The 144179-nt window shown below is 42.1% G+C and overlaps 8 protein-coding genes and 12 non-coding genes across 21 annotated transcripts; 4 read left to right on the top strand and 16 right to left on the bottom strand.

The window, feature by feature from the left end:
• Positions 1–35584: 35584 nt before the first annotated feature.
• LOC120055766 (B-cell lymphoma 6 protein-like) lies at positions 35585–42398 on the top strand. The gene is made up of 8 exons (XM_039003716.1): positions 35585–35639; positions 38439–38610; positions 38734–38955; positions 39134–40125; positions 40237–40395; positions 40605–40735; positions 40978–41115; positions 41391–42398. Exons 2-8 carry the CDS (start codon positions 38450–38452, stop codon positions 41532–41534), a joined length of 1947 nt encoding a protein of 648 aa, XP_038859644.1. The 5' UTR covers positions 35585–35639; positions 38439–38449; the 3' UTR covers positions 41535–42398.
• Positions 42399–46525: 4127 nt separating this feature from the next.
• On the bottom strand, positions 46526–52016 carry LOC120055765 (UMP-CMP kinase). 2 transcript variants are annotated; one of them, XM_039003714.1, is made up of 6 exons: positions 51765–52016; positions 49689–49835; positions 49164–49316; positions 48883–48959; positions 48186–48282; positions 46526–47936 (listed from the first exon to the last, which is right to left on the bottom strand). In XM_039003714.1, exons 1-6 carry the CDS (start codon positions 51906–51908, stop codon positions 47895–47897), a joined length of 660 nt encoding a protein of 219 aa, XP_038859642.1. In that variant the 5' UTR covers positions 51909–52016; the 3' UTR covers positions 46526–47894. The 2 variants fall into 2 exon arrangements, with proteins under 2 accessions (XP_038859642.1, XP_038859643.1); XM_039003715.1 differs by lacking the exon at positions 46526–47936 and having other exon boundaries at positions 48274–48383.
• Positions 52017–53234: 1218 nt separating this feature from the next.
• fam78ba (family with sequence similarity 78 member Ba) lies at positions 53235–54935 on the top strand. The gene is made up of 3 exons (XM_039003350.1): positions 53235–53497; positions 53880–54159; positions 54693–54935. Exons 1-3 carry the CDS (start codon positions 53235–53237, stop codon positions 54933–54935), a joined length of 786 nt encoding a protein of 261 aa, XP_038859278.1.
• A 3034-nt stretch (positions 54936–57969) lies between these two features.
• LOC120055486 (UDP-N-acetylglucosamine transporter-like) lies at positions 57970–80436 on the bottom strand. The gene is made up of 8 exons (XM_039003349.1): positions 80120–80436; positions 66736–67012; positions 66388–66542; positions 66117–66239; positions 65643–65817; positions 62845–62963; positions 58914–59047; positions 57970–58610 (listed from the first exon to the last, which is right to left on the bottom strand). Exons 2-8 carry the CDS (start codon positions 66944–66946, stop codon positions 58517–58519), a joined length of 1011 nt encoding a protein of 336 aa, XP_038859277.1. The 5' UTR covers positions 66947–67012; positions 80120–80436; the 3' UTR covers positions 57970–58516.
• Positions 80437–89331: 8895 nt separating this feature from the next.
• On the bottom strand, positions 89332–89413 carry trnas-cga. Its single transcript has one exon. It is a non-coding gene; the product is annotated as a tRNA-Ser (tRNA).
• Positions 89414–90548: 1135 nt separating this feature from the next.
• Positions 90549–90630, bottom strand: trnas-uga. Its single transcript has one exon. It is a non-coding gene; the product is annotated as a tRNA-Ser (tRNA).
• A 213-nt stretch (positions 90631–90843) lies between these two features.
• trnas-cga lies at positions 90844–90925 on the bottom strand. Its single transcript has one exon. It is a non-coding gene; the product is annotated as a tRNA-Ser (tRNA).
• Positions 90926–92059: 1134 nt separating this feature from the next.
• Positions 92060–92141, bottom strand: trnas-uga. Its single transcript has one exon. It is a non-coding gene; the product is annotated as a tRNA-Ser (tRNA).
• Positions 92142–92354: 213 nt separating this feature from the next.
• On the bottom strand, positions 92355–92436 carry trnas-cga. Its single transcript has one exon. It is a non-coding gene; the product is annotated as a tRNA-Ser (tRNA).
• A 1134-nt stretch (positions 92437–93570) lies between these two features.
• On the bottom strand, positions 93571–93652 carry trnas-uga. The gene has a single exon. It is a non-coding gene; the product is annotated as a tRNA-Ser (tRNA).
• A 213-nt stretch (positions 93653–93865) lies between these two features.
• trnas-cga lies at positions 93866–93952 on the bottom strand. The gene has a single exon. It is a non-coding gene; the product is annotated as a tRNA-Ser (tRNA).
• A 90-nt stretch (positions 93953–94042) lies between these two features.
• Positions 94043–94124, bottom strand: trnas-cga. The gene has a single exon. It is a non-coding gene; the product is annotated as a tRNA-Ser (tRNA).
• A 1134-nt stretch (positions 94125–95258) lies between these two features.
• Positions 95259–95340, bottom strand: trnas-uga. Its single transcript has one exon. It is a non-coding gene; the product is annotated as a tRNA-Ser (tRNA).
• A 213-nt stretch (positions 95341–95553) lies between these two features.
• Positions 95554–95635, bottom strand: trnas-cga. The gene has a single exon. It is a non-coding gene; the product is annotated as a tRNA-Ser (tRNA).
• A 1134-nt stretch (positions 95636–96769) lies between these two features.
• trnas-uga lies at positions 96770–96851 on the bottom strand. Its single transcript has one exon. It is a non-coding gene; the product is annotated as a tRNA-Ser (tRNA).
• Positions 96852–97064: 213 nt separating this feature from the next.
• On the bottom strand, positions 97065–97146 carry trnas-cga. The gene has a single exon. It is a non-coding gene; the product is annotated as a tRNA-Ser (tRNA).
• A 4534-nt stretch (positions 97147–101680) lies between these two features.
• Positions 101681–103700, top strand: imp3 (IMP U3 small nucleolar ribonucleoprotein 3). The gene is made up of 7 exons (XM_039003713.1): positions 101681–101932; positions 102300–102407; positions 102546–102620; positions 102744–102823; positions 102992–103043; positions 103138–103210; positions 103388–103700. Exons 1-7 carry the CDS (start codon positions 101796–101798, stop codon positions 103412–103414), a joined length of 552 nt encoding a protein of 183 aa, XP_038859641.1. The 5' UTR covers positions 101681–101795; the 3' UTR covers positions 103415–103700.
• Positions 103323–108303, bottom strand: LOC120055763 (vesicle-trafficking protein SEC22b-B-like). Its single transcript, XM_039003712.1, has 5 exons — positions 107828–108303; positions 107508–107617; positions 106811–106971; positions 106420–106566; positions 103323–104480 (listed from the first exon to the last, which is right to left on the bottom strand). The coding sequence occupies exons 1-5, from the start codon at positions 107900–107902 to the stop codon at positions 104326–104328; spliced, it is 648 nt and encodes a 215-aa protein (XP_038859640.1). The 5' UTR covers positions 107903–108303; the 3' UTR covers positions 103323–104325.
• A 3006-nt stretch (positions 108304–111309) lies between these two features.
• On the top strand, positions 111310–114664 carry LOC120055692 (uncharacterized protein C1orf21 homolog). The gene is made up of 5 exons (XM_039003585.1): positions 111310–111400; positions 113902–113984; positions 114137–114207; positions 114351–114411; positions 114626–114664. The coding sequence occupies exons 1-5, from the start codon at positions 111310–111312 to the stop codon at positions 114662–114664; spliced, it is 345 nt and encodes a 114-aa protein (XP_038859513.1).
• A 19696-nt stretch (positions 114665–134360) lies between these two features.
• LOC120055762 (Krueppel-like factor 9) lies at positions 134361–139997 on the bottom strand. The gene is made up of 2 exons (XM_039003710.1): positions 139234–139997; positions 134361–137652 (listed from the first exon to the last, which is right to left on the bottom strand). Exons 1-2 carry the CDS (start codon positions 139721–139723, stop codon positions 137399–137401), a joined length of 744 nt encoding a protein of 247 aa, XP_038859638.1. The 5' UTR covers positions 139724–139997; the 3' UTR covers positions 134361–137398.
• Positions 139998–144179: the final 4182 nt, after the last annotated feature.

Below are 144179 nucleotides of genomic sequence, written 5' to 3'. Positions count from 1 at the left end.
CTGTACATTTTCCAACTGGAAGGGGGACATTTTTGTTACGTAACCGCGTCAGATATGATCAATAATTGGACTTTGAAAAACCAGCTGTAAGATAAATAAGTTTATGTTTTCATCTGTATATGTAAAAAATATACTTATAGTAGTGTAATAATGGAGCAACAACAGTACGTGAAGTCCTGACCTAGTTGACTCTTGGAGGCTTCATAAAAATGTATCCTTTCACCTCTATATCCTCTCTCGCTCTCATTGCAATACTGTGGGGATGTATTGCAATATGAGAGTGCATACACGTGCGCGTACACAGACAGACACGAGCACACACAGCCCTTTCCAGTTTATCCCCTCACTTTGATTGTACTCATGTTTGGCTGGCTAGCGGCCAAGCGAAGCAGTCCTGAGCAGAGGAGATGTTATGGCTCTGAGCCTCCTCTACGGTAGGCCTGGAAGGAATGTTCCCAGCTCTGGGAATCCACCCAGATCTCCTGTAAGATCCTCCTGACTGTGGCCTGTATGTGAACCGTGGAACCCGGACATGGGCCATCTATACACATAGACCAACTGTGGGGTAGACCCTGTCAATGAACAGCAACACTGGGGTTGTGGAAAACTAACACACATATAGCTGTGGTGCTTGAATGATCTGTTGCGTTACGAAACCAATAACTGACCTACTGATTTTTGCTGCTCTCATTACGTCTAGGGGTCTTAGGACTAGCTACATGGTATGTAATCGGATTTGACGTGTGCATTAAAAGAGGGAAGTAAAGCATTGAATGTATGTAGGCTACCCAGGACACAGCCATCTTACCTTAGTTCCAGGGCCAGCTCCTTCTTGATCTCTTGGTCGGCCAGTCCGAGCAGATTATTATTTGTTCGGATGGTGACGAAGCATAAATACCCTGTATGTACAAAAAGGACAAAATACCAAAGGCATGCCCAAACTAAAGACTCCAAACCAAACGAAAGGCCTAATGGCTAGGGTTGTGGCGGTCATGATATTTTGTCAGCCGGTCACTGTCATGCGAATAACTTCTCAGTCTCATGATAATTGAGCGTTAATTAACATAAACACATTTAGCATCTGCGGGCCTCCACGCATAGCCTACAAGCCACTAATGTGGACCTTTGGAACATTTGAAAAAGTCTAATAAACCCATTTAATATAGCCTACACATTACAATAAATCTATTATTTATTTTAGGCAGGTCTAAAGAAACATGATGATATGAAGAAAACACCTATTTCAGAAGAACAGAATAATATATTCTGAGCTGTCCTTATGTTAGGCCCTGATCTGGCTATTCTATATAGCTGTGGGCTACACTTTTTCATTTAGCAGTCAAGATTTGCTTATATTTCCCGTGGCATTATTTTATAGTAAGAAGAATACAATTGAACCAAATAAAATAGAAAGGATGTCATGTCTTCTCCTGCTCCCCCGCTCCGGCGCTCGACGTCACTGTTTTCCTAACCACCGGTCCTAGCAACCCATCATGACGCACACCAGGCAACCCTCATTACGCACACCTGGACTTCATCACTACCCTGATTACTTCCCCTTTATCTAGCACTCCCTAGCGTCACTCCTCAGGCAGTATTGGTTTAGTTTTCATGTCCAGATGCTATGATTGTTTTGCACGTGCCATGTTTGTTATTATTAAAAGCACCTGACTCCATGTATCTATGTTACGAAGGATATGGTGTTGGAAAATGCTGTATGTGTATTTTTTAAATCATTTTTTGCCTTCTTGCCATTAAATAAAGTTAATGAGGGCCTTGAAGCTTATGCAGCCTGAATGGAGAATGAGGGATACAAATGTATTGCCGGCTGCATTCAATGCATTTGGACAGTAAGATGACGCCACTCAATATCACCATCCGCCGGCCTTTGGGTTAGTTCCAGGGGTCCTATGCCTATAGGCTACGCTTAGTTAATTGGCCACTTTAGTTGAGATACAAACCTTATGAAACGTATAGGCCTATAGGCTAGGCTACATGATGCAAGTGACTATGACTTGAAAAAGAAGCAAAAAAAATGCATATGCTGTTTCTTGCCTTAGACTGCACACGCTGGGCATCAAGTGATAATATTCTCACCCATCAGACTATTCTCAATGTAATCTTGTCTTTACATATATTACATGTGTAAAATTAGTTTTGATTTAGAATGGACCATTATCATGAACATGCCGGAACCGGTTCAGGGAAGAAAATGACATGTCATCCGTGTGCACTTGAATTGCGAATGGAGGGTGCTTTTCTGTCAAGGGAATTTAATAATTCCTCTATGTACTCATTAATTAAAATCAATCTGTCTATTTATAAGAATTTGTAAGATACTTATTAACATAAAATAGACAGGATACAGTCTTATTAAAATTAGATAATAGTATTTATTCTCGGAGCACACTCCCATTCAACCATAAACAACAGTTTTTATACAAGATATGACGTCATTGGTTTACAGAATAAATCTCCTCCTCTTGACCAATATAAAACAGGTTCAAAAGTTCATTCCAACTCCCCAGCGCACACACATGACACACCATTGGTTTATTCTCCTGAAAGCTCACTATAATTTATTACCACTTTAGCAGACAACTCAAGATAATGGAAGACCTAAAAAGTTACTCACTGCCTTATCTAAACATCTCAGGGCTAAGTTATAACCCACAGCACAAATCTCTTTCACTAGGCGTGCAGAGTTCAATTAGTTATAGTTTTATCTAAATCTAGAAATTGTTTTAGTTATTATTCACAAAATTCCTAACATTTTCCCACGGTCAATTTTCATGCCAGCCAGAGAAATAAATATAGTAGGCCTAGCCTATAGAAAGCTGATGGGATCCTCCTCTTTTTAATAGAGGCCATCAAAAGTCTGTTTTCTGACGCAATTGCATAGCCTATAGAAATGTTGCGCAACATGGGCTTATAGGAACACTTATTTCATTCCATGCATCAACCAGCTATGAGGAGCTGACTCTCCCTGTGATCCTATTACGCTGAAACTCTGAGTGCCAGGGCTCTCATGAAGTGTTTGATGTGATTTTAGACCGCATTTGCATTGACGTCAGAGTGATTAGAGGGACAATAGAGCCCTGAGTACCAGGCCATTAGCGACTGGCCGTTAGCAAGTTGGGTAGCCTACTAACGACCATCAGCGGCATCAGAGCTCAGTTTTGGAGAAGCCTAGTTACCGGTGACTCAACGGTCACATGGAGTTTGACTGTGGTCATGACTGCCGGTGTGGCGGTAATACGCTCACTGTAACAGCCCTACTCATGGCGGCCAAAGAAAACCAGCAGCCTCACAGCTTTCGCAACTGGGACACTGACTGACAATCCCCTTAACTGGCAGCACCTGTGTGCCAATAAAGGCTTGGCTCATCACCAATACCCGGTTGCTGCTGCCACCTGGGGATGGAGTGTGGAAGTGTATCATGGTAGCGTGTCTATGTCCTAACACTAACCCCCCCTCCCCCTCCCCTTATCATAATAGTTGCACTTATATTCTTTTGTAATTGTACTTTTTTTATGACAGGACAGTCAGAAAAGGGGGATAGACAATGAAAGGAGTCACAGGTGGTAAGGGCACAGACAGTTGCCGACGCTCAAAGCCCTATTGCCAGGGGCCATTGGTGGTCTGGGGTCGAGAGAGTTACCATTTGACCAGACTCCGGTACTATAGTGTTTTTAAAGGTTAACATTCATTCTCTTGTACTTTTTTTCAGTGTTACCAAATACCACTTAAAATATAGTGAAACGGGGTTCAATGTGGAATGTGTAAAGGTATCATCTTCCTACATGCCTTTGGGCCATGTCTGTCAAATTTCCTAGACAGAAAATTTACTATATCCATACTGCAAACAGGGACATCCCTCACTTCAATGCGTGGCATTCTATACGCTACAAAGCAAAATGACATTACTGTAATGTGCTTATGTCACTCTCTGTAATAGGTTCAAACTGACCAGACAAGGGTAGTAGTGAAAACCTGTCACCTACAGCTTTCAAATACAAGCCCCAGGAGGGAGCCACTTGTGTGATGTGGTAGGGACCCAAACAAGCCTGCTGACTTGTCTTCTCTTCTCTCCCCTTCCAGCCCGCTCCTAGACTGCGGGGGTTGGGTTACCATTGAGCTATTTTGGCAGCATGTGTCTTGTGAAACCAGAGATGGCCTGGAATTTGATCCTTTGACCGTTGAGACGTGTGAAAGGCACCCCCACGTCAACGTTTACCTACCTCTCACCTTTTCTTTCTACTCCACCGCCGCCCCATTGAACGTTCAAACCATTCACTTTGAAAGGTTTGATTCATATTAACAATAGTTTCCAAAAGTCGAGCCAACATAGTGTAGTTTAAAACCCTTTCATGCAGGGCCAATGTTGTTAGCCATATTTGCGCATGCAACAGTAGCGCCAACTTGCGCTTTGTGAAACGGGATGCAACTGTAGTGTTTACATAAACTATGACACTCATTGGAACAGCTATCTATTTCAAAAACCTTGGACGGGGCACATTTTCACACAGGTTTGTTGAAAACATAAGAATCCCTCTGCTGTTGCTACTTGCAGTCTACAATCTAAAGCCTAGCTAAATTGGCGGCCACGACCACCAAATAGCTAAAATAGTTTTTCAGAACCCTACCGACTGCCATTAGGTTAAAAACAGCTCCAAAGGCATTAGTTGACTGACCTTCTGCTGTGGGGGGATCTGAGTGATAGTTTACCAACACAGAAATCACCCTTATAGACTGAGACTGGCTGGGCCTGTGTGGCTTAGAAGCACATGTAAAGGGTTATGGAAGTTACGTAAGAGACAGTTCAATAAACAGCAAGCTACTGTGAGTCAGTGGGAAAGTTCATAATGAAAAGGAGAGAGATTGTGAACATTCATGCTCGGGTACAGTGCAGTCCTTTGTGAGCCATGCTGTGGCTAATGGCTTACTTCTCATGTTAGCAACCAGTTCTTCCATCATCGCAACTGGTGAAGAAATGTTTGTTTTAGTGGAACGAGAATCGGACATAACAGAAAGTGCTCTTCATTGTAATCAGAAGGTTAATATTTATACTATGCATGCCAGTCTCTCTTAGCTAAGAATTGAGGAAAGACTGACTGCGTCACTTCTTCTTTTTTATAAGAAACAATGTTGGAAATTCCACATTTTTTGCATAGTCAACTTACTCACAGCACACTCACCCCACCAAACATGCCACCAGGGGTCTTTTCACAGACCCCAGGTCCAGAACAAATTCAAGGAAACATAAAGTATTATACAGAGACATGAGTGCATGGAACTCCCTTCCATCTTATATAGCGCAAGTGAACAGAGAACCTGGTTTCAAAAAACAAATAAAGCAACACCTCAAGGCACATCGCCTCTCCCCCATGCGACCTACTTGTTGTGTGTAACTGATAGACGCACACACACATGTCAGTACACACACAGAACCAGTAGGTCACATGTCAGTACACACACAGAACCAGTAGGTCACATGTCAGTACACACACAGAACCAGTAGGTCACATGTCAGTACACACACAGAACCAGTAGGTCACATGTCAGTACACACACAAAACCAGTAGGTCACATGTCAGTACACACACAAAACCAGTAGGTCACATGTCAGTACACACACAGAACCAGTAGGTCACATGTCAGTACACACACAGAACCAGTAGGTCACATGTCAGTACACACACAAAACCAGTAGGTCACATGTCAGTACACACACAGAACCAGTAGGTCACATGTCAGTACACACACAAAACCAGTAGGTCACATGTCAGTACACACACAAAACCAGTAGGTCACATGGGGGAGAGGCGATGTGCCATGAGGTGTTGCTTTATTTGTTTTTTGAAACCAGGTTCTCTGTTCACTTGCGCTATATAAGATGGAAGGGAGTTCCATGCACTCATGGCTCTGTATAATACCGTATGTTTCCTTGAATTTGTTCTGGACACACACTACATGTTAATGTTTTAAAATGTATGTCAAGTATTTGTCAGACCACAGTAAGACTAGCTGTTGCCATTGGCGTATGCTAATGGAGATCGTAATAAAAATCCAAAACAAGAGATCACCAGATGACGACCTGAGATCAACCTAATTGCACAGCAACTTTTCTCTTGACATCAAGCTAGAAAATAATCCTTTAGTTTAAACTGGTTCATCATTATCATTAGTCAATCTGTGTACTGAAACCCCAATTGTTTGCTAAATTAAGCTCTTCTAAGCCTGATTACAAGCCACTGTGCCTTACAGCTTGTAATTTATCCCCTTAGCTTGTTGGTTTGCTCATTCAACAACACTGCCTCGGCAATGCTGTTTGTCCCTAATTCATTCACTCGCTCTCCAACTCACAGAACATTAGATTTGGATCATTCAGTGACTAAATCCACCCATCATTGTCATACATTGAGTCAACTGTTGAATTATGCCTTCGTGCGGAATACAGTTCTCCTATACATTGCTTGATTAGATGAATTAGGTCAAAATGCATGACGATTTACGTAAATTTGCCATAACGACTTTAGGAACACAGTGCTCTAAAGCGAGTGATTACATAAACTGCTCACTAACGAGGAAGAACTAATTTAAAATGCATGAAAGACCACAGATATTAGACGGTCACATTTTGATCAGTTCAAACCACTTACAGTGATTCAATCTTCTGCACTTCCCAAAGTTAAACTCAATATGGGCCATGTTGTCATATGATTTTTCCGAAAGGATATCTCAATTTTGCTTAACTCACATCACACTGTAACAATCAAAGAACCAAACGAGTGTCCTACCCTAGGGACAGGCATGATGAAGGGTCATGGCAGTTGTCTGTTGTCCTTTTTCCAGCTCAGCCTCTCTAGAACATAAGAAAAAGCCAATCCAAACAAAGCAACATAAATCCCCAGTGGAGAGACATCCAATGGGCAAATAGAGACATAGGGAGGCGGGGTAATCTTTCAAGGTGACAGTAATAGCTGGCTAATCCCGTCAGGACAATCAGTTGTTCAGTTTATAGAAAGTTGTGAAATGACAGCCTGAGTGATGTAACAAAAAAAAGTTGGATTGTCACATACAGTACATCGGATAGGCACAGTGAAATGTGTGGTTTTACTGAGTCAGTCATTGTAGTACGGCGCCCCTGGAGAAAATTAGGCTTACATACCTTGCTCAAGGGAACATCGGCAGATGTTTCAGCTTGTCGGCTCAGGTATTCGAAACAGCGACCTTTCGTTTACTGGCCCAACACGCTAACCGCTAGGCTACCTGCCGCCTGTTTTCAACAGTTGTTATATTTACGTCATAACCAAACTATATATTTATTTCTGAGAGGTAAATTAACCCTAAAGCTGGAATCCCTGGTTGCTACATCCATTTTTGGACTTGTAAATTAATGATATACACGACCGGTCAAAAGTTTTAGAACACCTACTCATTCAAGTGTTTTCTCTTTATTTTTTTACTATTTTCTACATTGTAGAATAATAGTGAAGACATCAAAACTATGAAAAAACACATATGGATTCATGTAGTAACTAAAAAAGTGTTAAACAAATCAAAATACATGATATATTTGAGATTCTTCAAATAGCCACCCTTTGCCTTGATGACAGCTTTGCACACTCCCAAACCATCTCAATTTGGTTGAGGGCGGGGGATTGTGGAGGCCAGGTCATCTGATGTACCACTCCATCACTCTCCTTCTTGGTAAAATAGCCCTTACACAGTCTAGAGGTGTGTTGGGTCATTGTCCTGTTGAAAAGCAAATGATAGTCCCACTAAGCCCAAACCATATGGGATGGCCTATCGCTGCATAATGCTGTGGTAGCCATGCTGGTTAAATGTGCCTTGAATTCTAAATAAATCACAGACAGTGCCACCAGCAAAGCAGCCCCACACCATCACACCTCCTCCTCCATGCTTTACGGTGGGAAGTACACATGTGGAGATCATCCGTTCACCCACACCGCGTCTCACAAAGACACGGCGGTTGGAGCCATAAATCTCCAATTTGGACTCATCAGACCAAAGGACAGATTTCACCAGTCTAATGTCCATTACTCATGTTTCTTGGCTCAAGCAAATCTCTTCTTCTTATTGGTGTCCTTTAGTAGTGGTTTCTTTGCAGCAATTCGACCACGAAGGCCTGATTCACGCAGTCTCCTCTGAACAGTTGATGTTGAGATGTGTCTGTTACTTGAACTCTGTGAAGCATTTATTTGGGCTGCAATTTCTGAGGCTTGTAACTCTAAGGAACTTATCCTCTGCAGCAGAGGTAACTCTTAGTTTTCCTTTCCTGTGGCGGTCCTCATGAGAGCCAGTTTCATCATAGCGCTTGATGGTTTTTGCGACTGCACTTGAAGAAGCTTTCAAAATTCTTGAAATTTTCCGGATTGACTGACCTTCATGTCTTAAAGTAATGATGAACTGTCATTTCTCTTTGCTTATTTGAGCTGTTCTTGCCATAATATGGACTTGGTCTTTTACCAAATAGGGCTATCTTCTGTATACCCCCCTACCTTGTCACAACACAACTGATTGGCTCAAATGCATTAAGAAGGAAAGACATTCCACAAATTAACTTTTAACAAGGCACACCTGTTAATTGAAATGCATTCCAGGTGACTACCTCATGAAGCTGGTTGAGAGAATGCCAAGAGCGTGCAAAGCTGTCATCAAGGCAAAGGGTGGTTATTTGAAGAATCTCAAATGTAAAATATATTTTGATTTGTTTAACACTTATTTGTTTTCTACATGATTCCATGTGTTATTTCATAGTTTTGATGTCTTCACTATTATTCTACAATGTAGAAAATTATAAAAATAAAGAAAAACCCTTGAATTAGTAGGTGTGTCCAAACTTTTGACCGATTCTTGAAGAATGTAACTTATAAATGCCTTGTGAGCTTATTTCAACTGTCATACCCCAACAGAACCCAAAATACAAGCTAGTTTTACTCCAATGTTTGTAAAGAAACACTGTACAGTCTCAACATGATTAACTATAATGTTGATATCATGGATGGACAATCCTTGCATCCATAGCTATGAATTTGAGTGGTTACATTTCTCCAGGCCCATCCCTCAGCATTCACCAAAACACAGGCGGGGTGTAGCTGTGTTATTGTTTCAATTAAGGATTCTAGCTTTAATTGAGGGTCTAATCTGCAGGAGCCCTCAAAAACAAAGCGGCTTTGTCAAAATAAGTTCCTGTTTTCCCTTGTGAAAACATGATATTCAACAATAAATCTGATTCGTTCAAGACACTCAAAAGTCTGAGGTTTAACAACAGCCATATTCTTCTAACATACTTTAACACAACTGTAGCTACACCCATCTGTTTAGCCTCTCCAGTCATTCTCTCCATGCTTGTGGAATGACCACTATGTACGGTATTCCGACTGCCAAAGCCCTGACCTGCTTACAGTATGTGAGTAGTAGAGTGAACTACATTCTTAGACGTTTAGTAGCCTGGTACTTCATCGATTGAAACTTTTTGCTCTCATAGAAAAGAGAATCGCAGTAATCTTACTAAAATCTGAAATCTGAAATTGTTTAATGTCAATTTGGCACAGTGAAGTGTAATGCATTATAATCGTAGGACACAGCATACCCTTCGGTTATACGATAAGAACCAAACAACGCTCTTTTTGTGGATACCGGGCGTACCCTAAAGATTCCAATAGTGTTGGAAGTGAGTGAATGTGATATACGGAAAATCCAAAGACAAGTTTATCTGTAATACTTGGTGTATTAACATTGAATTATATAACAATTCATTGATTTATTGTGACATCCTGACCACTTCAATATGTGCATTCAAGTCCAACTTACACATCCTCTATCGGCACATTTTGTGACAACTGTAAAACAGCAGTTGGCAGTAGCCGTTGTTATGCCGTTGGTATTACAATGGCCTTAAGGCGTGGTTAAGGGGCTTAGGTGTGGGGGATCAAAATGCAGTCTGGTGAATGGCTGACGCTCTGGGTCGGGGACATGGGACAGCACTGTCATGTGGCATGAACATGTGTGTCCTTGTGAAAAAATCACTCTTATGAAAACACAACGTGTTATTCGTCTGAGCTACTCGTCTGAGCTCTGCATTCCTCCCCCAGTCCACGTCTACATTCTACATCAGGGATTGGCAACTGGTGGCCCGCGGACCCTCTTTTGTAGGCCCGAGCATCAATAAATAAATACATTTGGAACTCAGTCTGGGTCTCAATTTACTGTTGAGAGTTGCAATAGTAGAATACACCAGGTGCAACTTGAAATTTGGTTGTGCATCAGCAGTTTTTCCTCTAATGTCAGTCACTGACAGTGACTCAATTAGCCATGTCAGCAAAAAATTGATTGGTAAATTAGTCTAGCCAGCCATCTAAACTTGTAGTAATCATGGTCGAAATACCGACCGGAGGGCCCCATTGATTTTGTTAGTCACTCTCACTGAGATATCATATTAAAAACAACCCAAAAAAATCTCCACCCTATGGCAAAATGTGTTAACAGACTAATTTGGATAGAATTGCAGGCAAATAGTGGTAAAACTACTAATTCTTCACTCCGCCCGATGGGAAAATGAGTAGAATTGTGTGAAATATATTATAAAATTGCCAAATCTTCTCTCTGCCCAATGGCAAAATGTGTAGAATTGCAGGAAATGAACAACAACAAAAAAGAAGGAAAAAAAAGATCTCCACTGTCAAGAGTTCACTTTGGGTCTCCAAAATGCTAGGGCTGGTTCTGACTGCATATGTGGGTATGGATGAGGGTACGCAGCCCCTCATGATGAGTGCAGATGTTTTGTGGCTCCCACCCCCATTAAAGTTGCCCATCCCTGGTCTACATCTATGTAGGCTAGCATGTACCCTGGCTGGCTATATTACTTTCGCATTGCAAAGCCAGTTCATCTTGAAACATGTGGAGCATGGATACCGTATTTCACTGGCTCACTGAAATGGGATCACTTATCAGTCAGGCCCTTTCATAGGTCAATGGCCAGTCTAATGCTGAGATCACAGGTGGCTTTGCACTTAGCCTATCTAGTTCATGGGTCATGTGACAGATACATGTATACACTTCCTGGTGAAATCCGGACTTGGCTTCCCTGCTAGCACTTCTGATCTCATCCCACCAAGCAGCTTAGTGGTGTTGCTTGAGGACAGACTTCATTCACAGTAACCTTATCATCAAATTACATCTGGAAAATATTCACACTGTACAAAATGAATGAGTGGACAATGGCAGCGCTTTAAAGGGCAACTTAATGCAAGAATCAACTTCTCTGGTTCAAAACGGTCTGTGTGTCACGGTTGACTAGGAGTGGAAGGTAGGAATCAGGCGCAGAGAGCAAAGGTTCAAGGAAGAGAAATAATTAAAATCTGCCACAAAAATGGTCCTACCCAAACACAGGGCGGAAAACACTGACCAACCCAAAACACAGGGTAACACGGTCCGGAGCACAACAACACCTCCAACACAAAACGTGAACACAAAACAATCTCGCACAAACAAGAGCGGGCTTCACAAACTTAAATAGGCGAGTAAATCAAGAAAACACAAATAGGAACAGGTGCAACTAATAAGACAAAACTAACAGAAAAGGAAAAAGGATTGGTGGCGGCTAGTAGGCCGGTGACGACGACCGCCGAGCACCGCCCGAACAGGCAGGGGAGCCAACTTCGGCGGGAGTCGTGACAGTGTGGGATCAATATTAGTCCGAAATATTTATTCCAGTGCCAAAATTGACAAAGTGTAAGGAGGATAATTTGTCATTAAGTCATTATATTCCAAAATTGAGTTTTGGCAGATTTGGGTAACTGAGTTTGTCACGGTTTACAAGGGGTTTTGGGTTTTGAGCATGCCCACTTGGGATGGTAACGTCTAGGGAGAATCATCAGAGAAACAGCAGTGCTGATTGTGTTCTATCCAATGCTACGGCAGCCAACCATTTCATGCAGATGAATTACCTGACGCATGAAAAAAGTCACGACTGGGCTGATGCAAACAACATGACATTTTATAAATCCTGACAGACAGTTTGTTTGTTCGACGTGGTGGGTTATTTTTGTGTTTGTGAAATTAATTATGTGAGAAATGCCGGTGGAAACGCCTTTATGGTTTAATAAACCATACAGTTTATTTGGCTACAGATGAAATAACTTATGATGAACTTCACAGGCCGGTGAAAGTGCACGGTGACATGATGATACTGTAGATGCTTGGCTGCCATTTGACAAATAAAAATATTCTCACTCTTATCCATAATAACCTCATGTAGACTAGCCTACCCGCACTGTATCTGCGAGCTGTTGGCAAGAGCACACGTGTGTCACGACTTCCGCCGAAGTCGGTCCCACTCCTTGTTCGGGCGGCGTTCGGCGGTCGACGTCACCGGTCTTCTAGCCATCGCCGATCCACCTTTCATTTTCCATTTGTTTTGTCTTGTTTTCCCACACACCTGGTCATCATTCCCTCATTACATGTCGTGTATTTAACCCTCTGTTCCCCCCATGTCTCTGTGTGTATTTGTTTATTGTTGAGGTTGGCACGCTTCCGGCTGGTTTGCGCCGGGTTTATTTTATTACCCGTGCTTTGTGGCAGCCTGTACTTTGTACTTGTGTTTTTGTACTTTGTGCTGCTCACTGGTTCGTTGGGCATTTGTTTTGTGACGCAGTTGCGTTCTCTGCAAATGATTGCCTTAGTAAAATGCTTTGTCCACTCATCTCTGCTCTCCTGCGCCTGACTTCAATGCACCAGCTACACTCACCTCTTGACAGAATTACACACCCCACAAGATGGAGTCAGCAGGAGCAGGTGCCCCTGGTATAGGGGTCGAGGAGTCAATTCGGTGGAAATATGCCACTGGTGGGGGGGAAACGTGAATATTTTCTTTATGCTGATTTTGGAATATTCGCATGAAAATCTTAGCGTCAATTGGATTGATACCTAGCTAGTTAGAAAGTCCTGTCCACATTATGCAGTGCCACGGACTTGTTTACGTAACACATAGCCAATGTTATGTTGAAAGAACACTTGGCCCCTAAACCCTTTATGGAGTGGCCACTTGTTGATGTGTTTGATAGGGATCACTCCAGTCTGCCCAGTGCTTGACTTGGACTGAAATGTGTGGAAGCCCGGTAGCCTACTCATTTTGGGTGTCGGTACTGTTTACATTTAGGTGCAAGAACTCCATAATACCGATTAGCTAATATTCTATAAGAGGAGCAGGAAGTCGAGCAGTAGAAATTGAGGTGTCGTATTCAGTTCTATGACTTCCTGCCCAAGTCAAGCACTGAGTCCTCCACCGTTTTGGGCAAAATGAGAATCAACTGAGACACTTACTTGAATCCCAACTCGTACCCAGATCCCCTCAGTTGAAACTTGTGCCACCTCAGTTTTAGTTTAATGTCCTTTTATAAAATTAGCAAAAAAGATTAAATGATTGAGTGACAGGTTGGCACAAAATCTGTTTCTCCACTGCTCTGTGTCAGCACAATGGACATAGCACACAGTGGTGTGTGTAGGGGGCCTATGGAATGCCTCTGGGGCGCAGGGTTTCCGTTAGCCGGTCATTTCTGTCTTTTGGCAGATAAAATAAATGAAAAGCCCGATAAATAAAATTGTAGCAGGCCACATTGTCCAGGACGTCCCTGCTGCTGAGGAAAGAGAAAGTGGAAGAGGAACCTTGGCCTAGGCTACTGTTGATTGTGACGATGGATGCCTTTTTCATTCAAGTAAAACAAAAGTTAGAGTATGCCTATAGTGAAAAGCCTACAAGGTAGGGCCCTAGACTGGGATCATTTAGTCAAATTTTGCGACCCTTTGACACCTGGCTGTGGGAGTAAAACAAATATTGGTTGCATCGGTGCATGCTGCGCATCCGTTCACCTCACTAAAATGTTCTATTTTTTTAGGAGGCTGAAACCATGATTTGGTCAAACAGTAAAGAACACTATCATTATGATTTCTGTTATGAAAGTGTTTGCCAGCCTGCCCCTGTACCTGTTTCGCTTGGGCCTGCTGCTGTGTTTAGCAAGCCACTCTGCTTTCCCAGGGCAAAGAAATGCTCCGGGAGAAAAGTGTTCTGATTGTATAACATTTTAAAATCCAATTGCTGGGAATTCTGTTGTCGCAGATGGAGAGAGGATGTTCTCAGCTTTCTGTAGGTATACTTTTTATACCTACAGAAAGATATTTGATATGGATTTGAGATATGGAGCGTGTAAAAAGCGCATTGGCCATTGCGAGTGCATAGGCCTCATTGGATGGTAGGCTACAGTACAACTGCAATGTTTTTTTGGACATTAAATGGCCAAAGCTTTGATACGGTAGACCATTCCATTCTTGTGGGACGGCTAAGGAGTATTGGTGTCTCTGAGGGGTCTTTGGCCTGGTTTGCTAACTACCTCTTTCAAAGAGTGCAGTGTATAAAGTCAGAACATCTGCTGTCTCAGCCACTGCCTGTCACCAAGGGAGCACCCCAAGGCTCAATCCTCGGCCCCACGCTCTTCTCAATTTACTTCAACAACATAGCTTAGGCAGTAGGAAGTAGAGGTTGACCGATTATGATTTTTCAATGCCGATACCGATACCAATTATTGGAGGACCAAAAAAAGCCGATACCGATTAATCAGACTATTTTTATATATATATTTGTAATAATGACAATTACAACAATACTGAATGAACACTTTTATTTTAACTTAATATAATACATCAATAAAATCAATTTAGTCTCAAATAAATAATGAAACATGTTCAATTTGGTTTCAATAATACAAAAACAAAGTGTTGGAGAAGAAAGTAAATGTGCAATATTTGCCATGTAAAAAAGCTAACGTTTAAGTTCCTTGCTCAGAACATGAGAACATATGAAAGCTGGTGGTTCCTTTTAACATGAGTCTTCAATATTCCCAGTTAAGAAGTTTTAGGTTGTAGTTATTATAGGAATATTTCTCTCTATACCATTTGTATTTCATATACATTTGACTATTGGATGTTCTTATAGGCACTATAGTATTGCCAGCCTAATCTCGGGAGTTGATAGGCTTGAAGTCATAAACAGCGCAATGCTTGAAGCACAGTGAAGAGCTGCTGGCAAACGCAGTAAAGTGCTGTTTGAAGGAATGCTTACGAGCCTGCTGCTGCCTATCACCGCTCAGTCAGACTGCTCTATAAAATCATAGACTTAATTATAATATAATAACACACAGAAATACGAGCCTTAGGTCATTAATATGGTCAAATCCGGAAACTATCATTTCGAAAACAAAACGTTTATTCTTTCAGTTAAATATGTGACCGTTCCGTATTTTATCTAACGGGTGGCATCCCTAAGTCTAAATATTGCTGTTACATTGCACAACCTTAAATGTTATGTCATAATTACGTACAATTCTGGCAAATTAATTACGGTCTTTGTTAGGAAGAAATGGTCTTCACACAGTTCACAACTAGCCAGGCAGCCCAAACTGCTGCATATACCCTGACTCTGCTTGCACAGAACGCAAGAGAAGTGACACAATTTCCCTAGTTAAAGAAATTCATGTTAGCAGGCAATATTAACTAAATATGCAGGTTTAAAAATATATACTTGTGTATTGATTTTAAGAAAGGCATTGATGTTTATGGTTAGGTACACATTGGTGCAACGACAGTTCTTTTTTCGCGAATGCGCTTGTTAAATCACCCGTTTGGCGAAGTAGGCTGTGATTCAATGATAAATTAACAGGCACCGCATCGATTATATGCAACGCAGGACAAGCTAGATAAACAAGTAATATCATCAACCATGTGTAGTTAACTAGTGATTATGTTAAGATTGATTGTTTTTTCTAAGATAAGTTTAATGCTAGCTTGCAACTTACCTTGGCTCCTTGCTGCACTTGCATAACAGGTAGTCAGCCTGCCACGCAGTCTCCTCGTGGAGTGCAATGTAATCGGCCATAATCAGTGTCCAAAAATGTAGATTACCGATTGTTATGAAAACTTGAAATCGACCCTAATTAATCGGCTATTCCGATTAATCGGTCGACCTCTAGTAGGAAGCTCTCTCATCCATTTATATGCAGATGATAGTCTTATACTCAGCTGGCCCCTCCCCGGATTTTGTGTTAAACGCTCTACAACAAAGCTTTCCTAGTGTCCAACAAGCTTTCTCTGCCCTTAACCTTGTTCTGAACACCTCCAAAACAAAGGTCATGTGGTTCGGTAAAAATACTGCCCCTCTCCCCACCGGTGTGTATACTCCCTCCGTGGGTTTAGAGCTTGAGGTAGTCACCTCATACAAATACTTGGGAGTATGGCTAGACAGTACACTGTCCTTCTCTCAGGACATATCCAAGCTGCAGGCTAAGGTTACATCTAGACTTGGTTTCCTCTATCGTAATCGCTCCTCTTTCACGCCAGCTGCCAAACTAACCCTGATTCAGATGACCATCCTACCATGCTAGATTACGGAGACATAATTTATAGATCGGCAGGTAAGAGTGCTCTTAAGCGGCTAGATGTGCTTTAATATTCGGCCATAAGATTTGCCACCAATGCTCCTTATATGACACATCACTGCACTCTATACTCCTCTGTAACCTGGTCATCTCTGTATACCTGACACAAGACCCACTGGTTGATGCTTATTTACAAAACCCTCTTAGGCCTCACTCCCCCCTATCTGAGATACCTACTGCAGCCCTCATCCTCCACATACAACATATGGTGGACCATCAACCATGTATTAAAACCAACAGTCAATTAAATGTTTCCTACGGTATTAAGTAATTTCATGCTGTAGTTTAGACTTCATGCTTTAAAGGGGAACTGAATGCAAGAAACAACATGTCTGGTTCAAAACGGCCTATGTGGCATCGATATTAGTCAAAAACATTTATTCCAGTGCCAAAATTGACTAAGAAGTGTAAGTAGGACATTTTTTGTCATATAGTCAGTATATTCCAAAACAGAGCTTTGTGAGATTTGTGAACTAAGTTCGTCACGATTTACATGGGGTTGGGTTTTTGATTTCAATCATTCCCACGAACATGGTATTGCATGGAGAAACAGCCATGCTGATTGCGCTCTATAATTAGAACCTAGAACCTACCAAGTGCTTTATGATATACAACAAGTAGGCAAAAGGTAATTTTCTTAAAAAGTGAGGAAATAAGTTTTATTAAGGTCTCTAAACGCATGAATAAAGTTAAACAAGTTACAAACCAGATGGTTACAGTCAGATCACAAATGTACATACAAAATCAAACCAAATCACAAAGTTCAGGGTCTCTAAAGCATTACGGTTGATTGTGATATAGGCTAAGCACAATTTACAATCAAATATGCGAGTAACAACCTTTAGTAAATGAGGCCCTGATCATCCTGAATCTGTATTTTGCCCCACAAATAACCCCTTGTTTCCCCCATTCATCATAACACAAATAACCCCTTGTTTCCCCCATTCATCATAAAGCTACCTCTGTTGTCTGATTTCACCCCCAGCTAAATCAGTTGGTCCTTGGTTTACAAGCATACGTCTACCATGTGACAGCTGTTGAACAGAGCATGCTGGAGTCATGGACGGAATACATGGCCTTGTGCCGTTTATCGAGCTCTGTGAGCAAGTATCAGTTTACATAAACAAACCAAGTTTGAGCAAACAAATACAGGTTAGTGTTCATGTCAACATAGGTTTCCATCCGAGAGTCTTTCCTCAGGAACCTGAGACAATTCAGTGTGAAAGCTTGTGTGAATCAATTTGTTTGGATAAGGAGGCCTGGTAGTTTCACAATATTACATATTTTGTCAATTGTTCTCACTGATATGTTTCTTCAAAGATTAAAAAGTTGGAAGTCTAGGAACTTATCAATATGCCCATTGCACAATTTGAACCCCCTTCATGTGGCCTATAATCTCCTGACAAAGTTATCAAATAAATTACTGTAACATACAGCTCATCATGTACACTATGTTTCCAGGTTGATAAAGGTATATCATTCTGACATGATGGGCTTAAGATGAAATCCAAACACTTTGGGAAACATATAGAAATATTGGTTATTATCATTACTCAAGTGGAATTAGGTGTGTTTGATCCCTCTTGAAACCAGCCAATGCTAATTAACCCTGAAACATGTTGTGGCTTAACAACCTGGCCTCAGAGCCATACGGAGCATACTTTACGTATTTCTGTGCAAAGCTGCCATCAATGCAAAGGGTGGCTACTTTGAAGAATCTAAAATATATTTTGTTATGTTTAACACTTTTTTGGTTACTACATGATTCCACATGTGTCATTTCATAGTTTTGATGTCTTCACTATTATTCTACAATGTAGAAAATAGTAAAAAGAAAAGAAACCCTTCAATGAATAGGTGTCCAAACTTTTGACTGGTACTGTATATTATACTAAATGGATTGTCACAGATTTATGTACAGAAAAATACAAATTGCCCTGAGACCACGGTGGGGTAAAGGTGATGGACAATTTGAACAAGAACACTATATTTCCCTTGTCATCTTGTCAATCAGTAGAATCACCATCTTCTCAAAGTGAGCCAAACAAGCAAACAGAGGTTAGCAATTAAAGTAGAAGAGAATTGAGACAGAAACAAACACGGGCCTGTGAGAGTTTAAAGAACAACTGAACTCATTGATTCCCCATGTGTTTTTCTGTTGCTCATAAAGAAAAACGAGATTTCAGTCTTGGGGGTGTGGTTCGATGTGGGTATGTTATCATACCCTGGCAGATACTGTTGTTGGTTGCTCTTGAGACATCGTAGCAACAACATAGCCACTAGCCTACCACGTCCTCAAAATAGTCAGAATGAATCTAAAATAAATAAAAAAATCTGTAATTCTTTTGGATGTTTTTGCCGAGGATGTTTTAGTCGTGCAATTTTACATCTAGCTAAGGTGTTTGATGCACTATTTCTCAAATGTGCTTGAAAACTGGTAGTGCATTGCAGACTATTGAGCAAGCTTTGAAACTATCCCAAATAACACACAAGCTACTCGCTGTTTATCAGTGCCCAAAATCCAACACACTATCACAGCTTATTGTAAAATAGACACAAAATACTTATTCAAAATTCTTGACAGGCACATGAAAAAGTCTACATTTCCGTGTTTATTACACAATTTTCTTCATAACTCATTTTGGGTGTATAACACTATTTCTATTTCTTCATAAAGCATTTGTGTACATTACACAAATTCAAATTTGTTGTGGCTAAGCTAGGAGGCTAATGTTAGCTAGGCTAGGGGTTAGAGTTTAAGGTTGGGTTAACATTAGCTAGCATGTTAGCTAACCCTAACTCTAACCTTAACCCTTATAGACTTAGCTGGTGTCATTACGTTGCCCTGTTGGTGAGGTTTATGACCCCCATAAATACCTTTCCCCCTTTTCTCTCTCTTTTGTTTTTGTGGCATCACGCAATAGAAAGAATTACTATGTCTATCATCTTATAAAGTTATTCACAGTGCTTTATTAAAAAGTGTAATAGACTACTGAGATGGTATTGAAGTTTTCATCATCTTGTGATGTTGCGATATAAATATTTTAATGTGCAACCAAATTCAGTGATTGTCATGCATATTGGGTAGACAATTATCCCATTGTTGTTATATTTTACTGTTAAAATAGGCACCAGAATTTCAGATTTTTTGGGGGTTCAATAGATATAGATTTGCCTGCATCTTTATGTGCTCTAATATCATAGGCACATTTATTTGGGGCTAATTTACCACCTGAGTAAGTGGAAACTCAGAACACATTAGCTAGATCACAAACTCCTAAGAAAATACCCAGTCATAGTAGCGATCTATAAATCAAACAGTACATTTTTGTATTTAACCTTTATTTAGCTAAAAAACAAATTATTATTTACAATGACAAACTACCAAGATGCAAAAGGCCTCCTGCGGGGACAGGGACTGGGATAAAAAATAAAAAAAAGTAGGACAAAAAACACATCACGGCGAGACACCACAACACTACATAAAGAGAGACTTAAGACAACACAGAATGGTAGCAACACAACAACACGGTAGCAACACAAAATGGCAACAGCACAAAGATTGCGCACAGACAACAGCACAGCATAAAGACGGATGTTTCAGTTAGCTCCAGTTTGTAATGTATGTGGCCATTGGGGTGTTGTGTTGCTGCGGTTGTTTTACGTTGGCGTAGGCGTTCATTCTACAATGACATTATTGGTCATATCAAATATGGACAATTTCAAATACCGTTCAAATGATTTATGAAACTCCATTTTAATCTGTAATCAGCAGTTGAAACGACAACAAAGCGCACTCCCCGCCCCTTAAAGTAGTCAAAAGTGTTGTATTTGGTTCCATATTCCTAGCATGACTACATCAAGCTTGTGACTCTACAAACTTGTTGGATGCATGTGCAGTTTGCTTTGGTTGTGTTTCAAATTATTTTGGGCCCGATAAAAAGTATTCGTAAATAATGTATTGTGTCATTTTGGAGTCACCTTTATTGTTTGTAAGAATAGAATATGTTTCTGAACACTTCAATATTAATGTGAATGCTACCATGATTATGGATCATCCTGAATGAATTGTGAATAATGAGTGAGAAAGTTAGAGACAATCATGGTAGCATCCACATTAATGTAGACATTTTTAGAAACATATTATATTCTTATTTACAGTAAAAGTGACTCAAATGACACAATACATTATTTACCATTCATTTATATTGGGCATAAAATAATCTAAAACATAACCAAAACAAACTGCAAATGCATTCAACAACCTTGATGTAGTCATTGGGTGCTAGGAATATGGGACCAAATACAAAAATGTTGACTACTTTAATACATAAGTAAATTTGTTTAAATACTTTTAGTTCTATAAAATGAGGGGACTATGTACAAGAAGTGCTGTAATTTCTAAATGGTTCATCTGATATTTTCAAACTTTATTTAACTAGGCAAGTCAATTAAGAACAAATTCTTATTTTCAATAATAGCCTAGTGGGTTCACTGCCTTGTTCAGGGGAAGAACAACAGATTTTTACCTTTTCAGCTCAGGGATTCGATCTTGCAAGCTTCCGGTTACTAGTCCAACGCTCTAACCACTAGGCTACCTGCTGCCCTGGTGGTGGGCTGGTTTTTACATACTGTGTATTTATTTATTGTGAACACATTTCTGTTTTGTTGGTGGAATTCTTGGGATTTTTTTTAAATACGCAAACGCTGCTAAGTTCTAAACAGCAAACCAATCAAAACTTGTGTACTATCCGGGTACTATCCCTGTCCGATCACGTTCTCTGTACCTAAGGTACTAAACACAGCTGGTGACAGCTCGAAAGATATCACCTTTTAGTGAAGACTGTATTGCAAGGTATGTTATGTGTATGATATACTGTGTTGGCTAATATGCATATGCAGCTGTAACTGTACAAGCTGTAGCATACAAGACACACATCTTTCTATCTGTGTAACCTATATTTAACTAGGCAAGTCAGTTAAGAACAAAATCTTATTTACAATGACGGCCTACCCCGGCCAAACCCGGACGACGTTGGGCCAATTGTGCGCCGCCCTATGGGACTCCCAATCACGGCCGGATGTGATGCAGCTTGGATTTGAACCAGGGACAGCAGTGACGCAGGCTCCTGAGTGGCGCAGCGGTCTATCTACATGCTTTCATTTGGTTTTTATGCAAAGTACTGTATATGATCAAATGTTAATTTAAGCCTGCAGCTAGTTATTTGAAATTAGACATATAGTCAGCGAAAACATGATACAAAAATGTAATTCACTGACAAAAAGATAGCTAATGAAACACTAGCCTCCTGAGCTGGCAAATTGGCATTTACAGTAGCTGGCTAGGCTATTCAAACTGTAACATTGGCTTGCTTTCAATAAATTGGTTTAATGGTTAACGGATTTACTTCTTCATACGATCAAGACAATTTGTATTGCATGCTGCATATTTCAAGTGCACTCAAACAGATATTTATCTTATTTTCGTTTTTGGGAGCTAGATACAGTGCCTTCTGAAAATATTCATACTTCCTGTATACAACCCATTCCATATTTTGTTGTGTTACATCCTGAATTCAAAATGTATTAAATATTATTTTTTTTCACCCATCTGGACACAATACAATAATTACAAAGTGAAAATATATTTTCAGACATTTTAGCAAATTTATTGAGAATTAAATACAGAAATATTTAATTTACATAAGTATTCACAGTCAATAATTTGTAGAAGCACTTTTGGCCGCATTCGCATTCGATATGCTGATAAAATTTAGGGAGCATTGTTTTCAGATTAGCCTTGTTAAAATCCGCAGCTACAATAAATGCAGCCTCAGGATATGTGGTTTCCAGTTTACATAGAGTTCAATTAAGTTCTTTCAGGGCCGTCGAGGTGTCTGCTTGGGGGGGATATACACGACTGTGATTATAATCGAAGAGAATTCTCTTGGTAGATAATGAGGTCGGCATTTGATTGTAAGGAATTCTAGGTCAGGTGAACAAAAGGACTTGAGTCCCTGTATGTTGTTATAATCACACCACGACTCATTAATCATAAGGCATACACCCCCGTCCTTCTTCTTACCAGAGAGATGTTTGTTTCTGTCGGCGTGATGCGTGAAGAAACCAGGTGGCTGTACCGACTCTGATAACGTATCCCGAGTGAGCCATGTTTCCGTGAAACAGAGAATGTTACAATTACTGATGTCTCTCTGGAACGCAACCCTTACTCGGATTTCGTCTACCTTGTTATCAAGAGACTGGACATTGGCGAGTAGTATACTCGGAGCCTGTCCAGAAGACCACTCCGTCTGCCCCTACTGCGGCGCCGTTGTTTTGGGTCGCCTGCTGGGATCCGATCCATTGTCCTAGGTGGTGGACCAAACAGAGGATCCGCTTTAGGAAAGTCGTATTCCTGGTCATAATGTTGGTAAGTTGACGTTGCTCTTATATCCAATAGTTCCTCCCGGCTGTATGTAATAACACTTAAGATTTCAGGAGGCTGAAGAAATTTGGCTTGTCACCAAAAACACTCACAAACTTTTACAGATGCACAATCGAGAGCATCCTGTCGGGCTGTATCACCGCCTGGTACAGAAACTGCTCCGCCCACAACCGCAAGGCACTCCAGAGGGTAGTGAAGTCTGCACAACGCATCACCGGGGGCAAACTACCTGCCCTCGAGGACACCTACACCACCCGATGTCACAGGAAGGCCAAAAAGATCATCAAAGACAACAACCACCCGAGCCACTGCCTGTTCACCCATTATCATCCAGAAGGCGAGGTCAGTACAGGTGCATCAAAGCTGGGACCGATAGAGTGAAAAACAGCTTCTATCTCAAGGCCATCAGACTGTTAAACAGCCACCACTAACATTTAGTGGCTGCTGCCAACATACTGACTCAAATCTCTAGCCACTTTAATAATAAAAAATTGGATGTAATAAATGTATCACTAGTCACTTTAAACATTGCCACTTTATATAATGTTTACATACCCTACATTACTCATCTCATATGTATATACGGTACTCTATACCATCTACTGCATATTGCCTATGCCGTTCAGCCATCGCTCATCCATATATTTATATGTATGTTCTTATTCATTCCTTTACACTTGTGTGTAGGTCCATGTGTGTCCATGTGCATTGATAAGACAGCATTAACGATAAGTAATAAAATAAAGACGCCACTTCAACAAGCCTATTTCACGCCATAGCCTGCTAAATCTGCAAGATAACTTTTCTTTAATTTTGACTTCGACACAAATGAAAATGTGGCACTGAATCGCACATGGACTGATGTTTCAGCATTGTCTCAATGAAGAGTTCGACATTCGACTTTCCACGTGTGACATGCACGTGCATTTACAAGCCTGCTAGAGTTAGCGGCAGGCGGAAGAGCAATATCCACCTCCGTAGTACGGATGAAGCCTGAGCTGGAACAAGAAGCTAACTAAAGCTGGATAGCTTTAGAAAACCCTGAGTAGATCTCGCTTCAATCGTAGTATTTTTCCAGGGTTTTTCCAAGGTGTTTTGCAAACATGACCTTTGACCCCTGTCAGGTAACTATGCACCTGGGCAGTAGCGGTGCGTGGGTAAAATAACTGGGGAAGCCAAGCCAACCTATGTGTTGTGATAATTGAGTTGTTTGCTCTATAACCTGTTAGTTCATATGCCTTGCCACTGTGATATATAGACCTAAGGCCAGTAAAAATCTGCCACTGAACAAGGCAGTTAACCCACTGTTCGTAACTGACTTGCCTAGTCAAATAAAGGTAAAATAAATAAAGGCCAAGACAATAGGAATACACAGTGGCAGAATAAAGTCAACCACCTTTGTTTAATCACAAAACCGGAGAGTAACCTCTATCTGGTGAAGTTCACAAAGCATATTGCATGTAACAAACAGTTACATGACTTATAGCATGGTCAAGCAAGTTAACGTTTTCAACATTTTTGTACTACTTAACAACTATTGATTTAGAACCACAGGGAGTCACCGCAAGTAGTAAAGAAAACAGGAGCTGCCTCCAATATTCCAGCAGCATTTCAACATCATCAAATCACCTATGCTTAGTCTAATATAGTGACAACTAAAAGATACCAGTTTTAGGCCACCTGCTTAAAATGCTTGCTCGCTAGCCTAACTTCCTTTCATGGGCAACAATGAGCCAGCTAGTTAACATTAGCCCACTACATCTAGCTACATATTGAACTTCCATCCTCTCAAGCCAGGGGCACAATGTAGGAATTTATGGTTGGATCAGAATCGCCGTTATAATAGCCAGTACAGAGAATTAAGTAAATCCACAAGTCCAAATCCCTATCACCATCCATGACTAATTTAGAAAAGCTAGCGAGCAACCGGAGGAGAACGACAAGGACACACAAGGCAACAATTCAAGTTTTTTTCTGTCAATGACGTTTTGTTTTTGATGTGATTGGAACTGGCTTCCCTTGACACTTTTTTGGGTGCGCCAGGACCATTCACAGTTGAGCTCGCTCAGTTTAGCTCAATGCTGATTGTCTATTATTTTATATATTTTTTTTTATCAAGGGAGGCCAAATGCTTGCTGGCTCCCTTTGCATTCAATGCTACGGGCAGCAACAATGTCATACTCTTTTTGACCAGACACACCAGATAGATGGGCTACACATGCAGAGACAGAGGGGTGCTTTTTCGCCCGATCGGAAGCTTTCTCCAGTGATATACATTTAGCCTCTTGCGGATTGAAAGAAAATTATGAAACACAGAGACAAAAATAAAAAAGATATAAAAAAATTTGGGGGGTGGGTGGGGGCAGGTTTGTACATTTTGGGGGTAATCCTGGCTTCTCTTGGCATCCATGAATACACGCCACGCCACTGCACCGTGGTCAGGTTTGTGAGATGGGGGCGTGTAGATACTTACTGAGGTCATGACGGTTCAAGGGTGGAGCAGGGAAGCTCTCTCACAGAGCTCAAACTGGTTTCAAACAAATATATTTTCAGACCAACTTAACAGACTATAGGTCTTGACATATCAATCTGGTAGATAAACCACTCTCTTATCATGTAACTAGTAGCTTTCTGTTACTGGTTTAAACGTTGTATTACTGCTGTTCCTAATCTAGAATATCCTGAGGCGATAGTGTGTTTGCCTCCCTCAACAATGTATTATCTTATAACTCAAAACAGAGATGGGCCTATGGAATTTTGTGGTGAAATATATACGTTCTTCGTTAATATTACATAACTGCCTTGTGCTTGAGGCAATCTGAACCTTTGACCTTAGTGTTTAAACATTTTTCTTGATGTCACAACCAAATTAGAAAGACTTTGTCTTGTCTAAACTACACAAACTCTGTGACCATAAAATAGCATTAAGAACACAATGTACAGTTGAAGTCGGAAGTTTACATACACCTTAGCCAAATACATTTAAACTCTGTTTTTCACAATTCCTGACATTTAATCCTAGTATAAATTCCCTGTCTTAGGTCAGTTAGGATCACCACTTTATTTTAAGAATGTGAAATGTCAGAATAATAGTAGAGAGAATGATTTAATTTCAGTTTTTATTTCTTTCATCACATTCCCAGTGGGTCAGAAGTTTACATACACTCAATTAGTATTTGGTAGCATTCCCTTTAAATTGTTTAACTTGGGTCAAATGTTTCGGGTAGCCTTCCACAAGCATCCCACAATAAGTTGGGTGAATTTAGGCCCATTCCTCCTGACAGAGCTGGTGTAACTGAGTCAGGTTTGTATGCCTCCTTGCTCGCACATGCTTTTTCAGTTCTGCCCACATATTTTCTATAGGATTGAGGTCAGGGCTTTGTGATGGCCACTCCAATACCTTGACCTTGTTGTCCTGAAGCCATTTTGCCACAACTTTGGAAGTATGCTTGAGGTCATTGTCCATTTGGAAGACCCATTTGCGACCAAGCTTTAACTTCCTGACTGATGTCTTGAGATGTTGCTTCAATATATCCACATAATTTTCCTGTCTCATGATGCCATCTATTTTGTGAAGTGCACCAGTCCCTCCTGCAGCAAAGCACACCCACAATAATGATGCTGCCACCCCCGTGCTTCACGGTTGGGATGGTGTTCTTTGGCTTGCAAGCCTCCCCCTTTTTCCTCCAAACATAACGATGGTCATTATGGCCAAACAGTTCTATTTTTGTTTCATCAGACCAGAGGACATTTCTCCAAACAGTATGATCTTTGTCCCCATGTGCAGTTGCAAACCGTAGTCTGGCTTTTATATGGCGGTTTTGGTGCAGTGGCTTCTTCCTTGCTGAGTGGCCTTTCAGGTTATGTCGATATAGGACTCATTTTACTGTGGATATAGATACTTTTGTAACTGTTTCCTCCAGCATCTTCACAAGGTCCTTTGCTGTTGTTCTGGGATTGATTTTCACTTTTCACACCATCGTACGTTCAACTACGTTCAACTCTAGGAGACAGTGGTGGGTTTATATTACCTTAGAAATTAAATTAAAGTATAGTGGCTGAAGGTCTACTTAGGTAGAGTGACAAATGGGATGAGTGGAGGCCAATCACCCCATCCCAATCCCCCGGCTCAAGCCCCTCTCCATTCTCACCATGTCACAAAAACATTTCACAAAAATGACATTGTAGTATAATTAAGTAATTCCTTTTCTCTCTCCCAAACCAAATCCATCCTTCTCCACCACCCCTTCCCAGTTCTCCCCCATCCTCTGCGTTCCCTTCCATACCCACAGCACTGCTGGGAATCGTAGTTGAGACTTGATTGTTTTTTCCTCCAGTAACTGTCTAATCGGAATGAATTGTTTACATTTTTTCCTCAGTTTAGCAGACAGATCCTAGATGAATCAAATTGACTGGTCGTGGATTTTAATCTCCTTTCCTTCCTGTGCCTTCAGAATATTGACTTTGGTCTGATAGTTCCACATCTTAAAGATTACCATGCAAGGGTATTTAGCTTTCTTCTGTTTCACACTGATCTGATGGCATCGCTCCAGGTCCTTCGGTGATACATCCATGCCAAGCTCCTCCGATAGCAGCTTGATCACGTAACTGGAAAGGTCTCCTTTTGCCTCATCTTCCGGTAGGTAGAATATTCTCATATTGTTTTGTCTCATTCTGTTTTCTTGCTGGTTCAATTCATCATCTAAAGTTTGCATTTTGTTGACCTCTTCGTCCACATGCCGGCCCTGTATATGCATATCTGACATGATAGACTCTACTTTCCTTTCGAGCAAATCAAAATGTTTAAATTCGAACAGTTTTTTTGGGGGGGGTGAACATTGAGAGCATTTTAGCTATGTTTTCCTGAATATCATTTAGCTGTTCGTTGCTTTCATTTGCATCTCCAAGTAGTTTTTTTGTCTTTTTCCTCTAAGGGAAGCCATGGTTTGTTGGGTTCGAGGCGCATCGTCGCTTTTCCCACAGATTGGTTCACTCTTGAATTGAATGTTAATTTCTCTACCATAAGCTGCCTCCAACGTCGTTATAGAGAATTTGGCAGTACATCCAACCGGCCTCTCAACCACAGACCATGTGTATGGCGTCATGTGGGTGAGCGGTTTTCTGATGTGAACAGAGTGCCGCATGGTAGCGGTGGGATTATGGTATGGGCAGGCATAAACTATGGACAAGTACCACCCATATTCTGAAATTCCATTTATGTCCCAGTCAATTCAGAAAGTAAACAAAGGAGCAATTCCTACTTTTCTGGTATTGAAAATAATTGAATTAGAATTGGAATATTTGTGTACTTCCTGAATCCAGTTTATTGTTGTATATTTACTAAAAAAATATAGTTCAGCTGTAAAAATATATATATTTTTACCATTTTGTGCCGTAAGAGCATCTAAAGTATCCTATAAGTTTAAATGCAATTGCAAGGGAGGCATGCCAAGTTCATTTGCCGGATGGGCCAAAAAGTACCCAAGTGCTTTGCGTTACAGCCTTAATTCTAAAATGGATTAAATCGTTTTTTTCCCTCATCAATCTACACACACTACCCCATAATGACAAAGCGAAAACAGGTTTTTAGACATATTTGCACATGTATTCCAAATTAAAAACTGAAATACCTGTAATGTATTCCGCCCTTTGCTATGAGCTCAGGTGCATCCTGTTTCCATTGATCATCCTTGAGATGTTTCTACAACTTAATTGGAGTCCACCGGTGGAAAATGTACTTGATTGGACATGATTTGTTAGAGGCACACACCTGTCTATATAAGGTCCCACATTTGACAATGCATGTCAGAGTAAAAACTAAGCCAAGAGGTCGAAGGAATTTTCCGTAGAGCTCCAAGACAGGATTGTGTCGAGGCACAGCTCTGGGGAAGGGTACCAAAATATTTCTGCAGCATTGAAAGTCTCCAAGAACACAGTGGTCTCCTCCATTCTTTAATGGAAGTAGTTTGGAACCAGAGCGTTCAGGACTTCAGACTGGGGGCGAAGGTTCACCTTCCAACAGGACAACAACCCTAAGCACACAGCCAAGACAAAGCAGGAGTGGCTTCGGGACAATGTCCTTGAGTGACCCAGCCAGAGCCTGGGCTTGAACCCGATCGACCGTCTCTGGAGAGGCAGCGACGCTCCCCATCCAACCTGACAGCGCTTGAGAGGATCTGCAGAGAAGGGGAGAAACTCCCTAAATACAGGTCTGCCAAGCTTGTAGCGCTATACCCAAGAAGACTCGAGGCTGTAATCGCTGCCAAAGGTGCTTCAACAAAGTACTGAATAAAGGGTCTGAATACTTGTCATATTTCAGTTTTTCATTTGATAAATTTGCTAAAATTTCTAAACCTGTTTTCTCTTTGCCATTATGGGGTATTGTGTGTAGATTGATGGAAAAAAACGATTTAATTAATCTTAGAATAAGGCAATAACGTAACAAAATGTGGAAAAAGTCAAGGGGTCTGAATACTTTCCCGAAAGCACTGTAGCTAAACACTAATTCAGAATTATATTACTGTACAAATTTACTGTATGACTGAAATCTACCACAAAATGAATAGCAATGGCTGATGGTGTAATTTCATGTTTTCACAAGTTGAATCACATGATATCACACGAAGTTTCACATATGACACCATGTAAAAACTTATTTTGGGCGCACACTTCTGAAGTGTGCCAAAAAAAACACATGATTTCACTTGTGAAAAACGTGGAAATGTCACGTGAAATCATGTGGTTTTTCCATAAGGGAAGACCTGACAATTGGTCTTTGCTTAAGTAAGTATTTACCACAAGCTGTGTGTGTATGGGTTTCTTCTTTCCCATGTTCAATTTACACCAAAGAGTACATTGAGTCTCGGAACGATGCTGCTAAAATGATTACACCACATGATATTTCAACTACTGAAGATAACAGCGAGTACGACAGACCTACAGATTAGGCATCACATCCTAAAATAGACCTCTTAGTTGCCATGGTCACCTAAACCTCTTTACCTTTTGTTACGTCTGTAGGCTTGAGAACAGCTGGAGATGTTACAGCTTCAAATGCTTTAATTAAGATATCGCGTTTTATTTTAGTCTAATTTCAGCTGGTGTTTGTCTGTTATTTACTAAGCAATAATGTAGTAACAATGAGTACTTGCTATTAGTTGCTTTTAAACACAGTTCACTACAGGTACGAAATGGTAAGTCATATTGTTTATTCTTTACATCATTATGTAAATAAATACTCCTTTCACATGGCTATACCATTTACTTCACCTCCTCAGTCTTGCCATAGATTAGCCTACTCAGGCATCACAATATAGATTAGAATGCAAATAAAATTGACAACCCAGAAAGTGCTTTTCTAAATGTTTCATAACTCACAGCTAGAATTGCATCGCTGCCATATGTTGCACGCAGCTTCTTGCCAAAGGCTTTGAATGGAAACATATATTAAATATGTTTTAAAGAATGCGGAAGCATGTTTGGAGTCCCGTTGGACTCTGTTTAAAAAAAAAAGATTTTACCAAAAATGAAACCTCTGCGATACTGGAGTGAGGTCAATAGATGAAACATGTTTTGATGTGCCCTTGAGCAAGGCTTTAACCCTCATTGCTCCTCTAATTTGCTCTGGATAAGAGTGTCTGCTAAATGACTAAAATGTTAGTAGCTTAACTAGACAGCATACATCTATGATAAAACACAATTGTATTGTATCTTTGTTTGGGTTGGCATGGTTATTTAAAAAAATATTTAGTACAAATATGTAAATGTTTTCCTATTGGGCTATCTGCTTATCTGAAAAGATTGATTCTAATATTTTACTTTGCAATAATTTACAATTAGCATTATTGTATTCTTGTTTCTATTCTGTCACAATGCGTAATAATGCATGTTGTCCATTTTTTTCATTACTAATAAAGTTAACACATTTCAAAATGATAACGACGTTAGATGAATGTGATCTAATAACATGAAATAGGCCACAGTTGTTGCTGTTGTCTTACATGTAAAGATTTGAAAATGTGTCCGGAGGATGTGTGGTTAGAGAGAGAACATTGCTATATGATCGTAACATTGATTAGTTATGGCCTTTTTCAAAGACAAGTCTTGCATCCTCCACTTCAACAAGGCTAACAGGATGAACACCAGAGAACAATTAGTCCGGCAGGTAGGTTAAATAATTGTTCCATTAAATAATACAAGTATCAAACTTGGTACACTAATACTAGATACTTTCTGATACTAGATACCTGCAGATAATATAGATATTAATTCTAAAAAGTACTGTTAAGACCTTAATAGGGGTCATAATGAGTTCATTTTGACCATAGTCCAGGATAAAATTTCAGCATGCTCCTAATGATTTCTAAATATTGTGTCATCTGTGGATTAGAATGATGTATAACATGTAGCAAAACAGGGCTTCATAATAAATCATGGTAGCCTTAGTATGTGTCCCACACATCCCATTAAAAAAGGTAGTTCTATTGAAATGGCTTCATGTCCATCTGCATAACAGCCTGAATATAATAGCATACTTTTAAAGTTACTGTAAGACCAAAAAACGCCATGTCAATTCTAATAAGATTTAAGGATGATTGTGCTGAATGGTCATGTTTTTTTCTCATGATGCAGCCAAAACTAAACCAGTGTGTGCCATAGGATGAACGTGCTCTGATGGAAACAATACAGGCAGGCTAGTCTGTAGCTTGTTGACATCATCTGCTCAAAGTGCATTTACTCACATCCCTCGAGAAGATCTGAATGCATATTCTGATGAAACTGAGTGAGATCAAATGTTTATGGTTGGTTGAGAAATTATAACCTTATATTATTTTTTTTTGCCGCTCCGGCACCTTTAATAAAATAGCACTACACCACTGAGTATAATAAGTTACACCTGGAATGGCACTAAAGCTAGACATCTTTGTTTAGACGTTTATTTGCTTTTTGTAAAGGCTGAAAGGACTCCTCATCAAAGCATTTCTAATGGACATAATATTTGGTTCTTATCTGCTGGACCAAATCTTATGACTTGAAACACCATGACCCTGGCCAACAATAAATGTGTGATCAAGTCAACTACTGTGTATGTAGTGATTACTAATGATTGAACCAGTGATTCTGCATCTGATAGACTGAGTATTGAGTGATATGAATGGATGCAGTTGGCCTATATTGACTAGAGCCTACAGCCATAATTGAGAGCTGTAGAACAGAACCCAATGCAATTAGCCAAGCATCAGACTGTTTTTGTTGATGTTGCCAAATGTTTTGGATCCTATCTGAAACTCTCACTCACTCACACACAATGTTACTTGATTTCAAGTATGCATCGTAGCCTACTAAACAGGGAATTCAAGAAAACCCTGTGGGAGAGTTAAGTAGGCAAAATAGGCCTACGTTGTACATCTCCTTTAAGTGTTCCTGAAACTTGAATTATCTGTGTAAGACTAAACGTGAACTTAAGAAGGATTTGTGAGCATAAGAGCTCCATTCGCAAACCTAATGAAAAACCACCTGTTGCCAGGCATTTCAAAAGCCATAATTATGAACTAAGTGCCTTACGTTATATGGTCATTGAATGGTGAAGGTGAGACATATGGGAGGAGATGGGTATAAATGACTTCTCCAAAAGAGAGATGTATTGCATAGGCTGCTTGGGCACTCTTGCCCCAGCAGGTCTCAGTGAGGAATGTTTCTTTCCTTATTTTTTTGTAGGCTATAAATAGGTTGGCTGAAAATACTCTGCTAACATTTAGGCTTTATTGTGTGTTTGCGTATAGATTTTGTATTTATTTATTTGATTTTCATGCCCCCCCCCCCACAGCTCCCTCTGCTGGGATCTTTTGATTGGGCCATTACTGACTTTGTGAATCTATAAGTATGCCCACCTGTGTGTGGCCTGTATTATTGTTGTAACATTGATTGCCATTGCGTCTTATGCACGCTGAAGAAGAGCTCATACCCCAAACGTTAGTGCAGAAATATAAATGTTAATTTAAGTTTATTCACCAGAGTGCTGTCCTATTTCAGATACTTTTGTATATATAGTGTATGTGAAAACACCTTCAAATATGTGGATTCAGCTATTTCAGCCACACCCGTTGCTGACAGGTATATAAAATTGAGCACACAGCCATGCTTTCTCCACAGACAAACATTAGCAGTAGAATGGCCTTACTGATGAGCTCAGTGACTTTCAATGTAGCACCGTCATAGCATGCTACCTTTCAAACAAGTCAATTCATACAATTTCTGCCCTGCTAGAGCTGCCCCGGTCAACTGTGTGCTGTTATTGTGAAGTAGAAACGTCTAGGAGCAACAATGGCTCAGCTGCAAAGTGGTAGACCACACAAGCTCACAGAACAGGACCGACGAGAACACTCACTACCGAGTTCCAAACTGCCTCTGGAAGCAATGTCAGCACAATAACTGTTCATTGGGAACTTCATGAAATGGGATTCCATGGCCTAGCAGCCACAATGCCAAGCATCGGCTGGAGTGGTGTGAAGCTCGCCGCCATTGGACTCATTGGAGTGATGAATGACACTTTACCATCTGGCAGTCCGACAGATGAGTCTGGGTTTGGCAGATGCCAGGAGAACGCTACCTGCCCGAATGCATATTGCCAACTGTAAAGTTTGGTGGAGGAGGAATAATTGTCTGGGGCTGTTTGTCATAGTTTGGGCTAGGCCCCTTAGTTCCAGTGAAGGGAAATCTTAATGCTACAGCATACAATGACACTCTAGACGATTCTCTGCTTCAAACTTTGCGGCAACATTTTGGGGAAGGCCCTTTCCTGTTTCAGAATGACATTTTGTGCCCCCGTGCACAAAGTGAGGTCCATACAGAAATGGTTTGTTGAGATCGGTGTGGAAGAACTTGACTGGCCTGCACAGAGCCCTGACCTCAACCCCATCGAACACCTTTGGGTTGAATTGGAACACTGACTGCGAGCCAGGCCTAATTGCCCAACATCAGTGCCCGACCTCACTAATGCTCTTGTAGCTGAATGGAAGCAAGTCCCCGCAGCAATGTTCCAACGTCTAGGGGAAAGCCTTCCCAGAAGAGTGGAGGCTGTTATAGCGGCAAAGGGGGGGACCAACTCCATATTAATGCCCAAGATTTTGGAATGAGATGTTCGACGAACAGGTGTCCACATACTTTTGGTCATGTAGTGTAAGTAGGCCTAAGGTTTTGTTTAGTCTACATTTTGCCTGGCACTTGCACTTCATAGGTTAGGCTACTTAAAGCAGCTATCAGCAGTTGAAACAATAACAAAGCGAATTCCCCACCCGTTTTCGTAACAAGCTGGGGGATGGGGCTGGAGAAATGTAACCACTCTAAAATTCATAGACAGAGCAATGTATGCAAGGACTGACCATACATTTTTTTTTACATTTACTTAGTTTACAAGCATTGGAGTGAACCATTTTGGGGTCCTGATGGGGTATGACAGTTGAACTAACCCCATTAGGCATTTATAAGTTATATTCTTCAAGAATCAATTAGTTCATATCATCAATTTCAAGTCCAAAAATGGATGTATCAACTTCAGATTGCCCCTTTAAGTTACATAGATGGAATAGCTTAAACACAGGCAAAAGTTCACACCTAATTTTGTGTCTCAAGCAGCCTACCAGTCGGGCAGTATGCTATCCTAAAGGAATGATCTCATCTTCGTGTCCCAATCTCTTTATTGACTGCGGGTGCTAGGGGATATTGTAAATGAGTCATGTAACAGTAGGTTAAATAAAATAGGGTTCAAGTGTAAATCCATTCCAACATGTTTATTACAATTTATTACAATGTAATAAATAGATAAATAATACAGAGCGGTTCCGCATGATGCCTACCCTTAGCCATATAACGTTAGCGCATAACCATTGCTGCCTTTGTAGCATTTGCGCAAAAGTTTTATTCACGCCTATGTAGGTGGAGATTTCTGTACATATTTTTGCCTATACTTACTATTAAATTACTACTAATACAGAGTCCAACCACCTTAGACTACAACGTTGGGCATTGCGGTGCTATAGGCTACTATTTCCTGAAACTAGCGTGCGTTTCCGTCAAAAACGGTTTTGTCCTCCACAATACCAAAATTATTGTAATTGCTCCTACTTCCACACAACAGTGAACGGAAAAAAGGTTACAATCCAAAGTGGATAGTTGAAACTGAAGACGTCTCCAAAAAGTAGTAGGGTTGCGCATAAAATAAAAAAAACAAAGCATCTAATCACAGGCAAACCACCTACCTATCGCCTGATTTATAGATCAAATCTCTTTACGCAAAAGCTTGCTCGTGTCCATCCTCGTGAACGAGCTCATTTTCTTCGAGGTCTATATAGAATGGTCAGGTGACCTTGTATTTGGACAGTTACACTAAAGAGGTATAATAGACCAAGAATGAAATAGTTTTCATAGTTCAAATCCATGTCTCCGTTTATTTTTGAAACTTAATCAATAGTATATCGTCTCTAATTTACGGTCTAAATAGAATATCCGAATCTATTTCGTGTAATGACGATAAAAAGACACACACAACACCATGTACCCTCCCCACTGATTTGGAAATGGTATGGCCCTCTGGTAGAATTCCGAGAATTAAACCCTTGAGTTTCTTAGAACTTGATTCTCAGAACTGGTGATGCACGAAGTTTCCAGGAAAGTTTTATAAGGTGAATTTTTTCCCCTCATTATTTTACAGTATAATGCTAGAAGTTGCTTGTAGTGGTAGACATTCGTTGTGGCTCATTGACCTCTATTGATACACTTTAAATACTTAAATTCTTTAGATTGTTTTATGTTTTCTTTAGTTTTGTGAACAGTAGGGTTTCTTAGGCTGCAGTTGCTAGACTTCTTGCTAATGTTTTTACTTGATTAATGGTCAAGTAGTCTAGTATCTTCTCTGCTCAAGCAGCATGCTTGCCAGAGATTCAGTCGGAAGTTCGTGGTTCATTCTGTCATTGGGAAACTATTATAAAAAAATGTATTGCCACATTTATGCTCACTCTTTTTATCATGTTGGTTTATCGAATATCTAGATATTATCGAGAGATAATATATTAGGCCGAATGTGCAGCTCTTTTATAGCCTATCCTACTGTACATAAAGATGCCTTTTGGGTTTATATAGCCAGAATGTTTTTGATTTTATCAAAGTTTTGTTCTGGTTAATATGATTTGATATTCTCAAAAAGTATGCATCTTTAATAGTCGTTAAATATCAGTAAGCTAAGAGCAAGAAAATTCGCGCAACAGGGCGAGCCTGTCTTGTTAGATCACTGCGTACTACATTTAAGCTTTGAGTGCTGTACTTTTCTCTCTCTGGTGGTGGTTTCACTTCGCTGGTAGATTTCCACTAATGATCTGTCGAATACTTTTTCGTGCAATGCTGCGAAAAAAACAAATAATATTTTGATGTAGGCCTACATTCTTGATTTGTTTTAATGGACCGTTATTATCAATAACTGCCTACTCGTTTTGTACTACATTTACAGTGTAGTCCTGTGCGCGTACATGCATTTGAAACTCCTAAAATCCCACAACCTATTATTCGCATTTCCGGATTCCAATTTTTCTAGTTTATTTTTCAAGTTAAAATAAATTAGGCATAACCAGTGTTAAAGGTCATATGTTAAACAAGCTGGCTTTCCACGTATAGGCCTATCGAAGAACAGGAAGCGTATTTAGAAGCAACCTAATCTGTGCGCACCCCAAAACGGAATGTACTAAATGCGAAACATGTTCCAAGCGTGAGCCGTCAGCATTTATGGGCTTGGCTAAAGGTCAAAAGCAAATAGGAAACGGGGTTTAAATGTGTCTTTTATCGAAGTGTTTATTAAGTAATGTATAGTAAAATATTTGCAGTGAAATAAAGGTCATAATTTTCTAAATGTACAAATATTTTATTTGTACGTTTATTGTAAGGGTTAATAATGTCTATGGTAGGTCTAATAGCAATATGTAATCCAATATTTGGGTACCAGCAAATGCCCTAACTTGTTTACTGTAGCCTGTATAAAGTCTACTTTTCCACAACAATAATGGCTTGTCACTATTTGTATGTCATGAACATGAGTTCAATGCCTCAGTTAGCTATAGTTGACATGGTATTTTAGATCTGTAGCCTCCCTCAGAGACGTGGTCCCATTTCCAGCAATGCTTTTTACTTTGTTGGACATTGAAATGGTGCCACCTACACCAAGTTCAATGGTAATAGGATTACAATGGTAATAGGATTATGATGCTACAGTATGTCCTCATATACACTATATATACAGAAGTATGTGGACACCCCTTCCAATTAGTGGATTCTGCTATTTCAGCCACTCCCATTGCTGACAGATGTATAAAATCGAGCACACAGCTATGCAATCTCTGTAGACAAACATTGCCAGTAGAATGGCCTTACTGAAGAGCTCAGTGACTTTCAACGTGGCACCATCCTTGGATGCCACCTTAAAAACAAGTCAGTTTGTCAAATTTCTGCCCTGCTAGAGCTGCCCTAGTCAACTGTAAGAGCTGTTATTGTGAAGTGGAAACTTCTAGGAGCAACAACGGCTCAGCCGTGAAGTCGTAGGCCACACAAGCTCACAGAAAGGGAGCGTAGCACTCGGAAGCTTCATGAAATGGGTTTCCATGGCCGAGCAGCCGCACACAAACCTAAGATCACCATGTGCAATGCCAAGTGTCAGCTGGAGTGGTGGAAACACGTTCTCGGGAGTGATGAATCACGCTTCACCATTTGGCAGTCCATCAGGCGAATCTGGATTTGGCGGATGCCAGGAGAATGCTACCAGCCCCAATGCATAGTGCCAACTGCAAAGTTTGGTGGAGGAGGAATAATGGTCTGGGGATGTTTTTCTTGGTTCGGGCTAGGCCCCTTAGTTTCAGTGAAGGGAAATATTAATGCTACAGCATACAATGACATTCTAGACGATTCTCTGCTTCCAACATTGTGGCAACAATTTGGGGAAGGCCCTTTCCTGTTTCAGAATGACAATGCCCCTGTGCACAAAACGAGGTCCATACAGAAATGGTTTGTCGAGATCAGTGTGGAAGAATTTGACTGAACTGCACAGAGCCCTGACCTCAACCCCATCAAACACCTTTGGGATGAATTGGAACACTGACTGCGAGCCAGGCCTAATCGCCCAACCTCACTAATGCTCTTGTGGCTGAATGGAAGCAAGTCCCCGCAGCAATGTTGCAACATCTAGAGGAAAGCCTTCCCAGAAGAGTGGAGGCTGTTATAGCAGCAAAGGGGGGACAAACTTCATATTAATGCCCATGATTTTGGAAAGAGATGTTCGACGAGCAGCTGTCCAAATACTTTTGGTCATGTAGCGTATAACATATGACAAATATATGACTAGAGCAGCTTTGCATACTTCATGTTTATGTTAATCAGCAACTCTCACAGTGAGCTTGGCGGATTGTCCTTTATCAATACTGTATTTTTCCATGTTTCTCCAGATTCTGACATCATGGCCTCATTGGCAGATGGCTGCATTCAATTCACCCGCCATGCTGGTGATGTTCTGCTGAACTTCAACCGACTCCGCAGTAGAAATATCCTGACAGATGTCACAATCCAGATTGACGGTCAGCGCTTCTGCGCTCACAGGGCAGTCCTCGTGGCCTGCAGGTACGTTCAAGACCAACTACGTGTTTTTAGGCCAATCGTCCTTTGTGTGCTATGCGACTGCCATTGTGAGAGAAAAAGGCACAATCTTAACATGCGATTTTACATTTTTCCCCCGTTTTACAGTGGGCTCTTTTACTCCATATTCACCGACCCCCTGAAGAGTAACCTGAGTGCCATCAGCCTGGACCCCACGGTGGACCCTGATGGTTTTGCCATCCTGCTGGACTTCATGTACACCTCCACCCTGACCCTGAAGGACAGCCTGGTTTTGGTTACCATGAACACAGCGTCATACCTCCAGATGGAACATGTGGTGGACACCTGCCGCAGATTCATCAAGTCCAGGTACAAACAACATTTACATAATTGCTCGTCCATTTAGACTTGGTTTGTAGCCTACTAGTGCCTGGTAGGTCGGGTCGGTGAATATTCCAGGCCCTATTTTTTTTAAACTTATTCACATCTGAATAGTATCTGGTTTGGAACTAAATGGGTGTTTTTCCTTCTTTCCTGGCCCTTTTAGAGAGCAGTCTGTGACTCTGCAGAGAGATGAGGTACTGACCAGCCCGATGCGTCTCTCTCAGGACCTCCCTGCTTTCAGGGCTCTGGATGGGTTGGCGACCAGCCCCAGCCACACATCCATGTCTCCCCTCAGAGACCGGAGGAGCTACTGCCCCAGTGTATTCACTGGTATCAATGCTTCGGGTAGCTCCCACCACGTCCACGGAAAACACGTCCCAATGCCCATCGGAAAGCTGCCAGACGCCCTCAATTTCAGTGACCTCCACAAAGGGGATTCCGTCTCTCAGAAACTCTTCTCTCCCACGAATCGCACAGAGGCCACCACCATCATCCACCACCCTCTTTCATCCCAGTCCTCATCCTCCTCCGTTACGATCCTCCGCCCTCTCCCCTGCTCCAGCCGCCCGCCGGGGCCCTTCATGGGGCTCCAGGGACTTAAACACAGAGGGGCCTCCCCCATGGAGGAGGACAGCATCCAGCCCCCCCAGCCAGACTCCCTCAGCCTGTCCCCAGGCTGCAGCAAAGGGGTGATCTGCAGCCCGCAGAGCCCCCTCCGCTCTGACTGCCAGCCCAACTCCCCCACCGAGTCCAGCGGCTGCAGCAGGAATGCGACCCAGGCCTCTGGCTGCTCCCAGGAGCCCAAGGCCCGCAACTGGAAGAAGTACAAGTTCATTGTGATGAACCAGACCTCCAGGGAGAAGGACGAGGCCCAGGGAGGGAGCGTTGAGGCTGGGGACTGCACCACTCCTCAGGGCTCTAACAGGACTAGTGGATCAGAGGGACCGATGAAGGAGCTGCAGGCTGCAGAGATGGTCAACGTGCACGGAGAAGAGATCCTTGTCCCACAGGCCAGCCATCACAACATTAGCCAACTGAGATGCTCCTCCTGTGGTACAGATGCCCCTCAGCACATGGTGGTGTGTCCCCGCTCCCCTGGCACCTACAGCGGGGAGGACAATGAGCTGCACTCTGAGTACTCCGACTCAAGCGGTGGTGAGTAGTGTACTTAAATTAGTGGGGACAGTGCTATAAACATTGACGCAGTACATTTACATTCATGCTGTTCCACTTTTAATTGGCTAAATCTCAATGTTTCTGTTGTAGAGAATGGTTGCAACTTCTGCAACTCAAAGTTTGCGGAAGCGGACTCCCTGAAAGGCCACATGCTCCAGGTCCATGCTGACAAGCCATACAAGTGTGACCGGTGCCAGGCTGCCTTCCGTTACAAAGGGAACCTCGCCAGCCACAAGACTGTCCACACCGGTAAGACTTCTGTTACATCTTAAAGGAGAGATTCGCCCATATTCAATGTTTTATCGTATTTGTGCATCTCTGTGCGATGTTCCAGGATTCACCTGGTCAGTCTGTCATGGAAAGAGTAGTTCCTAATGTGTTGTGTACTCAAGAGTACATACAAGGTCCTGGAATGGTATCAGTGTTTTATGTTTTTTTTTATACCTCTTGCAATCCAGGCGAGAAACCGTACCGCTGTAGCATCTGCGGTGCTCAGTTCAACCGGCCGGCCAACCTCAAGACCCACACCCGAATCCACTCAGGAGAAAAGCCATACAAGTGTGAAACGTGTGGCTCTCGCTTCATACAGGTGAGGAAGCAGCTATGAACTGTGATTCACTCATGAAGGACAGCTATGTCCAAAACATGCATTCTTTTATATTTACTTGGTTTTTCCTAGCCACCGTGCTTCTACACCTGCATTGCTTGCTGTTTGGGGTTTTAGGCTGGGTTTCTGTACAGCACTTTGAGATATCAGCTGATGTAAGAAGGGCCATATAAATAAATTTGATCTCCTACAAATCTAAAGCATCTTATGGATTTTCTTCCTAGGTCGCGCACCTCCGTGCCCACGTGCTGATACATACGGGGGAGAAGCCGTATCCCTGTGAGATCTGTGGGACACACTTCCGCCATCTTCAGACCCTCAAGAGCCACTTACGCATCCACACAGGAGAAAAGCCCTACCATGTAAACACCTTATCTTTCCGTTCACTTGACCCAGTGTGTATCGGCTAAATCGGCACTGGTCCACTTCCTCAATAATCCCTTCCTGGCTTCCTGTGACTGTCTATCAATAGCATAAGCAGAGTATCGCTATGTACAAGCCAGGGCCTCAGCTTAAATGAATATCGGCTATAGCCTCTGTCCTCTTGCTAACCCTTCATTGAATGCATGAATGAACCCATTGACAGGCAGTTTGATTGAATTAGTGACTCATTGCGTTCCATTCTTTTCTTCCTCAGTGCGAGAAATGTGACCTCCACTTTCGCCACAAGAGCCAGTTGAGGCTGCATCTCCGGCAGAAGCACGGCGCGGTCACCAACACCAAGACTCAGTACCGCCGGGCGAACACGGACATGCTCGTTGGCTTGGCCAAGGCCTGCTAAATGGACACTGGGAAGATGGAGTTTGATTGGCAGACAACCGTCTTACATTGTCATAGTAACACATCATAGCGACTTAGTATCACACTGTCAGAGATTGTTGTGTTTGTTGGCAAATGGCAGATGGCTTCCCTCCAAATGTGAACATAGAACCATATTGTATAATTCATAGCCATTTTACTTTATGTTTGTATAGAAGTCCGGGACGTACTGATGGAATGTACATTGAGAAAATTATAGGTTTGGAATATGAATTCTTATATCGGGTAATACTTTTTTCCTGAATGTTTTCAATTGAAGGACAGTGTTGTTTTAGAAGACACTCAAAACTGTTAGAGAATGAGAAACACTGTTACATGGGTACAATTATATTATAGATAAAGTATACTGGGGCATGTTCAGCTGAAGAAAAGCTAATGTATTATCCAGTTCTTTGTAGTTTCTTATATCTTGTATATTGTGAATACATATATATAATGTAATATCTATCCAGATTGCCCTCTGCTGGCAGAGTATATGTCTGTAATTACTAAGGTACAGCCGCTTTTGTCTTTCTACCTAGTGAAAGTTTGTTATTGCGTCTGTCATTTGGTCAAAATAATATATTATCCGACACGGGTACATATGCAATGTATTCAAGGTGCCTTACACTAAGTAGTTTTTTTGTCTATTCAGTTCATTACCGCAAAGTCCTACGTCAGCACTTTCTACCGTATTTGTTTTGTCTGCTTTTTGTCTCAAGCCAACAAGCTGTAAATACGCCAGCTCTCAAGCTACAAGTCCTCAGGACCGTTATCAACATTTGTCTTTGTAAACTGCAGAGCTTTATGTGAAATAGAAATAAAGGAATTTGTTATGGAAACACGAGTGCGTCTTTCGGTATCATTTGTCAATGTGACAATGCAAATAAGAACGTCTCGGAAATATCACATCCTAACATGAACTGGGATCTGGATTGATATGTAATAAACTTGATAGTATGTGTGGGGCGACGCAGACCGATGTACTACCCTGGGGGAAGGGAAACGGGTTAACCATGTATGTTAAAGAACCATATTTAATAAAGTTTTTTGTTGTTGTACTGATGTTCTACCTCTGACCTGTTTCTTCTGCCAGTATCAAATGTCTGCCAGTTTTGACTGTTATGGTTCAAGTTTGTTGCCAGACTGAGCAACGGGCACACTGATGTTTCGGTGACACTGTGTTTCTGTAGCCACTGATGTGACTTCCTACAAGCCTCTCGGTGAATAAAAGCCTTCTCATTAAATTCACCTTTTAAAATCTCTATTACAGTGTGTTTCATGAAACTAAATAATGTGCATTCACAGAGAATCAATTTTGGCAACCCAAGTTTTCATAATTGAAAAGTTATTTTGTTGCATTGGGAAAGTTTCTGAAGATTTGTATTTATTTAAATGTGGTTAGTGATTCATTTACATGTGTCACTCTAGTTTAAGGTCAACTCTGTAAGGTGAACAAAACTTATTTTTTCCCCAAAAGAAACATTGAACATCTAATAGTCAAATCAGTGTCAAATTAAGTGAGCTAGGTTCTTCTAATTTTGGCAATTGTCTGTTTTGTGGTGGAAAACTGAGTGTGCCGAGCATAACACGTCAACCCTGTTACCCATAGATAAGTAGGCTAGAAATGTTTTGTGAAGCTTGCATTCAATTGTCCATCCCTGTTGCACGTGCACAAGCTTCCGTTCCCCCTGTTACAAGGGAATTTATGGCTGATTTAAGGTGAAATCGTCAACCCTGTCACTTCAATTGTAGTTTTTCTTAATTGAACCTTTTGAGATGGGAAAGCATGTTTAATATTACGCTGTTATTAAGTGGAATTAAGTTAATGACAGAATGTCAAAATTAGACTACACAAAAGGCACTCTATTCGTGGAATGACACAGGTAGTGAAAGGAAACAGGTAGTTTGGCATTATACACTGCTCAAAAAAATAAAGGGAACACTTAAACAACACAATGTAACTCCAAGTCAATCACACTTCTGTGAAATCAAACTGTCCACTTAGGAAGCAACACTGATTGACAATACATTTCACATGCTGTTGTGCAAATGGAATAGACAAAAGGTGGAAATTATAGGCAATTAGCAAGACACCCCCAAAAAGGAGTGATTCTGCAGGTGGTGACCACAGACCACTTCTCAGTTCCTATGCTTCCTGGCTGATGTTTTGGTCACTTTTGAATGCTGGCGGTGCTCTCACTCTAGTGGTAGCATGAGACGGAGTCTACAACCCACACAAGTGGCTCAGGTAGTGCAGTTCATCCAGGATGGCACATCAATGCGAGCTGTGGCAAAAAGGTTTGCTGTGTCTGTCAGCGTAGTGTCCAGAGCATGGAGGCGCTACCAGGAGACAGGCCAGTACATCAGGAGACGTGGAGGAGGCCGTAGGAGGGCAACAACCCAGCAGCAGGACCGCTACCTCCGCCTTTGTGCAAGGAGGTGCACTGCCAGCGCCCTGCAAAATGACCTCCAGCAGGCCACAAATGTGCATGTGTCTGCTCAAACGGTCAGAAACAGACTCCATGAGGGTGGTATGAGGGCCCGACGTCCACAGGTGGGGGTTGTGCTTACAGCCCAACACCGTGCAGGACGTTTGGCATTTGCCAGAGAACACCAAGATTGGCAAATTCGCCACTGGCGCCCTGTGCTCTTCACAGATGAAAGCAGGTTCACACTGAGCACATGAGCACATGTGACAGACGTGACAGAGTCTGGAGACGCCGTGGAGAACGTTCTGCTGCCTGCAACATCCTCCAGCATGACCGGTTTGGCGATGGGTCAGTCATGGTGTGGGGTGGCATTTCTTTGTGGGGCCGCACAGCCCTCCATGTGCTCGCCAGAGGTAGCCTGACTGCCATTAGGTACCGAGATGAGATCCTCAGACCCCTTGTGAGACCATATGCTGACACATGCACATTTGTGGCCTGCTGGAGGTCATTTTGCAGGGCGCTGGCAGTGCACCTCCTTGCACAAAGGCGGAGGTAGCGGTCCTGCTGCTGGGTTGTTGCCCTCCTACGGCCTCCTCCACGTCTCCTGATGTACTGGCCTGTCTCCTGGTAGCGCCTCCATGCTCTGGACACTACGCTGACAGACACAGCAAACCTTTTTGCCACAGCTCGCATTGATGTGCCATCCTGGATGAACTGCACTACCTGAGCCACTTGTGTGGGTTGTAGACTCCGTCTCATGCTACCACTAGAGTGAGAGCACCGCCAGCATTCAAAAGTGACCAAAACATCAGCCAGGAAGCATAGGAACTGAGAAGTGGTCTGTGGTCACCACCTGCAGAATCACTCCTTTTTTGGGGGTGTCTTGCTAATTGCTTATAATTTCCACCTTTTGTCTATTCCATTTGCACAACAGCATGTGAAACTTTTTGTCAATCAGTGTTGCTTCCTAAGTGGACAGTTTGATTTCACAGAAGTGTGATTGACTTGGAGTTACATTGTGTTGTTTAAGTGTTCCCTTTATTTTTTTGAGCAGTGTAGTTCACTTATGTTTATGTAACAATATTGAATGTCCTCATTGGTCATGTACAGACAGAACACATTCTGTTTAAATATTAGGCCAGAGTTGAAAAAGCACCTGTATTATCACAAAATTATTTTTAGTTTTTTAGTGCTCTTTGAAGATAAGATGATTCAATGGACATTTTCCTTGAGCACATAACACAGAAGTGGTGGCATGCTAAAGTGTCATGGAATCACAAGATACAATTCGACGATGTGCATAATTCATTGCATAAGATGTGAATGCGGAAGTTTAAAGGGCCAATCAGCAGTTGAAACAATAACAAAGCATGCTCCCCTCAAATGTGGGATGGGGCTGAAGAAATGTAACCACTCTCAAAATCATAGACAGAGCTATGGATGCAAGTATTGACCATCCAGGGTATCAAAAAATGCTAGTTTTAACCATGTCGAGGCTCTACAGTCTTTGTTTTACATTTACTTTGTTAAAAAACATTGGAGAAAAACAAGCTTGTATTTTGGTTTCTGATAGGGTACGATAGTTAAACTAAGCTCATGAGGCATTTAGAAGTTATATTCTTCAAGAAACAATGGGTACATATCATTAAGTCAAAAAACGGATGTACTGTAGCAACTGCCGATTGCCCGTTTAAATTGAGAAATTGACATGAAAAACTCGAATAACAAATAAAGTAAAAATGGTGACGTGACATTTCTCAACAAGTGAACCACTGGTGATGTCAGTCTGCCCTCTGCTGGCTTATTGGGTTGACTGACATGGGAGTGAACCCTATCTGTACCCATCAGTATTTCCAATGTAGTTACATGGTTAGGTAGTGTTGCAGTGGAACTGTACATTGTTACATAATACTTACTATGACGGCTGTTTGTACACTTAAATTACACAATTGCATTCTCAGATTTTTTTTATAAATAAAATGTAACTATAGCTGTGGCTATAACCACTCACCCTTGAATTGAGTTATAACACACAAGGAGTTTAGCTAAAGCTTGCTAAATGGCATATATTATATTAGCACATTTGTGATCATGGTAGCTGACAGAAAGCTTGGATGAAATAAAATAAAAGTAATGTAAACAATGTTGAAGGAGTTCTGGTCTGATACGGCAAACTAGTTATACCAACAACAACCGTTAGTACAAGGCTTGTGGTAGGCACAAAATAAAGAGATTGTAAATAGTTAAAGATATCAAAATCTCAGCGAGGAACAATTATATTGAGCACTGAAGAACTAGCCAAATTAGTCTCAGGGACCCGTCAGAAAACAGTTGAGAGACACCCTTGAAACAGTGTGACCTGTCTGACTGGAACTACTGGTGAGTTTGTCAGGCTCCATAAGTATTCACCTGTCAAAGTCTAGATTCTTAGGTTGATACTCCCTTGAAATAGTGTGGCCTTCTGTGAATGCTGGAATTACCTGTTTGAGTGGGTCCATAAGTACTCACCTGGCAAAGAAAATAAAGTAGACAGACAGACATGGAGGGGGGTATATTTGGTTTGTTTGTATTTGACGGTTTCTCCCACTTTACATGGCAATATACTCTGATTCGACAAAACTGGTCCTTCATCCTTTGTCGCATAATCAAAGATTTAACAAATAACACACAACAGAAACTTAACCGTCGGGAGCTGATCTTTGTGCACTTTTGTAATGACTCATACATAACACAGGCAAGTCCTTGTTGGAGAACACGGTAAGCATTGGACTTTACATTTTCAGTCACACTACAAAGACCTGTCAGTATTTCAGCATTCGGGAGAACACCAAATACTCTTTCATGTGCAGTGACACAAACTTGCGGATAGTCCCAAGTTTAAACTTGATTTAACAAGTTTAAGTTCAAAATTGGTCCCACACCGTATGTGCAGTAACAACTATCGTTGCCATGCCAGTTTAATCCACAAATTTGCAATACTGCAATCACGGCTACTGTGTCTCGATTCCCTGTGGTCCTATGGGACCGCTATTCATATTTCTTCCAACATGAGACCGGTGCTTTATATATTTTATTAGTACACAGGGGAAGTCTTAAGACCATGTTCATCTCTGAGTACAACCAAATTGATTCACATGAGACGACATCTCTTTTCTCCCTCTCTGGCTACCCTTTTCTTCATCATCATTCCCCATGTAATCCAGGGCTCACCAACCCCGTTCCTCGAGCTCTACCGTCCTGTAGGTTCAGTCCATCCCTAATCTAACACAAGGTTTCCCAAACTCGGTCCAGGGTCCCCCCTGGGTGCAACCCTGATCTAATTAGCTGGTTGATAAACTGAATCAGGTTAATTATAACTGGGGTTGGAGCGAAAATGGACAGGATGGTAGCTCTTCAGGAACAGGGTTGGAGAGCTCTGATTTAGTCCATAGAAGTGGTTGGTCTGTGAAAATGCACGTTTTCGCTTAGGGAACGGCTAACAATGGTGTGTACGCAGATTTTATCACCAAAAATAATTACCTTAAAATAACATACAGTACTGTATATGCCTCTGCTTGACAACAAAAATAAGTGCCTCACCAAGCTAAGAGCAATTCTATTAGTCTTGTCCCTATACAAAGCCCCACGACTACAATGACAGGCCTGTCAGTTGGTGTACAACTACCGTAGTGAAACCCAGTGAGGTTGGTCAATACAGCATCTTCCTACCCATCTTATTCACTCTTACACACACATTCACTCACACCCTTGGACGAGCAGCTCGGCACTGACAAAAAAGGTTTTGTTTTTTTTTTAAATGTAAAAAGTAATATGAACCGACATGTAAACTGAGTATAGTGTTGCTGCAGTTGATACAAAGACAAACTAAACGTAACTGTGAATGTTACAGTCGTTGGCAGTTGGTTGGGATTTCAACCCTCTTTGTCCAGGATGGCTTTGACGTTGTTAAAAACCTGAAACAGAGAGGGAGAGAAAGAGATGCATTCGAGAAGTCAAAAAACACAGTGTGTCTCTGGTTAAGTGGGTGACTGCCGGAGGGTGCAGGGGAACAGCGAGAAAACCAATAGGGAAAGAAACAACTCAGACAGAGGGAATTAACACAAAACTAAAATATAAGATAAGAGTGAATAAGTTTGCACTAACGAGTGTGTTCCAACTGCCCACCATGTGGGCCTTCAATGGCTGTACACTCCTTTGCTCACCTCGTCCACACCGTACGAGGCATCCACGGTGCGCACCTTGCCCTGTTTCTCATACAGTGAAATGATGGGCCGTGTCGACTGCAGGTAGGTCTGGATCCTTCAGGGGAGGAAATTGAGGCTCAGAAACATGCCTGACCAGCACCCAGGACTCAGAAGAGACCCAAAATGGGGTCACAGTCACAAGTACATACAGCCAAGCTAAAAACAAAAATTGCAATCTCAAAAGCAATGTTTTTTTCACTAAAAAGTCCATTATTAAAAGGTCCATTATGTCGTTTTGTGTACAACCCGACTGATTTCATACAGAAATACAGGTTATAGATCTGTCACACTCATTGAAATAAAGTCTGATGAATGGTAGATCCGTTGTATATGCAATATTTCTATGCCTCCCATCTGTAAGTTGTTTTAACTTCTTATTACTTTCAGTTTTGTATCACACCTTACAACTGCAGAAAATACAGTATTTTTGGTGACTGAAACTATATTTCACAGCGGTTTAGATGGTACAACAATTCTCCACACTTTGCTTATGTGTCGTATGAACTGAAATCAGGCGAACATTTTAGAAACCAGGAAATGTAAGTACCCTTGTTTTTTTAATGAACAAGAGCAGTGTCTCCTTTTGAGAGTTCCAGTTCATATGAAAGAGGTCAATGGTCAGTGATCATGTAAAGCCTTAGTGTTTGGACGCTACCTTTTCTCCAGACTCGCTCTGTTGTCGTCCGTGCGCCCGCTGCTCTTCCCTCTTTCTAGACATCGGTCGATACAGACCTGTAGACAAGCAAAAACACAGAGCTCTCAGCATAAAACATTACACTGTCAGCTAAGCAATAAAGACATTAACACTTGGAGGCCGCACTCCAAATGTGGCTTATATATGAGGTATGACTTTCCCGTACAGTGATTTTGCCCCTTCCATTTTGTCCCCTCCCCTTCCTCTTGGAGATCCTCCCCCCAAGGTGTTTGTTTTATTACCTCACTAGTACAGTCGAAGAAAAGCACAAATTTGACGTTAGCCTTCCCTTCCATGACAGTGGTCCACCCCTGGAGGTTGTCTTCATTTCGGGGGAAGCCGTCAATGAGGAAGCGGAACTTCTTCTCGTCCATCTCCATGGTTTCCTCCATGGCCTGAGGACAAAGGAAAGTGAAAGTTAAAAGGGATATTCTGCCCCAAATCAAAGTCAGACATTTTTATGTCTAAAACATGGTGCGTCTTTATTACACACCACCTGCAGACCTTCCTATATGCATCTGACATCAAAAATATTTTGAGGTGAACTATTCCTTTTAACTATGGATTAATTCAGCCCATGGAACAATGACAGAACCTATTTCAGTAAGAAGGGAGGAGAAAGACTTACTCAGACCACAATGACTGTATAGTGCTACTACGCTCTACCCCATGTTAACTAAGCTAATAGTAATTCTGATTCCTAACTTACTGTACGTGAACAGCTAACACAAACCTTGTAGCCATAGGTACCTGGAGTTGGTGCATACCTTCCTGAGTAAGTTAATGGTGATCTCGACAGGGACGATCTTGCCATCCTTGATGTAACTGTCAATGAGCTGTCCGAACTCTGAAGCCTCTCGGCTTCGCTCGGCCCTCAGCAGGTCTCCGGCAGACAGGTGGGTGTAACTGTAGTTCTGTGAAAAACGCTAATTAATGCCACAGCTTTTACTAAAACAGCACAATAATCACTGATCCAACCGCTTACGTGGGACAATTGTAAACATACCTGTACTGTACTAACAAAGTATGTTACTATCCATAGGAATTAATTGGATATGAGAATTAAATTGTCTGGGACTAATGTCGTTTTTTTTTTTTTAAAGGAGTCCAATAGTACCAATGCATTAAGTAGAGAATACACAGAAAATAACATTGTCATAGGCATTGTGGGTTATTGTTCTAAAATGAAGATGCTGTGCTCCATTGACACTGAAAGCAAGGGGAGGGATTTTGATATTTCGCTTTATGAAGACAGGCTTTATAAGTGAGTGGGTGGCTTAAGAACACGTGTTGTTTCGTCATGCTTGAACAGGATGCTTGCGCAAACACACGTGGCCCTGCTCTGTATGAATATAGGTCTAAACAAAGTAATTGGCAAATGCAAGAAACTCATCTTGGCCCAGAAGAAATCCCAGGGGGAGCTACAATGTAGTGCGTTAATAGTCAGACAGCTGAATAGCAGTAGTAGTTTATCGTTTGACTAAAACCACACCCAGACTCAGATACACGTCAGCCTTCATGTCTCAAGACTACTTGTTCAAGGGCATTGGCTGGAGGTTTAGAGCAGGTGCATTGCAGATAAACTGAACTTTACATACTGTGAATTGCACAACAGCTGAACTGATAAGATGTAGACTACACATTGGCGTGATATCAATATCGGTGCATAGGTTACGCTGTGTATGTAGCTAGAAGCCTTTCACAATTAACATAGAGCTAGCCCATTCATAGACGGTATAAACCGTCTATTCACGAACCTGTCTGCCGGCTGAGGACAGCGCCCCGACGATGCCAAAATGCTGTCTAAAATGTAAACACGTCTCCCACGCGATACAGTTTTGAGAACATTTGGAACTTAACTTCCACATCAGCGAGAAATTATTTTCAAAAAAACAAAAAGGTTAATGTCCTACACACCTTTATATGGTTAGGGTCTCACACGGCAATATTTCCGTTACAGCGCTTGTTTACGGAAGACAGAGGCGACTACCTTTGCTAATTAGCTATCTGCGGGCGCCGCACACCTGTGTGTAACGGAAGGACGCCACAAACATGTTGTAACTGAAAAATAGTGTCAGCTGCAGCTGTTAAAACCGGTTAAAAGTGTACATTCTATCTTTGTGAAATTATTTTTGATGTCATATCTAAGTAGAGGGCTTTATGTTTCTATGTACTGCAATTGAGAATCACATTTAAATGGAGTATTTGGCTGCCAGAGCCAATTCGCCTCTGAACATAACTGATCTTTGGACTAAATGAGTAGGCTAGCCTCTTCTGTCACTTGGTGAGCCATAGCCCACTTTGACTCCTGAGGGGTATACTACCAAGCAGGATCAATGAGTTTTCCAGATAAAATTGACTAAATATTCTGAAATAAGAGTTTATTTTTAAGAAAAACTAGAAATGGGCATGGTCTAATTTACTCAACAACCAATAACCAGAAAATGTTTTTTTTTCTGGATGTTTATTAACGTTTGCTAGCTAACACATTGATTCTGCTTTGTAGTACACCCTTCTGATATTCAGGAAAAATCTCCAGATAGTTTGCTTATTGAAAGGTTGACTTATTGAAATATCATTTATTAATTGCTCACATGGCTAGCTAGTTAGCTTGCTAGCTAGTGTGGTCTTGGCATAGCTATGCTAGCTAACATAACAAGTAGATTACATTCAGAGGACAAGAAAGGGAAGTTGATCCATTTAGCTGGTCTCCCGTGGACAGAAGCCAACAAAAGTGAGCACAAACCCCTCATATCTGTTAGTTTTTTTCTTCCCACCAACACAATTCAATGCCCTGTCAAATTATCTTTGTCCTTTTCATTGTTCTTTTCTCGCCATCTTACCTCAACGATTCTGGTACACTGGGTCCCTTTCCCCGCCCCAGGCCCTCCTAACACGAACACAACCTGCGGCTTCATGATCAATGCGGCCCTGTACACAACGCTCGGCACCTTCGCTGATAACCTACTCAATAAATGGAAAATCATAAACCGACAACCAAACAATACACTATGTGAACCCGGTTCGACGAGGAGTCTGGATGAAGAACAGATCTAATGACCGGCTGATGCGTGTCAGTGGGAAGTCCACCCAAAGCAACACCACTTCCGCGTTTGACGTGGCCAACCAATGGCAACAAATGGGGGAGTGTCCATGGGGTGTAAATCACGCCCACATGATGTAAACTTTTCAATACAGGCGTCTGGTGACGCCTCTCCCTCAGTGGTTGCCGCTGTCTATCCTCCCAGCATCAGCACCTAGCCGAACTGAACAGCGACCGTCGTCGAGGAAAATATGCTCTACCAAGCGAGGGAGTTGGAGCAATAATGTTCAATCGGGAGACGGAGGTGTATATGGATGATTCGTGTCACCAAAACATTTTAGGGATGTCTGGGCGTCTGGGTATCACACCTAGTCGCGGGCACGTTTGTGAATCTTTCGTTGCTTTCTCTCACCATTTATGATGCACCATTCATGATGCGAGCTTCCCTCATCATTGATCCCAAGAATGGCATGAAGAAAACGTTGAAATAGCGCTAAGGCGATTTCTTGTCTCAACAGGGCACCATAGCCTGCCACGCGCTGTTTCGTTGATTTATATAGCCTATAGGCTATACTTAGCCTACTATCGTCGGTTTTAGGTAGGATATGAGCCATTGTATAACGTCTTCTTGTTGTGACGACCAAGATAATCTCATTTGAGGGCGCCGTACAAATAACAGGGCTATGCAAGCCATCCAAACAAAGGCACCCGAACAACCCCATTGACGCACCTGCTGCCCCGTCGCCACTGACATGACAACGCTGAGTCGAAGGAGCAGGTGCAAAGGGCACCGACCTGCAGCCGGACGCGTGGACTCGAAAAGGAAGTGGGACCTCGGGCTCGCAGAGAGTAAGCAGCATCCCGGAGGAGGGCCTATTGCAGTTTCTGGGGACAAGCACCAAGGGCAGTGCGGCACACAACAGTCACACCGGGGAAGGCTGCAGGGGGGTGTTCAGTGTACCTTCCCCACACTCACTCTCCATACCGCACTTGCATTAACGTTCCATTTTCCCAGTGCGGAAAAATGCTTAAAAACTGCTGCTGTATTGATTTGATATCGAATGTTGCCTCAATGTCTGTATTCAAAATTATGCCTCTATTTCGTTTTCTTCAACCCAGTAATTTGACCGTATCAGTGATGGGTGAAGTAAAAGATTGATATTGATTTAAAAGCTGGATGGAAACCCGAGAGGGACTGATGTGCATACTGGTCAGGTATCGTCTTCTCCCTTCGTCTCTGGTTCTGCTTACTCTGCTACTTGCCAGCACCATGGGCTGTATCCAGAGCATCTCCTGCAAGCCTCGCATTAGAAGGGAGAACATTGTAGTCTACGAGGTATCGGCCTCCATTGACCAGTGCCCAACGGTGATAGAGGAGAACTCGCCCATAGTGCTACGGTATAAGACACCGTACTTCAGGGCCTCCGCAGGGATCGTGATGCCTCCGGTGCCCCGCAATGAGACCTGGGTGGTGGGTTGGATCCAGGCTTGTACACAAATGGAGTTCTACAATACTTATGGGGACATTGGCATGTAAGTTCTGAGTTGATGTCATCCACCATCAGTCATCTCGAAGTGCCACTCATTCAATCTCTGACACACACTTTCTCTCTCTGACACACACACACACTACGCCCACAGCACTTAAGTGTATTGGCCAAGGCTTTAGTTCAGTGGGCTAATACAGTCTTGAGTCACTTGGCCAGGCAATCCTAGTCTGTCACATGTGAGCTGTAATATTGTCTGTTTGTATCAGTTGTGGACCTTGGTGAGTTTCGAGCGCCGGTGAAATTCTAGCCGTGCATGGCCTACTATAAAAACAGAGTCCCATTAAGTGAGGTCTTTGCACATGTGTCATGTTCTGTTGTATTGTTTTGTATATTACTAAAGACATCCTGCATGTTCACTACCCCAGGTCCAGCTGGGAGTTACCGGAGCTCCGTGAGGGCCGGGTCAAGGCCATCAGCGATTCGGACGGGGTCAGCTACCCATGGTACGGCAACACCACTGAGACGGTCACCCTTACGGGTCCCACGTCCAAACCGTCGCACCTCACAGTCAGCATGAACGACAACTTCTACCCCAGTGTGACCTGGGCCGTTCCCATCAGCAACAGCAACACGCCAATGCTCTCACACATCACCCGAGACCAGAGCTTCATCACCTGGTTGGTTGCCATCAACTCTGTCACCAAGGTAGGCTTCAGAAGATGGACTTCCTTGGATTTTGTGTACTGCTCTGTTAAGTTATATGTTTTTGATATCTTAAAGGAATAGTTCACTTCAAAATCAAAGTTTGTCAGATGTTTTCAGACCTCTAACGTGGTCTAATCTCAAGATAAATACACATACCACACCATCTGTTGTGTGGATCCAACAATATGTACCTCAATCCCAAATGAATGGTAAAGATTAGCCCCATCTAATTAGTTTGAGCAACACAACGGATGGTGTGCAATGTGGACTCATCCCAACATACTTGAGGTCTGACTTTTGTCTGAAAACATCTGACAAACTGTGATTTTGAAGTGAACTATCCCTGTACATTTTTTGTTGTCGCTCAGTGTTAATTCTGGACTAGAACAGAAATGTACAGCCTTGGGGTCAAAGTAGGCTACAGATTGTGAAGCAATGCTCCAAGTGCTAACTGTAAAGCACTTTGGGTTGCAGCCTATTACATGTAAGTTGCTATAATAGTTAACTTCACTATTATGTTTCGGACTTTCCAGGAGCGCATCGTGCTGCAGACTGTGCGGTGGCGGATGCGGGTGGACATCGCCGTGGACCCTGACATGCCCCTGGGCTCCCGGGCCTCCCTAGTAGGCCGTCCTCACCAGGAGCAGCCCCATATTCTCAACTACCAGGAACCAATACCCCCCAACGCCCTGGGACGACCCAATGCCAATGACGCCCAAGTGCTGATGTGGAGGCCCCGCAGAGGGGCACCCCTAGTGGTGATACCGCCCAAATAAGGTTGTAAAGACTGAGAAAGAGCAATGTGATTAGTTCATGCTATTGAGGAAGTGTGGCCCATCGAAGAAGAGGGAAATTACGAGTTCCCTTATCAAACATGGCAGCTGCAGCTCTTCACTCGCACCTACTGTCAGGGTTCAATGGATGATAGAAATCGTGAATCTGGACTGGACTGCATTGGAATTGACACAGCGGAAGTCTATAGAGCTAGACTGGTTTCGGAGGCAGGCTCAGCACTGCATCAGTGTTTGATTGAGTCCGACTGTTTTAAAACGGCCACGGTGCTGTACTAGAGTTCTATCTATCTGCCTTTGGAAAGAAAGGGACAGAGCTATCGGAGTTCTACTGAGGTGGACTGAACACAGAACTGCATCCTGTATCGTACAGTAGGTCTTATTGCATGAGAGACAAAACGGTCTTTGACTGGAATAAGAATAGTATTTTGTATCAGCTGATCACACTTAGGACATGGAATGGAACTTCTTACATTGGCCATGATATCCTGAAAGCTGGAAAACTCCCTCGGTGCCAATTATGGACGTAACAGCCTTTAACATAGAACACTTTAAGAACACTTTGTTAAGATATTTAAATGATGAGGCAAATCATATTATATGAATCTTCTGTTAGTTTAAGATAAACTCAATCATCAATCAGATTGTATTAAGAGCACCTACTTGGCATAAAGGTCGAAAACGAAATGGGCTGATTGTTGTCTTATTTAAATGTGCCATGTCTATGCACTCACATAGAAAGGTTAAAGGTGTGGGTTTTCTGGTGTGAGTTGAGTATCTACATGCATACACATGAATGTCCAATGTCTCAATCCAACCTGCTAGCCCCGAACCATATTGCTTATCTATACAATCATTTCAGATCTACACCAAGTGCCTTGTGTTAGGGGCTAGGGGTTGATTTGGGATTGGGCCATAGCGCCACAGTACACTATCAAGGCAATAGCCTGGGCTAGCGGGTTCATTCAGAGGGGCACCCTGCCATATGACACAATGTCACAAGACTCATGCTCCATCTGTGCTGCTCACCAGTTTCAGTCGTCACCTTCCCATCTGTCTGTCCATCCCTCTCCCTCTCATCACTCCATAATTTTCTCCCCTCTCTGCATGACTCCAATCCCTCATCTCCACTTCAAGACTATGCAAACACAGAGGGACTGTTGACCGAGAGAGATAGGATACATGATCAGGAAAGAGAGGGTGGTGGTAATATTCACAATGACGGCTTTGTCGTGTCCCCAAAATAGCTGCCATTGATTGGGTCTCTTTCTATCCACATTCACAATTGTCATTCTTGGGTAAGATGGAAGCTATTTCCATGTTAGATACACAAAGAAATGGAAATATATTATATGAACAGTTTATTAATTTTTGAATTGGTACCAAACATATTCAGTGATCTGTTGCTATAGAGACTGGTTTGGTTTGTCTGAACTCGGCTCGATAGGAACCAGGATTGCCTTCATTAGGGCACACCACAGCAAAATGTTTTTCCAACACAAAACGCATTTCTTATTGGACAAGTTCGGGCAGTCTGTCCCTGTTTCCGCCCATTTTGTTCCATTTGGTGCCTCATGAATATGACCCAGTTGTTGAGAAACATCAAATAATTTATGACCTCTTACTCATCAAACAATCCTGCTTTGGGATTTCATACCTAGATGAAACAACATATACAATACAAGCTCTTTCAATACAAAACATCTGTTTAGACCCTTATTTTACATTTGATCACTTAATTTATTAATTTTATCTTGCATTACAAGCCATTTTTGCATAAAAACAGCAACTGGATGTGTAATTCTTTGGATCTGAATGGCCGGACAATGAGCAGCAAGTTTAAAGCATTCCTTCCTTTAATCTTTTTCTTCCTTGTCCCCAATAAAAGGACATCCAGCATCTCTACAGTCATTGGTCTCAACCCCTCCCCCAGTAAATGTGCTACAACCCAACGCTCCCACTTGGTGGAGCTGTCACTCAAAAACAAATGAGGGGCGGTAACCTGTGAGGCATTACATTCATTTAAATATCCTCCCCCTTATAGACCAGCAGTACCCCTAAAATACATTTATACTACAAATTCCCGTTCCCCTACTCCCCAAATACATGATAAAATATATTTTTTAAATAGAACATTAAAAAAACAGTAACGTTGGCAGTGAATTCTTGGATTCATCGATGAATTCTCATTGTTCCCTGTAAAGTCCATTTTCCCATAATTCCATGCTTTGGTGAGTTTGACTCTATCACCCCTGAGGTGACAGGTCACATGTGAGCATAACCCTTCATATGCCTTGCATAGGCATCATAGTAGCTTCAGTTCCATGACGTGTGTGTGTGTGTGTGTGTGTGTGTTTGACGTGCATACAAGTGTGAACTGTGGAGGAGTCACATTCCTGAGCCTGTTTGATCAAGAACTCGATGGCGTCACTATGGGAGAGTGTGGTTGCATTACTAACCCCATGCAACGTAAAGCGCTTTGAATTTCAATAAAGAGTTTTATAAATGCTAGGACATCCATCTTGACTACTTGTACCAGTATTGGACAATCAAAACCTTGTTTTCAAACCTTTTGGAACCAGGCGATTCCTATCTGCTGTTGTGTACATTAAACATCTTAGGACTCCTTCCGCCTACACTCTTGTTCAAGGAGTTCTGCTCCTCCTTGACTACGTGGACCTTCTCAGTAGCTCTGAGTGATTATTGCTTTTTGAGGTCGTTTTGGTTTCAGATTTTCTATTATTTTTTTATTTTTTTACAGTAAATGCACTATGCATTACATCGAATCAAATGTTATTGGTTGCATACAGATATTTAGCAGGTATATTATCTGGGTTGAATGCTGGAACACAGAATATTACAATTAAAAGTCCCATGATGGTAGTGACTGCACATTAATGCTTATCACTTATTAACTATCAGTTATTCACATTACTTTAATTAAATATTTCAGTTGTGTTTATTACATTTGTTTAATTTGATGACTTTATTATTTCATTCCAAGTCATCATCTCATCTCTATAGAGCTGCTGCTTAAGCTGTTTGACAAAATCACTATTTTAGTAGTTCTTCACAGTAAGAGGCATGCTTTTATGACCGCTAAATACCAATACCTCACGAAGCAACTGCTCTCGGATGTATGCACTCTTGATCTCTCATTCCTCTGTCTCTTACGTTGCAGGCGTAAAAGGAACAGACCAGACAAGTAGCCGCGCAATGAATGATGGTCTTTGTAGTTAATTATCACTTTTTCTGCGCTAAACTATGAAGAACACTGGCTTGTTGGAAACTACAACTCCTTACTACATCGCACAGTTCTGGCATGACCTTATTTATCTCTATAGAAACTGCAGCGCAATGTGTGTATTGAGCAAAAAAATTAAAATTCATGGAATAAAATTCAAATAATTGAACTAAGGTCGGTCAATTAGTCGTTTTAAAACAGAAAAATAACCGACATTTTGGTTAATTGCTCAGCACCACTTCTCAGCGACATATTCCTCTCTCCATCTTGCCCCGTGTGTCTCTTCATTGGGGTTCCAGGGCTGTGGGTGGTGGGTCTCCCTCTATACTTTGCTGTGGTTGATGGCAGGCCTCTTGCCCTCGTAACCATAGAGGAAGGTGGCAGCAATGACCAGCATTGCTCCCAGGAAGAACACACTGGGGGAGAGAGAAAGAGGACGTTGTTAGAGCTATAGGCAGAAATGCAAAATCAGGGCGTTTTCACATATAAATTCAGCTCCCTTGTGCGGATGCCTTGAACAACTTGCGTTTCAAATATGCTTCATAGCGCAGATCAGGGTATCAAATCATCCAGGATCTAGATAATAGAAGCATATGTGAAAACGCCCTTGATTTATATAGTTTCTTATCTCTATTTTACCCCTGAACTCTGTGGAGACGTGAACCTTTTGTCCAATACGGATCTGGCCAAATTATTTATGAAAGTGTGTTTGTGTGCACCTGGTGGGGTCGAAGTCCTTCAACCAGAAGTAGGATATGAGTGTTGACAGGATGATGGAGAGTGACGTGGCAAAGCCCTTCAGGATGTTGTCTGCATACTTAATGACTGCTGCTATGACCAACCCGCCCAGAGCCTGGAAACACACAAAGGACATGGATTTGATGGAAGACAGAATACACACAACCAGTCACACATAAAAATACACACAAATACATAGGCGGCCATGCATGAACACACATACACTTACTTTGCCTCTCCCTCTCTTTCTCATTTACTCTTGCTTTCTCTCTCACACACACAAGTGTGCACACACACCTAAAGTGAATAGTCAGAATAGGCAGAGTAAAGGTTGTTATAGTATTTTTCTAAGGAGGTTCACTTCCTTGTACGCTCGCTCACCTCACTTTACAGTAAATCAAGTTTGTATGGCCTACGTCAAGGGCCGGCAACCTAAGGCACGCGTGCAAGACGGTATTTGCCTTGGCACGCAGGGGTATTTGCCTTGGCACACCAAGGCTTGGCAAGCAACCCCCCCAAATTGTATATATATATTTTTTAAACAACATTGATGTATAGATATTTTTTCCTCACTTATTTTTGCCAGTTTATTTTTTAACTGGAGAAAATATTGGAAATGGAATGCAATGGTTTTGATATTGCATTGGTATTCACTGCAATGTAGTAGTTCCCAAGGTATGTCATTCCTGATTAGCCAATGGGCTTTCATGATTTTGCAGGAGTTTCATATTATTAGTTCAAGGCAAGACGACCCACCTTGCCTCTCCCGCCAAATTCAAAACCCAAGGCAGCGCCGAAGATGAGAGATTAGTTTTCACATAGCTAGCAACTAGCAAAGCCTTCTTTTGTTACTTAAAAAAGTTCAGGGCACAAAATGTCATCAGCAAAGAAAAATGTATTGCTTCTTGGACAAAGGAATATGGATTCGTTGAACTGAAGGACTGGTCTGTTTGCGACCTCTGTTGTAAAACTGTTGTTTGTTGGGCATTAAGTGTACCCCGTCCTTTTGAAACGAGACATGAGGAAAAACCTCAAGGATGAGGCGGACAAGGCTGAAGGAATCAAGAGGGCCGTGTCCAGGTATGAAAAGCAAAGCAGTGTGTTTACAAATCTACATGCAGTCAAAAATCAAGCTACAGAAAGGAGCTACAAAGTTGCACAGTGCATTGCTAAACATGGAAAACCATTTACTAATGGGGAATATATCAAGGAGGCTTTCCTCAGTAGTTCCCAGGCTTTATTTGATGGATTGCCGAACAAAGACAATCATCTCAAAGATAAAAGACATGCCTGTGTCTGCCAGAACTGTTGAAAGGCCGAGATGGTGGAAAATGTAAAGGAGCAGCAAACTGTAGCTTTAAAAGATGCACCTGTTGGCCTCCCGAGTGGCGCAGCGGTCTAGGGCACTGCATCGCAGTGCTAGAGATGTCACTACATTCCCTGGTTTGACCCAGGACTATATCACAACCGGCCGTGACCGGGAGTCCCATAGGGCGGGGCACAATAGGCCCAGCGTCGTCCGGGTTAGTGGAGGGTTTGGCCGAGGGGGGGGGGGCTTTACCTGGCTCATCGCGCTCTAGCGACTCCTTGTGGCGGGCTGGGCGCCTGCAGGCTGACCCCAGGCATCAGTTGAACTGTGTTTCCTCCGACACTTTTTGTGACTCAGAGCAGGTATGTGAGAAGCTGCTTTGTCTTAAACCCATGCATGGTACTACTGAAGGAGAAGATGTAGCAAGAGCCTTCACAGATCATTTTGAGAGGTGTCGATATTGAAAACACATTCGCTATTACAACTGTTAATTACCCCGCTATGGTGGGGAAACAAAGGATTCGCAAAGCTGATTGAAGATAAGATTGGCCACCCCGTGGTTAACCTCACTAGGGTAGGGGGCACTATTTTCACCTCCGGATGAAAAGTGTGCCCAAAGTAAACTGCCTGCTACTCAGGCCCAGAAGCTAGGATATGCATATAATTGGTAGATTTGGATAGAAAACACTCTAAAGTTTCCAAAACTGTTAAAATAATGTCTGTGAGTATAACAGAACTGATATGGCAGATGAAAACCTGAGAAGAATCCATCCAGGAAGTGGGATTTTAAGTAAGACCAGTCTGAATGAGTGGACCCTGCAGTGTCACAGAGGTTTTTCATGCGCGCGACCGAGAGCATGCCTTTCTTGTTTTCCTTTTATATTGACAAAGCTTTTGTCTGGTTGAAATGTTATTGATTATTATGACTAAAAACAACCTGAGGATTGATTATAAACATTGTGTGACATGTTTCTACGAACTTTACTGATACTTTTCGTCTGTCTGTTGTGACTGCCTTTGAGCCTGTGGATTACTGAACAAAACGGAGGTTTTTGGATATAAAGAGGGACTTTATCGAACAAAACAAACATTTATTGAGTAAATGGGAGTCTTGTGAGTGCAGCCATATGAAGTTCATCAAAGGTAAATTATTAATTTTATCACTATTTCTGACTTGTGTAACTCCTACTTGGCTGGTAACTGTTTGTAATGATTTGTCTGCTGGGCGCTGTTCTCAGATAATCGCATGGTATGCTTTCACTGTAAAGCCTTTTTGAAATCTGACACCGTGGTTGGATTAACTAGAAGTTCATTTTTTATTTGATGTACACCAAAGTGTCCGATTTCAAATAGGCTTTTCAGCGAAAGCACTACAAACGATTATGTTAGGTCACCACAAAACCACAATAATCACAGCCATTTTTTCCAGCTAAAGATAGCTTCACAAAAACCAGAATAGAGATAAAATGAATCACTAACCTTCGATTATTTTCATCAGATGACACTCATAGGACTTCATGTTACATAATACATGCATGTTTTGTTTGATTAAATTCATATAAAAAAATCTGAGTTTACATTGAGGCGACTAGATTCACTAAATGCAAAAACATCAAGTGACTTTGCATAGCCCATCGTTTCAACAGAAATACTCATCATAAATATAGATGATAATACAAGTTATACACATTGAATTATAGATATACCTCTCCTTAATGCAACCGCTATGTCAGATTTCAAAAAAAATTTACGGAAAAAGAAATGCACGCTATAATCTGAGACGGCGCTCAAAAATAGCATACCACAGCTGCAAAGATGGCGTCACCATAAACACAAAAATTCATGATAAATATTCCATTACCTTTGATGATCTACATCAGAAAGCACAACAGGAATCCCAGGTCCACAATAAATGTTTGTTTTGTTCGAAAAAATCCGTTATTTATGTCCAATTGTTAGCGCGTTTGGTAAACATGTCCAAACGCTAATTCTGGTCAGCTTTATATCGGACAAAAACTTCAAAATGTGATATTACCGGTCGAAGAAACATTTCAAACTAAGTACTGAATCAATCATTAGGATGTTTTTAACATATAGCTTCAATAAAGTTCCAACCGGAATATTCGTTCTTGTCTGCGTGAGCAATGGAACGTAGGTGACTTCCATGAAGAAAAAGCATGATCAGGAAATGGCTGCTTGATGGACACCTGACTGATTCTGCTCTCATTCTCTCCCACAACATCATAGAAGTCTCATTGAAATTTCTATTGATGGTTGACATCTAGTGGAACCCCTAGGCAGTGCAACATCATTAATAGCTCAAGTGGATTTCTTTTAGGGACTCTGGTGAATACACACAGGCTCAGATTTCTGACGTCCTGTTTTGATTTCAACTCAGGATTTTGCCTGCCAATATGAGTTCTGTTAATCTCACAGACATAATTCAAACAGTTTTAGAAACTTTAGAGTGTTTTCTATCCAATACTAATAAGCAAATATTAGGAACTATGACTGAGGAGCAGGCCGTTTGATATGGGCACCTTTCATCCAAGCTACTCAATACTGCCCCTTCAGCCATAAGAAGTTAAGCATATTTACAGTACCTGCAGGGCCACAACGGTCCAGGTGAGTGAGTTGTAGCCTTGGAACACTCCGGACTCCCTCACTCTCTCTCCGTCGTACACAAACACTCCAATAAGACCAAACACCAGGCCAAACAAACCTAGGAGAGGGAGAGAGATCAAATCAAAGTTTATTTGTCACATGTACAGGATATTTTTATTTAACCTTTATTTAACTAGGTAAGTCAGTTAAGAACAAATTCTTATTTACAATGACGTCCCACCAAAAGGCAAAAGGCCTCCTGCGGGGACGGGGGCCTGGGATTTAAAAAAATACAAAAATAAATACAATATAAATATAGGACAAAACACACATCACAACAAGAGAGACAACACAACACTACATAAAGAGAGACCTAAGACAACAACATAACAAGGCAGCAAAACATGACAACACAGCATGGTATCAACACATGACAATAACATGGTAGAAACACAACATGGTAGCAGCACAAAAACATGGTACAAACATTATTTGGCAAAGTCAACAGCACAAAGGTCAAGAAGGTAGAGACAACAATACATCATACAAAGAGGCCACAACTGTCAGTAAGAGTGTCAATGATTGAGTCTTTGAATGAAGAGATTGAGATAAAACTGTCCAATTTGAGTGTTTGTTGCAGCTCGTTCCAGTCGCTAGCTGCAGCAAACTGAAAAGAGGAGTGACCCAGGGATGTGTGTGCTTTGGGGACCTTTAACAGAATGTGACTGGCAGAACGGGTGTTGTATGTGGAGAATGAGGGCTGCAGTAGATATCTCAGATAGGGGGGAGTAAGGCCTAAGAGGGTTTTATAAATAAGCATCAACCAGTGGGTCTTGCGACGGGTATACAGAGATGACCAGTTTACAGAGGAGTATAGAGTGCAGTGATGTGTCCTATAAGGAGCATAATCTATCTCCGTAATCTAGCATGGATAGGATGGTCATCTGAATCAGGGTTAGTTTAGCAGCTGGGGTGAAAGAGGAGTGATTACGATAGAGGAAACCAAGTCTAGATTTAACTTTAGCCTGCAGCTTTGATATGTGCTGAGAGAAGGACAGTGCACCGTCTAGCCATACTCCCAAGTACTTGTATGAGGTGACTACCTCAAGCTCTAAACCCTCAGAGGTAGCAATAACACCTGTGGGAAGAGGGGCATTATTCTTACCAAACCACATGACCTTTGTTTTGGAGGTGTTCAGAACAAGGTTAAGGGTAGAGAAAGCTTGTTGGACACTAAGAAAGCTTTGTTGTATAGCATTTAACACAAAATCCGGGGAGGGGCCAGCTGAGTATAAGACTGTATCATCTGCATATAAATGGATGAGAGAGCTTCCTACTGCCTGAGCTATGTTGTTGATGTAAATTGAGAAGAGTGTGGGCCCTAGGATTGAGCCTTGGGGTACTCCCTTGGTGACAGGCAGTGGCTGAGACAGCCGATTTTCTGACTTTATACACTGCACTCTTTGAGAGAGGTAGTTAGCAAACCAGGCCAAAGACCTCAGAGACACTAATACTCCTTAGCTGGCCCACAAGAATGGAATGGTCTACCGTATCAAAATCTTTGGCCAAGTAAATAAAAATAGCAGCACAATATTGCTTAGAATCAAGGGCAATGGTGACATCATTGAGGACCTTTAAGGTTGCAGTGACACATCCATAATCTGAGCAGAAACCAGATTGCATACCAGAGAGAATACTATAGACATCAAGAAAGCCAGTTAGTTGATTATTGACATGTTTTTCAAACACTTTTTTATAAACAAGGCAAAATAGAAATAGGCCTATACCAGTTAGGATCAGCTTGATCTCCCCTTTAAATAAAGGACGAAATGCTTACTTGCAAGCTCTTACTCAACAATACAGTATTCAATATAAAAAACGAAAGATATCGAAAAGTGTCTTAAAAAGAGTATAGAATCAATAATACTAAGTCAGGTAAAATACACACAAGGAAAAAAATAGAATATACACTATATACCAGTACCAATATCAATGTGCAGGGATACTGGTGATAATTGAGGTAGTTACAGTATGTAGATGTAATCAGAGGTAGAAGTGACTGAGCAGCAGGATAAATATTATAAATAGTAGCAGCGACGTATATGGTGATTGTGTGTGTGCATGTGTAATTGTGTGTGCGTGTGTGTATGTACGTGTGTGAGTGTGTGTGTTTGTGAGAGCGTCAATATGTGATAGAGAGAACGAGAGAGCGAGAGAGGGAAAGAGAAAGGGGTGAGGTTTTGTGGAAAGATTCTTTAAAATAATTGTAAAGCATTCCATTGCTCGCCATTGTTTATAATTACATGCTTGTATAGTTTATGGTTTAATGCGCTAAGACCAGCATTTTGGCACCAGAACATCACGTAAGACTTAGTGATAATATCTACTGTTAATAGCTACATGATTTAAATTACAAGGGCTATGGGATGGTGCCTCCAACCTAATGTTGCTATATTGTTGTGTGAATACATTGGGTTTAAATGAAGTCAATGATTTGTACATTTCTGAGGAGCTATAAAACTCACTTGATTACATGGACCATAAAATATAATGGTATGTTCTCTATAGAGAAAGTGGAAAAAGATTTACACATACCAAGAGCCAGAAAGACAGTGTGAAGTACAGTTTCTGTAGAACGTATCAATGAAACAAACATGCACACACAACGAGACACACACACACACACACACACACACACACACACACACACACACACACACACACACACACACACACACACACACACACACACACACACACACACACACACACACGCACAGATTCCAGTGATACTGACCTAACTGGATGTTGCGGACCCATACACTCTGTTTGGTCTCTTTGAGGATCTTCTCAAAGTAGACTCCAGCGAAGCCACTGGAGAAGCAGGCTATCAGTACGGCTATCACACCTACTAACTGGGAGCCTGCAGACAGAGGCGTCGAAGATGGCCCACCCAGAGACTCTGTAGGCCACTGTGGAGACAAACACGCAGTACATCAACAACATTCAGTATGTAACATCCACAAACAAGGATGTGCATGTGGAGTATGGTTGCAAAATTCTGGAAACTTTTCATGGAGATCATGTTACCACTGATTTATGCAAATGATTCGGAAAAACCTGTGAACTCGAGAAAAGTTTAGACTTCTGCCTCTCTGGATACACGACTAATCTGACAAAAACACATCCAAACACATCCAAACAGATCAACCAAATAGATTTGGTATGAATGAGAAGTTATTGACATGTGGGGTGTGTTTAATCTTGTCACCTGTACGAGAGCGATACCAGTCATGAGGATGAGCAGAGATAGCCACTGGTAGAGCCCCAGTCTCTTCCCCAGCATGGACACCGAAAACAGGGCTGTGGTCAGGATTTTCAGCTGGTACGTCACCTGGTTGGGGACAATATCGATTTAAATTCCTGCCAGTCAAAACTGGTCATGAAATGCAGTGTGGGGTCCCTCAGGGCTCCATTCTTGGTCCACTTTTGTTCCCCTTATACATGTTGCCATACACAAGCGCACACGTCACGTCTCTCACCTGGTAGGTAGCAGCGTCCAGGTTGGACAGGGCGACATAAAGCAGGTTGTTCTGGAGTGTGTAGATTCCTGATGGGATGGCCAGCTTCAACGTCTCCATGGGCTTGTTGAGAATCTCTTCATTCAGCACACGATTCAATGCCCGCACACTGAAGCCTGACAGAAAGAGTAACAAAGATTTAACACCCATACACTGAATCCTAAGAACGAGATAGAGACAAAGAGACTGTAGCATAGATACTATAGATAGACAAAAATACTATTTTCTTTGTTGTCATTGTCTATCCATTCACTGTGTCACAGACAGAAAGCCAGGCGGACGGACAGCCAGATCGATCACTATACTCACTGTGGTCGTAGAAGACGAGCAGCAGGCAGGTGAGGATCTTGAGCAGCTCGGCCGAAACCACGGCGGAGGAGGCTAGGTAGCGCGGCCCCTCGCCCAGCAGTGTGCGCGAGTACCTCATAGTGAGCACCAACGAGGTGGTCTGCAGCACCAGCACTCCCAGGGACACGTACTTCAGCCGCCACTGGGACTGGGAGGCTGAGGGCAACGACATGGAGACGTGGCAGGACGCCTCCTCAGAGCCAGGGGGCGAGGCCAGAGGGGACAACCCTGGGTTAAGCTGTGGGAGAGATGGACAGTGAGACAGGCTGTGGGACAGAAATACAGGACAGTGAGGACACAGGCTGGGTTAGGCTGGAAAGCGGCTATTTAACACGCGCAATCCCTTGAAAATTATAAATAAAAGTTCTGAATTTTTATAGCATTTCGAAAATATTCTTTGTTTACGCATGACCAAAAATCTAAGTTATGTTATAGTGAGTTCAAGACAGTTAGGTGGAATACTACGAGACCGTTTTGTTCGTTTCGAGAAGAAGTGCTCCCAACCGTTACCAACTGATTGATTCGACTAGGTATGGTTTTGCATCAATATCCAATGGGAAATGTTGCTGAGAAGTCAAGCTGCCAAATACATATTCGCAGGGAACATTGTGCAATTTGGGTTGATTAACAATCACTTGCATTTAGGCCTTACACAGTAAACACATGCATTAACTGTGCAGGAATCTAACCCACAATAAAACATGATGAACACCAAAAAAGAGCTTGCTATTAGAAATGGAGGACAGACTATCCTGGGTGCCAGACTGTTTCTGCTCTTCTTTCCAACTCCTTAGGGAATTGTCATGCTATGGTTGGCTTGACAATGACAAAGGAGTAGGCAAAACACAAAACAGACCATTAGCATACTTGAAATACCAGTATGCGCGGCATGCCAACTCAAACATGCATACAGTAAGTACTATAACATTCAGTCTCATCTGTGTACAGTGGTCAAAAGACAAAATATAAAGACAAAACAGTCATTCAACTATTAAGAGTTAGAACTTAATTACAGTGGGGCAAAAAAGTATTTAGTCAGCCACCAATTGTGCAAGTTCTCCCACTTAAAAAGATGAGAGAGGCCTGTAATTTTCATCATAGGTACACTTCAACTATGACAGACAAAACTAGATTATTTTTTCCAGAAAATCACATTGTAGGATTTTTAATGAATTTATTTGCAAATTATGGTGGAAAATAAGTATTTGGTCACCTACAAACAAGCAAGATTTCTGGCTCTCACAGACCTGCTTTAAGAGGCTCCTCTGTCCTCCACTCGTTACCTGTATTAATGGCACCTGTTTGAACTTGTTATCAGTATAAAAGACACCTGTCCACAACCTCAAACAGTCACACTCCAAACTCCACTATGGCCAAGACCAAAGAGCTGTCAAAGGACACCAGAAACAAAATTGTAGACCTGCACCAGGCTGGGAAGACTGATTCTGCAATAGGTAAACAGCTTGGTTTGAAGAAATCAACTGTGGGAGCAATTATTAGGAAATGGAAGACATACAAGACCACTGATAATCTCCCTCGATCTGGGGCTCCATGCAAGATCTCACCCCGTGGGGTCAAAATGATCACAAGAACGGTGAGCAAAAATCCCAGAACCACACGGGGGGACCTAGTGAATGACCTGCAGAGAGCTGGGACCAAAGTAACAAAGCCTACCATCAGTAACACACTACGCCGCCAGGGACTCAAATCCTGCAGTGCCAGACGTGTCCCCCTGCTTAAGCCAGTACATGTCCAGGCCCGTCTGAAGTTTGCTAGAGAGCATTTGGATGATCCAGAAGAAGATTGGGAGAATGTCATATGGTCAGATGAAACCAAAATAGAACTTTTTGGTAAAAACTCAACTCGTCGTGTTTGGAGGACAAAGAATGCTGAGTTGCATCCAAAGAACAGCATACATACTGTGAAGCATGGGGGTGGAAACATCATGCTTTGGGGCTGTTTTTCCGTAAAGGGACCAGGACGACTGATCCGTGTAAAGGAAAGAATGAATGGGGCCATGTATTGTGAGATTTTGAGTGAAAACCTCCTTCCATCAGCAAGGGCATTGAAGATGAAACGTGGCTGGGTCTTTCAGCATGACAATGATCCCAAACACACCGCCCGGGCAACGAAGGAGTGGCTTCGTAAGAAGCATTTCAAGGTCCTGGAGTGGCCTAGCCAGTCTCCAGATCTCAACCCCATAGAAAATCTTTGGAGGGAGTTGAAAGTCCGTGTTGCCCAGCAACAGCCCCAAAACATCACTGCTCTAGAGGAGATCTGCATGGAGGAATGGGCCAAAATACAAGCAACAGTGTGTGAAAACCTTGTGAAGACTTACAGAAAACGTTTGACCTCTGTCATTGCCAACAAAGGGTATATAACAAAGTATTGAGATAAACTTTTGTTATTGACCAAATACTTATTTTCCACCATCATTTGCAAATAAATTCATAAAAAATCCTACAATGTGAATTTCTGGATTTATTTTTCTCGTTTTGTCTGTCATAGTTGAAGTGTACCTATGATGAAAATTACAGGCCTCTCTCATCTTTTTAAGTGGGAGAACTTGCACAATTGGTGGCTGACTAAATACTTTTTTCCCCCACTGTATATAAATACAATGATAGACTTCTGGGCAATTCCACGGGAACAGAATGACACACTGAGACTCAGATTTTTTTTATGATAAAAGTATGCCAAACAAGAACCATTGATTGCAAAGCTAAACCATACAACTGATACTTTTACAAAAACACATTTACTCGGGGAAAAAAACTACGCAGATGTGAAGTTTGGTAACAGAATGACGGTCAAATCTCCCTCAGTTTTTAACGTGACCATGTTTTCCAAAAACTCTTAAATATCTACTCCAAATGAACATTGAAAAAATGTCTCACAGATCACAGTACAGCATATTTCCGTACAGTAAAGTACAGTACTGTGCTGTCCAAACTAGTGAAACAGATGTCTATGATCGGTTCAGAGTTGGACTGACAAAATGTCAACTTTTCCTTTGTCAGTTGGTGCTCAGTGGGTGAGAGGGGTGGTTACATAAAAAAGGGGGGGGGGGCTCACGGGTAGGTGTCAATAAGAGCCGGGAGAGGTGACATTAACTGGGGAAAGAGACGAGAGAGAGGGGGAGGGGTTGTCAAGACTCACACTTGCTTTGACCACATGACAAAAAGAGAAAGAGAACAGTTATGAGCTGAACATAACAGTAATAGTATTACAGTGGAAGGGAGGACAGAAAGAGAACAGTTATGAGCTGAACATAACAGTAATAGTATTACAGTGGAAGGGAGGACAGAAAGAGAACAGTTATGAGCTGAACATAACAGTAATAGTATTACAGTGGAAGGGAGGACAGTAGCAAGTGACCAAACGTGACTTGTGATTACCATGAATTCCCATTGTAGCCAATTCAGTCATTCTGTTACTGATTTCTTGGTCATTCTGTTATTACACGTTTTAAATCACTTCATAGATCATACACCAAATTATCAGTAAAAACACTATAACTATTTGGTAGGTCTACCTTTACATGTTACTTATGTGAACTTTTCATTATCCTCCCTGTGGGTTTTTGGTAACAGACGCAAAAGGCAAAATCTCTAAAACTTACAGAAGGCAAATAAGGGCCCTGGTATAGTGGTGCCTCTGGGGGAGTGGTGCCAGGAAAATGACATCTCCATCAACGTCAAGTTTGGACACACCTACTCATTCAACGGTTGTTCTTTGTTTTTACTATTTTCTACATTGTAGAATAATAGTGAAGACATCAAAACTATGAAATAACACATATTGAATCATGTAGTAACCAAAAAAGTGTTAAACATATCCAAATATATTTTAGATTTTAGATTCTTCAAAGTAGCCACCCTTTACCTTGACGACAGCTTTGCACAATCTTGGCATTCTCTCAACCAGCTTCATCAGTTAGTCACCTGGAATGCATTTCAATTAACAGGTGTGCCTTGTCAAAAGTTCATTTGTGGAATTTCTTTCCTTCTTAATATGTTTGAGCCAAATCAGTTGTGTTTTGACAAGGTAGGGGTGGTATAGAGAAGATGAGTAGGTGTGTCCAAACTTTTGACTGGTACTGTACCTTCATACCGCCCTTGTACCATGCGGTATTACAGACACAAGGGGCATTATTTCTTTCCAAATGTAATTTTATCTGTAGAAAAATAATAATGATAATAATAATAAAAATATTAATTTGACGCACAAAAAAATGTAGACAACAGAGATCTCGATCCAGGAGGGGATTGATGGTCTCTGCTGTAACCAACAATCTTAAACGACTACCCCATCTCTGTACCCCACACATACAATTATCTGTAAGGTCCCTCAATCAAGCAGTGAATGTCAAGCACAGATTCAAGACCAGGGAGGTTTTCCAATGGTTCGCAAAGAAGGGTACCTATTGGTATATAATTTTGGGGTATTTCGGCGGTATTTCAAAATAACCCTTTATACGGTATACCGCCCAAGCCTATTGACAATGCCACCAACAGAAATCCAGATAACAATCACCACAACGTGACTAGCTTATGTCTGAAATGGAAACGGCCACAGAAACATACTAGCCTCCATCTGAAATAGAAAGCGTTATATTGCCTACATGACTAAACTGAACTTTATGCACACACCAACCAAGACCTACAAGAAAAGACCAATGTGCTTCATTCGCTAACACGCCTAAAGCATGAAACACTGAGAATCGCACTGCCGATAGGTACTTATTAGTGGTTCTCGGGTCAGTCACCCGCACCAGCGCGCAATTGCTAACAACCCATCTGTAACCGCCCGACTATATGTGATAGTGAAAATCTGAGGACTGCACCCAACCCTAACCAGCAAATATAGAATATGTGATATAGGCTACAGTCAAAGACTGCAGAAATATTTTTTGACAGGGGGTGCAGGCTCATTTCTTTGCCCGATTTAGATTTCTGCTTACAATTTCCAACATTTTCGTAGGCTATTTGTTAGTCAACTTGATACATGTAGCTTCTCCTTTGTCATTATATCCCAGCTAGCACAGTGGACCTGGGCCGATTCCGGCTGAGAGTCGGGGCACTCGGCTGAGAGTCAGACTCGGCCGACGTCATGTGGTCCGAGTGTGCGCCGCATTCTGCAGTATTACTTATGGCTAGGATGTGGGGATTGAGCTCGGGCCGATTCCGGTGTGAGTTATCTGGCCCAAATGTATTACTTGGGGCTCGGGCCGATTCCGGTGAGAGTTACTTGTGGCCTCGGGCCAATTGGGGCTACTCTCTGGCAGATGATTACACGGGCTGCTTTATATAATGAACATTTCATAATTTTTCCATATTTTCTTATTGTTTCTGTGATCAAAAAATACAATTAACAACATTTAACTAAAATTCTTTAAGAGTCCTGTGTAGTACTTTAGTATGTTGATACTTTGTGCAAGGCAATTAATAAGCGTTAAAAACTTTGCGGACGGAGCCTCCCGAGTGGCGCAGCTATGGAACCATACGCAGCGGTCTAACACGCTACTCAAACTGGACGCGTCGAGTGTGCGAGCGCTGCAAAATCAATGTACACATACATGTTATTCAATCATTGCACCCACATTGCTTGTGCACGCCAACGAGCGTCTTCGTTGCCAGGCGCTAAAATAGAAGTTGCTTCTATTTTTGACGCCGAACGCGATGCAAGTTCTGCCTCTCCCATCTCCTCATTGGCTTTTAGAAGCATATACCCACGTGCCATCTCCTCATTGGTTACACCCACGTGGGTGATTGAAAGATGAACTAAGGTCGGTTATACACCTTATTATGAAATGCCAATCGCCATATAAAGTCCAAAGAAGAAAAATCCTGGAAGGAGGAGAGATGACTAGAAACGATTCGGTTGACCGTTTTATGTGTGGAGTAATTGTCGGAGTAGAGGACCTTGTGCATTTCAGGTAAAATAACAACTCAATGTCTATATCCCAGCAACAGCAAGCTAGCTAGCTAAATAGGACAAATTAGCTACCAACTGCAAGCTAGCTAACTAAATTGCTATACATATTTAATGCTTTTCAACCTGTCCCCAAATTAATATAATTGGTTCAGAGTTTTGATATTTAAACCTGCGTGTCGTGATCGCATTTGGTGTGGGGGGGACAAATCAATTTGTGCACGTGTCCAGTTTGGGCATGGTGTTAAGACACTGCATCGTAGTGCAAACTGCATTGCTACAGATGCTGGTTCGAGACCCGTGCCGTTCACGACGATGGAGACCCAAAAAGCGACGCACAATTGGCCCAGCGTCGTCCGAGTTAGGGGAGGGTTTGGCATGCAGGGATTTCCTTCTCCTATTGCGCTGTAGCGACTCCTGTGGCAGGCTAGGTGCCAGCACGCTGACACAGTCACCAGGTGTATGGTGTTTTCTCCGACACAAAATGTTTTTTTTTGTGGATGGGTATAATTAGTATGTATAAAATGTATAATAGTAATATTTAAAATTACTAAATCGGGTAATTTTGTATACATTTATTTAAATTTGCATCTGGCCGCTTCCGGGGGGATTCTGGTAAGATGCCGGCAAAGTTGGCTGAATTCCGGTAGACGGAAACGGCCCAATGTACTATCTGGGCAGTCATTCATTTTGATTCCGGGCCGAGTCCGACACATGATTCCGGGCCGATTCAATCAGTTCCAGTCCCCTGAAAGAGGGCCGCTTCTGGGCCGATTCCTCATTGCTAGCTGGGATGTTGCCCTAGAAGATTAAATAATCCCTTGCTCAACAGAATAATGTAATAGATTGAATTCATTCTTTCTATCTAGTTGACATCTGTTAAGTTCTGTCATCTTTCTCAAAGCAAAGAAGTTTAGGGACTGGGGGTGGGGGGGGGGGGAATTATAATGTAAAGATTTTCTGTGCAAAATGTCCAGATGACATCAGTTTGACCCGTTGTAAGGAAAAAGAAATCTGTGAAAATGACCCAACGTGTTTCTGATAAGATTTCAGAATCGCAATGCTCATCATTGGCCAGCAACTTGACTTTGATCCAATCAGAGAGCCCGAACCCACACATGGGGGAGCCAGCAGGAGTGACAACAAAAAGGGAAAAAAGAGGGCATTTTCTCAGTGCATCCATGGTTAAATGTCATGAGAGAGTCACACTTCATATGCAATGTAGACTATGGGATGGTAGCTAGCTAAGTGCACAGATGCAATTCACACACACTAAATACTTCTCCCAAGCCAGCTAATCACTGTAGCTAGTATTGATATTGTTAAATCCTAATGATTTAGTTTCCATGAAACAGCTGTCTATGTTAGCTGCCGAGTTAGCTAGCAAAGTACACTGCACTAACTACACGTTGTGCTAGCTAGTGAATATGCTAATATTCGCTAGATAGCTAAGCATTTGGCTATGGGCTACTGGCAGTACGGGATTACGGACAGTCAATTAAATAGTTTCTTTGTCATCTTGCTAGGTAGACATCTAGTTGTGGCCATCTGGCTACGATCAACAAGGGCTTTCTACAAAATAGCAACATTAGCACAGCTAGCTAACATTTGTGATGGGGGGGGGGGGGGGGGAAAGAAGAAAAAAAATCTATAGTTACATATCAGGATATTATTTTTGACGATATATTGTATCGACAAAATCAAATATTATTTTTGCGCTAGTTGGCTGTACCTGCACCAAAAGTTCAGTATTTTTCCTTCCTAGCTTGTTCTCAATCTTCTTTTTAAACAGGGAGCCAATTTGTTTTCAGCACTTATTTCCATGACTCATGATCAAAACTTGGCTATCTCTTATCCCTCTGCAGCAGACATTTGGTGAGCAATATGTTTGGAACATCGAATCGCAATAAAAACACAGTATTGAACCGCAATACATATAGTATCGGCACCTAAGTATCATAATAATATCATATCGTTCAGTCCCAGGTAATTCTCTGCAATAGCTAATATTGGAATCCAGAACATAAGCAACACACACAGACTTGCATTGCCAAACAAAGGTACTGCCACCTTCTGGTTTGGAGTATTTTAATACGGCTGAATGGCTGACGACTTCAAGATCTTTGCTGTGTGAACACAAAAGAGTACTGTCGGCAGGCAAATGTTTGACAATCCTACCGGTGTGTCTTGAGCTATAACTTGTTCCACGAAAAACTCCCCAAACCTTTCCTGAGCAACTCTCATAACCTTAGGCTACTGTTGGCCCCACCTAGGAACATCCACTCCTGAGCTAATACCCCTCCCTCAACCCCCAATCAATAAAACAAGACAAACCATAGAAGGACGGCTGAGGAGGCAACGTGGCTCCTGGAGGTAAAGTCAGCTGTGTCACCTTGGCCAGCTAGAGAAGAGATTTGAGCAGAAGAGAGAGGCAGGCTGCCACTCCTTCCCATGTGCCTAGCGCTCAGTGACTGGTGAGCGGGATGGGAGAAGGATATTCAGTGGTGTTGCAAGAGCTATGTCAAAATCCTGTAAGGGCAGGGCCTCGGTCGTGGACTGTAAGTTGTTTACGCATGCTGACTGGGCCAGCTGTAAGCACACTCACAGGCAGGCACTGTTTTTAACTCTGTTACCCATAGTCCTAGTTTATTCAGGCTCCCCTGTCTCAACCCACCACTACAATGTCACCAAGCAAGATTGTCAGGCTTCGGGTTTCTTTTGAGTGCATTCAGGGGACTTAATTTGAAGTGCAAAATGTGATGCTCTGATGAAGGTCGACTGACCGAAAGCTTAGCAACTATTAAAATAAATGTGCATCTGACTGGAAGTGTGCAGAGGCTTTGTTGTTTTTCAGGTTTTGCATTTCCCATCAGCACCTACGCTAATCGGATTTGTGTGTGTGGTAGATGTAGCCTATTAAGGGCAAAAATGTTACCACTGATACACTACATGGCCAAAGGTATGTGGACACCTGCTCTTCGAAACATCTAAAAAATCATGGGCATTAATATGGAGTTGGTCCCCCCTTTTCTGCTATAACAGCCTCCACTCTTCTAGGAAGGCTTTCCACTAGATGGAACATTGCTGAGGTCGGGCACTGATGTTGGGCGATTAGGCCTGGTTTGCAGTCGGCGTTCCAATTCATCCCAAGGTGTTCGATAGGGTTAAGGTCAGGGCTCTGTGCAGGCCAGTCAAGTTCTTCCACACCGATCTCGACAAACCATTTCTGTATGGACCTCGCTTTGTGCACGGGGGCATCGTCATGCTGAAACAGGAAAGGGCCTTCCCCAAACTGTTGCCACAAAGTTGGAATCACAGATCGTTTAGAATATAATTGTATGCTGTAGCATTATTTCCCCTTGACTGGAACTAAGAGGCCTAGCCCGAACCATGAAAAACAGCCCCAGACCATTATTCCTTCTCCACCAAACTTTACAGTTAGCACTATGCATTCGGGCAGGTAGCGTTCTCCTGGCATCCGCCAAACCCAGATTCAGCCGTCGGACTGCCAGATGGTGAAGCGTGATTCATCACTCCAGAGAACACGTTTTACTGCTCCGGAGGAGTACAACAACGGCGAACTTTACACCATACCAACCAATGCTTGGCATTGCGCATGGTGATCTTAGGCTTGTGTGCAGCTCCTCGGCCATGGAAATCCATTTCATGAAGCTCCTGACAAACATTTAATGTGCTAACGTTGCTTCCAGAGGCAGTTTGGAACTCGGTAGTGAGTTGTTGCAACCGAGGACAGAAGATTTTCACACGCTACGCTCTTCAGCACTCGGTGGCCACGTTCTGTGAGCTTGTGACCTACCACTTCATGGCTGAGCCGTTGGTGCTCCTAGACGTTTCCACTTCACAATACCAGACCTTACAGTTGACCGAGGCAGATCTAGCAGGGCAGAAATTTGACAAACTGATTTGTTGGAAAGGTGGCATCCTATGCCGGTGCCACATTGAAAAGGTCACTGAGCTCTTCAGTACGGGCCATTCTACTGCCAATGTTTGTCTATGGAGATTGCATGGCGGTGTGCTCAATTTTATACACTCGTCAGCAACTAATTTGAAGGCGTATCCACATACTTTTGGCCATGTAGTGTATATGCAAATGAGGGAAATGAGTGCTCAACTATTTGTAAATCATCTCAGTTAAGTCTCACTCTCACTCTCAGTAAGCCCAGTTGTGTAGGCTAAGTAATCTCCAGTTTAACTGCACACAACAGCCACTGGAACGTCATCTGGGAGAGAAACTGCAATTTCATAAGTAAATATTAGTTAGGCCTACTTTGTAGCATAAAATGGAAAATAAATGTGTACATGCTCTAATATTAGTGAGTAGGTAACGTAGGTGCAGGGAGCAAGTCGGGCTAATGGTGAGAGAGCAGAGTGGTGACGAGGCAACGACACAGTGGCCCCATTATGTAGACACTCTCCAGCTGCTGCTAGTGGGGAGTGGCCACATAATCCCTCTCTGTGTGTGTATACCGGGAAGGGGTGTAGGGATGTCAAATCACTGGGTAGCAAGAAAGCCGACCTTCACACACGCATATGCACACGCAGTCATCCTAACACACACACACCACTCTGCCTTCTTAGGAACCAGACCTGGGTTCAAATACTATATTAATTACTTTCACAAACATTTTGAATTGCATTCAGAAAATATTCAGACCCGTTGACTTTTTCCACATTTTGTTAAGTTATATCCTTATTCTAAAATGGATTTAAAAAAATGTATTTCAAGAACCTACACACAATACCCTATAATGACAAAGCAAAAACAGGTTTTTAGAAATGTTTGCAAATGTATAAACTGAAATATCACATTTACATAAGTATTCAGGTCGGCGGGTTGCCTAGTGGTAAGAGTGTTAGGCCAGTAAGCGAAAGGTTGCTAGATCGAATCACCAAGCTGACAAGGTAAAAACCTGTCGGTCTGCCCCTGAACAAGGCAGTTAACCCACTGTTCCTAGGCCGTCACTGTAAATAAGAATATGTTCTTAACTGACTTACCTGTTTAAATAAAAAAAATGCAGACCTTTTTCTCAATACTTTGTTGAAGCACCATTGGCAGCGATTACAACCTAGAGTCTTATTGGGTATGACGCTACAAGTTTGGCACACCTGTATTTGGAGAGTTTCTACCATTCTTCTCTGCGGATCCTCTCAAGCTCTGTCAGGTTGGATGGGGAATGTCGCTGCACAGCTATTTTCCGGTCTCTCCAGAGATGTTAGATCTGGTTCAAGTCCGGGCTCTGGCTGGGCCACTCAAGGACATTCAGAGACTTGTCCTGAAGCCACTCCTGCGTTGTCTTGGCTGTGTGCTTAGGGTTGTTGTCCTGTTGGAAGGTGAACCTTCACCCCAGTCTGAGGTCCTGAGCGCTCTGGAGATGGTTTTCATCAAGGGTCTCTCCGTACTTTGCTCCGTTCATCTTTCCCTTGATCCCAGTCCCTGCCGTGGAAAAACATCCCCACAGCATGATGCTGCCACCACCATGCCTCACCAGACCAGAGAATCGTGTTTCTCATGGTCTGGGAGTCCTTTAGCTATTTACTGAGGAGTGGCTTCTGTCTGGCCACTCTTCCTTGATTGGTGGAGTGCTGCAGAGATGGTTGTCCTTCTGGAAGGTTCTCCCATCTCCACAGAGGATCTCTGGAGCTTTGTCAGAGTGACCTTCGAGTTCTTGGTCACCTCCCTAACCAAAGCCCTTCTCCCCCAATTGATCAGTTAGGCTGGGGGGACAGCTCTAGGAAGAGTCTTGGTGGTTCCAAACTTCTTCCAACTGAGAATGATGGAGGCCTTTGATGGAGTGCCTTTCCAAATCATGTCCAATCAATTGAATTTACCACAGGTGGACTTCAATCACGTTGTAGAACCATCAAGGATGATCAATAGAAACAGGATACACCTGAGCTCAATTTCGAGTGTCATAGCAAAGGGTCTGAATACTTATGTAAATAAGGTATTTCTGTTTATTATTTTGAATACATTTGTAAAAATGTCTAAAAACCTGTTTTCGCTTTGTCATTATGGGGTATTGTGTGTAGATTGATGAGGAAAAACATTTATTTAATCAATTTTAGGATCAGGCTGTAACCTAACAAAATGTGGAAAAAGGGAAGGGGTCTGAATACTTTCCGAATGCACTGTAAGTATTTAGATATTTAACGTTATTGAAATCTTGTACTTAAACCTTATTATTTGGAATTACATTTGTCATATACCATTTAAAGCTGGAATCCTTAAAGAAAAATTCCACCCCAAAACTATATTTTGGTATTTTTTTCATTAGTCCATTGTTGACATAAAGTTTTCAAGATATGTAACTTTCAAAAAAGAGAAATCATTCCCGTAGGATACATTTTGCGTCATATGATGCATAAAGCTTCATACAGGGATGACTTCTGTATTTTGAAAGTAAAGGCAGGGGAGAGCAACTGCGCCCTCGCTTCGAGGATTTCAAGTTGAAGGCAGACCGCGGTACTGCAGGCATTGTTTCCATAAAACAGGATGCCCCATTATAGTGATTGGGAAAATGGTGATCTTCATGGTCAATATTCTTGGATATATATATATTTTTTTTTTTAAACATCAAACACAATCATGGTAAACAATAATTGCTTCTATTTCACCAGATGTATGTCCTTGAACCGATTACTTTAAAACCACACACTGACTAAGTTAGGCCGTCATTGTAAATAAGATTTTGTTCTTAACTGAATTACCTAGTTAAATAAAACAAAGTTAATAGAATAATTTAGTTGCTAATGGCAGCAGTACCTCAGTCGGCCTTCAACTTGAGATACTCAATGAGAGGGGGAGCACTGAGCTAACCTGTAAAATCACTTCCTATAGCTCAAACTGCGCATGTGATGGTTCCAAAAACTCCTCAATGTAGCAAGATGGTGACATGCTAAAATGACACTTCCTGGTCTTCAAATGCGCCACTGAGTATTCCAAAAGGAAACAATTGGGTGTGACTTCATCGATGGCTTCATACATATTTTTTTTTTACAGTCTATGAGTAAAGGCGAGGCACCTCCCGTTGGCGGCATTCAGTTTCATTCTCCATTCCAAAACTCACAATTTGCTCACTCCTACCAATTGATGCAAGATGGCGCTACCCATACCTGTTTCTATTCCCCTTTAAAAGTCCCATCAGGTAGCCTGATTTTAGATGTGTCCATGTAAACAGGGTTCTTATGGAAATCGTCCTTCTTGCAAAGCATGTAAACGTTTCAAACCAACTATGATATTAATCTGACTAACCACAATAATCGTGTTACTGTGTGCATGTAACCGTACTCATGTTGCAGATACAACAGTAGGCTTCTTGCTGGCGTGCGAATCTTGACATATACACGTGTTTAGAATTACAGTAAACACTTGAATAGAGTCGCAACATACCTGTAGTAGGAGAGGTGAGTAGGGGGAAATACTTATGATGACGACAATTTATTCAAATAACTGTCTCTCTCTCTCACTGTCCCACTCTTCCGACTGGTCTTACAGACTTCTGGCAGAAATAAATAGTCTAAATGGCAGAGATGCTGATGTCAAGACATTCATTCCTGGAATGTGGGGTTTCTTTCTCAGCACTTCTCTTTGTACATCTGGCTGAAACCTTCCTCCACAAACTATCAACATGTTTCAGTTTACTTTTCCCTAACAGAGGTTTAGAAACTCTGTGCCTGAGCGGAGTTCCCTCATCCGTTTTTCAGGGGAAACGTAAATTCGGTTGAAAATACTTTATCCCTAAAAAAAAAGGCGAAACCAGAGTGGTATACTAGGAAATAAGCTAGATCTACTCAGTCTTTTATGAAGCTAGCCGGCTTCAGTTAGCTTCACATTCCAGTTCATGCTTCATCCGTGCTACGGAGGTCAATTAGCTTCACATTCCAGGTCAGGCTTCATCCGTTCTACGATGGTGGATATTGCTTGTCCGCCTGCCGCTAACTCTAATAGGGGACACGCCCTTTTCGCGCCATTTCGCCCGTTGTTGGGCGAAGCTAAAAATCATGGTGGACGTAGATTTCAGCGCGCATACGGTTACACTAGTGATGTGTGGTTCGCGAACGATTCGTTCTTTTTGAACGACTCTTTTTACTGACTCAAGAGTCATGATTCGTCTTTCTGAGTGACTCGTTCATTTCAGTCATCTGTTTGACCAGCTGGCTGACCGCAATTAATTCTACAGCAGATTATTATGCGCTCCTCCTGCTCAGCGCAAAATAGTAACTGTACATGGAGTGTCTGAAAGTGGGAGGATCAACAGCGACAGGCGTTACACCAGTGCTATGTAATTGGTTAGATGGTTTTAATTTCTTAACACGTTTTTGTTGGTCAGTTCCAGACCGTGTGAAACAAGGTAAAAGGCACTATTCTTGATAGAGAATCATACTGTTCCATTTGAATGTTAACAAAACACACATAACAAACACCTCACTTAAACTAAAAGGAATGTTGACGTTAGTCTACCAGTTTTTCATTTATTACCAATCAATCTTAATTATTAGGCCTATAACTCATTATGATGTCTCTTCGGCTGTCATCTGTTGTGTTTTGTGAATAAGGGTCATTATAATTACTCTTGTATAATTGGGCAGCAAACAGCCTACCGGTTTTTCATTTACCAATAAATCTATGTTTGATTATTAGTTAAGACTTCCTTTTAAGTTTGCATTATTACATGTGTAATTAAACGAACAAGTATTGTAGTTAACTGTAACGACTCATAGTTACAATGTAATAACATGTACCTGGTAGTAGTTGCAGTCTGTAATTACAGAAGTGTAACAACTAATGCTTGTTATCATGCTTGTTACAAATGGGCAGGTTTCCACTAAATTCAATGACTTAGTGTTTTGCTTCTTCTCAGCTGCATCCGATTCATTATTCAATCATGTAACCTTGTAATGTTGAACATTATCACTTTTGGATGTGACGCAATGGTGCAATAATTTATTTATCCCAGGAATTATAGCATGTCAAGGAATTAAGGCTTAATGTCTGCCCATCTGTGCAACACGCTCGAAATAACGATGACCTTGAACATCCTGACCAGTTGCATCACTGCCTGGTACGGCAATTGCTCGGCCTCTGACCGCAAGGCACTTCAGAGGGTAGTGCGTACGGCCCAATACATCACTGGGGCAAAGCTGCCTGCCATCCAGGACCTCTACACCAGGCGGTGTCAGAGGAAGGCCCTAAAAATTGTCAAAGACCCCAGCCACCCCAGTGGCAAGCGGTACCGGAGTGCCAAGTCTAGGACAAAAAGGCTTCTCAACAGTTTTTACCCCCAAGCCATAAGACTTCTGAACAACCTCCTTGCTTGTTCTGCCAACTCAACTCACAAGTGTCCCATTGGAAACATTAAGGTGTGGTCTATCTTGGGTTAGTTGTAAAGCCAGGTTTCCTCCAGATGTGACTCAATCTTGGTTTCATCAGTTCAATCTTGGTTTCATCAGACCAGAGGATCTTGTTTCTCATGGTCTGAGAGTCCTTTAGCCTCTGGCCACTCTACCATAAACTCTACCATAAAAGCCTGATTGGTGGAGTGCTGCAAAGATGGTTGTCCTTCTGGAAGGTTCTCCTGTCTCCACAGATGAACTCAGGAGCTTTTTTCAGAGTGATCAACGGGTTCTTTGTCACCTCCCTGACCAAGTCCCTTCTCCACCAATTGCTCAGTTTGGCCGGACGGCCAGCTTTAAGAAGAGTCTTGGTGGTTCCAAACTTCAATGCTGCAGACATTTTTTGGTACCCTTCCCCACATCTGTCCCTCGACATAATCCTGTCTCATAGCTCTACGGACAATTCCTTTGACCTCATGGCTTGGTTTTTGCTCTGACATGCACTGTCAATTGTGGAGCCTTATATAGACTGGTGTGTGCCTTTCCAAATCATGTCCAATCAATTGAATTTACCACAGATGGACTCCAATTTAGTTGTAGAAACATCTCAAGGATGATCAATGGAAACAGGATGCACCTGAGTTCAATTTTGAGTCTCATAGCAAAGCGTCTGAATACTTATGTAAACAAGGTATTTTAGTTTTTTATTTGTAATACATTTTCAAACATTTCTTAAAATCGGTTTTCGCTTTGTCATTATGGGGTATTTGTGTGTAGATTGATGAGACATGTTTTTATTTAATACATTTTAGAATAAGGCTGTAATGTAAGAAAATGTGGAAAAAATCAAGGGGCCTGAATTCTTTTGAAATAGCTCAATCCTGTGTAACACCTAGTAACTACATTGTATTTATACAGATATAACATGTGCTCTGTGATGTACTAGTGTGTTTATTCTCCCACTTCGATGGCGCGTCCATAAGCTTTAAATTGAGGGCCAGGTTGTGAGGATGGGTAATGTACTGTAAAGTACACATTAATTACAAGTAAGTACTCCTCAAGATACACAGGATTCAGCTAGTTAAAATTAAGTGTAACACCTAGTAACTACATTGTACTTATGTAGATATTTCATGTACTCTGGTGTTCTAGTGTCTTTATTTTTCACTTGGAATGGCACTTTCAGAAGCTGACAATTAGATTCTCAGGATGGGTAACGTACTTTGCAGGTACACTATAATTACAAGTAAGTACCCCTCAAGATGTACTGAATTTGAACTAGCTAAATCCCGTGTAACAACTAGTAATTACATTGTACTTATGTGGATATTGCATGTACTCAATGGTGTACTAGTGTGTTTATTCTCACAGTTGGATGGCGCTTCCAGAAATGTAAAAAATGAGGGCCAGGATGTCTGGATGGGTATAAGTACACATTAGTTACAAGTAAGTACCCCACAAGACACACTTCATTTTAATTAGTAATTACAACTAGTGATTACATTGTACTTAGGCAAACATTAAATGTACTATGCTTTGAAATAGTATCTTAATCCTCATCATGGATGACTCTCGTATAAAATCTGTTTTTATAAACTCGACCAAGTTAATCTAGATGGTATGCTATATTTTGGGGGAAAGTGCTAGCAACAACGTTGACTGGAGATACTGTATATTTTGAACAGTGCATATTCATGGTTAAGTAATTAGAGCCTATTGAGCATAGGCTATAATCTCTCAGACACCCAGCGCATCCACAATGGATCCCATTGGATGCAGCTGAGAAGAAGCGAAGCAATAAGTTGGTGAATTTAGTGGAGACCTGCCCATTTGTAACAAGCATGATAACAAGCATTAGTTGTTACACTTCTGTAATTACAGACTGCAACTACTACCAGGTACATGTTATTACATTGTAACTATGAGTCGTTACAGTCGACTGCAATACTTGTTACAGTGTAATTACACATGTAATTGCACTGTATTAAGGACTGCTTAAAAGGAAGAGTTACCAATTATTATAACTCATGGCATTTATTTGACTATAGTCAGATGATGACAATAAAATTGTGTTTGGCTCAATATAATTACTCTTGTAGAATTGGCCAGCAAACCAGCTTAGAATAAGAGTATTCAAGGACAAGGGTTAACAATAAAATCCATCACTAATATGACTCCCACCAGAAAACTACTGTACACAACAGATGAAAAGACAATGGCAAATTAACTTAATGACTTCTACATAACGTTTGACTGATATTTACTTCTCTGCCAAGTGTGTTAACATGCTCAACACCATTGTTATTGATGGCTGTGACCCTAAGTTAGAATTTATCCCTAGAGAGGCCACAAGAGTCTTTAAGCAAACTGGCAACAGGACCCGATTGCATCTCTGCTTTATGCTGAGGAACTTACACTAGCCTGGGTGCCTGTCTTTCAGAGGTCTGTACATTCCCTATCATCACCCATCTTCCCCAAAAGCCTTCGATCTCCCAAAGAAAACAAAGACCGTAGACCTGTTGCTCTGACCTCTATTGTAACGAAGTGTCTTGAAAATATCATGGTGAGTAAGCTTCAGTCAGACTAAAACACACTGTTGGACCCGTATCAGTTTGCGTCCAAATACAAAACGTGGCACTGATGAAGCAATCCTCAGCGTAGTGCATTTCGTCCTGCAACATCTGGAGAACCTGAAGGCCTATGCTCGACTGCTATTTGTGTATTTTAGTTCAGCATTGAACATATTGCAGCCGCACATCCTCCTCAGTAAGCTCAGACAGATGTCAGTCAAACCCTACACCATCAGGTGGTATCACTCATTTCTGACCAACAGGACCCAGCAGGTACTAGTAAATGAGACTCTGTCTGAGCCCCAAGGTCATTAAGGTGCCCCCCAAAGCTGAGAGTTCACCCATCCTATTCACACTGTATACAAATGAATGTACACGTAGACACCCTGATAACTATGTTGTCCAGTTTTCTGATGATACTGCCATTCTGGGTCTAATGTATAGACACCGACACTACTGTGTATTGGTCAGAGATACAGAGGTTTGTGCAGTGGTCAAACAAACTGAGGAAATGGTTTTTGACCCCAAATCTGTTGGTGACCACTCACCTGTGGGGGTCTATAATGTGGACATTACTCAGGTCCAGTCTTACAAATGCTCTAGGGTCCATCAACGCCTTTATTTTCTACATAGGTTCAGGACTTTTGGAGTTAAACAGAAGGTCATGCTCCTATTCTTGTCAGTTACCTTCAAATCACAAATCAATGGCCTGGTCCAGACAGCTATGAAGGTGATAGGTGTGAGATAGTCTGCAGTGACTGTTGCTGTCTTTGATCAAACAATAGGAGACAGGCTAAGAAAATAATATCCGACCTCTCCCATGTACTCCACCCAGAGTTTCAGATTTTCCCCTCAGGCAGACGCAACATGGTTCCTCAGTGTAAGCTGAACAGATATAAGCACTCCTTCATCCCCCTGTCAATCAAACTCCTAAACAGCAATATGTAGGGGGAGACCGTGTGCAATGTGACATGCACCGAGTGTACAAAACATTAGGAACACCTTCCTAATATTGAGTTGCACCCCATTTTGCTCTCAGAACAGCCTCAAGTCATTGGGGCTTGGACTCTACAAGGTGTCAAAAGCGCTCCACAGGGATGCTGGCCAATGTAGCCTTCAATGCTTCATACAGTTGTGTCAACTTGGCTGGGTGTCCTTTGGGTGGTGGACTATTCTTGATACACACAGGAAACTGTAGAGCATGAACAACTTGTTGTAGTGTAGCAGTTCTTGACACAACCAAACCGGAGCGCCTGGCACCTCCTAACATACCCTGTTCAAAGGTACTACAATCTTTGTCTTGCCCATTCACCCTCTGAATGGCACATACACAATCCTTGTCTCAATTGACTCAAGGTTTATAAATCCTTCTTTAACCTTTAACTTATCTAGGGTAGGCGGCAGCATTCGGAATTTTGGATGAAATGCATGCCCAAATTAAACTGCCTGCTTCTCGGGCCCAGAAGATATGATATGCATATAACTGGTAGATTTGGATAGAAAACACTCTAAAGTTTCCAAAACTGTTAAAATAGTGTCTGTGAGTATAACAGAACTGATTTGGCAGGCGAAAACCTGAGAAAAATCCATTCAGGAAGTAGTTTATTGTTTAAACATGCATGCATACATATACACATATATACATACACATACCTATATAGACATACATACTTTTTTAAGAATATACCTTTATTATTATTCCCCGCAACCCTACCACCGATCCCCCAATTGGAGTAAACTAATAAACACTTCTGCTTTTACCTTCAATTTATACATCTTATACCCATTTTACAGACACAGTCTACTTTACAATAGTTCCCTCTTGTTTGTTCTTAGTCCTTCCTCTATTTCTGTTGTCCATCCAGTTTGATTTCCACTTGTAACTGTGCTATTTCACAAAAGCTCCGCACCTATACACATGTCACAGATCCCGTATGCCCTACATTGTTTATCTTGTTATTAGTCCCACCCTTCAGTTCCACTCAACCCTTCCCATCTATCTTCCAACATCATCCATTTCAGATTTTTATTTGCCATATATTTTTCAACTGTGCTGTGATGCTTCACAAAAGATTTCAACCTTCCTATTCTCATAGCTTCTACAGATTGTAAATTAAAAATAAACAAGATTGTAAATTAAAAATAAACATTTTTGCTAAAATAATTATTATATTATTGATTGATTGACTATGGCTTTTCAAATCCCCCAGTATTGCTATCTGTAGCGTTAGTTCTAGGCAAATGTTGCAATTCTTCAGCCATTCCTGGACCTGTGACCAAAAACGAGCTACATATGGACAATACCAAAATAAATGATCTAATGACTCTGCCTCCTCACAGCAGAATCTGCAGAGCTGGGAAGATTGTATCCCCCATATATATAACATTCTATTAGTTGCAAGAATTTTGTACAGTAATTTATATTGAAAAATTCGAAGTTTTGAAACCGGCGTTGTTTTGCGTATCAATTCATAAACCATGTGCCATGGAATGGGTACATCGAAAATCTCTTCCCAACTATTTTGCAATTTATATGGCACAGCTGTCAGTTTTTTGGTCCTTAAATGAAATTGGTATATGTTTTTATTTATCACACTTTTCTTTAACCATTTATGTTCTTTGATATAGGGCCGACATACAAGTTCCTTACTTTTTTCCCCTTCTACTTGCCTCTTCCATTTTTGTGGTAATGCTGCAATTAATTGGTTGTAATTTTGGGTAGAGCAGACATTTCCATATGTCTGTGTTAGCTGCATGTGTGACATAATCTTGTTTACCTTTTAAATTGACTAAGTTATTGTCCGGTTGAAATATTATCGATTATTTAGGCTAAAAACAACCAGAGGATTGAATATAAACATCGTTTGACATGTTTCTATGAACTTTACGGATACAATTTGGATTTTTTTTGTCTTCCTGTTTTGACTGCGTTTGAGCCTGTGGATTACTGTAGAAAACGCACGAACACAACGGAGGTTTTTGGATATAAAGAGACTTTATCGAACAAAATAAACATTTATTGAGTAAATGGAATGTCTGCTGAGTGTAACCATATGAAGATCATCAAAGGTAAGGGATTCATTTTATCTCTATTTCTGACTTGTGTAACTGTTCTATTTGGCTGGTTACTGTTTGTAATGATTTGTCTAGTGGGCTTTGTTCTCAAATAATCGTAAGGTATGCTTTCGCCGTAAAGCATTTTTTAAAGCTGACACCGTGGTTGGATTCAAAAGAAGTTCAACCTATGTAAAATATGTTTTGTTTTCTGAATTTTTATAAAGAGTATTTCTGTATTTGAAGCCCAGCAGTTTCACTGGCTGTTGAAGAGGTGGGACGCTAACGTCTCACGTACCCAAGGAGATACAGTAATCCCTCGTTTATCGCGGGGGTTACGTTCCGAAAATGACCCGCGATAAGTGAAATCCGCGAAATAGAAAACTTTTTTTTTTTTTACAATTAGCAACTATTACATGTATACAAATACAGTGACTCACGTGTAGGCCGTTTCACTGCTCTTCAGACTGGGCCGCTGCATCCTGACTGCGCTCTGCAGTGTTCTCTTCTTCTGAAGCCCGCGGTGCAGGTGTGTTTGTTCGGGAGAAGAACATAGTGATAGGCAGCTGTTGTCGCTCTTTTTTCTTCTTTGCAAAAAGATCCTTGTACACCGACATGCCACCATCGATTACGTTGGAGAACTGTAATGAACGGCTCATCAAAGGGTCCCATTCCTCAGCTACTCGCTTAAGTTCAGTGGCCATTCGCACCATGGTTGCTAAGCGACCAAGCGTTAGTCCTTCCTCCTCATCTCTCGTGTCCTCTTCTCCCTCTTCTCTTTCATCGTCGCTTTGTGGCTTTGTCATTTCTGCCAGCTCTGCATCGGTCAGCGGCTGTGCGTCTCCATCAATCAGGGCGTACACACCACCAAAAAAAAAAAAAAATGCATTATGAAAATCCGCGAAATAGCGAATCCGCGATAAGTGAACCGCGAAGTGGCGAGGGATCACTGTAGATCCAATTATCAAAGGTCTACTTTACCATCGCCCTGTAAGCAGAGTTGAAAACTGTACAGGGAGAACACATTGGATTTCAATACCAATGCTTAAACTACTTGGCCATCGCAGCAGTAGGAATCTAAGGAAAGTGATGAGGAGAAAGTAGAAGTGGGCAATACGCTTCGAGCAAGGTAAGAACATGGGTGGGGAATTGGAAACAGACATCATTGGAGCAAAATGGTCAACTTGATGGCACGACATATTGATCTTATTTTGGCAAATCACGCCTTAACCACTCGGCCATCACAGCTTTCTGAATTAGCTCACCCAAAGACAAAAGTATTCTGAGCACTTGAATCACTGGACAAGTCCATGCATTAAAGAGATTATCCATATCAATTCACCAATGATATGTTCAAAATATATACCCTGGGAGCAGGGTTCAAACCTGCGCAGGAAGATACGTTTGGATTTCAAGTCCAACGCCTTAACCACTCGGCCATCACAGCTTGCTCTGTTATTTTGCCAGCCTTAACAAGTGGGCGATCTCACAAACAGCAGGGTCAGTACTGAAGAGCCTATTTGAACTGTTTGTCTAGGAAGATTTATTCTGAGCACTTGAATCAAAGGACAAGTCCACGGTTTAAGGACATTATCCAAATCACGTCCCCAATGACATGTTGCAAAAAAAGACTGGTTTGTCAAAGCGCTGTGAGCAGGGTTCGAACCTGCGCGGGGAAACCCCATTGGATTTCGAGTCCAACGTCTTAACCTCTCCGCCATCACAGCTACTTCTGTTACCTACAACGCCTTAACCAGTCCGCTATCTCGTTCTGACCATTTTTTCCTCTGAAAAGACCAGATTATCGCTACTGAACGAGCCTACTTGAAATGTTTATTATGGAAGATTAATTCTGAGCACTTGAATCAAAGGACATGTCCACGCATTATCCATATCAAGTGCCCAATGACATGTTACAAATAACAACTGGATCGTCAAAGAGCTGTGCGCAGGGTTCAAACCTGCGCTGGGAGAACCCATTGGCTTTCGAGTCCAACGCTTTAACCACTCGGCAATCAAAGCTTGCTGAGGATTATCACACAAGGACAAAAGTATCCAAATTCAACTGCCTAATTTAAATATTTTTCAAGCAAAGTAAAATAAGCTATTTTTTGAGCACTTCAATCGTTGGACGAGCCCATAAAGGAAGTACAATTTAAATTCAGAGGAGATAGTTCCAATTATTAAAGGTCAAATTTACCATCGCCCTGTAAGCAGAGTTGAAAACTGTACAGGGAGCACACATTTGATTTCAATTCCAATGCTTAAACCACTTGGCCATCGCAGCAGTAGGAATCTAAGGAAAGTGATGAGGAGAAAGCAGAAGTGGGCTATACGCTTCGAGCAAGGTAAGAACATGGGTGGGGAGACCCCATTGAAATTCAGGTCCAACGTCTAAAGAACTCAGCCATTGGAGCTGTTGGAATGCAAGTAAATGGATTGGGATTTGGAAACAGACATCATTGGTGTAAAATGGTCAACTTGATGGCACGACATATTGATCTTTTTGCGCCAAGTAACCTCGGTCCTTTCCAAAGCTGTGAAGTTTGGAAGTTTAATATGCAAATCAAAAAACTATGTCCAGAGAAAGTACAAGTGGACTATTCACTGAGAATAAGATTTAAAAAAGAGCAGGGAGACCCAATTGGGTTTCAAGTCTGAGGACTTAACCACCTGGCTCTCAGTATTTCCATCGTAAATCTAACACAAACAACAGTATCTGTACTGAAGAGCCTATTTGAACTGTTTGTCAAGGCAGATATATTCTGAGCAACTGAATCATTGGACAATTCCATGTATTAAGGACATTATCCATATCAAGTCACCAAGTATATGTTAAAAATGAAGACTGGTTTGCCATAGCGCTGTGAGCAGGGTTCGAACCAGCGCGGGGAGACCCCATTGGATTTCAAGTCCAACGCCTTAACCACTCGGCCATCGCAGGTTGCTATGTTAAAAGCCAGGCCTTAACCAGTCGGCTATCTTATTCTGTCCATTTCACTTCTGTAAAGACTATCTACTGAAGAGCCTAATTGAACTGTTTGGCAAGGCAGATATATTCTGAGCACTTGATTCAAAGGACAAGTACACCGTTTAAGGACATTATCCATATCAAGTCCCCAATGACATGTTGCAAATAAAGACTGGTTAGTCAAAGCGCTGTGAGCAGGGTTCGAACCTGCGCGGGGAGACCCCATTGGATTTCGAGTCCAACGCCTTAACCTCTCGGCCATCACAGCTACTTCTGTTACCTACAAAGCCTTAACCAGTCCGCTATCTCGTTCTGACCATTTTTTCCTCTAAAAAGACCAGATTATCGCTACTGAAGAGCCTACTTGAAATGTTTATTATGGAAGATTAATTCTGAGCACTTGAATCAAAGGACATGTCCACGCATTATCCATATCAAGTGCCCAATGACATGTTACAAATAACGACTGGATCGTCAAAGAGCTGCGCAGAGAGTTCAAACCTGCGCTGGGAGAACCCATTGGCTTTCGAGTCCAACGCTTTAACCACTCGGCAATCAAAGCTTGCTGAGGATTATCACACAAGGACAAAAGTATCCAAATTCAACTGCCTAATTTAAATATTTTTCAAGCAAAGTAAAATAAGCTATTTTCTGAGCAATTCAATCGTTGGACGAGCCCATAAAGGAAGTACAATTTAAATTCAGAGGAGATAGTTCCAATTATTAAAAGTCAACTTTACCATCGCACTGTAAGCAGAGTTGAAAACAGTACAGGGAGCACACATTGGATTTCAATTCCAATGCTTAAACCACTTGGCCATCGCAGCAGTAGGAATCTAAGGAAAGTGATGAGGAGAAAGCAGAAGTGGGCTATACGCTTCGAGCAAGGTAAGAACATGGGTGGGGAGACCCCATTGAAATTCAGGTCCAACGTCTAAAGAACTCAGCCATTGGAGCTGTTGGAATGCAAGTAAATGGATTGGGATTTGGAAACAGACATCATTGGTGTAAAATGGTCAACTTGATGGCACGACATATTGATCTTTTTGCGCCAAGTAACCTCGGTCCTTTCCAAAGCTGTGAAGTTTGGAAGTTTAATGTGCAAATCAAAAAACTATGTCCAGAGAAAGTACAAGTGGACTATTCACTGAGAATAAGATTTAAAAAAGAGCAGGGAGACCCAATTGGGTTTCAAGTCTGAGGACTTAACCACCTGGCTCTCAGTATTTCCATCGTAAATCTAACACAAACAACAGTATCTGTACTGAAGAGCCTATTTGAACTGTTTGTCAAGGCAGATATATTCTGAGCACCTGAATCATTGGACAATTCCATGTATTAAGGACATTATCCATATCAAGTCACCAAGTATATGTTAAAAATGAAGACTGGTTTGCCATAGCGCTGTGAGCAGGGTTCGAACCAGCGCGGGGAGACCCCATTGGATTTCAAGTCCAACGCCTTAACCACTCGGCCATCGCAGGTTGCTATGTTAAAAGCCAGGCCTTAACCAGTCGGCTATCTTATTCTGTCCATTTCACTTCTGTAAAGACTATCTACTGAAGAGCCTAATTGAACTGTTTGTCAAGGCAGATATATTCTGAGCACTTGATTCAAAGGACAAGTACACCGTTTAAGGACATTATCCATATCAAGTCCCCAATGACATGTTGCAAATAAAGAGTGGTTAGTCAAAGCGCTGTGAGCAGGGTTCGAACCTGCACGGGGAGACCCCATTGGATTTCGAGTCCAACGCCTTAACCTCTCGGCCATCACAGCTACTTCTGTTACCTACAACGCCTTAACCAGTCCGCTATCTCGTTCTGACCATTTTTTCCTCTAAAAAGACCAGATTATCGCTACTGAAGAGCCTACTTGAAATGTTTATTATGGAAGATTAATTCTGAGCACTTGAATCAAAGGACATGTCCACGCATTATCCATATCAAGTGCCCAATGACATGTTACAAATAACGACTGGATCGTCAAAGAGCTGCGCGCAGGGTTCAAACCTGCGCTGGGAGAACCCATTGGCTTTCGAGTCCAACGCTTTAACCACTCGGCAATCAAAGCTTGCTGAGGGTTATCACACAAGGACAAAAGTATCCAAATTCAACTGCCTAATTTAAATATTTTTCAAGCAAAGTAAAATAAGCTATTTTCTGAGCACTTCAATCGTTGGACGAGCCCATAAAGGAAGTACAATTTAAATTCAGAGGAGATAGTTCCAATTATTAAAAGTCAACTTTACCATCGCACTGTAAGCAGAGTTGAAAACAGTACAGGGAGCACACATTGGATTTCAATTCCAATGCTTAAACCACTTGGCCATCGCAGCAGTAGGAATCTAAGGAAAGTGATGAGGAGAAAGCAGAAGTGGGCTATACGCTTCGAGCAAGGTAAGAACATGGGTGGGGAGACCCCATTGAAATTCAGGTCCAACGTCTAAAGAACTCAGCCATTGGAGCTGTTGGAATGCAAGTAAATGGATTGGGATTTGGAAACAGACATCATTGGTGTAAAATGGTCAACTTGATGGCACGACATATTGATCTTTTTGCGCCAAGTAACCTCGGTCCTTTCCAAAGCTGTGAAGTTTGGAAGTTTAATGTGCAAATCAAAAAACTATGTCCAGAGAAAGTACAAGTGGACTATTCACTGAGAATAAGATTTAAAAAAGAGCAGGGAGACCCAATTGGGTTTCAAGTCTGAGGACTTAACCACCTGGCTCTCAGTATTTCCATCGTAAATCTAACACAAACAACAGTATCTGTACTGAAGAGCCTATTTGAACTGTTTGTCAAGGCAGATATATTCTGAGCACCTGAATCATTGGACAATTCCATGTATTAAGGACATTATCCATATCAAGTCACCAAGTATATGTTAAAAATGAAGACTGGTTTGCCATAGCGCTGTGAGCAGGGTTCGAACCTGCGCGGGGAGACCCCATTGGATTTCAAGTCCAACGCCTTAACCACTCGGCCATCGCAGCTTGCTATGTTAAAAACCAGGCCTTAACCAGTCGGCTATCTTATTCTGTCCATTTCACTTCTGTAAAGACTATCTACTGAAGAGCCTAATTGAACTGTTTGTCAAGGCAGATATATTCTGAGCACTTGATTCAAAGGACAAGTACACCGTTTAAGGACATTATCCATATCAAGTCCCCAATGACATGTTGCAAATAAAGAGTGGTTAGTCAAAGCGCTGTGAGCAGGGTTCGAACCTGCACGGGGAGACCCCATTGGATTTCGAGTCCAACGCCTTAACCTCTCGGCCATCTATTCTGAGCACTTGATTCAAAGGACAAGTACACCGTTTAAGGACATTATCCATATCAAGTCCCCAATGACATGTTGCAAAAAAGAGTGGTTAGTCAAAGCGCTGTGAGCAGGGTTCGAACCTGCGCGGGGAGACCCCATTGGATTTCGAGTCCAACGCCTTAACCTCTCGGCCATCACAGCTACTTCTGTTACCTACAACGCCTTAACCAGTCCGCTATCTCGTTCTGACCATTTTTTCCTCTAAAAAGACCAGATTATCGCTACTGAAGAGCCTACTTGAAATGTTTATTATGGAAGATTAATTCTGAGCACTTGAATCAAAGGACATGTCCACGCATTATCCATATCAAGTGCCCAACGACATGTTACAAATAACGACTGGATCGTCAAAGAGCTGCGCAGAGAGTTCAAACCTGCGCTGGGAGAACCCATTGGCTTTCGAGTCCAACGCTTTAACCACTCGGCAATCAAAGCTTGCTGAGGATTATCACACAAGGACAAAAGTATCCAAATTCAACTGCCTAATTTAAATATTTTTCAAGCAAAGTAAAATAAGCTATTTTCTGAGCACTTCAATCGTTGGACGAGCCCATAAAGGAAGTACAATTTAAATTCAGAGGAGATAGTTCCAATTATTAAAAGTCAACTTTACCATCGCACTGTAAGCAGAGTTGAAAACAGTACAGGGAGCACACATTGGATTTCAATTCCAATGCTTAAACCACTTGGCCATCGCAGCAGTAGGAATCTAAGGAAAGTGATGAGGAGAAAGCAGAAGTGGGCTATACGCTTCGAGCAAGGTAAGAACATGGGTGGGGAGACCCCATTGAAATTCAGGTCCAACGTCTAAAGAACTCAGCCATTGGAGCTGTTGGAATGCAAGTAAATGGATTGGGATTTGGAAACAGACATCATTGGTGTAAAATGGTCAACTTGATGGCACGACATATTGATCTTTTTGCGCCAAGTAACCTCGGTCCTTTCCAAAGCTGTGAAGTTTGGAAGTTTAATGTGCAAATCAAAAAACTATGTCCAGAGAAAGTACAAGTGGACTATTCACTGAGAATAAGATTTAAAAAAGAGCAGGGAGACCCAATTGGGTTTCAAGTCTGAGGACTTAACCACCTGGCTCTCAGTATTTCCATCGTAAATCTAACACAAACAACAGTATCTGTACTGAAGAGCCTATTTGAACTGTTTGTCAAGGCAGATATATTCTGAGCACCTGAATCATTGGACAATTCCATGTATTAAGGACATTATCCATATCAAGTCACCAAGTATATGTTAAAAATGAAGACTGGTTTGCCATAGCGCTGTGAGCAGGGTTCGAACCTGCGCGGGGAGACCCCATTGGATTTCAAGTCCAACGCCTTAACCACTCGGCCATCGCAGCTTGCTATGTTAAAAACCAGGCCTTAACCAGTCGGCTATCTTATTCTGTCCATTTCACTTCTGTAAAGACTATCTACTGAAGAGCCTAATTGAACTGTTTGTCAAGGCAGATATATTCTGAGCACTTGATTCAAAGGACAAGTACACCGTTTAAGGACATTATCCATATCAAGTCCCCAATGACATGTTGCAAATAAAGAGTGGTTAGTCAAAGCGCTGTGAGCAGGGTTCGAACCTGCGCGGGGAGACCCCATTGGATTTCGAGTCCAACGCCTTAACCTCTCGGCCATCACAGCTACTTCTGTTACCTACAACGCCTTAACCAGTCCGCTATCTCGTTCTGACCATTTTTTCCTCTAAAAAGACCAGATTATCGCTACTGAAGAGCCTACTTGAAATGTTTATTATGGAAGATTAATTCTGAGCACTTGAATCAAAGGACATGTCCACGCATTATCCATATCAAGTGCCCAATGACATGTTACAAATAACGACTGGATCGTCAAAGAGCTGCGCAGAGAGTTCAAACCTGCGCTGAGAGAACCCATTGGCTTTCGAGTCCAACGCTTTAACCACTCGGCAATCAAAGCTTGCTGAGGATTATCACACAATGACAAAAGTATCCAAATTCAACTGCCTAATTGAAATATTTTTCAAGCAAAGTAAAATAAGCTATTTTCTGAGCACTTCAATCGTTGGACGAGCCCATAAAGGAAGTACAATTTAAATTCAGAGGAGATAGTTCCAATTATTAAAAGTCAACTTTACCATCGCACTGTAAGCAGAGTTGAAAACCGTACAGGGAGCACACATTGGATTTCAATTCCAATGCTTAAACCACTTGGCCATCGCAGCAGTAGGAATCTAAGGAAAGTGATGAGGAGAAAGCAGAAGTGGGCTATACGCTTCGAGCAAGGTAAGAACATGGGTGGGGAGACCCCATTGAAATTCAGGTCCAACCTCTAAAGAACTCGGCCATTGGAGCTGTTGGAATGCAAGTAAATGGATTGGGATTTGGAAACAGACATCATTGGTGTAAAATGGTCAACTTGATGGCACGACATATTGATCTTTTTGCGCCAAGTAACCTCGGTCCTTTCCAAAGCTGTGAAGTTTGGAAGTTTAATGTGCAAATCAAAAAACTATGTCCAGAGAAAGTACAAGTGGACTATTCACTGAGAATAAGATTTAAAAAAGAGCAGGGAGACCCAATTGGGTTTCAAGTCTGAGGACTTAACCACCTGGCTCTCAGTATTTCCATCGTAAATCTAACACAAACAACAGTATCTGTACTGAAGAGCATATTTGAACTGTTTGTCAAGGCAGATATATTCTGAGCACCTGAATCATTGGACAATTCCATGTATTAAGGACATTATCCATATCAAGTCACCAAGTATATGTTAAAAATGAAGACTGGTTTGCCATAGCGCTGTGAGCAGGGTTCGAACCTGCGCGGGGAGACCCCATTGGATTTCAAGTCCAACGCCTTAACCACTCGGCCATCGCAGCTTGCTATGTTAAAAACCAGGCCTTAACCAGTCGGCTATCTTATTCTGTCCACTTCACTTCTGTAAAGACTATCTACTGAAGAGCCTAATTGAACTGTTTGTCAAGGCAGATATATTCTGAGCACTTGATTCAAAGGACAAGTACACCGTTTAAGGACATTATCCATATCAAGTCCCCAATGACATGTTGCAAATAAAGAGTGGTTAGTCAAAGCGCTGTGAGCAGGGTTCGAACCTGCGCGGGGAGACCCCATTGGATTTCGAGTCCAACGCCTTAACCTCTCGGCCATCACAGCTACTTCTGTTACCTACAACGCCTTAACCAGTCCGCTATCTCGTTCTGACCATTTTTTCCTCTAAAAAGACCAGATTATCGCTACTGAAGAGCCTACTTGAAATGTTTATTATGGAAGATTAATTCTGAGCACTTGAATCAAAGGACATGTCCACGCATTATCCATATCAAGTGCCCAATGACATGTTACAAATAACGCCTGGATCGTCAAAGAGTTGCGCGGAGGGTTCAAACCTGCGCTGGGAGAACCCATTGGCTTTCGAGTCCAACGCTTTAACCACTCGGCAATCAAAGCTTGCTGAGGATTATCACACAAGGACAAAAGTATCCAAATTCAACTGCCTAATTGAAATATTTTTCAGGCAAAGTAAAATAAGCTATTTTCTGAGCACTTCAATCGTTGGACGAGCCCATAAAGGAAGTACAATTTAAATTCAGAGGAGATAGTTCCAATTATTAAAAGTCAACTTTACCATCGCACTGTAAGCAGAGTTGAAAACAGTACAGGGAGCACACATTGGATTTCAATTCCAATGCTTAAACCACTTGGCCATCGCAGCAGTAGGAAGCTAAGGAAAGTGATGAGGAGAAAGCAGAAGTGGGCTATACGCTCCGAGAAAGGTAAGAACATGGGTGGGGAGACCCCATTGAAATTCAGGTCCAACGTCTAAAGAACTCGGCCATTGGAGCTGTTGGAATGCAAGTAAATGGATTGGGATTTGGAAACAGACATCATTGGTGTAAAATGGTCAACTTGATGGCACGACATATTGATCTTATTGTGGCCATCACAGCTTTCTGAATTAGCTCACACAAAGACAAAAGTATTCTGAGCACTTGAATCACTGGACAAGTCCATGCATTAAAGAGATTATCCATATCAATTCACCAAGGATATGTTCAAAATAAAGACCCTGCGAGCAGGGTTCAAACCTGCGGAGGAAGACACCTTTGGATTTCAAGTCCAACGGGTTCACCACTCGGCCATCACAGCTTGCTCTGTTATCTCGCCGGCCTTAACAGGTGACACCAATAAGGGATCATAGCTTTCACCTGGATTCACCTGGTCAGTCTATGTCATAGAAACAGCAGTTCCTAATGTTTCGTAAACTCAGTGTATACAGTTGAAGTCGACTGTTTACATACACTTATATTGGAGTCATTAAAACTCATTTTTCAACCACTCCACAAATTTCTTGTTAACAAACTATAGTTTTGGCAAGTCGGTTAGGACATATACTTTGTGCATGACACAAGTAATTTTTCCAACAATTGTTTACAGACAGATTATTTCACTTATAATTCACTGTATCACAATTCCAGTGGGTCAGAAGTTTACATACACAAAGTTGACTATGCCTTTAAACAACTTGGAAAATTCCCGAAAATTATGTCATGGCTTTAGAAGCTTCTGATATGTACAGTATGTACATTCGAAGTCGGAATTTTACATACACCTTAGCCGAATACATTTCAACTCAGTTTTTCACAATTCCTGACATTTAATCCTAGTAATAATTTCCTGTCTTAGGTCAGTTAGGATCACCACTTTATTTTAAGAATATGAAATGTCAGAATAATAGTAGAGAGAATGATTTATTTCAGCTTTTATTTCTTTTATCACATTCCCAGTGGGTCAGAAGTTTACATGCACTCAATTAGCATTTGGTAGCATTGCCTTCAAATTGTTTAACTTGGGCCAAATGTTTTTCGGGTAGCCTTCCACAAGCTTCTCACAATAAGTTGGGTGAATTTTGGTCCATTCCTCCTGACAGACCTGATGTAACTGAGTCAGGTTTGTAGGTCTCCTTGCTCGCACACGCTTTTTCAGTTCTGCCCACACATTTTCTATAGGATTGAGGTCAGGGCTTTGTGATGGCCACTCCAATACCTTGACTTTGTTGTCCTTAAGCCATTTTGTCACGAATTTGGAAGTATGCTTGGGGTCAATGTCTATTTGGAAGACCCATTTGCGACCAAGCTTTATTAACTTCCTGACTGATGTATTGAGATGTTGCTTCAATATATCCACATAATTTTCCTCCCTCATGATGCCATCTATTTTGTGAAGTGCACTAGTCCCTCCTGCAGCAAAGCACCCCCACAACATGATACTGCCACCCCCATGCTTCAAGCCTCCCCCTTTTTCCTCCAAATATATCAATGGTCATTATGGCCAAACAGTTCTATTTTTGTTTCATCAGACCAGAGGACGTTTCTCCAAAAAGTATGATCTTTGTCCCCATGTGCATTTGCAAACCGTAGTCTGGCTTTTTTATGGCGGTTGTGGAGCAGTGGCTTCCTCCTTGCTGAATGGCCTTTCAGGTTATGTTGATATAGGATTAGTTTTACTGTGGATATAGATCCTTTTGTACCTGTTTCCTCCAACATCTTCACAAGGTCCTTTGCTGTTGTTCTGGGATTGATTTGCACTGCTCGCACCAAAGTACGTTCATCTCTAGGAGACAGAATATGTCTCCTTCATGAGCGGTATGACGGCTGCGTTGTCCCATGGTGTTTATACTTGCGTACTGTTGTTTGTACAGATGAACGTGTTACCTTCAGGCATTTGGAAATTGCTCCCAAGGATGAACCAGACTTGTGGAGGTCTACAATTTTTTATATAAATATCAAAATACTCTGAACCAATTATATTAATTTGGGACATGTCGAAAAGCATTAAACATTTATGGCAATTTAGCTAGCTAGCTTGCACTTGCTAGCTAATTTGTCGTATTTAGCTAGCTTGCTGTTGCTAGCTAATTTGTCCTGGGATATAAACATTGAGTTGTTATTTTACCTGAAATGCACAAGGTCCTCTACTCCGACAATTAATCCACACATTAAAACAGTCAACCGAATCGTTTCTAGTTATCTCTCCTCCTTCCAGGCTTTTTCATCTTTGAACTTATATGGTGATTGGCATCTAAACTTTCATAGTATTACCATGACAACTGGCAACAAAGTTTGTATTTCAATCACCCACGTGGGTATAACCAACGAGGAGATGGCACGTGGGTACCTGCTTCTATAAACCAATGAGGAAATGGGAGAGGCAGGACTTGCAGCGCGATCTGCGTCAGAAATAGGAATGACTTCTATTTTAACCCTTGGCAACGCAGACGCTCGTTGAGGCGCGCAAGCAGTGTGGGTGCAATAATTGAATAACATAGATTCCTAAATGTATTTTGCAACGCTCACACACACGACGCGAGCGGTGTAGTCAGGGTATTAGGCGTTCAACAAGCCATGTGCGACATGCACGCGCAGTTACAAGCCTGCTAGAGTTAGTGGCAGGCGGACGAGCAATATCCACCATCATAGTACAGATGAAGCCTGATCTAGAATGTGAAGCTAACTGAAGCTGGCTATCTTTATAAAAGCCTGAGTAGATCTAGCTTGCTTCATAGTATGCCACTCTGGAGTGGCACGTTAACATGAACTGTCTGTCGGCAGCAGTGGAGGCTGTGGGAGGAGCTATAGGAGGAAGGGCTGATTGTAAAGATTGGAATGGAATAAATGGAACAGTAACAAACAAATCAAACATATGGAAACCATGTATTCCATTCCTGCCATTACGATTCGCCCGTCTTCCTAAAGCTCCTCCCACCAGCCTACTCTGGTCTGCAGTGTAGTTGAGTCTCTCACATTATATTGTCTTGAAGTCTATTCCCAGAGCCCTATACTACATATGTGGTTTGAGGAGTTAGTAACTTTGGTCAACTCTGAGTTCAACTTGGGTTAACCGGTACCAAGACAGTGGCTCAACTTTTAGCCAGGTACATTTCTATGATAAAAAATCCCTCAGAAATAATCTGCTCCCGGGCAGGCTAACTCAATTTCTTGTATTTTTAAATTTATTTACGGATAGCCAGGGGCACACTCCAACATTTAGTCATCCTTTACAAACGAAGCATGTGTGTTTAGTGAGTCTGCCAGATCAGAGGCAGTAGGGATGACCAGGGATGTTCTGTTGATAAGTGCGTGTACTTTTGGATGTACTAGTACTTTTGGATGTCAAGGAAACTGTATGGAGTAAAAAGTACAATATTTTCTTTTAAGGAATATAGTGAATTAAAAGTAAAAGTAGTCAAAAATAATACATAAGTAGTACCTTAAAGTATTTTTACTTAAGTACTTTACACCACTGGAATTAATACAATTATTATGTTGATAGGAGTGGGGCAAAAGGGTGCTTGTGCATTGATAAGCACACCAAAGGACCTCAAACACGTTATTAATGTTAAGTAAATAAAAAAAGACAGCACTTCAACAAGCCTATTTCACACCATAGCCTGCTGAATTAGCAAGATAACTTTTCTTTTATTTAGATTTTGGCACAAATGAAAATGGGGCACTCACTCGTCCACGGATTGGCGTTTCTGCAATGTCTCAACAAAGAGTTTGGCGTTCGACTAGCCACATGCGACATGTACGTGCAGTTACAAGTACATACTCCTGCGCAGTAGATGGCGGTATCACACAATTGATTTATTTGTTTTTTAACGGTATGATTCTCTTTCTTTGCGAATCAGTACCAGGTCGCCGAAGAAGAAAAACACGCGCTTCCCTTTGGTCCGGATAGCGTGGAAGTAAATGTATCTTGGTAAATAAATGCTAGTTTTCTAGCTACAAAATTATTTCGGCAAAATGGTTCGAAAATTGAAATTTCATGAGCAGAAGCTTTTGAAGAAGGTTGACTTTATCAACTGGGAGGTAGACAACAACCTGCACGAGGTGAAAGTATTGCGGAGGTATCACATCGAGAAGAGAGAAGACTACACCAAGTGAGTATGCGGTTTTATGGCCTTTTTTGTATGTCTCCAGCTATATGTAAAATGTGTTTTAAGTGAATCAGTTTAGGTTTTGATGGGGAAGTTATTGTTAATTTGGTATATAGTATAATAAGGGTGACTATTCCTAAATCTAAAATGGCCTACCTACAGGAAGCATTGTAGTTCAATTATGATGTCTTCGGTATGGGCAAACATCCAACCATAATATTCCATCTATTGTATTCAAATTTGTTCTATGTGGAGGCATTTTTAGCAAATTGACAACCCCTAGAACACTGAGAATCCCTAGAACTCTGTCCCTACCCAGCAGCCTCAGTGTTTTTTGATTAGCCACAGTCTGCTAACGTTATATCCATAGGTATAATAAGTTGAGCCGTAACATCAGAGAGCTTGCTCAGAAGATACGTGATCTGGACGAGAAGGATGGCTTCAGAGCCCACAGCACAGGTCAACTACTTGAGAAACTGTGAGTATCATTGTGACTGAATTTGAACCCGGACCCCTGCGCCCATAGGGAACTGTCTGTCCTCTAAAAGTAATGTGGGTAACACAAATGTACTACAGAGTGATGATGGTGTCTAACATTTTGCATCTCTTCTTAAAGGTATGGTACTGGGCTGATCCCCACCAAACAGAACCTGGCTCTTACAGAGAAAGTCACTGCCTCTTCATTCTGCAGGTGAATAAACCCATTCCATCTCTCAATAACAATAGTAAGAGTAAAAGTAGATGTTGCATTCTACCCATCGTTTGCAATACCTCTGGCTCAATTCTGTCCTATCTCCATCTCTCTGATTTCCAGGAGGCGGCTACCCACCATAATGGTAAGCTTACGAATGGCTCAGAACCTGAAGACAGCCATCACCTTCATCGAACAAGGACGTATCCTTCATACGGTCACAGTACTAGTGATGTAGCGCCTGTGTGCATGCTGTGGCAATGGTGTCTTTTTTATCCCTCTTTTAGGGATCATAGACTGAAATGTCAATTAGATTGTTATTCTGTGTTGGATTATCTATGTAGTGCTTTGTGGCCTTGACTGTACCTTAGATGTGCGTGTGGGACCAGAGATTGTCACAGATGCAGCTTTCCTTGTCACTAGGTAAGTGTGGGGTTTTGTCTGACTACTTTTGGTACTTTTCTTCCTTTCTGACATCTTGTCAGTCCCCCAAAATCCTAATGTTTTATTTCATCAGAAATATGGAAGACTTTGTAACATGGGTTGACTCTTCAAAGATCAAACAGCACGTCATGACCTACAATGATGAGGTGAGAGAGACCACTGTCTAAGATAAACAAACTGAACTTTGTCAGACTTCTTGATTATGTTTGAATAGCTCAAAGGTCCCAGGCATATTTGTTTGGAGATAAGATGGTCTAGTCTGATGGTAAATCCTGTACAAATGGGGATTCTGACTGTCTCATTGGGTGCCTTTTGTTTTCCAGAGGGATGACTTTGATCTTGTGGTATAGACCTACAGTATTCACCGTCGGGTCATTCATCGCCCATGGGAAGGACAAGAGGAATGTGAAAAGTGTGTGCATTACAAGTATGAGCATTTGTATGGGTGAGCCCATGTGTGAACATGGTGTGTTTGACTGCGAGTGTGTATGGGACTATTTTTTGGGGGGGTAGGAGTGTTATTTCAACATGTAGTGTTTAAAATTTTATAAACATTAAGATAGATATACATTTCAACAAATCCTTTTACAGTTATGTAACCTTTGTAAACAATAAACAACTTTTTTGCCATGGTAAAGTGTTGTTTCACACTTAAGACCATTTGCATATAGATAGAATTGTCCTTCAAAGTGACATTGTAAAAACAAATGCCGGAATAATGTAAACTATTGCATTTTCAATCCCTTTTATATTTCAACTAATGGGATTATACAATCACTACGAATTCAGAAAGCTCCACTTTGCTCACATTACCAACCACAGGGCAGTATCTTTATACAGGTGTTGAAGGATTCTGTGTTTGGTTAATCGTGTCACATGACCTGGGTTTTAACCTTTTATTTAAAGCATTTTCCATCAATCTGTCCCCTTATTTTTGTCAGATGGTCCAGCACCATCCTCAGACAATTGCTTTAATTTTTTGGTCTAATTCTCATTTCTGGAAAAGGCTTCAAATTAAAATCCAGGTCATTTGACATGATTCACCAAACAGTGCCCTAGGTACGAGACATGACAAAGCTGAAGGCACAGTTCCATCCACTCATCCAATACCTACAAGGTCTCTCCATAAGGCATCGATGTAGGAACTTAAGCTTTGCTGTTAACAGAAACCACCAATATGGCAGCCTATAATTAATAGGTACCAGCGAGTTTAAGTGGGAATCCAGACTATCACCAACTTCAAAGTCCTTATGCCAATCAATCAGATCCACCAGAAACGCATATAGACGATGAGTGTAATGAAGAAGACTGCCCCGGCTGCTATCTTGGCATAGATGGATCGGGTGTTGAGGTACTTGGCATCGCTGCGGTACTTCTTTGAAAGGCTGGACAGATCGCTGGCTTTGGTGTCGAGAGCTGGAGGGAAAAATATTAATCAACAAAATTTGAGGACTAGTGTGACCAATAATAGCTATTAGAGTATATTTGGAAAGCTCAGACCCCTTGACTTTATCCACATTGTTACGTTACTGCCTTATTCTAAAATTGATTAAATCGTTTTTCCCCCGTCAATCTATACACAATACCACAATGTCAAAGCAAAAACAGGTTAAGACATTTTTTTTTTTTTGTATCACATTTAGATAAGTATTCAGACCCTTTACTCAGTACTTTTGTTGAAGAACCTTTGACAGCGATTACAGCCTCAAGTCTTTTTGGGTATGACACTACAAGCTTGGTACGCCTGTATTTGGGGAGTTTCTCCCATTCTTCTCTGCAGATCCTCAAGCTCTGTCAGGTTGGATGGGGAGTGTTGCTGCACAGCTATTTTCAGGTCTCCAGAGATGTTTGATCGTGTTCAAGTCCAGGCTCTGGCTGGGCCACTCAAGGACATTGAGACTTGTCCCAAAGCCACTCCTGCGTTGTCTTGGCTGTGTGCTTAGGGTCGTTGTCCTGTTGGAAGGTGAAGCTTTGCTCTAGTCTGAGGTTCTGAGCGCTCTGGAGCAGGTTTTCATCAAGGATCAATCTATACTTTGCTTCGTTCATCTTTCTTGACTAGTCTCCCAGTCCCTGAAAAACATCCCCACAGCATGATGGTGCCACCACCATGATTCACCGTAGGGATGGTGCCAGGTTTCCTCCAGACGTGACGCTTGGCATTCAGGCGCAGGAGTCCTTTCGCCATTTACTGAGGAGTGGCTTCCGTCTGGCTACTACTATAAAGGCCTGATTGGTGGAGTTCTGCAGAGATGGTTGTCCTTCTGGAAGGTTCTCCCATCTCCACAGAGGAACTCCGGAGCTCTGTCAGAATGACCACCGTGTTCTTGATCACCTCCCTGACCAAGGCCCTTCTCCCCCCGATTGCTCAGTTTGGCCAGGTGGCCTGCTCTAGCAAGAGTCTTGGTGGTTCCGAACGTCTTCCATTTAAGAATGATAGAGGCCACTGTGTTCTTGGACCTTCAATGTTGTAGACATTTTTTGGTACCCTTCCCAGATCTGTGCCTCGACACAATCCTGACACAGACCTCATGGCTTGGTTTTTGCTCTGACATGTACTGTCAACTGTGGGACCTTTATATAGACAGGTGTGTGCCTTTCTAAATCATGTCTAATCAATTAAAGTTACCACAGGTGGCCTCCCAAGTTGTAGAAAAATCTCAAGGATGATTAATGGAAACAGGATGCACCTTAGCTCAATTTCAAGTATCATAGCAAAGGGTCTGAATACTTATGCAAATAAGCTATTTCTAAACCTGTTTTCACTTTGTCATTATTGGGTATTGTGTGTAGATTTAAGATTTGTATTAATTTAATCCATTTTAGAATAAGGTTCTAACTTAACAAAATGTGGGGAAGGGGTCTGAATACTTTCTGAATGCACTGTACACAGGCTTCAATCTTAAATGGGAAAGATAGGCACCACTTAAAAATATGGAAATAGATGTTGCCCATCTTGTCCATTCATTTGGGATTGAGGCCTGCAGTTTTACCTTAATTGATATTGTGGTTCAACAACTGATAGCATTGAATATGGACTGAATGTTCAACAACTTCATGTATGAAAACATCTGACAAACTTACAGTCCCAGTCAGAAGTTTGGACACCTACTCATTCAAGGGTTTCCCTTTATTTTTACTATTTTCTACCTTGTATATGCGTCATTTCATAGTTCACTATTCTACAATGTAGAACATAGTAAAAATAAAGAAAATCTCTTGAATTAGTAGGTGTCCAAACTTTTGACTGGTACTGTAGATTTTGGGCTGAACTATCCCTTTAAATGAATTAGGTGTATTTTATGTCTGTGACGGGTTTGATGCCAGGGCTGTGTATTATACAAGGTATGATGATTACCAGATAAGGCCTCTCCTCGTTGCAGGACCTCTTCAATGTTTGCCACCATGATACGCTGGACGTCCTGTAGTTCTGTGTTGATGCTGCCCAGGTTCCTCCGCGCCCTGCTGTCAATGTAGTTCCTCTTTGTCTTCTGGATGTACACGTCTGAGGAAGGAATATACACAAATAACACACTACGTGTTGGTTTAGGGTGCATCTCAAGTCTAATGTGGCATCCGCTCATCATTACTTACATCTGCGCTGAATTGAAAAACAAGGGATGGGGAAACGCAATATGGTGGACGTGTTTGTTTTTTTACATCAGCTATGACACACCCTTCAAATATGTTTTGTTTGCCTAAGGTGTCTTGAATTGGATGTTTATGATTGAAAAAAGAAAAGTTCTCACCAAACTCAATGAAAGAGTACGGCCTGGAAACTGTGGTGACTTTCTTTCCATGCTGTTCATTGAATTCTGTCTGGAGGTCTTCCAGGTACCCAAAGACCAGTTTCTTGGGAAACACAGCTTCACACAAGGCCAAGTAGCACACACCATGTTCTATTACATAGCTGGCGAGACAAATACAGATGTGAACCGTTAGTGGGAAGAAACACTTAATACATTACCGTTTCTCTCAAATAGGCCGATTAAGATTTCTACATAAACCACAGCGGCCGACCAGTCACAGACTAGAGGGTTATCATTAAGAGTTTTTCCTGAACACGTAACCAAATTTTATTGGTCACATACACATAGTTAGCAATGTTAATGTGAGTGTAGCGAAATGTTTGTTCTTCTAGTTCAGACAGTGCACTAATAGCTAACAACTAATCTTAACAAATTCACAACGACTACCTTATACACACACACAATTTAAGGGGATTGAAAAATAATATGTACATAAATATATGGACGTGCCATGCGGCATAGGCAAGATGCAATAGATGGTTTAAAATACAGTATATATATTCATATGAGATTAATAATGTAGGATATGTAAACATTATTAAAGTGGCATTAAACCCGAGTTTTGCCTTGTTAGGACTGGAAACTCGGCACTAATGACACAGACTAGCACAGAATACTCCATAGAGTCCATACTTACTGGAAGGACATGACCCCAGCCTCCAGAGTACATTTATTGGGACTCTGGGCATTTAGTTTGCGGCACAGCTGCTTAGCCTGGCTCTGGTAGTGTTGCAAGTCTCTTCCTGACTAAACATAGGGCGAGATAAATGGTTATGAAATCATTCTTTCAGTTAAAACAAACACCTACACTATTTATGATATAAGTGCCTCTAAAACAATGCAGTATAAGTGTTAGTAGTATTCAGCAGAATATGATGTAATTTAGCTAGCTAAATAGAGTTTGTAAACCGTTAAGTTAGCAAGGCTAGCTAGGAAGAAAATGTGGTTCATTCAAACCTGCTCGTCTTCTTGCATCGATGCAGCAAGCGGCAGACCATCTGCTACTCGGGCGATCATTGTCAGTAAAATCATTTTGATTGAAACCTCTACAATCCACCTACTGAGTCGTAGGTTTTTGCTGGCTGTGTAAAAACTTCAAATAAACTTGGCTGCGTAGCTTCTGCTGTCAAATCTGACGCCCGGGTAGCTCGATGCGGGTTCTGATACCACGTTCACAATTCCCGAATTGCTGATTCGTTGAACGCGGCACGTGTATAACTACACCCAGTTAGCAGGTCGAACATTTTACAGTTTTCTAGTTCCAACTAGCATGTGAACGCTGCATGACTAGACGGAGTACAGCTACGACCGGAATTTACTTTTTCGTAGCAGGTTAGGATAATTAACGTGGCAGTTTAGGAGACTTGGGTTAGTGTTAGATAAAATGCTCTCCTAACCTGCTACGAAAAGTCACTTCTGGTCGTAGCTGTACTCCAGAGATACTTTTGAGGAGATTGGAATTGTATTAACTCCCTTCTGTGCGTTGCCCATGCATCGGCAATGGGCCGCGCGGTGCATTCTGGGACAAGGAGAGCTCTCCTTCAGGGAGTGAATGGGAGTCAATTGGGCGCTAGCTCAAAAACCCAACATTAGCATGAATTTCGTCAACAATAATTACAACATTACAAATCTTTTCCGAGATGTGAGATAATTAAATTGTTCTCTGTAATATCGTATAGCTTTGGAATCGTGATATGACGTACTTTTTAGGAAAATAGGCAGGTTTCTCGATTTATACACTGACTTCAAGAAGGGATTGCGATACGATTAGCTTAACAACTGCGTGACGCAGCATGACAACCTGGACACGATTGGTCGACTGTCTGCTGGGTGAGGCATTACGTTTTTCAATTTATGGCTCAATTGGATTCCTATCTTCACATTTCTCCAATGTCTCTGTGTACCCCCTCAAGTCACACAACCCTCAATGCGCGAGGGGTCGTCACTAGTTATTACAGCCACAAAGTCATAAACCCCGCCTATTTCTACAATTTATCTTTTTAAAATGTGATTTTAAAGCGTACCCTAACCTTAACCACACTGCTAACCGTATGCCTAGCCCTAACCTTCAATTAAGACCAAAAATATAATTTTTGTTTTAATAAATGTTTAATATGTAGACAATTTGACTTTGTGGCTGTGGTAACTAGTGGAAGATCTTGTTGTTGCGCCCTGGAATTGGGTCCGACGGCAACTCTCAACCTTAGAGAATGATAGAGAGGCCTGTAGTGGCCAAAAGGCCTTTTTAGCATGAGCAGCACCATTGAGTGCTTCCGCCATTTTAATGTGGGTGAGACTTCCAACTTCATTGGCTGAGCCCTCCTGGTGACCCTGTTGGAGTCATGTCCTACCGGGATAATAAGAAGGGATCAGCGAATCGAGAAGAAGAAAATTGACTACTTTAAAATGGAGATAGCATGGGCAGCGCCATTGAGGCTGTCACATAAATTATAATGGCACAGATACAAAGACGAGCCCTCTATCTATCTCTATGCTCTAAACTTTCTACTTATTCTTAGTGTGGTTTTCCAGCTGCCTTTCACAGGTCGGAGTGTGAATTGAACATTTGTTCAAAATTGTACCCTCCAGATTTCACAAAAAAGGGGAATGGGAAAAATAAATTGCCCCGCCATCTAATTTGACATAAACGCCACTATCCCCAACAAACCCACCACCCTTTCCCACTCTTTTGGCCCTAACAGATCCTATGGAACCCCTTCTCTCAGAACCTCCTGTAGTTCTTCTTCACTAAAATCTCTTGACACCCAAAACTACTCTGCTGCTGCTATTACCTCATCAATCTTCTGGGTTTTCCGTTCCATCTATGAGGTACAATTAATGACCATGGAGAATTTCCTCACTGCGTCAGCATAACACTTTCTGCACTGCTCGAAACCTGGCAACCTCAAAAGGACTCTCTTGCACCGGACATTTCTGATACCCAGCATCCCCACAATTCACACAGCTCTTTCCACCGAGACTACACACTACACTCTCCACCGAAACTACACACAAGTCAGATGTTTTATGTGAATGTTCTTTCAGCCATAATATTAGAATATAGTTAAGTCTCATGAGGCTCGATTATTATTTTTTTAATGTTCTGGGTAATGTCTGAAAATCATCAAGAAACAACAATTTGTGTCATCACTTTCACTAATTATTCTCCAGACCGGACCAGACAGTGAGCCAGGCAGATAGCATCTCGATTGCTAATGTCTGACGGTGTATTGAGAGATGCAGATGCTCTCCCCGATGCGGTTGCCTGTCGTTTGAAGCCGGTCGAAACTCCAAGAACCAATACAGGCAGAACCATGGACAGATCCTGTAAAAAATGGTAAATTTGCTCATGTTTGTACTTGGAATAACATTGGATATTTGTATTGGTCCAGTCGTTTTGTTTGTTTGTGGATGTTGCCTGGATCTTTGTATAGGGAATCGTTGTGCAATGAAACCGTGCTCTATTGCACTATTGCATTTTCTTTTATTATAGTCAATAGCAAAAATTCAGCCGCCTTCAGTTTTTCGATGATATTCGAGTCAATATTGGTGCCGTTTTTTCAGTTTTCGGTTATGAAATGAAATGAAATAGCCGCCTGCCTATAAATAAAGCTCAATTGATAGCATCATCGATGCACTGAAATAGCATGATGATAACATAGCCTACATTTTCATATAGCTTTCTAATGTCATCGCACTAACTCAGTAGAATACAGTAGAATATCGAAACGTGATGACAGTCCAATCGGTCAGCTGACACCGCAGCTGGACACAGCTCATCAGATCAGTGCGCTCAACCAGAGACCCGTCTGTCCAATAATAATCAGGTCGTTAGACCAGTCTCCATTCGAGGGCTTATCTATGAAAATGTATCTGTTTTTGACTAACAACCACAATGCCGCAATAGCACACACAGCAAGCTATTATTTGCATACTCTCTCGGTCTACCATGTCAAGACTTGGACGGTAAATTGATTGGGTCACGAACGCATAGTCTTAATTGTCACATCCCCCCATTCACTGCTGCCCAACTATCTAACCGGTTCGCAGGAGATTATACGGTGCGTTGGCACCATTGGCATCGCGAGCGCCTTTGAATGGCCTATTGTGTGAGGTGCAGCTGGTACGATCGTGTGTTGTGATTGTAGATCTCAACTGCGCATCGCTAAACTAGGCAGGCTTAGTGAAAGGCCTTGGCCAGTGCGTTATTCTTAGATATTTATGATAAAAACATTTTTTTATTTTTTATTAATCATGGTGGAGTGTTCATTTGGGTGGAATGCTTCTAGACGCGTTGCCACTGACACAAGGGCAGATACTTCCTCATCCTTAATATCCTTAAAATCTCCTTCTCCCTATCTAACCAATCTCTCCCCATCCCTTCCTTCCTCTAGGTCAGCCTGTGATGTGCGTGGGTGAGGAGGAAAGCGGGTAAGGAGATGGGCTGCACCTCGGCCAAGCAGGTGTCGGCAGTGCCAAGTGGTGAGGAGGGCCGCAGTAAAGCCTACAGCAATGGGGACCTTCTTTCCGGTGAGTACTGGGAACACATTCACCTGTACAGGCCTATTCTGGAGGGTTAATGAATGTTTTGAATGTTCAGACGTGCAGAACGTTCATATGGGACAATATTTTACTGTGTGGCTCAGTCGGTAGAGCATGGCGCTTACCATGCTAAGGGTTGTGGGTTCAATTCCTGATGGGGCCACCCGTACTTAAAATGTAGGCTTATGCGCAGATGACTGTAAGTCACTTTGGATGAAAGTGTCGGCCAAATGGAATAAACAGATATGCTTGTGTGAAAAATAGAATGTTAGCTTAATTTGTTACATTTCGTACACATTTTGGGAATGTTTTGACATAAACTCAGCAAAAAAAGAAATGTCCCTTTTTCAGGAACCTGTCTTTGAAAGATCATTCATAAAAATCTAAATAACTTCACAGATCTTCATTGTAAAGGGTTTAAACACTGTTTCCCATGCTTGTTCAATGAACCATAAACAATTCATGAACATGCACCTGTGGAACGGTCGTTAAGACACTAACAGCTTACAGACGGTAGGCAATTAAGGTCACAATTATGAAAACTTAGGACACTAAAGAGGCCTTTCTACTGACACTGAAAAACACCAAAAGAAAAATGCCCAGGGTCCCTTAGGCATGCTGCAAGGAGGCATGAGGACTGCAGATGTGGCCAGGGCAATAAATTGCAATGTCCGTACTGTGAGACGCCTAAGACAGCACTACAGGGAGACAGGACGGACAGCTGATTGTCCTCGCAGTGGCAGACCACGTGTAACAACACCTGCACAGGATCGGTACATCCGAACATCACACCTGCGGGGCAGGTACAGGATGGCAACAACAACTGCCCGAGTTACACCAGGAACGCACAATTTTTCTTAGAAGGAATGAGCGTTACACCGAGGCCTGTACTCTAGAGCGAGATCGATTTGGAGGTGGAGGGTCCGTCATGGTCTGGGGTGGTGTGTCACAGCATCATGGGACTGAGCTTGTTGTCATTGCAGGCAATCTCAACGCTGTGCATTACAGGGAAGACATCCTCCTCCCTCATGTGGTACCCTTCCTGCAGGCTCATCCTGACATGACCCTCCAGCAATGCCACCAGCCATACTGCTCGTTCTGTGCGGGATATCCTGCAAGACAGGAATGTCAGTGTTCTGCCATGGCCAGCGAAGAACCTGGATCTCAATCTCATTGTGCACATCTGGGACCTGTTGGAACGGAGGGTGAGGGCTAGGGCCATTCCCCCCAGAAATGTCCGGGAACTTGCAGGTGCCTTGGTGGAAGAGTGGGGTAACATCTCACAGCAAGAACTGGCAAATCTGGTGCAGTCCATGAGGAGGAGATGCACTGCAGTACTTAATGCAGCTGGTGGCCACACCAGATACTGACTGTTACTTTTGATTTTGACCCCCCCCCTTTGTTCAGGGACACATTATTCCATTTCTATTAGTCACATGTCTGTGGAACTTGTTCAGTTTATGTCTCAGTTGTTGAATCTTGTTATGTTCATACAAATATTTACACATGTCAAGTTTGCTGAAAATAAACGCAGTTGACAGTGAGAGGACGTTTCTTTTTTTGCTGAGTTTACAACACACTGAGTACTAGCATACCTACCCACATGCTTTACTTAAATAGTGGCTGGTGGTGCTGCTAATGATAGTGCAGCAACAACAGGGAGTAGTCCGAGAGGAGAGTCATACATCTAAACCATTCGGTCCCAAGCATGCTATCCACAGTTCCAAGACAGTTAACATGTAAGTGCTCATAACACACTTACCAAGGTTATAGTCTTTACAATCAAATCAAATTTTATTAGTCACATGCGCTCAGTACAACAGGTATCCACAACCTTACAGTGCAATGCTTACTTACAAGCCCCTAACCAACAATGCAGCTTTAAAAAATACAGATAAGAATAAGAAAAAAAAGTAACAAGTAATTAAAGAGTAGCAGTAAATAACAATAGCGAGACTATATAAAGGGGGTAACCGGTACAGAGTCAATAGGAGGGGGATTTTCTTTCAACTGTTAATTTGATAAAGTCATTATTTTTGTCAAGTATTGGACTGAAAGAACAATTGACCTGGATTCTACTGATTACTGCAGCTCCTCTCCTCATATCCGGATGAACAGTCGATTCCTGATCAATCTAATGGATCGGGAATATCATGAGTGGCTGCTCTAATTCCAGCCATGCTCTAATCCGAAGCATGGAGCTATCAAGTAAAAATGTATTGTCACGAGCAAAAATAAGTTGATGTCGCTGGTAGTGTTAACAATCGCATAAGAACAGAAATATAGAGGTACTCACGTGTAGAAAAGTTAGAAAGTCTTTATTGCAACTTGGCTAATGCATGCCAACGCTAATAAGACCCACCCGTTCTCGTCTACACTGCGTTTAGCTTCTGCATCAGGAGTCGGACTGAAAGGGATGTGTTCATTTGTAGTACTAGCGCCAAATCCTCCTATATAGCTCACTGTTTTTTTGTGTTTTTTTTTTACAGACGAGTACAAAAAAGGAGTGGAAAAGGTCAAATATATCAATGGAGAAGAGGACAGACTGAACACCTGCAACCAGGACAGCACGGTGAGAACTGCCAGAATTATATATTTTTTTTTTTATGAACCCTCAAAAAGTTAGTAAGGGAAGTTAGTCAAGGGTAAACCTCTACACCTACATACTGTACACTTACAAACTTATTCTGCCAGTGATGTATGATGGCCCCCTGTGTGTTTCAGGAGAAAACTGCCCTGCTCACTAGGGTCCAACGCACAGATGACACAGGATCAAATGGCAATGGGAAGACACAGTGAGTTGAACTAACTATTTTTGTTGTCATCGTGACACAAATGAATGCAGTGTTTGTTGTCGCTTTCCATCCCTGAACTAACAGAGTTGAAATGCAACTGACCATAACCCTTCAGTGTGAATGACTCATTTCTTTCTCCACAGTATCCATTCTTCAGAGAGCCAGCAAGAGTTCTTCAGGATGCTGGATGAGAAGATAGAAAAGGTGAGGAGAGAGAGCCTGGTTCCAGATCTGTTAACTTTGGCATGACAATGACCTTAGGGGTTGGCAAGAGAGCCAAACTGATCTGGGGCAGATCTGAAATCATGTGTGTGTGCGTGCGTGTGTGTGTGTGTGTGTGTGTGGGGGGGGGGGGGGGGGGGGGGGGGGGGTCAGTCAGTGTCTGGGGACAACTCCATCTTCTGCTTTGCTTTTTCAGGGGCAGGACTACTGCTCAGAGGAAGAGGATATGACATAGCACTGAGGTCTGCTATCTGCTCCCCTGAGAAGAAGGATTTGTCCAATGGAGGCTGGTGTCATTTCAGCCATTACGATGAGCCATTCCATTCCAGCCATTACAATGAGCCCATCCTCCAATTTCTCCCTCCACTGGATTTTTCCAATGGCATGGACAGACTGTACCACATATACCTTACCCAATGGCCCCTCCTCCTTTTGGACTGGCCCATTTCGTGGATGGAGTGGGAGACACGTTGACCCTAAAGCACCTTTGCTTACCACACTGTCTATATCTACAACCGTCTCCCCGTAACAGATGTTTGAGTCCATTGCGACAATGTTTTCCCCCGGAAAGGAGCAATGTTACAAGTCATGGCTGGGACTACTTCCATGCACCAGGTGTATAATTTTGAACAACTCTCCAAGTCTGTCGCCATGGTTACCCTGCACACTAAGTACAGCAGCTGCTCTAGACTCTGTGACTGTGGTCCGTTAAAAGACACCGGACTTCCAGTCATTTTGAACCCATGGATTGACTAAAGCCACGACCAATAACCATGATGGTATCGGTCTCAAAGAACATTTGTCAATCCTTATCTGATTCTGATTGGATTATGAACAGTGGAGGTAATGGAGAGCGGAGGAAAATGAATCTGGGAATTATTCCAGGGGTCGTATTCATTAGGCACCAAATGGAAGAAAACGTCCTGAAACAGGGAGGGCCTTCGAATAAGAACTTCCATAGCAAAATGTTTTTTCTACAGTGTTCCCTAATGAATGCGATCCAGGTGGCTGAAACGTTGAGCATTGCAGATAGAAACACGAATACAGCTGCTGATGATCCTTATCATTGCATTATATCATTATCTCTATGTAGTGTATATCTATCTGCAACATTCCAAGCGTGCCACCCCAATGAACACACCCTTGGAGGGGAAACCGGGGTTACTTACTTCCTGCATTCCAAGACACTTTTTGAATCTTCTTTTCTACAGTATGTTCATATGCGATTCATAGTCTATCTATGTCTTCTTACTTCACCATGTAGGGTATTATTTTTTTAATTTTAATGCTCAGGGTTGAAGTGTTCTAGTCATTGTCTTTTGTAGGAGAGCCTACCTCTTCATTAGGCTTTGTTCTACCATTTGTGTACACACACACGGTTATTTCCCTAGCACCCTACTGTCACTATCTGTTCTTCTTACCTGTTAATAAGACCACCTCAGTGTTACATCTACAGGCAGTATACTGTATTAGGAGCAAAGATCATGCAACGGTCTTTGCATTTGTTGTCATGGTCATTTTTGTGTGCTTGTTTTTCATGTTCAAATGTTTTTAATTTTTTATTATAGTCAAATAAAAAAAACAAGAAATGTTTTCAGGTCACCGTAATATAATTTGTCCAACAGAATGGTTGCACATACAGTTCTTGTGGTGTTACTATTACCTAATGATGCACAGGCACAGCTACGTTTTTTGTTACTATAGTCTTTATCTGTCAATGTCAAATGATGGCGTAGCAATGATATAAATGAAGCATCCACGGTAGGTTTAATGCTGCCCTCTACAGTTTAAAAATGGGAAGTAAATGGGTAGCGAGACGTCACACAACAGAACGTCGTGTTACAGTTATTATAGCTAGTCTCTCACAGTGGACTGTACAAGTTCTGAGTGGTGCCATTTGGTAGTGGCCTACTGCAGTCTGCTACACTAACCTGTTGCTTAATGGAGGTACTGTATGGACATTTAATTCAATTCCAGACAACTTTATGTATCCTCTCAGGGGTAATGTCCAACTGCATTTCACAGTGTCTTTGATGATCGATTGTCTGTCAATTGTCAGAGAAGTTAAAACACAAACCCTCAGGCCCACAGAGACTGTAGCACCTTGTGAAGGCGGTTATGACCGTCTTAAAATTTCCGTCATATTTCAGATTTTCGCAGCCTCAGTGTCTGTTGTATTTTATGGAGACTTTTTTTTATTTTTTAATTGAACCTTTATTTAACTAGGTATGTCAGTTAAGAACAAATTCTTATTTACAACGACGGCCTACCAAAGAGCAAAAGGCCTCCTGCGGGGATGGGAAATAAATAAAAATATAGGACAAAACACACATCGCGACAAGAGAGACAACACAACACTACATAAAGAGAGACCTAAGACGACAACATAGCATGGCAGCAACACATGACAACATAGCATGGTAGCAAAACAATATGACAACAACATGGTAGCAACACAACATTGCAGGAGCACGACATGGTGCAAAGATTATTGGGCACAGACAACAGCACAAAGGGAAAGAAGGTAGAGACAACAATACATCACCCAAAGCAACCACAATTGTCAGTAAGAGTGTCCATGATTGAGTCTTTGAATGTTGAGATTGAGTTTGTTGCAGCTCTTTCTAGTCGCTAGCTGCAGCGAACTGAAAAGACGAGCAACGCAGGGATGTGTGCGCTTTGGGGACCTTTAACAGAATGTGATGGGCATACAGAGATGACCAGTTTACAGAAGAGTATAGAGTGCAGTGATGTGATGTGTCCTATAAGGAGCATTGGTGGCAAATCTGATGGCCCGAATGGTAAAGAACATCTAGCCGCTCGAGAGTACCCTTACCTGCCGATCTATAAATTATGTCTCCGTAATCTTGCATGGGTAGTATGGAATCAGGGTTAGTTTGGCAGCTGGGGTGAAAGAGGAGCAATTATGATAGAGGAAACCAAGTCTAGATTTAACTTTAGCCTGCAGCTTTGATATGTGCCGAGCGAAGGACAGTGTACCGTCTAGCCATACTCCCAAGTACTTGTAGGAGGTGACTACCTCAAGCTCTAAACCCTCAGAGGTAGTAGTCACAACTGTGGGGGGAGGGGCGTTCTTACCAAACCACATGACCTTTGTTTTGGAGGTGTTCAGAACAAGGTTAAGGGCAGAGAAAGCTTGTTGGACACTAGGAAAGCTTTGTTGTAGAGCGTTTAACACAAAATCCGGGGAGGGGCCAGCTGAGTATAAGACTATCATCTGCATATAAATGGATGAGAGAGCTTCCTACTGCCTGAGCTATGTTGTTGATGTAAAGGTCTGGTAGGCTAGCTGTTGACCCTATCAAAGTTGCTATGCCCGGGTTCCCAAAAACAGTTCAGGTAGGAAGCAATGAAAGCTAGGCTAGGGAGGCCCTCCCTGACAAATTTGAGGTAGGGAAAACACTGGCAAATTCTCAACAATAATCTCCCAGGTGCACTTTGGTTCATCATTACGAGACCACAACAGCCTGCCAGTCAGTCTGTGGTTCACTTCTGGTCACTGCAGTGTTCATTACCAGACCATAGCCGTCTACTAACGATCCCTGTCTCCTGTGGTTCATTGCAGAATGAATAATGAGAACGCAGCGGTCACTTCCATAGTCACTTTGGTTCTCTTGCAGTTCACTCCTGCTGGCGTCTCTTGCGGTGCTGCCGGCGGCCCTGGTCCTGGATGCCCACGGTTAGTACAGGGGTCAGCAGGCCGTCACACATCCTCTGGTACACCAGGCTGGAGTCAGGTGCCACCACATACAGCAGCATGGTCGACCCTCTGACCAGCACTGACCACATATTGGGAGAGGGAGGAGAAGAGGTCAGAGATGGACCAAATTATGAAGAAAATACACTGTAGGCACACTCCAGTTTCAGTTCGCCTACATCCTTTGGGGGTGCGGTCATTATCCGCGGGTGTTCCGCAAGTGTTGCCAATTTTGCCATTCTCGGTATAGCATTGCATCAGTCTTATGTTGTCTTCTTGTACATTCATTCCTTTAAACCTTCCCTGCATTTAGAGGTCTTATAACGGGGTGGTTATTCAATAAAAACACCCAGTCTTATCTCACCATCTGTGGCTCAGGCCTCTGTGTTCAGGTAGTGGGGGCACCGTCTGAGGCTTTTCCATCCTTCTCCCTTCCCTCCGGCAACACCAGTCGCAGCTCAGAGCACCCCACACAACTCACGTCTTTACACTGACGCAGTATAGTGAAAAGGACAGAGATGATTCGCCGGTTAACTAATGTGGGCACAGTCACGGGGCATGAGTCACGGGCACTAGGTACCCCTGGCTAATAACAGGTTGACATTTTATATAGCCTCGGTTTATCCAACGGATATCATCGGTAGCACTCACCTGAGAGGTCTACAGGGTTTTGATGATGCAGAACACTGTTAGTTGATCGTGGATCCAATTCATGATCGACTCACCTTAGTTCAGCAAGATCCAGGTGCACCAAGAAAGCTGCATGCACTTGAGCACTGTTTCCAACATCCAGGTTGATCAGATGCTGGTACTAAAAACATGAGCATGACTGTAGAAGTTTAAGACGTTAGCTAGTACTGCATCAGTTATTGTTGCTGCTGATGCCATCTTACTAGCAAACATTGGCTAGGACATGACGTTTGTTGATGGCATTTGGCACTTTAAAACACAGTGTAAAACACAGTTAGGGGGAAGTGGTTCCTCAATCACACTCCGACATTAATTCCTCGTCTACGTTTTGTTAACTATATTTTGTAAATCACTTTACACCCCTATCATATCAAATGTGATGCTGCTGACAACAATGTGTGAATGATGTGAAAGTGCTCACTCGTAACGGTCATTGCTGTCTGGGTTCCTTGGCACGTCCCTTGGAAGTCCCAATGATCCCAGATAGCACGGACCCACTCGGAAAGCTGCGCTATTGCAATGTATTAAGGTTCCAGGTGAAAAATTGTTGGAGGTGTTATAAATCCCGGGGCACTTCTAACTCCCTTTATTTAGCTAAATATGTGTTTTTTTTGTTTTAACTAAGATATACTGTGTAAAGAAAATAATTAAACTACAAAAGCAAATATTTGATTAGGTGTGAAACTTCAGTAAACTGTGCTAGTGTGGACCACCTCCATCAATCATGGGCCTGGTCTGCAGCACCAGACAGGCAGGTGCTTCTCATAGCTCTTCTCTTGAGTTCAATTTGTGCGTTGGAAGACTCACTTCTTACTGAAAACCCGCAATGCTATTATACTTGCCAATCGTGTTTATTGCAGTTAGTGTGCTCACTCTTATTAGATAGTAAGTACTTACGGTTTCAGTGAAAAACAAAGCACATTTGCAAGGATGACAACTTTAATTAACTTTCTTTCTCAATGTTCAAAACACTTTCTGATAGTGTCAACTGAAAAACGTACAGACAAATATTACGGTTAGCCCATAACAGTAAATGTAACACTTAAAAGGCATTTGGCACATCACAACAAACAAAAACACAGCCAACAATTACCTGGGACAAATTGTTCATAATTTAACATGTTAGATATCATAGCTATTTCCACTCAAAATCCACATCATCGGTGCTGTAGTGGAGCGGGTTATAGAGCTTCAAGTTCCTAGCTTCCACATCATAAGAACTTAACATGCTCCACACACAACTGCATAGTCGTGAAGAGGGCACACGACAACGCCTCTTCCCCCTCAGGAGGCTGAAAAGGTTTGACATGGGCCCTCAGATCCTCAGGAAGTTCTACAGCTGCATCACTGAGAGCATCTTGACTGGCTGCATCACTGCTTGGTATGGCAACTGCACCATCCTCGACCGCAAGGTGCTACAGAGGGTGGTACGGACGGCCCAGTACATATCAGGAAGTGTCAGAGGAAGGCCCGAAGAATTGCCAAATATGTCAGCCACCCAAGTCATAAACTGTTCTCTCTGCTACCATCAGGCAAGTGGTCCCAGAGCATAGGGTCTAGGACCAACAGTCTACGAGACAGCTTTCATCCCTAAACCATAAGACTGCTGAATAGCTAACCAAGTGGCTACCCGGATTATCTGCATTGTCTCTATTTTGCACTGACTCTATGCACACTCACGAGACTCTACCCACACACACTTACACTGAACATCGCACACTTATACACACACGCATACTGATGACAAACACACACACACACTCACTTTCACAGATAGATATAATTAGATTAGATTAGATATAATTTGTATTTTAATTTTCTCAGCTGACATTCAATTGTTCTCCGTACCCTATTTGAAAGTACATTTTTAGGGGGTACAAGTAAACAACTATTTCGGTGAAAAGTTGCTGTCCTAGTTGTGTTTGTAGAGTTATGGACTGTTCATATCTTGAGAGTTCTGTACTCAAATGATTACAACCTGATTGTGACAGTCATACGAATAATATCACAATGTTCTATTTCATTCTGTGAAAAGGATTCTGTGGCGACATCCTATAAAGGTTTCATTAATTCCTTCATTCCCTCATTCCTTTATTCATTGTCATCCAGGTCTGAGCTCAACAAAGTTAGACAAATGCATTATTGTGATGCGTAATTGTTTATGTAGGCTATGAGGAGTCATATGCCTACATTGGTAGCCAGACACTGCAAAGAAAACCTCCAGAAAACATAAATAATTAAAATATTTGGGCGGATGAATAGTCGGCTTACCAAGTGGTTAACCGGTTCCCTTCACATTTGTGGCTGCTTAGCTTGATGTATTGTCATCTCTACCTTCTTGTCCTTTGTGCTGTTGTCTGTGCCCAATAATGTTTGTACCATGTTTTGTGCTGCTACCATGTTGTGTTGCTACCATGTTGTTGTCATGTGTGGCTGCCTTGCTAGATTGTTGTCTTAAGTCTCTCTTTATGTAGTGTTGTCTCTCTTGTCGTGAAGTGTGTTTTGTCCTATATTTATATCTATTTTTTTATTTTATTTTTAATCCCAGCCCCCGTCCCCGCAGGATGTCTTTTGCCACAAACTCGTCTGGCAGCATTCATTTATTCTCAGGTGCAGTGTTCAGGTGAGAGATAGAGCACATGGATAACGTCTCACTGTAAACTAAACCGTAAGGCATTTTTAACTCAATTTTGACGTCAATGAAACTAGATGAGAAGTCACACCAACTAAATGTTTTATAAAATAGGATAACAAATTAACTTTTTTCCCAGCATGCTCTACTGCAGGTAGATTTTTGGGGAATTGTTTTTAATATTTGTGATTTTGCATTGAGTGATTGATTGAATTAATGTTATGCTACACAAAGATTAAAAAACGAATCTGAACTAATCCAATCATTAAATTTTTGCACCCGTTACTGAAATGGTTATACCAGTTTAAACAGCTTAGGTAGTTTCCTCACACTGTTCCTAACCCTGGCTAGATTTCAAAAGTAATTACATGTCACTTTGCAAGCCAGCATAATGTGATTTACAGTTAGGGTTGTGAAATTCTGGCAAGTTTTCCAGAAGTGCTGATTGGAAGATAACTGGGGGGAAAAAAGGGAATTTTGCAACCCTACTTGCAGGCCTGATGTGGCCTGTAAACTATGAGTTTGAGGCCACTGTATAAGGCCTTATATGTGATGGTTCAGCTGAAATTATAATATTCACCTAGGAACTAACTTGGTGTAGGCCACAGGACTGACAATGAAGGACTTCAACAGCCACCTGTCACTAACAAGTACAGTCATGTGTGGTAACTCTACAATTCAAGGTCTATTCAATGCTGGTCTGACCAATCGGAATCCATGCTTCCAGATTGTTTTGATCACGCGGACTGGGATATGTTCCAGGTTGACTCAGATAATAACATTGAGTTCATCAGGAAGTGTATAGGGGATGTTGTTCCCACTGCGACTATTAAAACATACCCAAACTAGAAACCGTGGATAGATGGAAGCATTCGCGCTAAACTGAAAGCGCAAACTACTGCATTTAACCATGGCAAGGTGACTGGGAATATGGTTGAATACAAACAGTGTAGTTATTCCCTCTGTAAGGCTGTCAAACAGGCAAAATGTCAGTACAGACACAAAGTGGAGTCGCAATTCAACAGACACAAGACATATGTGGCAGGGTCTACAAACAACCACGAGGGAAAACCAGCCACGTCGCGGACACCTGACGTCTTGCTCCCGGACAAGCTAAACACCTTTTTCGCCCGCTTTGAGGATAACGCAGTGCCATCAACGTGGCCTGCTCCCAAGGACTGTGGGCTCTCATTCTCCGTGGCCGACGTGAGTAAGACATTTAAACGTGTTAACCCACGCAAGGCTGCCGGCCCAGACGACATCCCTAGCCGCGTCCTCAGAGCATGCGCAGACCAGCTGGCTGGAGTGTTTACGGATATATTCAATCTCTCCCTATCGCAGTCTGCTGTCCCCACATGCTTCAAGATGTCCACCATTGTTCATGTACCCAAGAAAGCAAAGGTAACTGAACTAAATGACTATCGCCCCGTAGCACTCACTTCTGTCATCATGAAGTGCTTTGAGGCTAGTTAAACGATCATATCACATCTACCTTAACTGACACCCTAGACGCACTTCAATTTGCTTACCGCCCCAATAGATACACAGACGATGCAATCGCTATTGCACTGTACACTGCTCTATCCCATCTTGACAAGAAGAATAACTACGTCAGAATGCTGTTCAATGACTATAGCTCAGCCTTCAACACCATAGTACCCTCCAAGCTCATCATCAAGCTCGGGGCCCTGGGTCTGAACCCCGCCCAGTGGAACTGGGTCCTGGACTTCCTGACGACCCGCCCCCAGATGGTGAAGTTGGGAAACAACACCTCCACTTCACTGATCCTCAACTTCACTGATCCACAAGGGTGCGTGGTCAGCCCCCATCCGGTACTCCCTGTTCACCCATGACTGCGTGGCCACACACACCTCCAACTCAATTATCAAGTTTGCAGACAATATAACCATAGTAGGCCTGATTACCAACAATGACGAGACAGCCTACAGGGAGGAGGTGAGGGCCCTTGCAAAGTGGTGCCAGGAAAATAACCTCTCCCTCAACGTCAAGTAAACAAAGGAGCTGATCGTGGACTTCAGTAAAAAGCAGAGCGAGCACACCCCTATCCACATTGACAGGACCACAGTGGAGGAGGTGGAAATCTTCAAGTTCCTCTGCGTACACATCCCTGACAATCTGAAATGGTCCACCCACACAGACAGTGTGGTGAAGAAGGCACAACAGCGTCTCTTCAACCTCAGGAGGCTGAAGAAGTTTGGCTTGGCAGCTAAGACCCTCACATACTTTTACAGATGCACAATTGAGAACATCCTGTCGGGCTGCATCACTGCCTGGTATGGCAACTGCACCACCCGCAACCGCAGGGCTCTCCATAGGGTGGTGTGGTCTGCCCAACGCATCACCGGGGGCACACTGCCTGCCCTCCAGGACACCACAGCACCGATGTCACAGGAAGACCAAAAATATCATCAAGGACATTTACATTTTTAGTCATTTAGCAGACGCTCTTATCCAGAGCGACTTACAGTAGAGTGCATACATTTTATTACATTTTACATACTGAGACAAGGATATCCCTCCCGGCCAAACCCTCCCTAACCCGGACGACGCTATGCCAATTGTGCGTCGCCCCACGGACCTCCCGGTTGCGGCCGGCTGCGACAGAGCCTGGGCGCGAACCCAGCCCAGCCTGGGCGCGAACCCAGAGACTCTGGTGGCGCAGCTAGCACTGCGATGCAGTGCCCTAGACCACTGCGCCACCCGGGAGGCCACATCAACCACCCGAGCACGACCTGTTCACCCCGCTATCATCCAGAAGGCGAGGTCAGTACAGGTGCATCAAAGGTGGGACCGAGAGACTGAAAAACAGCTTCTATCTCAAGGCCATCAGACTGTTAAATAGCCATCACTAGCCGGCTACCACCCGGTTACTCAACCCTGCACCTTAGAGGCTGCTGCCCTGTATACATAGACATGGAATCACTGGTCACATTAGTTTTTTTACAATCTTTTTTTTTTACAATCTTTTTACAAACACACTAAAAGTGGTACTTGAGGCACTCAGTGAAACCATTAACTCATGTACCAAAATTCAGACCAAGTCTGCAAAACTGCAAGCACATTATCTGCTTTACACTCAGTTTGCAAATTGTGAAACACTAAATACAGCTCTATATTAGACACATCATGTGCTTCATTTGGAAACCACTGCCATTCCATATGCCACACTGATTTACTGATTACCTACACCCAGTGTTCACGTGTGAAAACACTTATAGTGTCACACCCTGATCTGTTTCACCTGTCTTTGTGATTGTCTCCACCCACCGCCAGGTGTCTCCCATCTTCCCCATTATATTTATACCGGTGTTCTCTGTTTGACTGTTGCCAGTTTGTCTTGTTTGTCAAGTCAACCAGCAGTTTTGTGTCAGCACCTGCTTTTCCCCAGTCTCTTTTCTTGTCCTCCTGGTTTTGACTCTTGCCTGTCCTGACACTGCCCACCTGACCACTCTGCCTGCCTGCTGTCGTTTACCTTTGCCCCATCTCTTGATTACTGACATGAGCCTGCCTGCTGTCCTGTACCTTTGCACCTGTTGCTGTAATAAACATTGTTACTTCAACACAGTCTGCATCTGACCTTATTTGATCTTTTTTTTGGCCCACTACTGGCCCCCTTCTCGGGAAGACAACTTTATGGTTTGTTGCCATCCGAATGTTAATTCAATCTGAAGCATTGCACTTGTCTCTCTGTCTTGTCTGGCTGTCTGGCTCTGTTAGTGTCAAGATGAGTAAGGGTATTGTTAGAGGGCAGAGAAACAGATGGAGCCATTTGATGATTTGCCTTCTGCCATGTTGCTTCACACCAGCACTCCCTTGGCACTGTCCCTCAGTGTTATGTGACCGTATGGCTAGCTCTTCTGTCCTTTCCCAATTTCATTTCAGTTTTGCTGGTTTGTTTGCCACTTCAGTGTGATTTGCATTCAGTTTTCTATCTATGACATTAATATTCAATTCAATTAGCGAGTGTGTCTTTTTTTAAATGTAGACGTCAACAATGTTTGTAACGCATGATAATTTATACAATTAATGCTAATTAAATGTGTTTCCTTTTTGATTCATTGTATTACATCATGTTCTTTCATGTGTGCTCAGTGCCCACCATTGTATTTGAAGACTTGAAATATGCAAATGACCGGGGAGGATATTATTGAAGTTTTTTTCATTTCAAGGGCTACATAAAATGTCATAGGGGCCCGATTTGGCCTTTGGGCCACTACTTAATGCTCAATTTAGTCTACTGCGTCTCTGCTTGCCCTCTCAGGGTTACTACAAGTGCACCCCAGAGTACATCCCCATCAGAAACTGGAAGAACCAGGGCTGCTTCGGTGTTCCCATGGTGCACTCTACCTTCCTGGTGGTCTTGAGGCGGGGCGCCGCCCGGGCGCTGGCCGTGCACCCTCCACACCACGATTACACCTTTCCCCTGGATGACATCATGGTCTTCGCCTTCTCTGCGCGGTGGGCAGGTCAGACATGGAGTCGTAATGAATTGTGTTTAAATGCACCGTTCATTACTGCATATTGAATTGGGGTCAGATCTGGGTTTAAATAGCATTTCTTTCTGGTGCAATATTCACAATAGAATAGTCCCAAAAGTGCAACCCCCACCTACAGTATCTGCCACTCCAGGCAGACTCAATCAAACATGCAATACATGTAACGTGTATGTGTCTAATGTATTATGTTATATCATGACCCTGTGATTCCGTGCAGATGTACATATGCAACAGAGAGCACTATGGGCATTTGCCTCTGCCCCCGAAGCAACAGCAAGGTCAGGAGGAGGAGGTGGAGAGATTTAGCCACACCATGACTGAGGCTCTGAGTGAGACGAATCCTTTCTTACATTTCTGCACAAATCTTGGAATGACATTAATGCATGATTTCCACGAATGTTCGAGCAAGGTCTGAGCATTCTGATTTAGTTTAGGATATTCTCTCTCTCTCTCTCACACACACCCCCCTCACTATCTTTAAATATATCCCTCCACGCTTGCCTTCTACTTCCTTTAGTGCTTTCCCCACACCTACAGACCAGTACCTGTGAAGCTGTTAAAGTGAGGGGAGTCTAACAGCCTTGTCAGAATGCCCACTCCTCCGTTATAGCTCACTATCTATCTCTTTCTCTCCTTCATCACGATCCCTCTCTTGAGAGAATCCCCAAAATGGTCATTAATGAGAGACTGAGGAATTCCTTTGGAAATCATAGATAGCCAATGTCTTAACACAGTGTGATCTGCTTTTATTTAATAATAAGAGTCTAATACAGATATTTTTCTGCAGTCGATTGTCAAATCAAATTCAAATCAAATGTATTTATAAAGCCATTTTTACATCAGCAGATGTCACAAAGTGCCTATACAGAAACCCAGCCTAAAACCCCAAACAGCAAGTAATGCAGATGTAGAAGCACGGTGGCTAGGGAAAACTCACTAGAAAGGCAGGAGCCTAGGAAGAAACCTAGAAAGGAACCAGGCTCTGAGAGGTGGCCAGTCCTCTTCTGGCTTGTGCCAGGTAGTGATTATAACAGTACATGGCTATATTGTTTTTCATGATGTTCAAAATTTAAAATATGACCAGCAGGGTTGAATAATAATCACAGTGGTTGTAGAGGGTGCAACAGGTCAGTACCTCCGGAGTAAATGTCAGTTGACATTTCATAGCCGAGCATTCAAAGGTTGATCATGAAGCCGTACAAATACATGCACCATACACTTAAACCTGGAAAAGATTGGATTTGATGAGGTTCTGAGAATGCCCTTACAGTACATCCACTGTATACTGTGTCTTTAGACATCCACTGTTATTCATTTCATACAAATCATGAGAAAGGGGATAAAGGATGGAACTGTCTATTCTCCCCACCTTCATTCTATATCTTTCGGATTCATCCGAAGTAGCGCTTTGAGCGGCGGGATCGAATGCTGAGCACCCTCTCCGTTCTGGGCATCCATATTACACTGACAGAGGTGGTGGATGGCAAGTACGACACCACAACCAAAAAGCACATTACGTAACGCCTGCACCTGTTACTTCTGAAGAGAATAAAAGACATTGCCTGCTATCCATACTGAATCCTCACTCCACTCCACTATTGCTCCAATTAGTGAAGCACGGGATTCATAAAAACCGTGAAACTTCGATTATTATCTATATCATAATCTTCCTTTGATCTTTTCTTCGAACGTTTGTGCTACATTTTGTCTGATAAAAAACAGGTGCCAATGCTGCACAGGTGCAGACCTGAAGTAAATCTAGCACTAAGCATCTGGGCTGGGTTTGAACATTTGGAATGATGTTAACTAATCTTTTATTTTCTTCTCTTTTGTTCGGAGCTCTGAACACCTCCCAGCTGCAGGCAATGGGCATAGACATGTTGCCTGAGTACAAAGACACGTATTCGGGGCGTGTCCTGACTCGGCTGCTTCCTCAGTCACTACAACATCTGGAAACAGGTGCAAATCTAGTCCATACATGCAAATTTATTCTATACACCTGCAAAACATTGCATAAAAATCCTAATAAAAACATTGATAGCTGCTACTTTTATTGATTGTGTTAAGGATCTGTAACAGTGCTCAAACTACTTTACTACAACTAGTTTGTGACTTGATAAATGGAGTGATACAGGATACACTACATGACCAAAGGTATGTGGACACCTGCTCGTCGAACATCTCATTACAAAATCATGAGCATTAATATGGAGTTGGTCCCCCCTTTGCTGCTATAACAGCCTCCATTCTTTTGGGAATGCTTTCCACTAACAGCCTCCATTCGTTTTGGAATGCTTTCCACAGCCACAAGAGCATTGGTGAGGTCGGGCACTGATAGTGGGCGATTAGGCCTGGCTCACAGTCGGCTTTCCAATTCATCCCAAAGGTGTTCGATGGGGTTGAGGGCAGGGCTCTGTGTAGGCCAGTCAAGTTCTTCCACACTAATCTCAACAAACCATTTCTGTATGGACCTCGCTTTGTGCACGGGGGCATTGTCACGCTGAAACAGGAAAGGGCCTTCCCCAAACTGTTGTCACAAAGTTGGAAGCACGGAATCGTCTAGAATGTCATTGTATGCTGTAGCATTAAGATTGTCCTTTACTGGAACTAAGGGGCCTAGCCCGAACTATGAAAAACAGCCCCAGACCATTATTCCTCCTTCCCCAAACTTTACAGTTGGCACTATGCATTAGGGGAGGTAGTGTTCTCCTGCCATCTGACAAATTCAGATTCGTCCGTCGGACTGCCAGATGGTGAAGCGTGATTAATCACTCCAGAGAACACGTTTCCACCAGCAGACGCTTGGCATTGTGCATGGTTATCTTAGGCTTGTGTGCGGCTGCTCGGCCATGGAAACCCATTTCATGAAGCTCCCAACAAACAGTTATTGTGCTGACGTTGCTTCCAGAGGCAGTTTGAAATTCGGTAGTGAGTGTTTCAACCGAAGACAGACGATTTTTACGTGCCACGCACTGCAGCACTTGGCGGTCCCGTTCTGTGGTCTACCACTTCGTGGCTGAGCCGTTGTTGCTCCAAGACGCTTCCACTTCACAATAGCAGCACTTACAGTTGACTGGGGCAGCTCTAGCAGGGCAGAAATTTGATGAACTGACTTGTTGGAAAGGTGGCATCCTATGACGGTGCAATGCTGAGAGTCACTTAGCTCTTCAGTAAAGCCATTCTACTGTCAATGTTTTCCTATGGAGAATGCATAACTGTGTGCTTGATTTTATACACCTGTCAGCAATGGGTGTGGCTGAAATAGCCGAATCCACTAATTTGAAGGGGTGTCCACATACGTTTGTATATATAGTGTAGAAGGCGATGTAAATTGTTTTAATGTATCAAGCATTTGGAGATTCGAACCCTGGCTCAGTGGCCGTCCTGTGGTGAATGTCACCCTCTAGGTTTTGAAACAGGGACTGCAGCATATGCTGGTGCTGGAATACGCGGTTCCGCAGCAGACTGGTGACCATCATGGAGAATGTGGACCAAGAGGGACTGGATTGGGATCTGATGTGAGAGCTGATTGGCTGCACACACACACGCGAACACACCCAGATAGACAGACAGCGCAGCTCAATAGGCTAAAATGGCTTATTTTTCTAGGAATACTTAATAAAACGAATGGAACAAGGTTGAAGCTTCTCCCTCTCTACCTCAGCTACAGTGCATTCGGAAAGTATTCTGACCCCTTCCCTTTTTCCACATTTTGTAACGTTACAGCCTTATTCTAAAATGTATTCAATTCTAATTGTTTTCTCACCAATCTACACACAATACCCCATGATGACAAAGCAAAAACGTTTTTTTAGAAATTGTTGCAAATTTATACAAAAACCCCTCTGTAAATATCTCATTAACATAAGTATTCAGACCCTTTACTCAGTACTTTGTTAAAGCACCTTTGGCAATGATTACAGCCTCGATCCTACTTGGGTATGACGCTACAAGCTTGGCAGAACTGTATTTGGCTAGTTTCTCCCATTCTTCTCTTCAGATCCTCTCAAGCTCTGTCAGTTGGATGGGGAATGTCACTGCATAGCTATTTTCAGGTCTCCAGAGATGTTCGATCGGGTTCAAGTCCGGGCTCTGGCTGGGCCACTCAAGGACATTCAGAGGAGTCTGAATACTTTCCGAATGCACTGTATGTGGGGCATAAGCGGCTAAAGGTGAAGCAGCCAAAGCGCTGGGTGGAGGGGGTCTGTAACATGGTACACCCTGTTTACTCCCACTGGATCCTGGTCTACACCCTGTCCCTGCAGAGGGGCAAGAGCCTCCTGGGGGCCCTTTTGCAAGATGCTGCCTGTGGACGAAAACCCGCCTTTCATGTTCAATAAGCACCCAAGGTGAGTTCCAGTGGTTGGACAAAGTATATTTTCATACAGGCTTTTGCTTTTTTAACTGCAGTGTTCACTCTTTTTCACACTATCTTTCTCCAGCAAGCACCTTATTTAGCAAGTACATGCTTGTTGAGTGACATTTGCCCGTGTAAACCCTGTGTTTGCTGATCTTAAAGGAAAACTTCACTCAACAACTATCTTTTGGCATTTTTTTCATTAGTCTACTGTTGCTACTGTCCCAAAATGTATTGCATGTCAGTAGTCAAGTTTTCAAGATATTGGACTATCAAGATGCAAAGTGTCACCTGCCACATCATCATGGTGATGCATTTTATGACTGTATCAACAGTGGACGAATTATATAAATACCAAAAGTTTTTGAGTGGATTTTTCCTTTAAGAGACCAGATAGTGACCAAAACGGTGCAAACAATATGGTGATAGTTCCAGGTGGAGGGGCCTTGTGGAGCAAGGGGAAGGGGTTGTTTTCAGACCGGGCATGTCTGAAAACAACTGTCCTTGCCCTCAGGCATCGCCAAAGAAGGAGGCATGCCTCCACCCTTGCCCGCCAGCATACACAGAGATTAACTCTATCCATCAGCCAGCTCTGTCTCTCTGTCGAACCGTCTGGTTTCACAGCGCCTCAAAATGGAACTTGAATGGGAGTCTATGGCAGGAGCTGCAAAAACAGCCGCCGGTTTTAGTTTTTTCTGATTGCTTAGGCACTATCTTTGAAACTGTAGGCAATTTTTTCAAAACTCAGCACACTAACCACAAAACCTTACACCAAACCAGCAAAACATTATACAAGCAAACAATTCTTGCAAAACTCTTCAAACTCTTTTAGAAAATTGTGTTTTTGCCTCAATACAGTACACACAAATCATAATTTGTATAAGCACACAAAGCACCAACTAGGCACTGATAGTATAAATGAAAAACACTTGTGGCTTTTGCTTTTTCTGTGTGCAGGGCATAGCAGTTTGCAATAAAGGTTTGTCATACATGTAGTAAACACATACACACAGGTATCCAAATGTGTAAAGTATGGATGTGTATTCCGAACATAACACACTATCAATACAAATAGGGGGCAAAAGTATATATATTTTTTCTCTCCAAATGTTCTAACACTCCTCAAAGAACAAAAGCGCAGTAGAAGAAAACAAAAACATTTGTGCTAGAAAAAAAAGAACAGAAAAAAAATGGCCTTCTTTGTGGTTCTGACCATAAGACTTCATCCACATCGCATGCGATGTTGTCTTGAGCTAGGCAGCGTGGAAAGTATCACCTGGAGTGTCGTGCAGGATTGCATGATGGTGAAGGACGCCGTTTTGACTAATAGCCGCACACATTGTTATGTTGCCACCACGTTGTCCCGGGACGTTGATGATGGCACGGTGTCCGATGAAATTTCTGCCGCAGCCCCTTGTTTTTGCAAGGTTGAAACCTGACTCGTCCACATATATTAGCTCATGATGCACTGCTTCTAGCTCCGCGACTAGACGAAAACAATGTAGCACAGTAGGAAAAGACAGGGATCAGTCAATATGATGTGGCACCATACACTTCCAGATCCAGTACCAATGATAAGATAGTATAGCTTACCTGCACATATTCATATCTCAGTTGTTTTAGACGGTCTGAGTTTCTTTCGAAAGGGACTGTACAGCTGCTTCATCCTAATTCTATTGCGTTTCAGTAGACAAGACAGTGCAGACTCACTCTGTTGACGTTTTGGAATATGGTGTTATCTACCATTATGTGGTCCTGCAGTTCTCTGAGTCTGATGCAGTTATTTGCAATGACCATATTTACAATGTGGGTCTCCTGCTCTGGGCTGAACAGTCGACCTCTTCCACCAGATACTGTTTTTTTTGCAGTTCTGTAAAAACATTTGAATGGTTTCAGTGACAGATCCTTCTCATTATGAAAGTACAGTACATATTACTGTACCAGTAAGACTACAGCACTTAGTTACTTACCGGTTTTCATTTTGAAATATCCGAATGATACCTGCAACAGTATAGCGGCTCAGATATGGTTGAACCCGCCTCCCTCATGCTCATCCAATGGTTGGCAATATGGTCAACCAGTCGCCCTGATTTCATCAGTTATTGTGTTCCTGACTCCCCTTCCTCCTCCCCGTCCTACTTCACCTCCTCGTCCTCCTCTAGTTCTCACCCCTCTTACTCTGTGTCCAATATTGGCCTCCATTGTTGTCCAAACCAAATGTTTACCTGTGGTCTATTTACTGCTCAAGCTCTGATTTGTAAGTGAACTCATGATCTAAAAGGGTTTTCACATGTGTCAATGTGGAAAGGCAATTGGCGAAATAGTGTAGCAATGTAGAGACCAATGTTTACAGTTTTGCTAGAGGTGTATTATTAAATTGCAAACTGAGTGTAAAGCAGTGAGTTGAGTTCACAGTTTTGAAAAACGTGTTATAAAATTACAAAGCAGAGAACGTGCATTCAGTTTGGCACACTTGGTAAATGCATTGGCTACTAGTGTTAATGGTTTCAGAGATACTGCTTCAAGAATCACTGTTGGTGTTTAAGCATTCAGAGAAAATTATAATTGGCTGATCTCTCAGAGCATCACCATCTAGCGCAACCTTCCCCATACATTGTGGACTTCAAAGTGATTTAAACAAGGAAGTGAATTTGGAAAATCTGAAAGTAGGCTTACACATCTTAGAAATAGTTTTCACAAATAAACATATGCCCGAACTCAGAATCAATTGGGCTTCCCCAAAATAATATATTGTGAAGTCTCATCTAATGCAACTATTGCAGGCTCGATCCCTCTCCGTTTCCACTAGCTTCCACAGCCACAAAGTCAAAATTGGCTTTGTCAAAAGTTCCAAACAGTGCTACGTTGTTACCAGGCTCGATGCCCCCGCAATTTGAACCAGAGGCCAAGGTTAAGGTCACAAACAATCATCCCAAAATGTATTGAAGTTGAAGTTACTTATAGATGGTGCTGAGCAATTAGTGCTTTTTGAGGTTGGTTCGATTATTAAAAAATAATTACGATTTGATTATTTTTTTAAACATAAAATGCATCATGCAATATGTGGGTTGAATGCTTTAACACAGAATTAAATCATTCATAAAAGTCCCATGATTGCTTATCACTTTTTAACCATCAGTTATTCACATTACTTTAATAACATATTTCAGTTGTGTATATTACATTTGTTTTATTTGATGACTATTATTTAATTCCAAGTCATCTCATTTCAAAATCACTATTTTAGTAGTTCTTCGAAGTAAATAAGGCATACTTTTATGACTGCTGAATACCAATATCTTAGAAGCAACTGCTCTCTATGCATCTCCTCAACACAGACCGGACATGTAGTCGCGCAGTGGATTATGGTCAATGTAGTTAATTATCACATTTGCTGTGCTAAACTATGTACAACATTGGCCTGTTGGAAACTACAACTCCCTACTACATTGCACAGTACAGGCATGATCTGATTTCTTTCTAGAGAAACTGCAGTGCAATGCGCGCGTTGAGCTCACAGAAACAAAGAAATGGAATACTAATGATTGAACCAATGTTCACAAATTTGTTTCAAAAATGAAAAATAACTGACATTTCGGTTAATCGCTCGGCACTACTTATAGATGATTTGGACAAAGCGTAAACAATGCTAATATAGATACCATTAATTTGCATTGGATTGTGCCACAGACGCAAATAAATTAGCAGTGGCCAGGTAAACAACCAAAGCATGTATTTCTGTCATATCATACTTTGTCTATCGACTGCTTACAGGGTAAGAAACACAATGTAATATTGTCATTTGGGTGAATTATCCATTTAAAAAAGGGATTGATCAAATGTTCCTTACTTTAAATGCCATCTCAGACAACCTTCCCTTTAACGTTAACAATATTGACAATGAAGTGAATATATGTCAAGTATAACTGAACATTTAAATACAGTTTCAAGTCAATAGTATCTGTTAAGTCACCTATTAAGAAGAACATGACCCACACAACCAAAACATTCAACTTAAGGTTCGTATTTATTATTTTAAAAAGCACTGGCAGTTTTGTATCAAGCAAACAATGGAACCAAATTATTAGCATTGTTCCATATCACCAAAAAGAATGAGCTATGAAAAAAAGAATGAAACCACACAAATGATAAGTCATAATAAATTAATCAGCAAAATAATAGAAACACATGCTTAGACTTGGGTGTTGCACAGGAAATATGGAAGTTCCAGCGCTCAATTCTTAAAAGACACCTGAGAGTATAAATATCAGAGAGCATGTCACAGCCGTATTAAATTATTTCAACAGTTCCTCTTATCGACGTAAAACAAAGCTGTAATAAGAAGTTTCTTAAATAATTACATTATTCATGTAAAAATGTAGCTTAAAAAAAAATCTAAAAACATTGGTTTTGTATGCACAATGCCTATTATTTTTTATTAGTGTATGGTGGGAAACAATAGGCATTGTTTGCCCTAGGTGTTCAGTGAAGTGAATGACATAGTTTGAGATATGTGGTTGTGTCCTCCCCCAAAGCCAGTTTAAGTGGTTTGTCAAATCTCTATTGATTAATTGGTAACTTTATCTGAAGGGTTACCTACATAAGGACTTCATAACCCATACATTACACATTTGTAAGCAGTTGAGTGTTTCATAAATGCCTATGTTAACGGCAAATGGTGACATAACTGAGATAGCAATTTGCGGTTGTCGACATTAGTTTATGAAATGTATGGGTTATGAAGTTCTTATGTAGGTTACAGAATTCATCTATTAATACATCTAACGCAGTAGGTCCAAATTGAAATCTTCAATATTGTGCAGGGTAGTGATACATAACAGCACATTTGTATAAGACGCATGCCAAAACTGATGATCAGCACTACTGAACACCCAGGGGGTAGTAAAAATACTATGGAAAAAAATAAGTGTTAAGCACAGTCAAAACTCTGTACACACAGCATACATAAGAACATAGACAAGACAAACTAAAGAGACGTTTCCCCTGGCGGAGTGTCGTTTTCAATTGAAGAGCAGAAGAAGTTCAAACCTAAGGCTCGATTGGCTTTTGAAGCAATTTTGATCCAACTACTTTCCAAGGGAAGACAAATATTACACAAAACAAATTGTGAGGTAAATTATTGTTACTCTTTGTGGAATAATTACAATTTTGACGAGGCAGACTTGCGTAGTCACCATGTCAGAAAATGAAACAAAAGCATTTGTAAAATGATGAGATCCCATGGAGACATTCACAATTCATTCAAAAACATAGTAAAAGTATTTGATAAGTAATATTGTGCCTTTGAAGTTATATAGTCCATGAGTGTTTGAGATAACTGCCCGCAGTTACCAACAGCTGTCAGATTGTAATAACTTGTGAAAATGTGTACAAATGGCAAAAGCGTTTCAACTAAAAAGTTGAATACATCCCATTACAATGGAATGAACAGTGCTCAAATAATGCAGCAAAAATGAACAATTAAAGTCAGTCTGTTAGTGGAGACATGAGAGAAGGAAGACATTGGAGGGACTCTATGAGGAGGTGCCTTAGTCATGCAATTCAATCTTCCTGTGGAAGAAATGACCGTTTTAACAAGGCTCTGAGAGTACAGTGGTATCGTGTCTGAGAAAAGCCAGATATATAGAATCAAGTCATTATGACGAGAGAGGACCTGAATGACCAGCAAATAAACAAACAAAACAAAATACACGTAATAATCCCAATCTATCCTTTATAGCACTTCCTAAAGCACTTGGACAAATGTGGCTTACTAACCATTGGTTATAATAAATATAATGAGATAACTTGTATCTTTATCAAATTCCACAGTGTTCAATTGTAGAAGCATATTAATACAGTGAATACCTATCACATAAATTAGCCAAGTAGCGTTCAAAATACCTGCAAGAAAAAGTTTCATATTGCATATGTGTAGTTGTGATGTGTCGACGAGTTGGAGTAAAACTGTAGAATTGATTCAAACTGTAAACACGGTATAAAAAAAAAAAGTATGAAATTGTTTAAGGCTTTCTGAGTTTCCTGAAGTGTTTGTTCACTGAGACAATTAAGTAAGAATGTCCATTTGCTGGACAGACAGTGAAAATAGTAGAAAGCGTCTTCTCTTTCTCTAACAAAACGGAAATAGAGACAGACACACACACACACACACACTCTCTTACACACGCACAAGCAGCGCTATCCTATCCAAGCGTATACTCCGTCACCCCTAATATAAGGACTACAATTCATCACAAGTATTACTTCCTCTAATAGAATTTAATGATATTCTCTACAATAGAAGCTTAAAGCATTTGCATCGGTATCCGACATAATACAACGTGTATCATGTGTCAACGTTTCATGGATGGTCAAAAAAATATATAATTTGATCTAGAATTAATAAGGGTGGCCTGCAAACTGCTAGTCTTGAGCGGTTTAAACCATTCATCATCAGTACTATGAAAGTGAAGCTGGCCTGCAATGTAAATGATAATGCAGTAAATACAATATTGCAAAAACATGACATACCTAAGCCAACTAAATTTATTTGAACGACAAAAAAAACTCATACGACAAAAACACATGGAATGTGCAACCTCTAAAACTGTGGATGTGGGACAGCAAAGCGGCTCCCCTTCTACTCGACCTCTGCCTTGCTACGCCTCTAGCTAAATATCACTAAAATGGCGCTAACAAAAAAAGGAAACGGGCACAGTAAAAAAAAGCGTGTAGCGCCATCTCTTTAAAATAAGCCGAGAAAGGAGGAAACCATTTGACTGCTGCGTGCTGAGACTGCGGACTGAAGACATTGAGAATTCCCTGCATGCGTGAGTGTTTTTCAGGGAAAGGGTTGGAGAATTGAGGTTGTGTTGAGCATTGAGAGTAGTGTCGTCTTCGTCCGTCGAGGGTGGGAGGTGGTGAATGCAACCCCATCCAGGTCCTGTTTGTGGTGAGTGGTGGACAGGCTGGGGCCTGGCTCGTGGATCTGATTGCCCTGTGACCCTTGCTGATCCCAGCCCTAGATGTGGGAGTGAACCCACTGACCCTTCACACTACTGGCCCATGGCGGGGCTGGACACCCCCTGGCCCCCGGAGGACGAGCTCTTACGGCCCAGCATGGACGGCTGGAAGTCGGGGTGGCGGCGGGCGTGCTTGATAAGATGGTCGCTTCGCATGAAGCGCTTGTCGCACAGTGGGCACAGGAAGCGCTTCTCGCCCGTGTGGGTGCGCATGTGGCGAGCCAGCTCGTCAGAGCGGGCAAATTTCTTCTCACAGTCGGACCAGATGCAGGGAAAGGGTCGTTCACCTGGTGAAGGGAGACAGAAAGAGTCTAGGTCTACACCAAACTTTTGAATTAAAATACTGAGTCCAGTCAGACTGGGGGTCAAGCATTGCCCTGCTTGTGCCAATCACTAACACAAGCCATTAAGGTAGAAACACATATAGCGGTTGGTAGTAAGGTAAATTCTTGGGAGACCCTTATATACCCATCAATTTGGTAAAGAAAAGTTTACAATATTATCAGCACCCTTTTTTTATGCAAGGAAATCAACCTATTTTGAAAAGAAAAACTTTAATCTATCTGGTCATGGTTCATATGGGCAGTGAAGAGTGAAATGTAGAAAAGTGAATGCAAAATGTAGACCGCAATAGATATTGACACTCATATGGTAGGCTACCTCCAACATATGGTGGGCGGCCATAGAAGAGGCCTCCCTCAACACCTCCACATGTCTCCTAGGAAAGGCTCTAACTGGGTTCAGACATGTGAAACCTTCAAAGGGCTGCCTTGTTTCAAAAGTGATTAACTTGACACAAAGTTGTGAAATACCTTTTAAATTATCCACATTAAGTGTGAAAATGTTCATTAAAACAGGCTTTCCCAAACTACCATTTTCCACAAATGGGTAAGCCAGGCTAATAACCTACTGTAAAATGGTTTGAGGGGTGAGGACACTTAACGTTGACTATTAACGTTATATAAGATGATAACCCCAATGTGAAATCTGTAAGGCTATTTCGTGGCCCTAGAACAGTGCCGTAATAGCACTCAAACGAGGGGGTGCTAGGGGCTATATTCAAGACCGCAAAGCGGACCAACGTTTTGCAACACGCCCAACTCGGTCTGTGCTAGGCGGGATCCCTACCCCTCAACCCCCCCCACTCCCGTTTTGTGGGCGTTCCCTGACGACTTGTTCTTTTCAATACGGCTTCCTCTTCTAATCCATCTGCGCCTGTTATTTCACTGACCCTGAACCTCAAGACTGTGCGGACACCTGATGCATGTACACAAAGTAACAGCTCTAAACATACAACTTTGACGTGGAAAACGATGACAGACGTGGATGATTTCAACAAAGAAAACTGTGTTTTTCTACAAAGAACTGACTCTCACCTAATGGCCACATTGATGCGAGGTGGGATTAAACGATTTGGCAGCTCGAGCTAAAAGAACCACGGTGCCTGCGCAAACGCCCCCGAACGCTACATTTCTCTCTCTCGAACTCACTCGTCGTATGCAAATCTAGCCTAGATGTAACATGTTCGTCACTAGTCACTATGCTTTTTCGTCCAGCCCCATTCTTTTGTTCGTTTACTTCTTTGTTATGAGCCCTCTGGTTGGGGAGTTTTTCCCTCTTTCGGTGAGTATTGTACAAACTCGCGGGTAAACGACAACCACCCAATGTACAGTATATATCCCTGTGAAGAAAAACACCTTTCTCCAGGGAAAAAAAAGTGATATTTGTAGAGAGGAGAGTGACACAAAAGGAGGAGTGTTTAGTGAGTATGGCCAAACTAGAAGTTCTGGAACAACTTGGATAATAAAGGGTTGTTAAGATTACATGCCCAATTTTTTTTTTACAGTTAGCTAGCTACATAATTGTACCTGTATGGGTTCTGATATGGGCTTTCAGATGAGACGATTTCCCATAAACTCTGTCACAGCCGTCGAACGTACACTGGTGTCGTTTTACTGGGGACCGAGGCGCTCCTCCTCCCCACTGTTGCTGAGTGGCATTGTACTGTCCAGGAATTGGAGTAGCAGAGGGGGTCATGGTAGGGGTAGTTGAGTCAGACAACGTGGTGTAGCCGCTCTCCCCACACGAGGAGTTGCTGCTTTCCGAGTAGGCCGACATGGGCCGGAACTTGCTGTGGAGGTCCGTGAGGATCCCGGCCACCTTCATCATGTTGGCTCCCTCGAGTCTCATTGTCTCGCGCACCTCCCTGTCCTCGTTCGACCCTTCAGGCTCCCCAGGAAGAAGGGCCTGGGGAGGGGGCTGGGCTGCAACTGGGGTGGGTCGGTGTAGGACGGGACCGCTAGATATCGACACCAGACATTCGGCGGCGAAGTAATCGGAATAGTCCATCATCGACATAATGTTTTACCTTTGACTTTAGCAAGTCCTTTATCGTGTAAAATTCCGTCTTGTTTTCAGAGTCGTTGTCGAAGCGGACTAGCCAGAGATGTCGACCTCGTTTTAGCAGACTAACTCCTTGGACCGACCTTTCTAGCTATCCCTATACCGTCACAAAGTCTGATAAGTATGCTCGAAAACATCCAATTATATCAAACAAAATAAGAATATATACTGCCCAAACTTGCCCGTGCCTTCTGCCCACATGCGTGCTTTACATCGTCCGACGGTTCATTGTGTCTGCCTCTGAAAAGCCGGTCAAACCTACGCCCCCCTGTACAGAGCACCACGCACAAACTTACGTTACGGACTGACGTGAACTGCGGGCGTGGTTGAAGCAAACGACCGATACAAACAGCGTGGAGTCGTGGCTGAGTTGATGGGGGAGCCATAGCCAGTGGCGGACTGGAACATGAATTCGGCCCTGGCATTTTATGCACACCAGCCCACATCATTGGGCACACCGCCAACTCACCACCACCATCAGGTGTACCTTATAAAATCCAACATAATGAGTTAGGCTATATTGCAAATTAGGGCTTGTCATATTCCCCTGAATCATCACCTACCCTAGGTGTTCAAATAAAATGTTATTGGTCACATTACATGTTAGGCAGGTGTTATTGCGGGTGTAGCGAAATGCTTGTGTTTCTAGCTCCAACTGTGAAGTAATATCTAACAATTCACAATATTACACACAAACCTAAAAGTAAAATAATGGAATTAAGGAATATATAAATATTAGGATGAGCAGTGTCGGAGTGGCATTGACAAAAATACAGTGGAATAGAAACCAGTATATACCTGGAGATGAGTAAAGCAAAAATATGTAAACATTGAAGTAACTTGTGTTCCATTATTAAAGTGGCCAGTGATTTCAAGTCTATGTATATAGGGCAGCAGCCTCTAAGGTGCAGGGTTACGTAACTGGGTGGAAGCTGCCTAGTGATGACTATTTAACAGACTGATGGTCTTAAGATAGAAGCTGTTTTTCAGTCTCTTTGTCCTAGCTTTGATGCACCTGTACTGACCTCGCCTTCTGGATGATAGCGGGGTGAACAGGCAGTGGCTTGAGTGGTTGTTCTGCTTGATTATATTTTTGGCCTTCCTGTGACATCGGGTGCTGTAGGTGTCATGGAGGGCAGATAGTTTGCCCCCGGTGATGCGTTGAGCAGACTGCACCACCCTCTGGAGAGCCCAGTGGTTGCTGGCGGTGCAGTTGCCGTACCATACAGCCCGACAAGATGCTCTCAATTGTGCATCTGTAAAAGTTTGTGAGGGTTTTAGGTGCCAAGCCAAATTTATTCAGCCTCCTGAGGTTAAAGAGGCGCTGTTGTGCCTTCTTCACCACACTGTCTGTGTGAGTGGACCATTTCAGATCGTCCGTGAAGTGTAGAGCGGCACACAATTAGCCCAGCGTCGTCCGGGTTTGGCCGGGGTAGGCCGTCATTGTAAATAAGAATTTGTTCTTAACTGACTTGCCTAGTTAAATAAAGGTTAAATAAAAATAAAAAATACGCAGAGGAACTTGAAGCATTCCATGTGCTCTACTGCGGTCCTGTCAATGTGGATAGGGGCGTGCTCCCTCTGCTGTTTCCTGAAGTCTAAAATCAACTCCTTCATTTTGTCGACATTGAGTGAGAGGTTATTTTCCTGGTACCACACTCCCAGGGCCCTGGCACCACCTGGGGGCGGCCCGTCAGGAAGTCCAGGACCCAGTTGCACAGGGTGAGGTTCAGACCCAGGGCCCGAGCTTAATGATGAGCTTGGAGGGTACTATGGTGTTGAAGGCTGAGCTATAGTCATTGAACAGCATTCTGATGTTCTTATTCCTCTTGTCCAGATGGGATAGGGCAGTGTAATGGCGATTGCATCGTCTGTGGGTCTATTGTGGCGGTAAACAAATTGAAGTGGGCTAGGGTGTCAGGTAAGGTAGAGGTGATATGATTCTTAACTATCCTCTCAAAGCATTTCATGATAACAGAAGTGAGTGCTAGTCATTTCGTTCAGTTACCTTTGCTTTCTTGGTTACAGAAACAATGGTGGACATCTTGAAGCAAGTGGGGACAGCAGACTGGGATATGGAGAGATTGAATATGTCCGTTAACATGCCAGCTGGTCTGCTTATGCTCTGAGAACGCGGCTAGGGATGCCATCTTGGCCGACAGCCTTGCGAGGGTTAACACGCTTAAATGTCTCACTCATGTCGGCCACGGAGAACGAGAGCCCACAGGCCTTGGGAGCGGGCTGCGTCGTTGACACTGTGTTATCCTCGAAGCGGGCTAAGAAGGTATTTAGCTTGTCTGGAAGCAAGACGTCGGTGTCCACGAAGTGGCTGGTTTTCCCTTTGTTATCCGTGATTGTCTGTAGACCCTGCCACATACATCTCATGTCTGAGCCGTTGAATTGCGACTCCACTTTGTCTCTGTTTGAGGGGTGCTGAAGAGTATTTCTGTCTGTAATAAAGCCCTTTTGTGTGGAAAAATGTAATCTGATTGGCTGTGGCTGGCTCCCCAATGGGTGGGCCTGTCCCCGTCCAGGCCCACCCATGGCTGCGCCCCATTGCCCAGTCATGTGAAATCCATACATTAGGGCCTAAGGAATTTATTTAAATTGACTGTTTTGCTTCTATGAACTGTAACTCAGTAAAATAATTGAAATTGTTGCATGTTGTGTTTATAATTTTGTTCAGTGTGCATAGAGTACATGAAAAAAAATATGTATGATATTTCTACAACCATGAAAATGTATGATGCTTTTTTTTCTTAATTTCATCCATAGTAGATCATCATTTATATTCTGTAAAAATAATCAATGGTTTCGGTTCCTCTTTCAATTCATCTGAGAATGTCCCTATTCTATTTGAGGTCTATTACCTAAGAGATGAGGCAAGACAAGGACACTAGATGTCCCTCTACTTCAGCCAATGACATCCTCCATATATACTGTAGCTTCACATAACCCAGTCACAGCCCATGTTCTCTGGCTGTCTGTTTGTGAAGCCATCTGTCACACAATAATTACTCACTAAAGCAAATCTGACCTCAATAATAGTGGATATCATGCTGTAATAGACGTATAATAGGGCATATAGGCAATAAGATTAATCGGATAGACCTTTATGTACAGCCCCCCCATCCTAATGAACCCCACAATAAACATGGGCAACCCTTGCTTACTTACAATGTAATGGGTGGGTTATGAGGACAAAGATGCATAGCTGTAAGACTTGGGTCACAGAGAAGAAGTCTACTGTATTGTATTTGCAACACTTTGACAACCAAGTTGCCATAACATTGTTGATTCTCACTAGAAAACAACAGATATAAAACTTTTAAATCCCACAGTGTGTTGTGCTTTTCTGTCTGGAACCCTTCTTTCGCCATATGGGGGTTTATATACCATAGAGAGGCTTTGCATTGAGTGGGGGCCCAATGTTATGTCAAGTGATTGGCTCAGTGGATGTTTGTAGCTCCAGGCTGGAAGGTATTTCCTGATTGGATGTTTTGAGCAGTTCGGGTCACTGTGGCAGCAGGAACAGGCACAAGCATAGCCATTCACTGGCTGTGTGAGAACAGTGACTGTTCTTCAGCCCAACTACTTACATGTGGAGTCTTGGAAGCCTGGGCTGCTGCAGTGACTTGAGACTGCTATGGCCATGCCCCAGCTTGGATTACTACTCTCTCTTATCTTCACAGCTCTCATTTTACTACACAGTAAGTTCTCTATGGTTTGTGATTGGATTTGTGATTGGATTTATTCGTATAGTTAGTTCTCATTTCAGACAGGGATAACTGACTGTGCTTTTCAGTGAATAATGGACAGTAACTGATGATACTTTTTGAAAGAGGAGAACGTGAGCGAATTCATTATGACTACCTGTATTTGAAAATTAGACATTGGTATGGAGTGAATTAAAAGTTACATCTGAGATTTTCAATGAGTTTTCAAGGTTGTTTAAAGGGTTTGTGTGTAGATATTGTGATTTTTATGTTTTTCTGTAGTAGGTAATTGCCTTCAGATGGATCAACAACTCTGCCGTCCAGAATGCATTGGTGAGAGCAAATCATTTAGTGATCATTCATTCTCTTATTCTAAGCTGAAGTAAATGTATATTTTCTGATATAGTCACAATGTTTTCCCCTTGATAAATATTACCTTGGTTTGTTTATGCATTCACAGAAACATATTACATTTTGTGAATTTAATTTTAGAGCTACCTCTGTTGAGATTCAGTATCTGTTTTTCATGATTGGACAAGAGATCAAAAGCCTTAGTAAACTATTAATAAATAATTATGTCATGATATGTAAACCTTTATAATATAAAACATTTATAATGGCTTATACATGAAAGTTATTATAAAGTGTTACCAGATAATGATTATTCAAAATAGGTATATTATTTGCTGGCTACA

This window comes from Salvelinus namaycush, chromosome 11 (genome assembly GCF_016432855.1).
Source record: "Salvelinus namaycush isolate Seneca chromosome 11, SaNama_1.0, whole genome shotgun sequence".
NCBI lineage: Eukaryota > Metazoa > Chordata > Actinopteri > Salmoniformes > Salmonidae > Salvelinus > Salvelinus namaycush.
Note: the sequence above shows the minus strand (reverse complement) of the source record. Positions and strands in the feature narration are given on the sequence as shown.

Coding starts and splice junctions, on each gene's coding strand:
- LOC120055766 (XM_039003716.1), top strand. CDS start 38,450: ATGGCCTCATTGGCAGATGGCTGCATTCAATTCACCCGCCATGCTGGT. Junction 40,126..40,236: donor GTACTCCGACTCAAGCGGTG/GTGAGTAGTGTA, acceptor TTTCTGTTGTAG/AGAATGGTTGCAACTTCTGC. Junction 41,116..41,390: donor CAGGAGAAAAGCCCTACCAT/GTAAACACCTTA, acceptor TTTCTTCCTCAG/TGCGAGAAATGTGACCTCCA.
- LOC120055765 (XM_039003714.1), bottom strand. CDS start 51,908: ATGATTTTCCATTTATTGAGTAGGTTATCAGCGAAGGTGCCGAGCGTT. Junction 49,317..49,688: donor CCATTAACTTACTCAGGAAG/GTATGCACCAAC, acceptor CTTTGTCCTCAG/GCCATGGAGGAAACCATGGA. Junction 47,937..48,185: donor CCTCGTACGGTGTGGACGAG/GTGAGCAAAGGA, acceptor TCTCTGTTTCAG/GTTTTTAACAACGTCAAAGC.
- fam78ba (XM_039003350.1), top strand. CDS start 53,235: ATGGGCTGTATCCAGAGCATCTCCTGCAAGCCTCGCATTAGAAGGGAG. Junction 53,498..53,879: donor ACTTATGGGGACATTGGCAT/GTAAGTTCTGAG, acceptor TCACTACCCCAG/GTCCAGCTGGGAGTTACCGG. Junction 54,160..54,692: donor CCATCAACTCTGTCACCAAG/GTAGGCTTCAGA, acceptor CGGACTTTCCAG/GAGCGCATCGTGCTGCAGAC.
- LOC120055486 (XM_039003349.1), bottom strand. CDS start 66,946: ATGTCGTTGCCCTCAGCCTCCCAGTCCCAGTGGCGGCTGAAGTACGTG. Junction 65,818..66,116: donor CTGGTATCGCTCTCGTACAG/GTGACAAGATTA, acceptor TTGTCTCCACAG/TGGCCTACAGAGTCTCTGGG. Junction 62,964..65,642: donor GGTCCGCAACATCCAGTTAG/GTCAGTATCACT, acceptor TCCCTCTCCTAG/GTTTGTTTGGCCTGGTGTTT.
- imp3 (XM_039003713.1), top strand. CDS start 101,796: ATGGTTCGAAAATTGAAATTTCATGAGCAGAAGCTTTTGAAGAAGGTT. Junction 102,621..102,743: donor ACTGCCTCTTCATTCTGCAG/GTGAATAAACCC, acceptor TCTGATTTCCAG/GAGGCGGCTACCCACCATAA. Junction 103,211..103,387: donor TCATGACCTACAATGATGAG/GTGAGAGAGACC, acceptor TTTGTTTTCCAG/AGGGATGACTTTGATCTTGT.
- LOC120055763 (XM_039003712.1), bottom strand. CDS start 107,902: ATGATTTTACTGACAATGATCGCCCGAGTAGCAGATGGTCTGCCGCTT. Junction 106,972..107,507: donor GCTGGGGTCATGTCCTTCCA/GTAAGTATGGAC, acceptor TTGTCTCGCCAG/CTATGTAATAGAACATGGTG. Junction 106,567..106,810: donor GTACTCTTTCATTGAGTTTG/GTGAGAACTTTT, acceptor TTCCTTCCTCAG/ACGTGTACATCCAGAAGACA.
- LOC120055692 (XM_039003585.1), top strand. CDS start 111,310: ATGGGCTGCACCTCGGCCAAGCAGGTGTCGGCAGTGCCAAGTGGTGAG. Junction 113,985..114,136: donor CCTGCAACCAGGACAGCACG/GTGAGAACTGCC, acceptor TGTGTGTTTCAG/GAGAAAACTGCCCTGCTCAC. Junction 114,412..114,625: donor TGGATGAGAAGATAGAAAAG/GTGAGGAGAGAG, acceptor TTGCTTTTTCAG/GGGCAGGACTACTGCTCAGA.
- LOC120055762 (XM_039003710.1), bottom strand. CDS start 139,723: ATGTCGATGATGGACTATTCCGATTACTTCGCCGCCGAATGTCTGGTG. Junction 137,653..139,233: donor CCATATCAGAACCCATACAG/GTACAATTATGT, acceptor TCCCTTCACCAG/GTGAACGACCCTTTCCCTGC.